Raw genomic sequence first — 115,192 nt, forward strand, 5'->3', positions numbered from 1 at the left:
GCCACATCAGATTGCCCCAAGCCCTGTCCAAACTGGCCTTGAAAAGTGGAAGAAGTCACAAAATTTGCAGTACAGTGGTTTTACACTGGACTTAATTTAGCCCCACACTGCAGATTTAGAATTTTCACAAGTTGCAGGCTGAGCTCTGCTGTTCTAACCCGTGTTTCTACATAGATGTGTGTGGGAAAAGAACTTGGGTTGAATCAATATTTTGGTTCACCTTTATTGGATTTACTGGTTCATTCAAAAGAAGAAAACCCCCAGGAAAATAACATGAGCTTGTCTGTTCCATTTGAATTTTCCTATGGGATCAGTGGGCCAGGTCATACCAATGAAAAGATTTACAACCCCTTTTTTGTGGCCTTTAATTAGGACTGTAGTAGCTGTCATTAGCTGATTAGTGTGCTGGTTTGTGGTCTTGTCAGTTTACCCAGTGTTTAAATTCCATGGGGAAGTGCTCAGGATTAGACACAATCAGTGCAGGAGTTCAGATTGTGCACATTTCCACTTTGAAATAGCCTTTCTATGAGTTCTCTGTAAATACTGAGCAGTTTGTGCTGTGCTGACTTATCAGGGCTGATTAGACTTGTGCTTTCTGCTGCTCTGAGGCAGCTGCTCAAAGCTCTCTCTGGTCAATAGTTTATCAGCTCGAGATCTGAGAGAAAAATCTGACTTCTGACTTGAGAGCCTGGATGAAAACATTCACATTTATTGATTTGCCAGCTTGTGAAAAAATGTTTTCATTGCGGGGTACAAATCTCTAAGAATTCCTTACATTTCATCATCTCAACCCAGGTAACACCCCCTGCTCCTTGCCTGGATTTAGAGAGGCTGTTTAGTTCATAGAATTGCATTTTGCTGCTTCACTGAAATGCTTCAAATTCTGCAATTCTGCTCACCTGGCCAGGCCAGGCTCTGCAGGGGCTGTTTGGGGACCCAGCAGCCCTCCCTGGTGAGCCCTTGTACAGATGTTGGTAGGAGTTTTGTAAAACACGACTTGAATAAAGAAATATTTATTAAAAGCCTTTGTTTTGTAGTATCTGTTTGTTAATTAGGTGAAGAGCTGTGTAAGCACCTGAGTGAAACTGCAGCCTGTGCGTGTGAGATATTGAATTTAGGGGAGGAGCTGCTGGGTAAGACAGAGATAAGGCAGAGATGACGATGCTGGTGCAGGGGCAGGGTTGGGAAGGAGCCTCTCGTGTTTAACTTCGTGTGATGACGGCAAAAACCGTGAGAGTGGGATTAAAAAAACGACGTTTCCCAACGGAAGCGGGAACAGGAGTTTAAAATAGAGAGAGCTGGGTGCTGCAGTGAGATGTGCGACCCTGCGGGACCGGAGCAGGGCAGGAGCTGTTCTGAGCCCCGCGCAGGGCTGGGATGGAGCTGCAGGGGCTGTGCCGGTGTCAGAGCTGGCACAACCCATGGAAAATCGTTCCTCTTATCAGTTGTGTAATCTTTGGTGGAGAAACGGCGAGGTGCTATTTTAAAGCCCTGATCTCTGCGGCCCCGTCAGCGCTCGCCGGGCTGTTGGTGGCAGCATCTGCATAATCCCATTGGCAGACTTAGGGCCCGGCTGCAATTGGATTGCACTGATCCGATTTCTCTCTGCTCTAAACGGGGAAGCAGGAGGGCTCGGAAAAGGCAAATGCCACCTGACGTTTCTGGGCTGCCATCTGCTCCGTGCCCTGCAGCAGGGCGGCAGCAAAGGTGGAATAACCGGGCTGGAGAGCCGGAGCTGAGGCTGTGGTGAAGGGAAGAGGGAGCAGGAGCCGAGGAGGCATCACAGCCTGAAACAGCCCGGGAGCTGCAGCCCTGGGCAGAGGCTGAGCAGCAGGGACGGGCGGCTGAGGGGAGCCAGGATCCCTGCCCTGCTCTGGGGCAGCCGAGCTGGGGCAGGGGCGGCTCCCGGGGCTCGGGGTTTGTGCCCAGGTCAGTCCCGGAGCACCCGCGGGCAGGTTCCCTTGGAAAATGTCCCGTGCAAGGCCAGAGTGACCTCCTGAGCCCGGTGCCGGTCACTGCAGGCACTGCCTGCGGCCTCTTCCAGCGCTTTTCTTACAGCACCTGTGCCCAGCTGGGCCGTGGCAAAATTCCTTTCCTTTCTTTCCTCCCTTTCCTTCTCTTCCTCCCTTCCCTCCTTTATTTTCCTTCCTTTCTTCCCTTCCTGCCTTCCTGTCTGCTGTTCCCTCCTTTCTTTCCTTTCCTTTCTTTCTTTGCTGTCCTTCCTTTCCCTTTCCTTCCTTATCCTTCCTTTTTTTTTTATTTTCTTCAAAGTTAAGCTCACCTCAGAAGCCTCGAGGGTGTCTCAAGAGCATCACCCTAAAAGACCCAGCCCTCGGGGCTGTTCTGGGGTCCCAGCAGCGCCGGAAAGGGGAAGGGGAAGGGGAAGGGGAAGGGGAAGGGGAAGGGGAAGGGGAAGGGGAAGGGGAGAGTCCGGCCGTGAATGGCTTCGGTGGCTTCGGTGGCCTCTCCTCGCCTGTCGCATCACGCTGCGAGTGGCACGGGGCTGGTCTGGGGGCTTCGCTGGGGTTCGGGGTCCCAGGGCTGTTTTAGGGGGTGTTCCTGGGGCTGTTTTGGGGGGTTTCTCTCGGGTTTTGGGGGTTTCTCTCGGGTTTTGGGGGTTTCTCTCGGGTTTTGGGGGTTTCTCTCGGGTTCGGGGTCCCGGGGCCGGTCCCGTTCCCGCTGCTCCCGGCGCGGCCCGCAGGGGGCGCTGCGGGACGGGAAACGGCGGGAGCGGGGGGGGGGCAAAAACCGGGATAGGAACGGGAACGGGATAATGGGAACGGGATAACGGGATAATGGGAACGGGATAACGGGATAATGGGATAATGGGGACGGGATAATGGGAACGGGATAACGGGATAATGGGAACGGGATAATGGGGACGGGATAACGGGATAATGGGGACGGGATAATGGGAACGGGATAATGGGAACGGGATAACGGGAACGGGATAACGGGATAATGGGAACGGGATAATGGGAACGGGGATGGGATAATGGAATGGGATGATGGGATAGTGGGATGGGATGGCATGGCATGGGACAGAGATGGGGACAGAGGTGGGACGGGGTGTGACACCTTTTAGAACATCTTTGTCTTTCTAACTAGAGACCTGGCTGGTCAAAGGCGCTTCCTGCTGCCCCTTGGCACAGAGGGGAGCTCAGGGAAGCTCGGGCAGGGCTGAGGTGCCTGTGCCCAGGGAGGTGCTCAGGAAGCCACGCTGGGCTCAGCTCCCTCCCTGTGCTGTGCGGGGCCAAAGGGCTCTGAGCTGTGTGCTGGTCACCCGTGGGGGAGCTGGTTCTGCTGCAAGAAGGAGTCACACTGCTGTATTGCACCAGGATCTTCCATGACACTGTGAGCAACAGCTCAGCCCACCTCTAATGAGGGGTTGCAGCTGCTCCCTCTTGCAGGGCTCAGAGTGGACAGATTGGCCATCAAGGGCTCCTGTCCAGGTGCTGTGGTTTGTGAGCCCCAGAACAACAATTGGTGAACTTGTGTGAGCCACTAAATCTGTGCTGCTGGAAACAGGAGGACTGATCGCAAGACAGAAGAAGCACGACCTGAAATGATATTGTAAAACATCTTTATTAGCTCACCATAGCACTGGAAGTACAAAAGCTTCCAGGTAAAACTCTGTCCAGTGGAAAAGACACACAGGAAAAATGGCCAGGAAGCTGCTTATGAATTGCAAACACCCAGTGCTAAGTAACAAAACTCTCAGCTGGGCGAGAAGTCCTTCCTGGTGTCCTGTGCTGCCTCACCAGGCCCGGGCTGTCCAGGGGTGAGGAGCTCCCTGCAGGAGCAGCCAGGGCACAGCCTGGGCTGTTGGGGGCTGGCAGCCCTGCCCTGGCACGGGCCCTGCACAAAGGGTGCCAGGGCTGAGCCCCAGGGCACTGCCCTGATCCACCCTGAGCTCTGGGCCTGGCAGGAGCCCCCAGGTGCTGCTCTGAGCTGGGTCTCACCCTGTGCAGCAGCTCCCCCCTCCTGAACCCACGCAGACAGGGGGGTCAGAACCTCCTGGTGCCCTTTGCCAGGGGTGAACCAGGCAGGAACAGCCCCACAACAGGCAGGAACAGCCCTACAGCTCCTCACAGGCAGGAACAGCCCTACAGCTCCCTCTCGGGTTCCTGCACTGCTGATCCTGCTTGTCTGGAAGCACTTCCTTCCTTCCTTCCTTCCTTCCAGATGCTTCAGGGAGAAACATTTCCTTACAGTCCAGGGGGTTGTTAGAAAAAGGCACCATTCCATGTTTTTAATGCTTTTAAACAAAGAAAAGCCACTGCATTCACCCCTCTCCTTTTTCTAGCCTACAAATGTTTTAACTCACATTTTCACTACTCACTGCTGACCAAATAATGAGTGAAGGAAGGAGTGACCAGAACTGGAGACTGCTTGCTCTGGAAATTTAAATGGAAGGAGAAGGTTTGGATCTGCTTTTCCAGGACCCCTCTCACGGGGCCAAGTCCTGGGCAGCCCTGGCTGGACCCCGCTGGGGGGGTTTGGCCTCGGTGGCGATTCTGGGGTGTTCTCAGTGAGTTCTTGGCCTGCCCAGCCTCGTGCAGCACTGGCTGTCCCCTCTCTGAGCTGAGCAGCAGCGTCCAGAGGCCATCCCAGGTCCGTGTGGGATGGACATTGTGGTATTTAGCTCTGCACCCCTCTCCTGCCGTGCCCGGTGCCCGTGCTGAGGGGACAGTTCTGTCAGCAGGGAGTGCAGTCACAGCTGACCCAGTGACAGTGCCAGGGGAGGCCAAGAGAGCCCAGGGAGCTACTGGGCATCCTGGGCGTCCTGCCCGCCCTCGTGGGGGTTCTTGCCGTCGTTCTGGATCAGCCTCACGATGTGGGTCAGGTCCAGGCTGCGCGTCAGGATGTCCAGCAGCATCTCGTCCTTCTGCACGCCCTCCATGAACTCCTCCAGGGACAGCTCGCCTGCAGGGCACATCCACAAAGCTCTGTCAAACCCCACAGCTCCCTGCACCCTGCAATGGGGGCTCAGCGCCTGCTCTGTGCCCCGAAGCCCAGCACAGACCCACTGCAGATGGGGGCACAGGGAGCCACCCTCTGGCAGCTCTCCCACCCTGGTGCTCTGGAGCGCAGGGGAGGGAGGGCAGAGCAGGGGCAGTGCCCAGGAAGGGCCTCACCGTCTCCGTTGATGTCGATTTTGTTGAACACCATGTCTGTGAACTCCTCTGCCGTCATCTTCTCGTTGCAGCGGTTGATGGATCGAATGGCCTGGGGGGAGAGAGGGGCACAGGAGCTGCTGAGTGCTCTGCAGGTGTGGGCGTCCATCAGAACAAGTGGCCAAATCACCAGACACAAAAGGCCAGATGCTTTTTCAGGGCTAAAACTTGTTTTCAGGCAGTTAGGCTTCGAAAGGAGTAAATCCTGTCTGAAAGGCTGGAGATTAAAATCACCTAAAAAGGCCATCAATGCTTCACAAGATTTACTGGGCATGCTGGGATAAGCCAGCAGCCATTCACCTCTGAAAAGCCTTAGATTAAATTCAAGTGCTTATCTCAGCCCCAGTTTCAGTGCCCAGGGTTAAGGAAGCTGCCAGGGGAGCACAAGGGGCTCTGGAGGCACAGCTGGCACAGGACAGCAGCAGCTTTGGCCCCACTCACTTTGATGATGTTCAGCAGCTCAGCGCGGTCGATGCAGCCATTGCCATCCACATCATAGAGCTTGAAATACCACCTGAGCTTCTGGTCCACCTTCCCCTTCAGCACCAGGCTCAGAGCTGCCACATACTCCATGAAATCTATGTAGCCATCCTAAAAGCAGAAGGTTAGAAGCTAAGGTCAGGTTAAAAGCAGAGTCAGGCAATAAAGGATTCTTTTGGACACTTCTGATGTTCCCCCTGGAGCTGGTCCCCCCACTCTGAGACCAGGGGCTCGTGGAGTGCAGGGGTGAAAGCCAAGGTTCCACCTGAATCGGGGCAGGAATGTTGTAGAATGATAGAATTATAAAATCATAAAGGCTGGGAAAGGCCTCCAGATGATCAAGCCCAGCACGGACCGTTAGGGGCTGGGACTGGCTGGGTGGATCTGGCTCAGGGACAGAGCTGGCCTGGGCTCAGGGAATTAACACCCAGGCATTAATTACCAGCCCAGAGCAGCAGCGGGGATTCAGAGGTCACAGAGGTTTATGCAGATGAGCCCTGATAAATTCCCCAGCCTCATCCTGCCTGCACACGCCTGCAGCTCCTTTCTCCTGCCTGGGGTCTCATTTCCAGAGGAGCAAACTCAGGAGTGACCCCAGCACGCTGCCGACACCTGGGGCTGGGAGGGTGCTCCCGTGTCCCTGTGCCATTGCTGTGCCTGCTCCACGTTTGGAGCACAAACACTTTTATCTTTGCCTCTGCTGCTGGGTGTTTGCCCACCCCAGCTCGTGCGTGGTTTGGGGTGCCCAGCTGGACCCAGGGCGGTGGCACCGCTGCAGAGCTGCTGGCCGGAGCTCACAGGCACCCAAGTGCCCCCAGACGCTGCCTGTGACACTCACAGCTCCCAGGAGGTTGTTAAAGTGCCCACCCCAGAGCGGTCCCATGGCCCTGGAAGGGATCCCTGCTGTGGTTTGTGGCGCTTCCCTGGAAGGGCTCCTGTGGATGTGGCGCTGGGGACACAGCTCATGGGTGGCAGCTGGGCTCAGGGATCTCAGGGATTCCATGATTCCCACTACAGAGCATAAGCCAGGGTTGTGTCAGTGAACAAAGGCACTGCCAGGACCTTGCAGAGATCATCTGCTTTATCCCACTGCTGCAGGAGCCAGATTAGGGACAAATAACTGCTAAGCCAAGTCCCAGCAGGATTTCCTGTGCATCAATTGCCTTTGCAGGCATGCATTCAAACACAGCAGTGAGCAAGGGAAAGGCCAAGGCACAAACCAAACACCTGAAGGATTTAGGGCCTGATTTGCATTTTTGTCAATGGGATTAATGCTACTTTAATGCCACTAAGCCCTTTGGGTTGCCATAAAATAGATTCCTCATCTCACAGGAGGTGCAATTTCGGGTCATTTGCAAGCAGAGGAGGATGCAGCTTCCTGTTGGGGACACAGAATCCATCTGCTTCCCAAATATCTGCTCTGGGACTGCATTCCCAAATCCCTGCTCTGGGACTGCATTCCCAAAAATCTGCTCTGTGGACTGCATTCCCAAATCCCTGCTCTGGGACTGCATTCCCAAAAATCTGATCTTGGATTACATTTCCAAATCCCTGCTCTGGACTGCATTCCCAAATCCCAAAGCCTCTCCCCAGGGATTCCAAGCTCCTTATCCCATGCAATAAAATCAACCCCAGTGCAATCCATTCACAGTTTCCAGTTTCCCACAACACAAGCAGCCCCAGCCCGTGCTGGGGACTCACTGAATGCAGCCCTTGTCCTCACAGCCACTGTCACAACACCCAATGTTTAAGGATTAAAGGGCACTTCATTTTAAAGGGATCAAAGACTGCCAGATAACCCCCCCCCGTTTTAGAAGGAAAATATCAGTTCTGGGAGAAGCCTCTGTGTCCTTGCAGAGCAGGCAGAGGGTGAGGAGTTCCTGCTGGCATTTTTCACGTTCCAGAACCGATTTTTCAATTGATGAGGCTGCAGTGAATCAGGCTGCACATACCCAGAGCAGGTTCTGCCTCCCTCCCTCCCACCCAGCCAGCCCAGCCCTGCACAGCCCAGTGGGAAGGACAATATTTACCTTATTAAAGTCAAACGTCTCAAACATTTGCTCAACGTATTTGTTCGCTGCCGGACTCAGGTTTTTCAAGCCAAAAAACTGTTTGAACTCGTAGAGGGTGAGCTGGCCAGAAGGACACTCTGTCATGAACTTCTTGTACCACTGGTGGCACTCGGTGGTGCTCAGCTCCTCCACGGTTTTCCCGTCCATGTTCCCCATCTCCACACCAACTGCTGGGCCCTTTGCGGCCAAGAACGGAGCGTTTGTGGGATTTAGGGAAAAAAAAAGTCTCAAAATTCTGCTTCTTGCCTTTGAAGCCCAGGCGTCCCCAGCAGTGCAGGGTCAGGGCATCAGGAAACCCCTGGTGCTGTACAGGTTCCAGCAGGGATGGACACAGGAGGCTCCTCTTCCCGGGGAAACCCAAAAGCACAAAACCCTCCTTGGAGGGAAGGGGACATTTAAGTACCCAGCAAATCCCTCCCCAGCCAATGAGGCTCGGAGGGGTGGTGGGCTCCTGCCAGGCATTAAGAGTTCAGGTTAAAATAGAAAAGAGGTAAAATGGGGAAGTCTTGCAGATTACAGGCCCAGCAGGAGATTAGGAGGGTGGAATTTTCTCTGTGATGAGCTAATCTCTTAATCCACATTTATCGTTTGGGGGGGGCTGGTGTCACACGAGCAACAACTTTTGGACCAGAACTAGAGTAAGAAAAATGAGAGAAAACCACTCTGAATCCCCTGTGCTGTTTCTGCTCTTTGCTTTCCCTTCACCTCACTCTGCCAGGGGATTCCAGAGGGGCTCCAGGGCCTGGAGCTCAGGGAGGGGGAAGAGACACGGCAGGAGGGTAAATTTGGTCTGAGGAGACAAATATAGAAACGGAATTGCTTTGAATGGTAGAGGTTTAAGTCTGCTTTAATTGCAGACAGCAGGAAGGGGAAGGGCCCTCTCCCCCCAGCTCCAGGGGTCCTGTGTCCAGTCTTGGTGCTGCTAATTGAGTGGTTTTTCCTCAAAATTGTCCCCAATTCCACTCACCCCAGCAGTGTGTCCTGGCTGCTGCTCTACAAACTCAGTGCAGTTAAATGCAGCTTCAATTTTCACCTGTGATGGATTACCCTGCAAAATTCTCCAGGTAAACACAACCAAATCCAGCATTGTTTTCGCTTTGACACACAGCATTCTGAGAAGTACTCGGGAATAAAATCTCAGAAAGCACCATGGGCCAGATCCTGGGCTGGAAGTGAAAGGTGTGAGTCCAGGGTGTCCCGCAGAGTTGGTCCATAACACACATTTAATATGTAACTGCAGTTATCTAACAAGTAACAGAGGCCAGTATTGCTTCTGCACCTCCGTAAATTAGGAATAACTCTGCTAAAAAAAGCGGCATTACACAATCAAAAACCACTCATGGAAAAGGAATTAAGCTGAGGAACACTAATTGGATGTGCTAATTCCGTACTGGCCCCCGGGCCCCTGCTGAGCCAGGTGAGCCTGCAGGGGTGCCCTGAGCCCAGCCCAGGCTGTGCTGAGCCAGGTGAGCTGGGCTGGGTGGGCTGGCAGTGCCTGTGCTGGGACACCCCCGCAGCAGGAAAGGACACGACAGCATGGGCAGGGCTGCAGAGCAAAATCCACCTGCATATTTCCCTGGGGAGCAGCGGCAGAGCCTCCCCACCCAGCCCAGCTGCCCTGCCCGTGGCTCTCACAGCGATGGGACACTGCTCACAGCAATGGGACACTGCTCACACCCATGGGTGCCACACTGATGGGACACTGCTCACACCCATGGGACACCGCTCACAGCAATGGGACACTGCTCACACCCATGGGACACTGCTCACAGCAATGGGACACTGCTCACACCCATGGGTGCCACACTGATGGGACACTGCTCACTCTGATGGGACACTGCTCACTCTGATGGGACACTGCTCACACCGATGGGACATACACACAGTGCCCATGGATGTCACACCGAGGGGACACTGCTCACACCCATGGGACACACATGTGCCCGTGGCTCTCACACTGATGGGACACTGTCACACTGTGGCTCTCACTCTGATGGGACACACACGGTGCCCATGGCTGTCACACCAATGAGGGACACACGGTGCCATGGCACTCACACCATGGCACACTGTCCCCCGTGCTCTCACACCATGGCACACTGTCACCCCATGCTGTCACACCATGGCACACTGTCCCCCCGTGCTCTCACACCATGGCACACTGTCCCCCCTGCTCACACCATGGCACACTGTCCCCCCATGCTGTCACACCATGGCACACTGTCCCCCCTGCTCTCACACCATGGCACACTGTCCCCCTGTGCTGTCACACCATGGCACACTGTCCCCCCATGCTGTCTCAGGCCTTTATTGCCCCCTGGCCTACTGTCCCCCGTGCTGTCCCAGCCCCTCTTGCCCCTGGCTGTCCCAGCTATGGCTTGGGGCCGTGGCAGGCTCTCCACTTGCGGATGTCGGTGCTGGGCACCCCCAGGCGCGCCCGGCCGTGCGCGGTGCCCTCCTGGAAGCGGAAGCCGCAGAAGGGTTTCTGTGCCGTGCAGAACGGGGCCAGCGAGTTGGGCCAGCCTGGCCGGTAGAACACGAAGCGGAAGGAGCTGAGGGGACGGCCCCCGGTGTGCACAACCACGGGCACCAAGCGGGAGCCCAGGGGGGCGGCGGGGGGCGGCTGGGGGACCCCCGGGTTTGCCTTGGCCTCCTCCATTCCCTTGGCTCTCGTGGGCTTTGCCGGGGGCTTCTGGTGTTCCAGCCACCTGTGGAGGAAAAGAAGCAGAATGGTGTGAATCGCCCCCGGCTCAGCACCCCCAGCAGGAGAGCCTGGGCAGCTCTGCAGGGCAGTCGGGCAGGGTGAGTGCTGAGGGGTTTGCACATCCACAAATCTGAGCTGGTGCTGCTAAAAGAGAAAGGGAACTTTAAGCCCAAATGATGCTCTGGAAATATGGAAGTGACTTTAAACAAATGCTGAGAGAATAGGAACGATGAGACACAAAGGACTTGATTCTCTCTTGGCTCCCTGTTAGAGCAGTGATAAATGCCAGCAGCACACGCTCCTGGTGATGTCAGCAGCCACAGCCATGGCAAACCTGCCTCAAAAAGGGTTCAACACAGTCTGAGCCAGCAGGACGTAGCAGTGATGGCAGAAGTGACACTGCCCTTCGGGGCAGCAGCTCTGGGTGCCTCTGCAGGGACCCCACAGCTCCCTGAGCCCCCTCCTGCTCTGGGCATTGCTCTCAGTCAATCTCCACATGGGTTTTCCCCCAGAAATGTGATGGATGCCTGCCCACACAGGGCACAAGGAGCAGGGAAAGGGCCCTGAGCCTTTGCAAGAGCCCTGTGCAGAGGAGGGGTGGGTGTGACCCCCAGGACACGCAGGGGTGACCCACAGCTGCTGCAGGGCTCTGCTGGGCTGCAGACACATTTCCCCTGCTGTTACCTAAGCATGACTCAGTTATCTTGTTTTCATTGACGACACCTCTGTGCGAATGGAAACTGGCTCTTCCCTCAGCAATTAGCCACTCTGCTCCTGCCTGTCCTAAATAAATGCTTTGCTGTTTGCTTATTTTTAACCTTGTAAAGAGGTTTCCTACTTTCCGTGACGTGCTTGGTGCTATTTCTGTTCCCCGGCTCCTAAATCTATTAAGAAGGGAATGCCTGCAAATTGTTTGGAGATCTCCTTAGAGCCTTTGAGGGGAATCACCAGATCCCTGCAGGTTCACCGCCTCTTTCTGTCACTCATTTCTCCAGGGCAGATGCCTGGAAGGCTGGACCTGAGCTCACAGAGGTTATTCCAGCAGCTGCTGCCACGAGGGAGCCTCACTCCATTTCCCCAGGGGATAAAGTAATGGGATTTTGACTGCTGAAAAGCAGATTTCATACCAGCACAGCCACCTCAGTGAGGTTTGTGCACCCCGTTCTGGCCTTGGACTGTTCAGGAGCTGCTGTTTTCACACAGGTGAGTGCTGGCAGCTCCTGCCCCTTTGCCCTTTGGAGGAGACAGGCACACACAGGGCTGTGCCCGTGCACCCACCCAGCAGGAGCACTGCAGTCACGCATTTGGGGCGTGGAGGGGAGGCTGCAGCTGCCTTGGCAGCCCCATTGCCAAGTCATGCAGCTGCCTCCAGGATGAGCAGGGCCCTGCAGTCACTCACTCAGTGCTGAGCTCTGGCTCTGGCTCTGCTCCTGCCCTGGGGCTGCCCCGCCGTTCCTCTGCAGGGAGCTCAGGAGCTGCTCCTGCCCGGGTGGGTGCACCTGCCTGCGTGATCCTGTCCAGGAGGGAAGCACCAGCTCAAGGTCCAGGTGCTATGTATGGCTCTGAGCCTGAATGGAGAGTCCCACTAATCCTCTTGCACCCATTCCTGCGTAGAGAGATCCCTAATCCCTCCCAAACTGCAGAGATCCCTAATCCCTCCCAAACTGTGCTCTGGCCATCGCAGCAAATCCCCCTGGCGGGTCCCAGGGAAAGGCTGCCTGGCAATCGGGGAAGGAGGAAGGGTTCAGGGGAACACCTCCCTGGGGAGGAGCTCCCTGAGCAGCTACCAGAGCCTGGCTGGCAGTGCTGCCCACCCTGGAGACATCCAGAGCCATCCAGAGCCATCCAGAGCCACCCAGAGCCATCCAGAGCCACCCAGAGCCATCCAGAGCCATCCCAGAGCCATCCAGAGCCACCCAGAGCCCAGAACTATCCCTGGAACCATCCAGATCCACCCAGAGCCATCCCTGAGCCCAGAGCCATCCAGAGCCATCCCAGAGCCCAGAACTATCCCTGGAATCATCCCAAGCCATCCAGAGCCACCCAGAGCCATCCAGAGCCATCCCAGAGCCCAGAACTATCCCTGGAACCATCCAGATCCACCCAGAGCCATCCCTGAGCCCAGAGCCATCCAGAGCCATCCCAGAGCCATCCAGAGCCATCCCAGAGCCATCCAGAGCCATCCAGAGCCATCTGGAGCAGCAGGTGTGTTTGCTCTGAGCTCTCAGCACCGGAGGGACACAGCCCCTGACGGCAGCAGCAGGATTTGCACAGCAGGGATGGGATGAAGCCTCCCACTGACATCCCTGTGACCTGGTCACCCTCAGGCAAGGAGCTGCAGCCCCCAGGAAGGGGACAGGGTGGGACAGTGTCCCTGCTGCCCTGCTGTGAGCTGGGACACCCACCTGGGAGGTGCTGTCAGGAAGGAGGCCCTGTGTGGGCAGAGGCGGGAGCCAGCACTGCAGGGTGGCTCTCAGGGCACTGTGACCTCAGGGCCACTGTGACCCCAGGGGTGTCACAGGGGGTGCACAGGAGCACATAGGGACAGGATTTAAGGATTTACAGCCCTGGAGCTGCTGGTGCAGCTGGGGCTCTGCAGGACTCTGCTGGCACTGCCACCCCAGCTGCAGCAGGGCCCCCTGCCCACTGTTCCCCTGGCCCCAGGAGCTGTTTGCTGCTCTGAGGACACACCTGAGGGTTTCTCCTCACACCCCTTCCTCCTCCAGGTCCAGCCCAAGCTGCACAAACCCCTCTGACACCCACGAGCAGGAACCATCCACATCTGAGGGTGCAGCTCCTGCCCCTGCTGTGAAAGCAGATTGTCCTGGGGTGTTTACCGTGTTGGGATCAAAGGCAGCCTCACACCGCGCTGTGTTACATCACAGCAGTGCTCACACGGCTCTTCCTATGCCATAAAATCTGCTGGAGATCTTCCAAGTGCTTTCCTGAGCTCTGTGCCCTGCCCACCAGTCCCTTTGCTGTGTGGCCTCGATCACGCAGCAGTGACAGGAGTGACAGTTGTCCTTCCTCAAAACCACAGCCCAGGCACCCAGCCTGGCACCTTTGCTGTGCCTCTGGAGCTGGCCCTTCACAGAAGCCACCGTGCCCAGCCTGCTGCTCGTGCTGCTGCTGAGCTGCTCCTGCCCTCCGAGGGGAGGGCTGGGAGGTGGAAGGTGAAAACCAAACGTCTTTCGTCTGGAACACACAGATGGGAACGTGCACAGGAGCCCTGGCAGGGCTGTTCAGCAGCTTGTGTTCTGTGGGATAATAAATTCACTCCAGGATCCCTGCATGCACTGAGGGTGATGTTTTCTGCCTGCCACCCAGGGCGAGGCAGGAGCAGAGCTGGGGGAGGCAGGGCTGGGATGTGGGGCAGGAGCAGAGCTGGGGGTGGCAGGCTGGGATGTGGGGGTGTGGGGATGTGGGGTGTGGGGTGTGGGGTGTGGGGGTATGGGGTGTGGGGATATGGGGGTGTGGGGATGTGATGTATGGGGGTATGGGGTGTGGGGATGTGGGGTGTGGGGTGTGGGGATGTGATGTATGGGGGTATGGGGTGTGGGGTGTGGGGTGTGGGGATGTGATGTATGGGGGTATGGGGGTGTGGGGTGTGGGGATGTGATGTATGGGGGTATGGGGTGTGGGGTGTGGGGTGTGGGGATGTGATGTATGGGGGTGTGGGGATGTGGGGGTGTGGGGTGTGGGGTGTGGGGATGTGATGTATGGGGGTATGGGGTGTGGGGTGTGGGGTATGGGGATGTGGGGATGTGGGGATGTGGGGATGTGGGGTGTGGGGTGTGGGGTGTGGGGTGTGGGGTGTGGGGATGTGGGGTGTGGGGATATGGGGGTGTGGGGATGTGATGTATGGGGGTATGGGGTGTGGGGTGTGGGGTGTGGGGTATGGGGATGTGATGTATGGGGGTATGAGGTGTGGGGGTGTGGGGTGTGGGGTGTTTTGGGATGTGATGTATGGGGGTATGGGGGTGTGGGGTGTGGGGTGTGGGGTGTGGGGATGTGATGTATGGGGATGTGATGTATGGGGGTATGGGGTTTGGGGTGTGGGGTGTGGGGATGTGGTGTTTTGGGATGTGATGTATGGGGGTATGGGGTGTGGGGATGTGGGGTGTGGGGGTGTGGTGTTTTGGGATGTGATGTATGGGGGTATGGGGTTTGGGGTGTGGGGTGTGGGGATGTGGTGTTTTGGGATGTGATGTATGGGGGTATGGGGTGTGGGGATGTGGGGTGTGGGGTGTGGTGTTTTGGGATGTGATGTATGGGGGTATGGGGGTGTGGGGATGTGGCACCCCCAGCCCCGGGGCCCAGGAGCACCCCAGCAGTGGCAGGGGCTGAGTCACCCCTGCTGCTCCCACCCCTTTGAAGTCTCCTTGCTGTAATGAGATTTTGTGGGACACCTTTGTGCACAAGCCCAGGCTCTCTCATTCCACAGGATTTTATTGGCTTGGCCGCTGCAGCTCTGTTCCTTTTTCTTTTTTTTTTTTTTTTCTCCTAAAGAGAAATAAAATTTATTATATGTTGAAATAGCAAAGACTTAGCTGGCTTCTTGCTGTGCTGTTCTAGGCAGAACAAAATGTGACTGAATGCTCTCAGGAAAGCCAAAACAGAATTACAGAAGTAATGTGTTGCTGCACTAAAATCGCTTTCTCTTGATAATTTCTGGTTTCCAGCTGACAGGATGGGTTTCTTCAGTAGCGGCATCATCTTTGTTTCCTTCTATGGTTTTATCAGCTTCAGCTGTTAGCAATCTGCTTTCTGACTGGCCAAAACCACAAGCAAACATTCCTGATTCACTGTCCAAGGAACCTGGCTGCACAGCTGCATGTACCCTCTGGAAATTGTACCCAGTTCTGCAGCCAAAGGTGCTCGGTGCCATTACCAGCTCCTGAGAGCAGAACACCACCAGATTTACAGCCAGCGTGTTTCCAATAGCACTGGCACCAGAGAGGCTCTGAATGAAGACTCCAGCTGGGAATCTCCACACGGTGCCAGCTGTGGCTCTGCTGGAGCAGGGATCCTGCACAAGGGGGGAGTTTTCCTCTGCAGCTCCAGGGCTGCTGGAGGTGGGCCTGGGCTCCCTCTGGCCATGCAGGGCAGCAGAAAGCTGCTCCTCTGGGAATGCAGTGGCTGCTGTTTCCCAGTTTCCATCCCATCCATCCCATCCCATCCCATCCCATCCCACCCCATCCCACCCCACTCCATCCCACCCCATCCCACCCCATCCCACCCCATCCCATCCCATCCCCGCAGGCAGGACAATCCCTTCTCCCCCAGCCCGCTACAGCCTTGCCGAGTGCCGGGGAGGCTCTCTGTCTGTCTGTGTGTCTGTGTGTCTGTGTGTCTGTCTCTCTGTCTGTCTGTCTCTCCGTCTGTCTGTCTGTCTGTCTCTCTGTGTGTCTGTGTGTCTGCAGCGGCGTTCCCGTCTCGCAAACAGCTCTCAAGATAACTGTCAGGACACGGCGCTAATTGCAGGGCTGGGCAGGCTCAGAGCCGGCCCTGCGGGAGCGGCCCCAGCCGGGCAGAGGCGCTCGGGCAGCGCCGCGGAGCCGCAGCCCCGCTGAAATCCCCCGAAAATCCCTTGAAGTGTCCGAGCTCCTCTACCGCGGCCACGGAATTGAATTTAACATTTTAATTCTCCTTTTCCTGTCCCGTTTCCCGTTCATAATTCACTTTATTTAAATGCTGCCTCGTATCTGTGCCACGATTAGACTTCTCTTTTGGAATTATTGTAGCAGTGCTCATTTTTTTCATTCATCACAGGGGATTTAATGTGTTGCTTTATTTTGTTCTTTAAAGTAAAAAAGGAGATGCTTTTCACAAGAAAAACATCATTTTAAAGTGATCAAGTAAGTGATATTTATCACTGAAAAAAAGACATCTATATTGTTTTGACTCTCAAAACTTGGTAGAGATAGAAAGAGGTGTAAGATGTTAACCTGAAGTTGGAAGCTGTGTTTCACAGTTAATGTTTTGACAACTATTTTGGGTTTAAAGTTCTCCAGAATCCCCTGCATTTATTAGGAGCCAATGTTACTCATTAACTCTCAATTTTTACTTGCAGGGCACAAAAAATTGCTAGAAATTTGCTTTTGTACCCAAAACTAGAAACGGTTTGGGGTCAATCCCATTGCCTTCAATGTTTTGCATCCAAAGCACCCCGAGGCTTGGAGCATCCCGCGCTCACCGGGCGTTTCTGGCCTTGCCAAGGAAGCCGGGGCTCGGCAGGGACGGAGAAACACGGGAGGGAGAGGAAGGGCAGAGCCCTCGGGGCTTCGGGCCGAGGGAGGGAGGTTTGGAATCGAGATTAGGGCACGGCTCCTCACCCACAGGGCGCCTGGGCAGCGCACCGGGCTCTCCGGAGCGCCCGGACGCGGGGCTCAGGCACCTCGGGGCGTCCTGCAGGGCCAGCACCCGCACCGGGACGGTCCCCGCCGGCCGCAGCGGCTCCCGGAGCCCCGGCTCCCGGTACCCTGCGAGCCCCGGCTCCCGGTACCCTGCGAACCCCGGCTCCCGGTGCCCTGCGAACCCCGGCTCCCGGTGCCCTGCGAGCCCCGGCTCCCCGCGGCCCGGTGCCCTGCGAACCCCGGCTCCCGGTACCCTGCGAACCCCGGCTCCCGGTGCCCTGCGAACCCCGGCTCCCGGTGCCCTGCGAACCCCGGCTCCCCGCGGCCCGGTGCCCTGCGAACCCCGGCTCCCGGTGCCAGCGGTGCCCTCGGAGCCCCGATGCTGTCGGAGCCCCGGCTCCCGGCGCTCTCGAAGCGGGGACACCTGGAGGAGCGGGGGCACCTGGCGGGGAGCGGGGACACCTGGAGGAGCGGGGACACCTGGCGGAGGGCGGGCCCGGGGTGGGTGGGGCCGTCCCCGCCCCTCCGGAGCTCTCGGCCCCGTCCCCCGGTGCCGCGGGATGCCCGGCACGGCGCGGCGCGGCTCGGCCAGGCCAGCATGAAGAAGCACCAGCCGCACTCGGTGCAGGGCACCTTCAGCCGTCTCTTCGGCAAGCGCCACTCCAGCCCCAGCGCCGCGTCCCTGTTCGCCACCAACCCGCCCTGGATCTTCACGCAGGAGGTGACCTCGGACAGCGCGGGTGGCACCGGTCAGTGTCCCCCGGCGGCCGTGGGGCTCGGCCGGGCGGTCCCGGGGCTGAGGGGTGCGGTGGGCTCGGGGGCTCCGCTGCTGCCCGCGGGGCGGCTCCGGAGCGCGGGCTCCGGGAGCGCTCGGCGGCTCCGGGATGCGGCAGCGCCGGTCCCGCCGCTGTGCCCGAGCGGGAGCTGGGGGTCCGCACCTCGGCTGGGCGGCTGCCGCTCCCGGCGGGTTAAACCCGGCTCAAAGAGGCCGATGAGTGACTGCAAATCCACTTTATTGCTTCCCGTCGCGCTTTCCCACGCCATGTTTGATCTGCGCCTTGCCAGGTCGGAGTTATTTACTCATAAACCTGTTTCTCGCAGGGCTGCAAGCGAGGACGGAGCTGAGGGTTGCATATTCCTCGGGATTTATTTGTGTTTCTTTGTGGTTTTAAGTGCAATACGGTGCCCTGGAGGCTCATGTAGGAGGGAGCCAAATTAATAGTAATGGAGCCGGGGAGATAGAAGATAGCAGTTTGTGGATGAAGTTTGGTGGCTGTAAGAGCCCGACAAACTCTTCCAAGATTAAAAAAATGGAAGTGCTGCCTGCTGAGCTGTGCAGGGTGAAGTATTGTCTGTCAAAGCAACTGCGAGGTGGTTACACCCCAAAGGCCAAGCTGCTGAAACCAAGATAAAATGAAAATGTGACAGGGAGTTTCATGCAACTCTGCAGCCTAGGAGGAAAATTGCTGATTTCTAACTGTCGTAAATCTGAGGAGGATTCAAGCTTCTCTCTGATGTGGTTTGGATTAGAAAAAAGAAAAGAAGTTGCTGTGTCTGCTTATTAGGAGCCTGATTTCCGTGGCTGCGGTTCTGCAGTGGCAGTACTAAAGCTTTCTGCTCAGGTGTGGGTCGGACTGCAGAGGAAGGGCCGGGAATCCTGAAACCTGAGCCCGGGGAGCAGCTGGTGAATCGCTCCTTGCTTAGCATCCTCATGGAGTTTCTGCCCGGAATGGGGCTCGGTGAGGGTGCAGTGGCAGTGGGACACCGCGGCTGGGGGGACAGGAGCCCAGGAAGGGGGACAGCAGCCCAAAGCGGGACAGACAGCAGCCCCAAAGGGGGACAGCAGGGACAGCAGCCCAAAGGGGGACAGCGGGGACAGCCCAGGATGGGGGACAGGAGCCCAGGAAGGGGGACAGCAGGGACAGCAGCCCCAAAGGGGGACAGCCCAGGACGGGGGACAGGAGCCCAAAGCAGGACAGACAGCAGCCCCAAAGGGGGACAGCAGGGACAGCAGCCCAAGGTGAGGACAGCAGGGACAGCAGCCCCAAAGGGGGACAGCAGCGCAGGGGCCAGCTGTGCTGTCCCCAGACCCACGCACAGCAAGTCCTGGCCCTGTTTCTGGGCCATTTCCTGCAGGGCTCTGTGCCTGGAGGAGTCCCCTGCTCCTGCCGATCTCCACCTTGGTTTCTCACACAAAGTAAACACAAGTTAGGCAATGTGCAAAGGGTGTAGGTTTGCATGTCCCTGACTCAGAGATTCCTGAATATAGTGACTGCAGCCTCCTCCTCCTCCTCCTCCTGCTGGGAGCTGTGGGTACCCCGGCTCAAACCTGCTGCACCTCCTGCAGGTGATGCAAGCCCCGGGGAGGAAGAAGTTCCATTACATGCGTGGCAAATTGTTTATTTAATTTCCCATGGCTGAGCGAACAGAAATGTCTCCAGGACAGGCTGAGTGTCAGAGAGTGGCCGAAGCAAGGCCAGTGCTTTGAGCCAGCTGCTTCCCACAGCTTCCAAGGGTGCGTTTCCTGATCCCTCCTTCCAGGAAAGGAGGCTGGCAGAGCTCAGGGCTTGCTGCTGATGGGCTCCCAGCAGGCAAGTCCTGTTTATCTAGCAAAGAAAACACAACTACAAGCACTTCATTTTCCTTTAATTAAAGCATTCAGGGGAGCGATGCTTAGTAATCTAGGATCAAAGTCCTTGTGATCTTTAATCCAGTTTCTCACTGGGTTTACCTAGTGACTGTTAAATATAAAACTCATCATTTCAAGTCTCAGAACTACTCTGTTGCTGCTCAGGCTGTCTGAGTCCAAACTCTCCTGTTGCCTTGGCCTTAATTCCTGCTCCTTACTCACTGAATGCAGGGTCACCCACAGAATTAATCATCACAGAATCACAGAGTGCTTGGGTGGAAAGGGAGCTTAAAACTCATCTCATTCCACTCCCTGTGAGGGCAGGGACACCTTCCCCTAGGTCAGGCTGCTCCAAGCCCCATCCAGCCTGGCCTTGAACATTTCCAGGCAATTTGCTGGCACCTCTGTCCTCCCTGGGACTGCAGCAGCTCCTCCTGAGAGCTTCTGGGCCCCTCCCAGGCAGGGAGGTGGTAAAGGCTTGGTAGGACCAGGCTGGCTGAAGCACAGCTGGCCGGTGATTTGAAAGCTGGACAAAATGTCCTTTGTGCAAGGAATCACTCGTAGTGGGAGAAGTTTGGTGTGAGGGAGGGGAAGCTGTGATTGCCTGGAGAGGCAGTGGCAGCAGGGCAGACGCTCCTGGGGGTGTCCCAGGGTAACCTGGGGGTGCTGAGTGGGAGAAGCTGGCGTGCTCCTGGGCTCTGCGGTGTGTTTGAAGGTTATGTGGAATTCATCTGCCTCCAGTCCCTCAGCAGAGGCTGTGCTGCCTCATGCCCAGTCCCTGGTGTGGTCAGGCTCTCCATTCCAGGTGTTCATGCAAGTGTTTTCCTTCTGTGGGACGCACACAGAGCATTTGCTCTCCTCTTTTTCCTAGACTTTGTGTAAAGCTGTTTCCCTGGGAGCTTCCTCCTGATTTCTGCCCATCCTTCTTCTTCTCCTCCCTTCCTCACTATCAAAGTCTGTTGTTGGGAGCACTCCTGCAGCTTTCCTTCAATCAGAGCCATTTTGTTGTTTCCCCCTCCTTCCTCAAACTCTCAGAATTTCTTTAATGTCTGTCTCCTTGGCTACGAGTTATTTGTGTATCTCCTTCCAGCCAAGGTGGGGTTTGCATGCTTCACTATTTCTGCTTGTTAATTCATGCTGCTAATCAGACACAAAGAACATAATTAAATTAATTTTATGAGCTTTATTCACTGTCAGAAATAAACCAGCCCAAGGGGTGTGGCTCAAGGTGAAAGCACAAGGCTGGGAACCAGGAATTCCTGACGGCTGCTCCTGCTTGTCACAGCAGGGCCCTGTGACTTCCTGCCCTGCTGCCTCCCCACGCAGGGCAGTGTTCTGTGGGCAGGCTGGAGGGTGGTGAAGCGCCTGGCACCCCTCTGGCTGGGCTGGCAGTGCTGTGCCACAGAGTGCTCGGCAGGGCAGGAGCTGTCCCTGCTCCTGGCCAGCTCTGCTGCTGCCTCCCCTCAATTCCAGCTGCTCAGACCAGCCAGGATTGCCTCCTGTTCCCTCTGAGCTGCTCCAGTTCGTCCTGCAGAGCTCACGGAAGGTGTGTGACAGGGCTGTGAGTGCCTGTCCTGCGCACAGGGACCTTCCTCTCCTGTCTCCCACTCACCTCCAGGACACCCAGCTTTTCCTCAGGGTCCGACGGGCTCTGCCCACCCCTGGGGCTGCTGCAGCAAATTCTGCCCAGCTCTGTGTGAGCTCAGGGTGTCTGTGCTGTCCCCAGCAGTGCCCAGCTCGGTGCTGCCGCTCACGCTCTGCTCTCCCCGCAGGTGATGTGATCGAGGTCTATTACGGGGACAATCGCTTCGGGACGGTGACGGACTCGGGCACAGCCACGCTCAAACCGCGCCCGAGGGTCCGGCCCCTGCTGACCTTCCTGCCCCTGGTGAGTGCCCCAGTCACTGCTGGGCTGCCCTGGTGCCCAGACCCAGAGCTGCTGCCCCCAGCCCCTACTGAGGGGAGCAGAAATGAAAGCAGAACCCCTCTGAAATGAGGCGCTGGCTACAGGGATTGATGGTGATCTGAGCTCAGGCTGCTCTGGGGCACAGAGGAGGCACTGGGGGTGAGGTGTGAGCACTGTCAGACTGCGTTTTCAATTAAAAACCAATTGCTGAGCACGGGGATGATAGATCAGGCTTGCACTGCAGTTCATCTCCCAGGTGCTGGCAGGATCTGTCCCACACCAGGAGTGTGGCTGGAGCCTGCAGGGCTGCACCCAGTCCTGCTGAGCAGAGGGTGAGGTGATGCTGTGGCTGTGCAGGGGTGATTCTTTTCCATCTCTGTATGAAAAACATTCCCAATCCTCAGGGCTGTCACCCAAGCCCCGGTGCTGCCCACACAGGCAGAGCTGGCCCTGGGGCTCTCTTTCCCTTCTGAGGGTCCCTCACAAACCTGGGCTGCTCGTCCCAGAACCAGCTCTAACTGAAGGAATTAGCAGGAAGAGGCAGCATTTTGGAGGCCCAGTGTGTGTTGGGTGTTTGCGCGCTTTTGGTGAGGTTTGATCGTGATTTGATCTGGCACTGACTCCGCTGCTGCCTCGCACATACCTGCCCCAGGTCCACACCTGCACGGGGCTGTTCTGCAGCTCCTGCCTTAACCCTTTCCCCCCACCCACCCAGCGAGCAGCTCCCGGTGAGTCAGGAGGATGCTCACGCCCTGCCCTGCAGCTCCTGAGCCTCTGCACCTGGCTCAGGAGCTGCTTCCTGCCCCAGCCCTGCTGTCCCACAGGAATCAGCAGGGACTGCAGGAGAGGGGTCCCCCCTGCTCCCCCAGCACTGCAGGTACCCAGGGAATGAGCTCCTGCAGCAAAACCCACACTGCCCTAGCTCAGAAACAAGGAGTTGGAGGCAGCTCCTCATATTCAGAGAAATTCTTGATCTCCCTGAGACCCCAGGGTGCTCGGCAATTGTATTTTGGGTGGCTTTTGTAAGGGGCAGCTCCAAGCTTGGTCGTTGAATGAGTGAGCTCCTGAGAGCTGGGGAGCACGGGGACAGGCAGGCTCCCCTCACTGGGATGTCTGACTCTGTTCCAGGGATGAAAAGTGATTCCTGGTGGTTGCAGTGAAAGCTTCCCCCCCACGGGCTCCTCAGCAGGCACCAATCTGATTCAGGTACCACAAACTGGAAATGCAGGTTCCTGGCACAGCACCCAGAGCCTGCCCTGAATCAGCTGGAGCTTTTCTGGGCTGGCCACACCCCAGCAAACACCGGGAACAATCTTCCCAAGCATCTCTGCAGGCTGGCAGCGTGCTGGGGATGCTTTCCACCTCAGAGGCCAGCCCATGACGTGGGGATGGGTGGTTTTGGAGAGATGCTGAGCATTAGCAGCTGCCACAGAAGGTTTTGGTGAGGAACAGGCTTGCCCAGTTTGAAATGACACATCCAAAAGTTCTGCTCCTTTATGGAGTGCAGGCTGCGTCCCCCAGCTTTGCAGGGCTCTCTCCTGACTTTGCAGTCCCTCTGCACTCCTCCAAGCAGGTGATGCAGGGCTCGGGCGTTTTTGTTTCCCTGCGAAGGAGCAGCTCCCCTCGGGGTGCTCTGCAAACCTGCAGCAATGGATTCCCATTGCAAACGGGGACTGCCGGTTTGCTCTTTGCGATTTTGGTGTCTCACTGCTCTGGACAATTTAACTGTCAGCTCTTGAAGTGCCTCTCTTGGTCTTTGTCTTCCCTCTGGCTCTCAGATGAATTTCAGGGCCCGCCCTTGTGCCTTTGCAGCCCTTGGCTTCTCCAGCAGCACGGAGCTGTCTGGTCCCTTGTGCAATCCCAGGGATAGGAATTCCCTCACTCCTGGCTCACCTGTGACCGGCTCAGTGCCTCGTGGTTATAGGGGATCTTTGGTCATCTGCAGGGTGAGCGATGTAGCAAGTGAAACGTGTGCATTTTCCTATTATTTTGGCCAAAGCTGGGGCATTCCAGGGCTCTTCCACAGGAGCCCAGGTGCTGCTGTTTTATCAGCTCTGCCCCAGCAGCTCCTGAGCTCCCCGGGCAGGGCAATGTAGCTGTGATGGGCTGGATGGACAAATCCAACTGACCTTTGATCCAGGAGACTTTGGAATCCCACGGCAATCTGATGTAAAAACGGTGATAGCGACAGAGAAAGGCAAAGGGCAGGGGCTCAATCATTATCCAGGCTTTTGTGTGCAGGAAATGGCTCGGGAGAGGCGCAGGCTGATGGCAGGATAACATTTCCTTTGTCAAGGGCTGTTAGCAGTGCAAACAGCTGCCCGGGGTGAGCAGGAATGGATGTGGGGCCTGCCAATGGGACAGTGCGTCCCTCGTCGGATGCTCCCTCGGAGTTTTGTATCTCTCTGACATTGCTGTGCCCCGAGATGCCCGCCCCCAGGCCCAGTGTGACACCCCCCAGCCGTGCCCTGCACACGGGTGCCCAGGTGTGGCCCGGGTGCCCAGGTGTGGCCCGGGTGCCCAGGTGTGTCCCAGAGCCACCCCAGCCCCTCAGAGCCAAACCAGCCGTGAGTCAGGGACAGGAGGGGCTTTTGCTGCTGGCAGAGCTGTCAGGCTCCAGGTGAGTCACCTGCCCCAATGGCTCACCTGGGTGGCTGCAATTACCAATTACAGCAGTGCCCTCGCTGCAGGCGCCCTCCCAGGTGTGTAGGCTGCCAAGTTGCCGGTCCTGTACCAGCTACGGGCTCTCAGCATGAGCGTGAAGGGAGTAACTGAGCAAAACACAAAGAGCAGCTTTCCCCAGAGTGCTCAGATATGCTGGTGGCAGTTTCACAAAAAGCTGGAGGTCTGTCTGTGACTGCAGCAGTGCTTGCTGCAGAGGAATACCCACCAGAGTGCCCAGCACACCCAGGGGAGCTGCTCAGTGCACGGGTACGTCAATGGTGAGGGGCTGGTGCTGCTGCTGGCAGCTGGGCAGCCCTGAGGGGGATGTGAAATAGCCTGAATTCCTCCCTAGTCCTCCATCACCTGTGCAGCCTTGATGACTTCACTCATCCCCTCAAAGCCTGTCAACAGCAGCTTCCACAGGGACCTCCATATCACAGACACTGCCCTGGATCCCATCAGGGCTGTGTGGACAAATTACCAGCTGCTCATCAGCCCTTTGCTCTGATCCCTGGCTGTAAGACTGACAGCTCTGTTTTCTCAACCCCTGCAGAACGCCCAAGAATCCCACGGGGTGGCTGTGCCAACGCCATCGGTGCCAGAAGACTTTGTGGAAAAGGCAGCTCTTGGTAAGGGATGTTCTTGGTGGAGTCCTGAGCAGCACAGTGTGCTCACGGAGCCCTCAGGGCAGGAAATGTGTGTGTACCCAGCTCTGGAGCAGACAGTCTGCTCATATATTTTCATGCTAAAATAGAGTCTGCTATTAATTATTTTTTGAAGTCATTGAAAATTAATTAATTCCTCAGGGGTGAGGCAGAGTGGCTGTTAAGTTCAGGAAGTTTTAGACAAGGCTGGCAAGGGGCTGGCTGGCTGGGCAGGCCACTGGCGCAGGCCAGGCTGGCTCAGCAGCGATGGGGAGGGGCTCACAGCTGCGCTCTCTGCTCCTGCAGGCTCTGTCTCCCAGCTCAATGGCAATATTCGGATGTACAGCTCGGTGGGGGACCTGCGCCCGCAGGCCCTCGATGGGCACGGCCTGGATGAAGAGATCCCCCCGCCGCCATCGGTGCCCCCACCGCCCCCTCCAGCGCCCGTGGCGCCCCCCGTGGCCTCGCCGGTGCCTCCACCCCCCGAGATGCTGCCACCACCGCCGCCGCTGCCGCCCGAGACGGTGCCCCCGCCTCCTGCCATGGCAGCGCCGCCGCCGCCCGCCTCGGCCCTGTCCTCCCCCAGCACCCCGGCTCCTCCCGACTTCATCCCGCCCGCCCCGCCGGGCGCCCGGGACCCCTTCGGCCCCGGCATGTCCAAGTGGAAATCCGAGACCCGTGCTGAACACCAGGCAGGGGGACGCCGAGGGGCCGCTCTGCGCTGCCGAGCCCGGGGTGCCTGCAGCCCCCAGCCCCAAGGAGAGCCCGCAGCCCAAGGCCGAGCCCCACCTGACCTTCCCCAGGTCGTTCAAGGTGCCGCCGCCGGCCCCGGCGCGCTCCTCGTCCATCCCGGTGCAGGAGGGCCGGCAGGAGCCCGTGCCCAGGCAGCCTCACGCCCGGCCGCCCCTGCCACCCTGCTTCACCATCAGAGCTGCCAGCAAGGCACGGCCGGGAGAGGCCGAGCAGAGGAGCTCCGGGCTCAGACAGGGCCTTGGGAAGGCGGCTGTGCCCCCTCCACTGAGCCCCAAGCCGGGCACAGGGCTCAGCCAAGGTGTGAATCCCGCTGGCCGCCGGTCCCCTCTGCTGGGCTCCGAGGGGGAGAGGATTCCCCAGCTGAAAATAGCTGGGAGAGACTCCCCTCCAAAATCTGAACCTCTCACTGCAAACGACCTGGATCTGCCTCCTCCAGACTACCCGAGCTGCGAGGATGACTGGAAGGATGCCAACAACCTGAACAAGCTGCGGGACGAGCTCTCAGCGCTGCTGCGCTCCCCGCGCCGCGAGGAGAGGCCGCTGGAGAGGCCGGGAGCTCCCCAGCCCTTGGACAGCAGTCCTAGCCGTGCTGGCAGCCGGGAGCCAGGGCTCAGCGAGCCCCAGCTCGCCAGGAAGGACACGGGGTTATCCAAGGGAGGGGAGAGTGAGAAGAAAGAGGCGCCCAGCAGCCCCCCCAGCACCAGTGGGGGCTCTCCCAGCACTGCAGTCACTGCCCCGGAGAGCAACCCTGACACACAGCCCCGCAGTGTGATGACAATCAGGAACGAGCTGGAGGCTGTGCTGTCCCTGAAGAAAGAGGGGAAACCTGCCCCAGGGCTCAGCAGCCAGAAGCAGGCTGTGGAGAATGGCATCAGCACCCCACAGGTGAGGAAGAGCCCCCCTGACGTGAGGAAGAGCCCCCCTGACGTGAGGGACTCAGTGGTGCCAAAGCCGGTCCCCAGCCTGCTCCCCGCCCCGGCGGCTGCTGTGGAGAAGGATGAGACAGACCACGAGGACCATCCTGCTCCTGCTGCTGGCCAGGTCACAGAGGACGTGAGCCCTGCTCCTGGGTCCCTCCACAGCAGTGTGAGTCCCCCAGAGCCACCCCAGGAACCGGCAGAGGAGCCCCCAGCTCCCAGCCCACCCTCAGCCCCTGTGTCCCCTGCACAGAGCCCGGCACCACAGCCCAGCCCGGCCATTTTCCAGTACAAAGTGCACCGGGCTGGGGCCAGCTCGGCCGAGCCGCCCTGTGCCCCGGGCTCCGCTGAGCCACCCCATGGCCCAGGGCTCAGCTGAGCCGCCCTGCCCCAGGAGCTCGGGCAGGAGCCCCCCAGGCACCTCGGGAGTGGGGCAGGAGGAGGTGCTGATCCACCCGGTGACGGGGGAGCCCGTGGAGCGGGGCTCGCCCATGGCCCTGCTGCTGGCGGCCCGGCAGCGTGCCCAGAGGAGCCGCCAGCCCGGGGACGGGGCGGCCGCACTCAGGGCGAGGCCGGCCCTGAGACTCGGCAGTGCCTCCTCGGACACCACCTCGTCCACCAGCTTCTTCCGCCACGAGTCCAAGCCCTGCTCCTTCACCGTGGTGCCTCGGCCGTCTGCGGCCAGCCCAGCGGGGTCTGGCTGGAGCAAGCCCCCCTCGTTCTCCAGCTCCTCGGAGCAGGGCCGGGCCGTGCGGGAGGCGCAGCCCCCCGGGCCCCGGCGAGCCGCCGCCTCCAGCCTGCTCCGGGGCCTGCTGGACTCGGGTCAGCCCGGCCCGGCCCAGCCTGGAGTGCCCAGCGAGGAGGAGAACGGGGACACAGCGCTGGACTTTGGCATTATCCCCCCGCCCCCTGAATTCAGCAATGAGGCCAACGAGGGTCCCCTCCCGAGCCGGGAGGAGAACCGCAAGTGCCCCAGCGTCCCTGACAGCGGCCGGGGCTCGGGAGAGCCGCGCTATTTCAGGTGGGCTGGCTACAGCCGCAGCTACGGGGGCAACAACCAGGAGCCAGCAGCTCTGCCACCCTTGGAGAAGAGCTGGAGGAACGGAGACTTCACACCGCAGTACCCGGATCACAGCAGCTCCTCGAGCTTCCCCAGCCACGGCCCCAACCCACGGCCGCTGATCAAGAAGCGCCTGTACATGTCGGAGCCCGACAGCTCCTACCCCCGGGCGGCCGCAGCCCCCCGGGCTTCGGGCACCCTGGCCTCCACCATCTCCTCCTACGGCCCTGGCGGGTTCAGCTCCACGCCCAGGGAGGGCTCTCGGCGCCCGGGCCCCAGCCCCGGCCCCAGGAACGGCCCCTCGAGCGCCCAGGGCAGGCGGCCGTCAGCGGACGCTGCGGGGAAAGCCACGGCCTACGGCGGCACCGGGGCTGAGGCCAAGTACAAGGGGCAGAACGGGGACTTCTCGCCCGCCAGTGTGCTGACAGCCAGCAGGTACGTGCCCCCTGAGCCCACGTGCCCCCCTGAGCCCACCCTCCCTGCCCTCGGTGTCCCTTGGAATGGCCCCAGAGCAGCACTGGGGCTCCAGGGGAGTCGCTGCCCCTTTGCCCCTGCTGCTGCCCTGCTCCGAGGGTAGTGACCGTTTCTGGCTTCTCCCTGGTGCCAGCTGTGCCCCCGTGCCCATGTCCCTCCCCATCCACCTCGCTGCCCCTTGGCTCCTGCTCTGAGGGCAGTGACTGTCCATGGCTCCTGCCTGGTGCCAGCTGTGACCCCCATGTCCCTCGCCATCCCAGCTCACTGAGGGGAGACACGAAGCACTGAAATGCATCCCTGCGGTGCTGACCCAACACCGTGGTTTGCCTGAGCTTGCTTTGGGTGACTGTCCCTCTGTTCTCCCTGCAGGCCTGCCCACGGCACCCCACACTATGGGGCACCCTCCAACACCTTCACGGTGCGGCCCGGCACGCGCCAGCCCATCTCCTACTCCTACCAGAGCCACCGGTAGGCCGAGCTCAGGGCTGCCCTGCCGGCAGCTGGCTGGGAAGGGACGAGAAGGTGCCTGGGTTGGTCTCTTCCTTCTCTACGGGCACCAGGGATGGTCCCAGCCCAGCCTGGAAATGCACTTGCTTGGAACTGCTGCTGGGGAATGAGCCTGAGACTGGACTTTTCTCAAAGACTGCCATGGAGAGTCGTTACTGCGGTGGGCAGGCTGCTGCCGTGTTACGTGAGCAAACGTGGTTTCCCTCTTTCCCGTTCTCCCTCCTGGGTTGTTTTCAGAATTGCAGCCTAATAGGCTGTCTAGGAAAGCCACAGAGCATCCTCAGCTCTCTATAGAGAGCATCACCACTGGAAAGGTTGATTTCAGTTTGGTTTTTAATTGGTTTAACTCCAGCATGTTTGGGAGCAGGGAGAAACCAACTGAGAGATGTGCACAATGGAAGTAAAGCAGTGTATAGCTAAATGTCAGGGATTGAAATAAGAATGTGAGGCCAGTGGGATAGGAGGAGAGTTTAGGGTGCTTTGATCCTGATCCTTGCTGTCCTTAAGGGCTTGGAGCAAATCAGTTCTGCCTTAAGCCCAGCTCTGGGCAGTCAGTGCCTGTCCTGCTGAGCCGGGCTCTGACCCCTTCTCCAGGAGCAGCTTTGGGAGAAGGGGCCCTGCTTTGCTGTGCCTTTTGGTCGCTGTAAATGTTTCTGTTGGCAATTATTCCTCATGGAAGGAGGCTGTGAGGCCTGGCTGGAAGGCTGTGAAGCACTTTAGGGATGTAGGACACAGAGCAATCCTTTTCCTTGGGCAGGTGGGTGCCAGTGACTCACCCAGTGCTGTGCTGCGGGTGCTCTCCCCGAGGGCTCTCTTGCCATTCACAGCCCTGTGCCCCCCAAAGTGTCCTTATTTCCTCAGTTATTAACAAGTGTCCTTATGAACCGTTCCACTGATCTGGGACTGAGGAGCTCCATTTCAGTGTGCCTGTTGGTGCAGGTGGGTGTCTGCAGGGCACCCAAAGCGAGCTGGCTCGCTCTGTTTCCCTCAGTGCTGCTCCAGGTGCTGCAGGTGCAGCCCTGCCCCTGCTCCCCTCTGCTGCCTCAGAGCAGCTGCTGGTGCCTGGGCAGGGCTGGGAGCTCTGAGAAGCCTTAAAGAGGGTTCCAGCTTCCAGAGTGAGCCGTGGGGTCTCACCACAGCTGACCTGAGTTGTGAATAGCCAACGTCCTGAAACTAGAAACAGAGACTCTTCCTCCTAGGTAAACCTGCTGAAAATCACTGTAAGATACCTGTAAAAACTTGTAGAGAATTTTTTCTTGTCACTGATAAACTGAAAGCACTTTGAGACATGAGTCTGTTTTTATGGAAAGCACTTTCTATTTTCAATGCTATAAATGCCACTGGTTCCACTCCAGCTTACCCTGCCTGGCACACACCTGGATGTGGCCTGCAAGCAGATCTTGCTTTACAATGCAGCTCAAAATCAGGGATAAATTTTCCTTCACTGTGGAATTCTCAAAAGTTATCTTGATATTTGAGTCATATCATTGACAATCTGTGTTTTATGTTATTTCCAGCTTTACCTAATAATTTAACAGCCCTTTCAGATATTGCAGCAGCTTTAAAGTATTCTGAACTTCACTTTGCTGTGAATAAATGAAAATGCAAATACAATAATCAGTCTAATAGCTAATTCAAAGGGCATTTTTATGCCAGCAAGTCACAGTGACTTAAAAGATTTCCATTGCTCACCCCAGCCAATATTGAAATAATAGGCTTTTAATATCTGGGTGTTGGTTTTAAAAACATATTTATGGAGAAAAGTGACTATGGAGTAGCTATAAGGACATTTAAGTGTGCCAAGTGTCATGTGGAATACCACCTGCCCCAAAACATGGAATTTTCTCCATGCAAGGAGCATCTTGAGCATTCTTATTCATCTGTAGAAGTACATTCGTGCTCCTCCTTGAGGGGCTTCAGGGTCATGTTTTGGTACTGGATGAAGTTTCACCAGTTTAACCTGAAAGCAAACAAAGAAGTCTCTTTGATAATGTTGCAGCTTAATGGGTTTTTCTTCCTGATACTTTTTTTCCAAAATAATAAGCTATACTTGCAAACGAGTTCTCAGAAACAATTTTAAGGCTGGGTGGGCAATTTCAGCTTTTGACTTTGCCCAGAAGTGGGGAGGGCAGGGGGGTATGTGTGCAGTGTTCCACCTCAAGAATTCTTCCAAATTGCAATCTCCTGAAGCTGTTTTTTTCTTTTTAGAGAAAAATGTGACACTCCAATGTTGATACCTGCCTTAAATGTCACATTTACTACTTCACCCAGACACACAGTTCAGGTGTGGGTGAAATATGGTCTTGGACACCATGGAGTGTCTCATTTCTAGCAGACACAATTGCTTTAATTTAGTATTAGAAGTGTGATAATCGAAGTCAGCTTTATAAAACAGCCACTCTTCATTCAAGAGCAGCACTCAGGGACTGCCCAGGGGGCTGAGCTGTCACTGAATCAGGCTGGACTCTGCTCCCGGTTGTAGGACTGCTTAGCATGCAGGTTCTCAGCAGTGGGACTCTTCTGTTCTTCACTTTGCTCTATCCCTGCTTCTTTTGAATGCATTCAGCAAATTCTGGTATTTCAGGAACAGCTCACCATTGATTCTGGGGCCACTGTGACAAAGGAAGCACTGTCAGAGCTGTTGGCAGCCAAAGCACTTGGGGACAGAGTCAGATCTCTCAGCAGTGAGGACTGCAGGGGTGGGGACGAGCCCCCCTTGCTGGGACAGGTAACTCTGGATAAACAAACTGTCCTTGCATTCCTGCTCCTCCCAGCTCTTTCACGACAGAAATTTAGCAATAGAGAAAGAGGAAACAAAACTAAGGGGTATTAATGGAGCAGAGCACCCTGCCTCAGCCCAGTGCTGAGAGCAATCCTGAAGCCTGAGTGTGGAATTATTCTCATTTCACCCTCTCTGAGGCAGTGTGGTAATTCAAGTCGTGATACAACTGAGATTATCCCCTGCAGCTGCCTCTTCCTCACAAGTTCCTGCTAGGGGAGTGTAACAGAGCTTTAGCTGTAAAGTATTGAACAAAGTCTCTTATTTATGAGTGCCATTGAACACCAACCTTCTTGCATTAAACATTTCTGGATGTTTTATTACATGTGTGGTTTGACTTTTTTTGGTGTTGCTTACATGGTCTGTCTGCTGGAGGACTGGGAAAGGTTTGAATTTCAGCTTAGCCAGGGCTTGGTCCAGTTTCTCTGAGCCTGATCCAAAGCCTGTGGCCATGTCAGTGTTTCCAAAGCCCAGGCAGGGCAGGAAGGGGCAGCTGAGCCCCAGGAGCTCCGTCACTCACGCCCAGCAGGTTGGGCAGGCTGGCAGAGGAGCAGCCTCTATAAATAGTGCTTGGGCTGGAGCTGCTCAGCAGGGTGAAACTCTCCTGCCTGCTGCAAGTCCCAACTGGAACGCTGTGCCCAAAACTGCAAGCGCGGTGCGAGCAATGCAGGCAGCAGCATGAAAGGCTTGTCTGCAGCGTGGCTGCTCCTCTGCTCTCAGAGTTAAACTGATTTGCATTCTCATCTCCTTCAGCCAGCTCTGGCCACAGAAGCAGGCTCTGTGTGAGGGAGAGAAGGGTGCAATGTGTGCCTTGAAGCTTTACTGGAGCCACAGGGGCTGTCCCCAGGTGTCCCCAAACCTGAACGGTGTGCGGTGGGGCAGGGACAGCTGAGCAAGGCACAAACCCCCAGCATTGCCACCGTTCCTTAGGGAGCTGCAGAGGCAGCCAGGACTGACGTGGGACTGCAGCTGTCCCTGACTTCACTGCCAGCACTGGTACAGCAACTCTGAGCCACTGGCACAGCAACTCTGAGCCACTGGTAGAACTCTGAGCCGAGCTGCGCCCCAGCAGTGACTCCTGCACTGCTGCTCCTCTGTGCTTACGAGTGGAACAGCCCGAGTGCGAGTGCCAGACACCCCAAAAGCAGACACTCCACTCCTCAGGCAACGAGCAGAGCTGGGGCCCTGCCCTTGCCAAGGGCAGCTGCTGCCATCCTGTGGCACCACAAACACCTGCCAGACACTGAAGCATTGAGGCTTGTTTGGTCTTTAATTGTAAAATGTTAATATATCACCACTGACCTGTTCTCCCGACAGGCTTCAGCACCCACCAGAGTCTTTTGCCACGGACTGTTGTGTTTTGCTCAGGTGTGGCAATATGAGGAACCTAATGTGGTTTAATGTCTGACATTTGACCTTTTAATTTTAGCTGTGCATGATGGAACCCCAAGTTCAGAGTTCTGGCAAGAACAACTGCCAGAAAGCAGCAGGAGCCAGAGCCTGCCTTGCAGCAGTGCTGAAGAACTGCAGTACCCTGGCATTGAACAGGAATACGGTGAACATTTATTTAAGAACAGTTTTAATATCAGGGACTGAAATCACAACTTGAACTGTGTGGATGATCTCAGCTGGCTCTTCAGTGCTACAGAAGTGGCCCAGTGAAAGTTAACCCCAGTTACAAATGAAAACCATCTTCCAAGACATTTCAGAACCAGCACAAGACCTGTTTCAGTACAGCATCCCCCCAAGAGAGGACTTTGTGGTTCAAGGGGTATTTCTGAGGAAATGTGTCAGTTTTTATCATCATTTACCGTTTCTTGTCATACACTGCTCTAGAACAGGCAGTTGCTGTGAACGCCTGTATGACACGGGAATTTAAAAAGCAGCAAGTGAGGTTTACAAAGAGTATGAGAGAAGTACAGAGCCTGGGAAAGCTTAGTCTGCCTCAAAATCAATTGTGGGCTTTGCACAACTAAACCTATGTGGATGCAGAGGTAAAAACTGGAAGCACTGTACATTTAAGTGCTGCTATCATGCTAAAGAACCAGGGGTAACATTCACTTCAATGGCATTTTTGCTTCATCAGTCAGGACTTGCTTAATTCTGTCTAGGAAATACTAGGCCAGACCAAGCCATACCTAGAGCAGCAGCAATGCATGCAGAGCAGTGACTTTCTCCAGGTGAACAGCTGAGTTAGAAATGTACGTGGCATTTGACAAAAGCACCTCAGAGGGTTCTGTGCAGGCTGGCCTGGGGGTAGGGCAGTGTCCTGTCCCCTCAGTGCCAGCACAAGAAGTCACTTGCCACAAGTGCGTGGATCCGGGCTATCACTAAGCACAGTCTGGTACAGGAGCAAGCAAATGACAACTGAAGTCCTTAGTCCAGTTTGACCCCACATAAACCTTCTGTTCACAGCTCTTATCCTCGAGTGAGCTGCCTTCAGCACAGAGGAGATGAACCCTGGTGTCCAAGAGCACAGCACCCGCTCCCTCCTGCTGCCAGAGCCCCCTGGCGTGCCAGGGTTCCAGCACCATCCCAGGGTGTTGAGCTGCAGGGCTCCAGCTGGGCTCCTCACTTCACCTCCTGACACCAAACATTGGTGTTTTACAGCAAACACTGCTATTCTACACCAGTGCACAGGCAGTGCTCCCCAGAGGCTCCCCACCGCTACTGAGGCTGAATCCCCTTCACCAACCACGTGCTGCAGTAAGGACAACACTGGAACCCTTCTAGCCCCTGCATCCCAACAGGTATTTTCATTCCACCTGATTTACAGAGCAAAGAACTTGGCTCAAGGGTGAGGCTCTCACACCGTTCCAACAAGAAGCATGTTGCAAACCTCCCCCAGAAGCTTCTATGAATTCCATGGGTAGTCTGGAGAACTGAGGAAAGGATCAAGTCTTTTTGACTTTATTTCTTTTTCATTACACCTAATTCCCTGACTCTCCAAGTCTCCTCTGTGCCTGAAGTCAATTTTTTTCTGAGTAAAACCAAAGTCTTTTATTACAGGAGAAGCTGCTCCTGAGGAGAGGGTAAAGCTTGGTTTGTAACTAACTTATGCCTAATTCAAAATTACTACAGGAACCTTCTTAGCCACAAGCTTGGAGGCAGACACCAGACCCCACTCCAGCTCACACACCTGCGACTTCAGCAGAATCAAAGTGATGCCAGCAAGGAACTTGGACCATGAGTTTATAAAACTATTCTTTTACACAGTTGATTCCAGAAGCTTCACCAGCTGGTAGGGGGACAGTGTGATGTAAAACCTGATGATCCCATCCAACTGTAGTGAGCAAGGCATCATCTGAAGGAGACCAGGACAAGCCTTTTACAAAGTCTCGATGAGAATGGTCTCTGAACCTGGAAAACACCAACACTCCATCAGCCATCATTAGAGAGTACTGGGCTTGTGCAATCCCTAACTGCTGGCTTGTTAGGATGATGCTCCTCTATTTAGGAACATTTTCACCTCCAGGCGGCCCAGAGCAGCTGTGGCTGCCCCAGCCCTGGAAGTGCCCAAGGCCAGGCTGGATGGGGCTTGGAGCACCCTGGGATAGTGGAAGGTGTCCTGCCCGTGGCAGAGGGTGGGATGAACGATCTTTAAGGTCCCTTCCACCCCAAACCATCCTGTGTGTTAATAATTAACTTGAAAAGATAACAGCAGTGAGTATTCTGTGAGTACTTACACCTCTGAGAGGTCTGAGTCAAGAACAGCAACTGAACAGTCTTCACTGATGGAAGCCAGTAAGGGTGAACTAGAGAGAGACAAGAGCACAGTCAGAACAAGCAAATACAAGAACTTTTAGGGATAAACTTGTGAACAGCAGGATTATTAGTGATCCAGACCCAGGTTCAGCAAATGAACTCACAAAAATCTTACAAAAATGTTCTCATCAGCATTTGGCAGTGTGCCAGTACACTGAATGGGAATACTCAATTGGAATCCAAAAACAAGTGATCTTTCTTTAATCAGAGATGACTATAATTAGAAAAGTCTCCACAGTGTGCGGGTCAGTAATTCTGGAGCTGCAGAATTCTTGTTGTGGACATTCACACATCAGAAGTGAGACATTGCTTGGTTTACTCTATTCTCTGCTACAATCTCCTGGATGAGAAGACCAAAACTGGCACTCTCACAGGTTTTACTCAGGAATAACTAAGGCTGTTGAGGGGAGGCAGTGCCACGTTGTGTGCCAGAATCATCAGTACCTGTGTGCAGAGAAAGCAAAGCCTGTGATGCCTCGGGTGTGCACGGCAGCGCTGAGGGCAGAGTCAGGATTCTTTGTGTCCACCAGTGCAACTGTTCCACTTTCATCACCTGGAGAGAGGGGTGTCGCAGACATCTTTTCACTACAAATCCTTTCCTTAGGATTTTTCCTTCTGAGAAGCTAAGAGGCCTCAGAGACAGAATGTAAACAGTGGTTATCTGCTGCTGTGGAATGCAACAGGTCCACCTGTGATTGGCCCCTCTTGGATGTTTATAATTAATGGGCAGTCAAGGACCGAGTCTGACAGAGCTGCCTTTGTTATCATTCTTTCTTTCTATTCTTAGCTAGTTAGCTTCTGAGGAAACCTTTCCTTTCCATTTCTTTTTAGTATAGTTAATGTAATATATATAGAGATCATAAAATAATAAATCAAGCCTTCTGAACGTGGAGTCAGCATTCTGGTCTCTTCCATCATCCAAGAACCCCTGTGAACACGGGCACAGAGGGGCACTGAGCCCACAGCACAAACTGCCCTGTGGAAACAGCCACCTTGGCTTGCCTGGTGAGAGTGCAGGTTCTTACCCAAGACAAAGATGTCACTTTTCTGTGGATGCCACATGACTGAGGTAGGGAGGTAATTACAGGCACTGCAAACTGCAAGGGAACAAACTGGCGTGAGAGGGGAAGGAGGCACAGCACAAAGACATTCCTCATCTCTCTCCTTCAGCACTGCTACTGCAGCAGGACAAGTGTTTTAAGCTTATTGTACTTCTGTGACAGTGTTAGACCTCCTTAGGTTTTAACAGGCACTCCAATCACTAGATTTGGAGTTAAAAGGCATAAAATAATTTATTTCTTCCAACACACTCATGCAGAAGCGGTGACTGCACACAGACACATACCAATTCGGGTAGCTGGTTTGGGGCATCTGGTGTCCCAGAGTAAAGTTCTGTTGTCCTAGAAATCCAAAAGGAATGAGAAGAATTTTACAATTTCTTTGTGGCATAAATTCAGATTCACTGCTGACTCACAGGCAAAATGACCCTGTGTTTTCCTCTGGTTTAAAATGATGCTGTCACCAAGTGCAGCCTTCAGTCATCCCCAGGAGCTCCCAAAATTTGATACAAACCTGTAGGAATCAGTTTGACAAATTGATTATAAATTTATCAGACTGGAACACTGCAATAACACAGGGAGGCAGGTTGCAACACAAGAGGTCGTTTCTAAGTGCTTTAAACTGTAAATACCTAAAGTTAAATCTTGTTTAAATGGGGTAGATTTAGAGAATAGAGGGAGCTTTACCTCAGCACAGGACAGGAACACAGTGTCCTTACCAGGACAGGAAGCCACACATGTCACTGCATCGGCGTGAGCTACCAAAAGCACAAAGGATAAAGAGCCTCAAAGATTGTATCCAACTTTCCCACATATTCCCAAGGCCCTCCAGAGTTTAACATCAGTTTAACAGTTATGCCCAGACAGGGATAACTTCTGCTCAGCAGCAGCAGCTGCCTCCTACCAAAGTGATGAGCTGCCCAATCCAACCATGGATCCATGAGCTGCCCAATCCAGCCATGGCCACAGTCCTTGTGACAGCCCTGAGCTTGAGGGAGCCAGACAAGGGCTTGGGGGAAAGGGGATTATAAAAGGGAGAGAGGGGTGTGTTGGCACTCACCTCTGTAGGAGTGCAGCACCGTTTGCTCCGGGATGTCCCAGACTTTCACACTGTGGACGAGAAGGAGCAGTGAGCGCCCAGCACAGCCCAGCACACAGCTGCCAGGCTGGGCACAGGGCTGGGCACAGGGCTGCCAGCCCGGGCACACTCACCAGCAGTCCCTGCCCCCGCTGACAGCCTGGCTGCTGCCGGCCAGCACCGACACCGAGGTCACGATGTCATCGTGCTCGTATTTACAGAACTTGTTCACGATGAGGCTCTCATTCTCCTCCAGCTCCCACAGCTCCACTGCACCTGGGGGATGCAGGGGAGCACTCACCTGAGCGACAGGGACCCCACTTGAGTGACGGGGACACCCAGCTCAGTGACGGGGACACCCAGCTCAGTGATGGGCAGGGACACCCACCTTTGAGCAGAAGAGGGGGCCGCACACCCCAGGGGAGGGACCGGGGGACCCCCAGCTCAGCAGAGGGGACAAGGGACCCCCAGGAAGGATGGGGCCATGCCCATGGCTTACCGGAGTCGGAAGCCACCAGGATGCCCCTGTCAGCCAGCCAGCAGAGGTCGGCCACCCCCGCCTCGGTCTGCACGCCGGCCGTGCAGAAGCCCTCGCTGGGGGCGCGCCGGGGCTCGGCGAACACCCACAGCGAGCCGGTCCAGCAGCGCCCGTTCAGCCCGGAGGCGCCCAGCAGCAGGGCCCCGTCTGCGGGAGAGACACGAGGGGAAGCGCGGGGAGAGACGCGGGGAGAGGCGCGGGCAGCGCCCGGGAGCGCTCCCCGGTGCCAGGCCCGCCGCGCCCCCCGCCCCGCTACCTGCGCGGTAGTGCGCGCGCTCCAGGTGCCGCTCCATGCAGGCGGGCGCGTTGGGCGGGATGTTCCACTCGGCGGCGGGCTCGGCCGCGGGCTCCCCATCCAGCGGGGCGGCGGGGGCGGCGCTGTCGGGCGGGGCGGGCGGCGGGGGCGCCTGTGGCAGCAGCGGCGGCGGTGGCGGCGGCGGCAGCGGCTCCTCCATGGCGGCGGCGGCGGGGCCGGCCGTGCCCCCACGTGTCTCCCGCCGCCGCCTCCTCTCGCGAGAACGCCCGCCCCGCGCCCGCCCTGCCCGCGCTCTCGCGAGAGCCGCGCCGCCATCTCAGCGCCCGGCGGCGGCGGTCACCGACCGGGACGAGCTCGGCGCCGCCGCTCCTCCTGCCCCGCCGCTCCTCACGGCCGCTCCCTGCCCTGCCATGCTGTCCCGCCTCGTCCTGCGCGCCGGTGAGCCCGGGCAGTGCCGCCGCTCGGGGGGAGCGGGTGGCGGGCGGGGGGTGCCGGCCCAGCTCTGCCCTGACGCGCTCTCTGCCCTCTTGTCCCCTCAGCCCCCGCCGCCCTCAGGGCGCTGCCGCCGCCCGTCGCCGTGGGGTGAGTACCGGGGAGCCCCTCGGACACCGGCCGGGATTTGGCCTAAACAGCGTTATTCTGGGGTTTTGTCTCGCGTTTTTCTCATTGATGTTGCGGGAGTGTGGGGCAGGGACGGTGGAAAGAACTTATGGAGGTTATGTAGTCCCACCCACTTGTGAGAGGAGGTGTGTCCAGTCAATGCCTCCTTCTTCGAATCACGGCCGGGTTTGGGGCGGGAAGGACCTTAAAGCTCATCCAGTTCCACCGCCTGCATGGACAGGGACACCTTCTCCTAGAGCAGGGCCAGCCTGGCTTGGACACTGCCAGGGATGGGGCACCCTGTGCCCGGCCTCACCAGTTATTGCTTATTTCATTGGAAATGTGCTTGAGCCTCATCTAAGGGTGGTTTGGGGAACTGTTTCTGTCTGGTTTTTATGTAAGAATCATAATTGAGATGTTCTCGTTGTTCACAGGGTGTTACACACCACAAGACCACTGCACACAACTCAGCAGAGTTTGGCTCCTGTGCCACCTCTGCCTGAGAAGGGAGGAGAAGTTCGTCATGGTTTGATCCCTGAGGAGTTTTTCCAGTTTCTCTACCCTAAAACAGGAGTGACAGGTTAATATAGATTTTACCATTTTTAGCTATGCTTATGTGGTTCTGTTCATCAGTTCTGGCTGCTGAAAAGGTAAAATATTACTGAAAATGAGTATTTTCCATGTGCAGGTCGTGAAGAACAAGCCACTGTAGGACTCCTGGCTCCAAAGTTAGACACCTAATGATTGAAAGAATTCCATGAGCTTGATTTTGTAGAAAGATTTAGTTGCCTGTTGATCCTTAAAAAATTTAAATTTTGCATGTTCTGAATGAGCAGAAGCAGCAGGTCCCATGTCAGGTGCAAGCTGCTCCCACTTGTAGTGAGGTTCCTTGTGGCACCTTTGCCAGGTGGAATTGTGGCTCTGCTTTTTGTGCTGGTAAAATAGAACACGTCTTCCTGACCTTTTGAGCCTTTAAAGTATCTCCTTCTTAGGTATTTGAGTTTACTGGTGCTCGTTGTGCTTCATACAAGTAGCGCTGCTTCATTTCTCCTGTAGGGCCCTACATGTTGGGCACTGGCCTCCTGCTCTACCTTCTTTCCAAGGAGATCTATGTGGTGAACCACGAGACAGCAGCAGCTGCCTGCATACTGACAGTCATCGTTTATGCCATCAAGAAGTTTGGGCCTAATGTGGCAGCTTTTGCTGACAAACTTAACGAGGTAATGAAGAAACTGCAATTTAACTGTCCAGTCGTTAGTAAGGAAGGGTTTTGTTAAAGTACAGATGGCTTCCCCCTGCCAGAGGGCAGGGCTGGATGGCGCTGGGGAGGAATTGTTCCCTGTGAGGGTGAGCATGCCCAGAGAAGCTGTGCCTGTCCTGCCTTTGGAAGTGTCCAAGGCCATGTTGGATGGGGCTTGGAGCAGCCTGGGACAGTGGAAGATGTGCCTGCCATGGCAGGGGTGGGATTGGATGGGATTTAAGCTCCTTCCAACCCGAACCAGTCTGGGATTCCATGACTGGTTGTGAGCCCTCGTTCTCCTCTGTTGGCATGACCTCAGCCCTGGCCCAGGGCACTTGGCACAGACGTTTCTCACAGCTCAGTGCAGCATTAACTGCAGAACACTCGTTTTCCTTGCCTCTGACCCTGAAGCGTGGAGTCCTCTCTTTCCTCCAGGAGAAAATGGCCTCGGCTCTGGCCATGAAGAACGACACCATCCAGACGCTGCAGACGGCCATCGAGGAGGAGAAGAAGGAGCAGTGGAGGGCAGAGGGCCGCAGTTACCTCTTCGATGCCAAACGGGTGAGCGTTTCTGCAGCGCCAGGGCTGCCTGCCCTGCTGGGCCCCTGGCACACATCGTGCTCTGCTGCCAGCCTCGAGCCTGCCGTGTGCTGCTGTGTTGCAGAACAACATTGCAATGCTGCTGGAGGCTAACTGGCACACATCATGCTCTGCTGCCAGCCTCGAGCCTCCCGTGTGCTGCTGTGTTGCAGAACAACATTGCGATGCTGCTGGAGGCCAACTACCGGGAGCGCCTGCTGACGGTGTACAACGAGGTGAAGAAGAGGCTGGACTACCAGGTGGCCCTGCAGAACCTGAAGCGGCAGAAGGAGCAGGACCACATGATCCAGTGGGTGGAGAAGAACGTTGTCCAGAGCATCACCCCTCAGCAGGTACTTGCTGGCTTTTACCTGCTTTACGTTGTAGGCTGCACAGAGGTTTGCTGTTCAGGGATCCTGGCTCGTGAGGTGATGGGTGACCTTGGCCAGGGGTGGGGGGACTGGATGAGCTTTGAGGTCCCTTCCAACTCAGACCTTCTGGGATTCCAGGAATCTGTGCTTTAGTGGATGTGAATCTCTGACTTCATGAGCTGTAACTACATCCCTCTTAATCAGTAACTTATAGGTCTAACAAGGTTTGTCTAAAATGCACTTAAATGTCTATTTTCTTGTTGAAATGTCCCCTGAAGGCTGTTTCCTGTCTCTTGCAGCAGAAGGAAAGCATTGCCAAATGCATCCTGGACCTGAAGGCTCTGTCCAAGAGTGCCCATGCAACTGTGCGAGCAGTCTGAGCCCACTGACATGTCCCAATACCTCCTCTTGGAAACTGTATGACTCTGAAATATCATTAAACAGACAAAAAACCTCCTCTGCTGTGTTTCACTAGCAACATCCCTGCCTGTGTGTTTGAAGCCACTGGATGGTCACAGCAACCACTGCAGCTGGCTTGTGGTGGGGGATGAGTTGGAGCCACAGTGTGTGAGATCCTGTTGGATTCCCTGTTGGTCAGGAACACTTCCAGAGATACAGAGAAAAACCCTGCTGCTGAATCTGATCCCTGTGTTAGAATTCTGAGTGAGAGCAGCCCCAGATACCTGCTGTCCTTGTACACACGTTCTAAAATCAGGGTGATTTGTGTTCCCATTCACCTTGCCCTGGGCTGGGAGGGGCTCTGGGTGAATGTTCTTGTTCTCTAAAGGAGCTGGAAACCCCCTTTCACCATAAAGCCCGGTGAAGTGTTGTAAGAGCCTGGGTTCTGGGAAGGGAGATGGGGTGGGAAATGTGTCAAAGGCTCCTGAAAAACGCCCTCAGCTGGCCATGTGTGTGCACTCAGTCTAAAACAGGGACATGGGCACGTTTGTTCCAAAAGAGTTTTTCTGGACTTCCATAATTCTGTTCATTTTCTTTTTATGGGAATTTTTTCACTGAAGGAATTTGTTAAAACTCAAAAATCCCAGCAAAGCACACACACAAATAAACCCCTCCTGTGTGTGCTGTGATTTATGTAGTCCATAAACCCAAGTGGGCATACTGGGGCTGCCTGCAATCCCATTTCTCAGTAGGGTTAAGAAAAATGGTTTTCCAAACACCAAAATGGTGTTCTTTAGAGGCAAGAACCTGACTTCAACCCAACCTAGGCTGAAGCTGCTTTCCTTTTTTTAGACTAACAGTTCCAGAGAATGCAGGTGTCTTTCATGGTTTCCTGTTTTTTGTCAATTTAAATAAAAAAGTGAAGTTGCTTAACTTCCACAATTGTGTAAGCCCACGTCTGATTGACATTTGAGCCTTTAGCTGGTGTGACAGATTGTGCTCACAAAGCAAGTGGTTCAAGTGGTGTGCTGACACTTGGGGAGTTTTCCAGCAGCACTTCCATGGTGGGAGGTAAGATGGAGCTGTATCATTTCTTGTTTCTTTTATTCTTGCACACACTGCACCCTGCGAGGTTTGCTGTGGGAAACTGGGAGCTTTCGTGGCTTGGCTCCTCTGGAATGTGGCAACAATGGGATGCAGGAGGAAAAGGGGCAGCAGCAGAGGACGGGGTGTTCGTAATGGTTTCACATTGTTCACGATCCACAGTTTGCAAAGCACGTGGTGAGAAATGCCAGTGCAGGGATTTTGTAGTGGAATGTCTTTTAGAATCCCTATCTCTAAGATCCCACACACAAATTGGAGAAAGTTACAGTTCCTGTTCTGGTGGGAAAAGTCAATTTAACTTAAAAAAATCAAGGGAGGAACTTTTCAAAGCTGCTTCTGATTATGAAAATGTTCATAGGGTTTTAGCTGCTGCAAAAATAATCCTGTAGGTGCTTTTTAGTTATTAAAGATCCTCCACTTTCTGGGTGGAGAAGGCGCCGTGCCCGTCAGGGAGCAGTGAACTCGTGTGTACGGGAACAGTGGGCAGGGGCTGGTGCTGAGGAACTGCCAGGGTTGAGTGGCTTTGTGCCACTTCTACAAGATTTCCAAGAAATAGATAATAACCAAATCAAGTCTTTTGAGTTTGAGGAGGATAACAAGTTTGTTTTCTTATGTGTATGTGTACATAAATATAACTCTCTTTCTTTCAGCTTCTCTTCTTGTCAGTTAATGCTCTGAGAGAATGGGAAGCTTTTCCTCAAAAGAAGCTCCAGGTATTTTATTTTTAAGGAATTTCCCTAGCTGACTGAGGTGATGCCCTGCCCGGGGGCTGCTCTGGGGGGCTCAGCCCAGGGGGTGCTTGGGGAAGGGCTGCATGGCTGCCATGGGCTGCCTGCCACAGTCATCGTCTGAGCAGCAGAACTTTCCTGTCTGCTGGTTCCACTTTCACACAGACTGCACACACACAGCCCCCCATGTGCTTCTAGTTGCTTGTAGTACTACTGAAGAAATTTGCACGTTCTAAAACAAGCTTGTGATTTTTTTTTTCTATTGCAGTTGCACCAGAACCCATTTGCCCTACTACTACTACTGTCCCCACCACTGCCCACACCCCTGCAGATGATTTCAGAGCTGCAGAAGTCAGATGCTGGATTAATAAGTAAATGCTGCACCTTTATTTCCTGATTTCAAACCCACAGTTCCCTGAGACAGCCGCCTCCTTCTTCAAGGGAGGGGTTATATATCATAAATGTAACATCTTGGGGGTTTAAATTCAGTTAGAATTGCCTGCTCTGTGCACTGCATGGCTGTTCCTAGAGATGCTCAGTGCAGACACACACGTTGGTCCCATGGGGCTGGGGATAAATGTTACACTCCATGAAGTTTGGTGAATTTGAGCACTGCTGATGCTTCAATCCCTCTGCTGAAACTGGGGATTCTGACCAGATTTCCTGTGTATCAACAGCCATGAAATACTGTACATGTCACTGGCCTTCATCTCTGGCATCCTCCTGACTGTCCTGGTTTTTGCAGTCATCTTCCTCTTCAGGAAAAGTGAGTGACACAGCCGAGGGCACAGCAGCAGACTGGTGGTGGCTGCAGAAGTTACTTAGAAAGTGGCTCAGATAATGTCTGCCCTGAATAATTGTGTGTTGGTGACCAGCTCACCCCTGGCAGTAACTCCTCGTGAATCGTCCCAGTGGTGGTTTCAGGAAAGAATTAACTTTGCCACTGATGAGTTCTGGGGGTTCCTGTTGGTTGTGAGCTTTTCTCATCCTAATCCTGGCTGCACTGAATTCACCCTGGCCACTTCCAACAGGTGGGAAGGGACTGGGCAGCCCAAAGTGCCACTTTGCTGTGCAGGTGTGTGCCAGAGGTTACACATCACCTGTCTGTCACCCTCTGCAGCCTTCCTTGCAAACACCTGAGACTCCCTTTCCTTCCTAGGCTCTAAAAGATCCCACCAAAATTTACAAGAGGAAACTTTCTCCCAGATGGCAGCTGAGGAATCTGTTAGGAACACCCAGGTAAATGTCACAACTGTCATTTCTAATGCTTCATGCAGATATTTCACATTCTTGAGTGTGGTAAATATTAATTTGGGGTGGGGGGAGAAAAGGCACCTTTGAGACTCAGCTGTTACTCAGCAGTTCTTTTGACAACTTCAGGGGTTCTGGGGCTGAACCACGGATGAGGCAGCTTAGGAGAAATCTTTTTAAAGGGGGAGCATTTCTGCAGTTTTGCTCTGTGATATGAATTCTTTGGAAGCCCCTAAAGGAGACTTTACCCAGAGCCTTGAGCCAGACTGGCCAGTGGGATGAACCAGCATTTACCAAATTTCCCATGCAGGGACAGGGTGCTCATGGGGTGTGGTGTTGAGAACAAGTCACAAGTGGGAAATCCCTGCTGACATGCAGTGCTTGAGCACTCTCTAATGTCTGTGGCTTCTCTCACATCCCCAGAATGAAGTGACCTACAGCACACTGGTCTTCCAGCGGGGCAGGACAGCACTGCCTGTGTGATGAGGAAGTTCCAAAGGAAATAAAAACGATCCCACTTTCTGGACATCAAAAGCCACGAGGATGTTACACCAAGGGAATGCCCTGGGAATGCCCCCATGCCCTCTGTAGCACAGCTCTTTTTGTAGTTATGACAGGGAGTTGTCTCCTGTTCAAACTGGCTGCCAACAGCTGTGGGCAAGTGGAGTTTCTATACAGGATTTCCTCATCTGTAGAAATCTCCCTGCCCTTGTAAAGTTTCCGTTTGCGAGAACTATCAGGGAGAAGTGCGAAATGAAAATGTTTCTCTGCATCTATCCATATCTGTGCCTTCGTGTTTCCCTTTTCTGTCACCTACTCCAACATTTTCTGTATTTTTTTTTTGATTGCCAAGTGTTCTGCTTAGTTATTTTCTGTTATTGAAGTGATGACCATGAAACGCTTGGATGCAAATCTCTGCTTCCTGGTTGGCTCCCGTAAAAGAAATGCACAATCACAGTGGGACAACCAAAATCCCTGGGAATGTTCATTCAGGTGCTACCGCCCACGGTGTTCCAAGTACAGTGTGAAAATCATTCCCTGTGCGTGGACGGGGCTGGCAGCGTCAGAGCAGGGCTGGAGGTGCCACCTGATGGCAGCACCAGGCTGGGCTGGGGCTGCCCGGTGCCCTGCGCTGCTGCAGCCCTGCACACCGAGCAGGGCTCGGCTCCCCCAGCCCCTCTGGGCCGTGCCTGCTCCTCCCAGCAGCTGCTGAGCCCTGGGCACCGCTGCAAAGCATCCCCTGGTGCTCCGGTGCTCTGCAGTTGGGTGTGCTGGCTTTGGCCACAGCCTTGCACAGGGCCAGCAGAGCCCTGTGCTCTCTGTTCTGCTGTGCTCTGCTCTCACCTCAGTCCTGGCAGCTCCTTCAAGCTCTACTTAACAGAGAAAATAGGGAGAGCACCTCCCTCCCTCACTGGAAGGTGAGCTGGGGACGAGGTCCCTCGGGTGCATTACCTTTCTGCTTTTCCTAGACCACTTTCATTATTTGAAGATGGAGAAAAAACCAGCCTGGCCTTTAACAAACTCTTTCCAGTCTGACCCATGTTCCCTAAACATGGGCAGTGTCAGCTGTGGTGTAACAATTGCTGCAACTTCTGTGCCATCCCAGGCAGGACATTGACTGAAACTGGGCAGGTTTTCTTTTGGTCATGGGAGGACTCAGCAGGCAGAATTAATATAAAATCCATCTACTATTTATTATTACTCATGAAAACGTGACAACACTGGCTGAAGCACAGGCTGGTCAGACTCAAGTTTAGTCTGAATGGACAGACAAGAATGGTCAGAGAACTTGTGAACCACTGGATTATGAACAGCAAAGAACATATCCTGTTTTTCAATCAACTCAACCAATCCTCATGTTAAAAAAACCCAAAACCCTCAACCAGACAAAGTTTCCATCTTCTGTGTTTAGAAATTATATTACATAAAGGTATATATTCACACAGGAGCTTCAGAGCAGCCTCAGACCCACAGGTTGCTGCAGTTTCCCAAGAGTTTCTTGGCAAAGCCAGGTGCTTTATCAATGCTCTGGGGCTCACTGGCTGCTTCAGCCTCTGTTTATGACTCTGGGTCTGTTGTTTGCTCTGCAAGAGCTGGCTCTGGTTTTTTGCACAGGATGTAGGTCCTTAAAATTAAAAGGTATGAGGTTCTGAACTTCTTTATCTTGTAGGCATAGACAATGGGGTTCATGACAGAATTGGCATGGGATAAGAGGATTGCCAAGTAAATCAAATATGGGGGGATCTGAGGCTCAGGGTGAAAATAGAAAACACAGTTTATAGTGCACAGAGGCAGCCAGGAGATTGCAAACAGGAAGAGAACAAGTGCAAGAGACTTGGCTGTCCTGAACTCCCGGCCATAGAAAGCCCCAGCCCCTCTGACACCTTGGCTGAGCTTGGTGTGGATGATGTAGAAGATGTTGGCATACAGAGCACACATGATGAGCAGGGGCACGAGGGTCCACAGGAAGAAGCAGAAATACACCATGTAATCCATCCTCATCACGGAGATGAACCTGCACCTGAGGAAGCTGGAGCTCCTGGGGCCTGCCTTGTTCCAGCCAAACATGGGGACCAGCCCTCCCAGCAGGGACAGGGACCAGCACAGCCCCAGGGCCCACCAAACTCTCCTCTCTGTGATGATTATTTTGTATCTGTAGGGGAAGAAATCCCAGGTCATGTTAAAGGGAAGCGTTTTAAGGTCGTTAAAGATGAACTCACCTGTTCAGGTACTGCAGGAACCCAAATTTTCTCTTGAGACAAGCCCCACCTCCTCATTTGAAGCAGTCACTTTGCAGTATCAGTAGGAACTGTGCTTAAGTTCCCCTGATTAAAACTGAATGTTTAACCTATTTTATTTCTTGTTTCATTATGATCCTAGTTCTCCTCTTGCCAGGATATTGCTTTGCTCTTGTTGGAAATCCTATCTTATTTCTTGGCTTCCTTTGGTGTACCTTCCTCTTTTTTATTTGGCTTGTGCCATTTGTAGGGCTAAAATTAATTATTCAGCTCCACAGGTCCTTTCCCATTATAAAAAATCACTTCTTGGATGCTTGAAGTTATGCTTTGCTTTTCTAGCTTGTGTACTTTTCATTTAAATGTAAACAGTGAGTGACTTCAGTTAACTGCTAATAAGTTTGTTACTACTTTTGTATTTTCAGCAAATACTAAAAGGAATTTTATTTAAAAGAAAAGTATCAGGAACCTAAAAAAAAAACAACTATAACACACTCAGCATCCTGCACAATTACCAAAAGTGCTGAATATTTAACACAGATGCATCCTGTGACAGCACTCTGCTCAGGGGTAACAGAGCTGAGCTGGCCATCCAGCTCATGAAAAACTGCTCCATGAGCACCCCCAGCTCTCTGGAAAGCTCATCCCAGGTGGGCTCCGAGGCACAAGCATCCATTTCAGGTAATTAAAGCAATTAAAGGTTGGAAAGGAGGGCAGAGGGGCCCGGGGTGGGGCAGCCTCACCTGGTGGGCAGCTTGACTCGCAGGTACCTGTCGATGGCGATGGCCAGCAGGGACAGGATGGAGGCGTTGCTGAACACCAGCATCAGGCAGCACATGAAGAGGCAGCCGTAGCTGGGCATGGCCGTGCCCAGGCTCACCACGATGGCCAGGGGCATCACCAGCAGCCCCATGGCAGCGTCGGCCAGCGCCAGGGACGCGATGAAATAGAGTGTGGTGTTCTGGAAAGCTGCGTTCAGCCTCACCGCCCACATCACCAGGGCATTGCCCAGCGTGGCAAACAGGGCCAGCAGGCACTCGGTGCCAATGTAGATCCCATCCAGGCTGCTCAGGGCCAGGCTGCTGTTGGGCATCCCAAGCTCTGCAGCTGCAGCAAACGTGAGAGCATCGATGGCCACGCCGGGATCCTCGGGCTGGGCTCGCCTGTTCCGGGGCTCTCTAACAGACACCCACACCTCTCTGCTATCTCATGACCTCAGCACTCGGGCGGCAAATCAGATATCTGCTGATATCTCAGCAGCACGGGCCATTCCCCTCTCTGCAGACCCCTCCTGAAGCTCGCTGCCTCCCTCCAGCAGCCTCCAGTCAGCACAGTGCCTCGGGAAGCTGTGTGGAAGGGAGAACTGTCCTCCCACAGTCCTTACCAGCAACTTAGAAAGAAATCGTTCTACAGGTTCCTCTTTCAAGCCCTTTTAGAGGTGCAAAAATGGCAAGAGCAGCTGGCTGCAAAGGGGACGCTTATCAGTGCAGCTTAATCTCTCTATCACTGTCACACTGAGGCAGCTCGGCCACTGATCATTGCAGTCAATCTGTCCATCACTGTCACACTGAGGCAGCTCGGGGATGCAGTTAATTTGTCCCTCACTGTCACACTGAGGCAGCTCAGCTGCGAGGTGGTGAAGGGGCTGCATTTAAAAATCAAAGGGTGAAGGTAAGGACAGGGAGAAGGCACTCTGCTGTTACCAACATGGGGAAAACAGGCTTGACCTGGGGAAAAATTAATTCCCAATCAAATCAGAGCAGGATAAGGAGAAAGGAAAGCAAGTTGTAGAGGCAGAGGGCGGGTGCTGGAGCAGAGGCTCCACCCTGGCCTGGCGGGACCGGGCAGCTGGAGCTGGAGGATGGAGCAGCCCCTGCCCAGGGGGCTCACGGATCTGTTCCTGCAGCCAGGTTTGACAGCTCTGGCTCTGCCCGTGCCTTTTCCTCCAAAGGCAGGAGCTTTTCCGTGGGGACACTGTGTCCGAGGGCGCTGCCCCCGAGCCCAGCTGGGGCCAGGTCGGGGGGTTCCACCCAGCACCCCCTGTTCCCTCCAGGTTCCTGCCGGGGCGGGCACAAGGTGCTCTGATGCTCTTCAGGTGCTTCCTCAGCAGGCAGCATCCGTTTCCTGCGCTAACCACGGCAGGGCCAGGCTGCCGTGACCCCCGTGTCCCCGGGCAGGATGAGCCTGTGCCCTCTGCTGTCCCCCTGCCCTGGGGTGCAGCATCCCTTCCTCGGGCCCTGCATCCTCTCCCCGGGGCCTTCTCCCGCCGTCTCCTCAGGCCAGGCTCAGGAACCGCGGGGCTGGAGGTTTCTCAGCTGGCAGAGCGATGGGGCATCCATCCCTGCAGGGAGGAGCAGCTCGGTGTGACCCGGCCCGAGGCGGGAGCGGGGCCGGGGCAGCGCTCGGAGGTTCGGGGCAGGCTGGGGTTCCAAGGGGTGTTTTTATTTCATTGACTGAGGCGGCTCCGTGCCGGGCAGGTTGGGATCGGGAGAGTCCCAGGAATGTCACCCTGAGACGGGGTTAAAGCTCTCGGATCCCCCGGCACTCGATGGTTTTGCCATTTAAAGGCTGTGCTCGGTTCTTGGATGGCTCCAGCGAAAGGCTTCCAGCTCCTCCCGAGGGATCCTCCTACATCCTGCTGAGATAAGGATCAGGAAGGGAAGGTCTCTGCAATCTCAGCTGCGGCTTTCAGCACGGATTCCCTTTTCACTTTGGGGGTGGAGGGGAGGAGAACAAATTTGCTAGAAAAAAATCATGTCTAAGTGACACACAGAAATAAAAATGTCCCACAACAATGATCTTATCCTGTGAGTCAACAGCAGCCACGTCTGCCTTTGTTCTGGGGGGTTTGGAGGGAGGACAGGGCAGCCTCTCCAGGGTGAGCCCCCAAGAGGCCCTGCCTGGCACGGGGGGCTCGGGGGTCCCCACTGCCACAGTGCCAGCCTGTCCCCGCCACTGCCACCCTCCCTGCCTTGGGACGCCTGTGCCCCCCCTTCCTCACATCCAGCAGCTCCTGCTCCTGTGCCAGGAGGTGTGGAGGAGCTCATTCTGGATTTCAGAATTTAGCGTTTACTTTGTAGGGAAAACGCCAAGCAACTCCTGAAGCAAGCGGTGGTGAGTGGTGAGTTCTGTCCTGGCTCTTCCCTGCCTGGGAAGGACGAGAAAGGCAGGCAGAGGGAGGGAGGATGTGAGTGTGGAGCAGAGCCACAGCTGGGTGACTGTGGGCTGCTGGATTATGAACCAGAATGAGAGGCCGGAGCCTGGCGTGGGGGACAGCGTCCTGTCACTGTGCCTCAGTTTCCCCACCCATGGTAAAAGGAGGGTTAATCTGGTCTACACAGAGCTGGGAAGGGCTGGACAGGAGCAGAACCCTTTGGGTTTCCCTCTGAAACTCCTCATTTGGGACTTTTTCCCCTGCCCCTCCAACGGGGGCACAGCGGTGTTGGAAAACCACTGCTGGTTTTTCTCACAGGTGCAAAAACCTGAAGAAAGCCCTGCTCTGACACACAGAGCTGTGCTGAAAGGCAGAGTTCACTGTCCTTAGAATGCAGGGCTGGTTCCAAAGATGATTTCAGCTGCTGTCAAGAGCAAATTGTCAGAGGAGCATCAGATCTGGAAAGCTCTTCCCCTCCACATCCCATTCCCTTGGTTTGAGCCGTGCTGGGCTCGGGTTCTCCCCAGGATTTGGGTTTCAAAGTTTGCTGGTCCTGCCGAGCCCGTCGGGCACTGCCGGGCCCGTGTGGGAGGAGCTGGGGCTGCCAAACCAGTACAGCCCAGTGCCTTTGCTGGGAGGGAACCCAACCTGCTCCCCAGGCCACCCCTGGAGCTCCAGGTACAAACAGGGCAGGGGTGCAGGACAGGGGCTCGGACTAATTAAATTTCGGTGTGTTTTAAAGTTAATTGCACTGTACCTGGAGTTTTTGGGGTTCTCTCAGGGTGTGGCTGAGGGGTGGGGGCAGAGCAGCTGGCACAGGACCCTGTTTGGTGCCAGCCCCACTCTGCACGGGCAGGGATCCGTGCCAGGGCCATCCCACCCCTCCTGCCCAGCACCCGGGGCTGGCAGGGCCAGGGGGGCTGCCCTGGCGTGTTCTATTCCCAGAGCTGCCCTCCCAGCCTGGGGCAGAGCCCTCTGCAGAGCTCTGTGTGTGAGGGGAGGAAATCACCTGCGCCTGTGTCCCACAGCCCCTGCCCAGCCCTGCCCGGAGCTGACAGCAGATCCAGGATCCACTGCAGGCTCCCCTGCACAGCACAGAACTTTCCATCCTCGCTCTTTGTTAGGGACTGGTTTAAAGTTCCATGGAAATGGCACACAATAAATCCTGGGGAGATGAAAGGGAGCTTGGAGCTGGCAGGAGGCTCTTTAGAGAGGCTCCATTTGCACAAATTGTCTGGCTGACAGGAGAGAAACTGTTTTGACATTTTATAAACTCTTCCGCTGATAATTTTGCATCTCAGTACAGCAAGGCTGGGGGAGGCAGGACGGGGTGAAACAACAAAGCCAGGGCCCTGAGCTCCCTTCCCAGCTCTTATTTTTGAACACCAGGAAATTGTTTAACTGCAAAGCACTGCAAAGGCAGCCTTTCCCTGAAGAGAAAGGGAGGAAAGGACCATTATCTCACCAATGAGCATCCTCAGGAGGGCACAACTCACCTGGCACAGGCAGCACCCGCTGCCACTGCCCTGCCTGTCCCAGGGACTGAGAACAGGGGCTGTAAAACCCATTGAGCAGCTGCTCCAAATCAGTTTGTCTCCAACAAGGCTTGAGAGGACACTGCCAGAAATCAGCTCTATCAGCTACAGTAAATATATGTGCTTGATACAGGATCACTGAGTTACTCTGAATTTCGAGTGTTTAGTGGCATCTCAGGCCACAGATGTCCCCGATTAAATGAATATTACCAAGGCATTTCCTCAGATTTTGGGTCATCCTGTGCAGGGCCAGGAGCTGGATTGATGATGTCGTGGGTCCCTCCCAGCTCAGGATATTCTATGAATATCTGTTGTAATTTATTTATGAATCATGACTCACTCTCTGACTGGCATTCGTGGACTAATTCATCACTGCCAGCATGACTAGGGGGGAGAGCTTATATTTCCTCTGGATATCTTTTAAGTGCTTTTTTCCTGCCTTTATTTCCCCAATCAAAGCAAGACCTTATTTATAGTGCTGCCGTTTCTGTCTGGGTAAGCCCGGAGTGGCCCCAATGGCTTAACAGGATTGATTTTCCCAGCCTAGCCCCGGTAATGAACAGGGGGATTTGGCCCTGTGGCTGCTCTAATCCCCTGGGAGCTGGAAGCTGAGGATTTCCCCTGGGAGCTGCAATTCCAAATGGACAAATGAAACCCCATGGGCCCTCGGGGAGGGGAAGGAGCTGCTGGCCCCAGAGCAGAGAGGAGAGGGGTCCCAGCAAGATCGTGTCACAAATGCTGCAGAAAGCATCACGTGGAAAGAAACCAAAGTTCCTCTTTTATTACACACACCTATGTCAACAGCCACTGTTATAACCCATCCAAATTAAGAACCTGTAGGCAAAACTGAGTAAATTATTGGATTACAAGAAACTTGGGAAAAAGTGGTAGTAGATTTGGAATTGAATGTCCAAAAGGAAAGAGATGGATTTGAAGATACAGTTCAAGATTTGGTAAAAAAACAAATAATAAAGGAAAAGGTAAAACCAGCAGAGCAATTGAACTCTGTATTGACCCCAAATGATCTATTGAGTTGTATTACAAGACTCCAAGCAGTTATGGAAATGATAGCAAATGGAGCCGCCCAGAATTAGAGTTATTATCAAGTCAGCTAAGCCAAACAAAACCTGTAGGGTATCAGAATAGGTTGGCTTTAGACTATTTATTGGCCAAAGAAGGGGCTGTTTGTGGAAAGTTTAATATATCAAATTGTTGAATATTGATGACCACAGAAAAGTCATTCTAGCAAAAGCAAAAGAAATCAAAGAAGAAAAAATATATATGCATATAATAACCCAGGTACCAGTCCAAAAATTAGAAAACATTGTTAAAACCTAGCTGGTGGGGTAATGTATTAGAAGAAATTAAGATCTTTCATTTTATGTGTTACAACTCTTTTTATATTTCTTCCTTGTGTAATCCCCTGTTTTATTTTGCCCGCATAGTCCAGAAGATGCAAGTAGATAAGAAATATTGCTCAAGCCAAAGGATTTACAAAGCATAAGAGTGGGGATTGTGAAAAATGCATGTATTTTATGATTGGCTTTTTGGAAATATTAAAATGAATATTATATGTGTTGTGTTAGAATGTAATGCTGTATTAACTCTCTTAAGTAGTGTGTTAAATATAGTTTTAGGTTATAAAAATTGTTAAAATAGAGACGATGCTATGTAGGATACTTTTTTTAAAGAAAGGACTTGCAGCAGAGATAGCGGCCACAGGACACCTGGATCTTTCAGAGAAAAAGAATTTATATATTGCCCTCTTATCAGAAGAAACAAACTTCTTCCTGCCTCCAAGGCGCTGTTAGGGTTAGAAGGAAGAAGTGGATGATGAGCAGACAGAATCCTGTGTTTGAATGGAATTTATGCACCATGTACGAAGTGTATGACTCTGCAACAGGCTATTGCTTTTAAGGGTTAATCCTTTGTTAACGGGGGTCCTTTTTCAGGCTCGTGCTGCCCAGAAAAAGGTACCCGGACGTCCGTAACTCTTTGTTTTTGTTGTCTCATATTGTCCTAATTCAAATTGTCCAAATTATTATTACTCTAATTTTATTACTATTTTAATAATCATTTTATTACTATTAAACTTTTAAAAATTTTAAAAACAAGTGATTGGCGTTTTTGATACCAGTCTGTTAGTTGAAAATGATCAAAAGATTTTTGTGAGTTTTCTAATTTTGGTATTTATGCTGGTGAATTTCCAGGGTTTATGTCTCCTTTTGGGTCGAGAAATCTGTCCCAGACACTGGGGGGACTCTGGAGCTATTTGGGAACAGTTCTTTTTCGAAATTCTGTTGTGTTGGGATCAAAGGGTTGGCATTTGCAGGGGCAAAATAATTCTCTGTCTGTCCTGTATTTATTAAAGCAGCTGTCATATTCCAGCCTCCTCCTCCTCGTCGCACGGTTTGTGTGCATGGATGTGGCTGTGCGGACGAATCGTGACACAAAGTAGTCCCCCTCGGTGCTAGGAGTGTGAAGGCGAAAACGCGGAGGCGCACCAGCTATCGGGTGTGCAGGGTCCCGCGCTGCGGAGGGATCTCTCGGTACCCGGCAGAGGGACAGACGCGGAAGGATACACGCAAGGCGCTGCAGTTTTCGCTTGCTGTGCTGCCGTGTATGGCCCCGGTGGAGGCGGAAGCGCCGTGACAGGGCACAGGGATGGGGGTGTGGCCGGACAGCGGCACGCAGCGGCTCAGAACCGGGACCGCGCTGTACCAAAACTGCGGCCAAAGCAGTGGGGGGGTGGCGGCGGGGCCGTGGGGATAGAACTGCGCATGCGTGCGGCTGATCCCGAAAGCGGCGCTGTGGCTGAATGAGGCGCGGAGTGATATCGCTGGTGCGGGGCTTGTAGCAACTGCGCATGCGTGGGTTCCGTCACTAGGGCGGCGTGGGGCGGGCGGCGGCGGAGCCGCGGGAGCGGGGCCGGGGCCGCGGCAGGGAACGCCGGGACGGCCGTGGTTGCAGGAGGCGGCGGAGCCGCGCCATCCAGCAGCTCTGAAGCGGGGGGCCGCGGTGGGGAAGGCGCGGCTCGGCCCGCCATGGAGCGGCGGCGGCAGGAGCGAGAAAGCGACCACGGGCGGCGGCGGGGCGGCCTCGTCAGCGGGAGATGATCCCGGGCTGGCGGGAGGAGCGGCGTGGAGGCGGCGGGAGGCTGGGGGGGGGGGGGGGGGGTGCAGGCGGCGGCTCGGCCGCGGCGTGCAGCCGCTGGGGGCTGCGGTGGCTGCCGGCCCGGCGGGCAGGGGCGGCGCTGACGGGAGGCGGCGCTGGAGCGGCCGCAGGCACGGCAGAGGCTGCAGACCCCGGTGTAGGCGCCGCGGCGCCGGCACGGGGGGGCTGGGCGGGCCGGGGCGCCCCTGTCCCAGCGCAAGCGGGGCCGTGCCGGGACCGGGGGATGGCGCCGAAGCGCCGGCAGGGACGGGGTCTGCCGTGGGCGTTTGCCCTGCGGCGGGGCCCGTGGGCAGCTCGGGGTGCGCTGCGTGCGCTTGGAACGCCGGGGCGGGGGGGGGCGGGCTCCCGCGGCAACGCGCACAGGGGGCGCTGGGGGCGCAGCGCGGCCGCGCCAGGCGCGCTCGGCACCGCAGATCCGGGAGCCGCGGGGAACGGCAAAGACGCAGCAGCGACGGGACTTGGGCCAGCACCGGCCCCGCTGGGTCGGCAAAGGGGGCGAGGGGGACGTGGGGGGGGCGGGAGCGGCCGCACTGGCAGCGGGGGGGGAGCGGCGGAGCGGGGGGTGGGGCCGCGGTGACGGCGGTGGGCGGGATTGAGGGCGGGGCCCGCGGTAGCCGGGACCGACGGGACGGCAAAGGCGGGGCTGGTGGGAGGGGCTAAAGGGCGGGGGGCGGGGCGGCAGGGGCGAGCAGCGCCGCGGGTGCCGGAGCTGTGCGGTCCGACGGGGGGGGGGGGGGCGTGTCCCGCTGGACTCGCGGCGGCGAGGGGCGGAGTCACAGGAGGGGCGGGGCGGCTGCTGCGGGCACCCCCCGTGCGGCAAACACAGCTCAAGCCACGCCCTGGAGGCTGGGAGCAGCTCCGCGGCAGCCGTGGCACGGCAGGAGATGCTATTAAAGTGCTTTAAACACCTGTGTCCCAAAAGTCTCTGCTAAACACGGCTGAACGGTCATTGGGGAAATGCCTTAAAATCTGTTCTATGCGGTTTTCTTAACGCCTCTTGTGATACTTTACGGCAGTCGCGCTTTACGGCACCTTTTACAGCATTTTGCGACAGTCGCGATTTATGCTGCCTTTTGCGACAGTCGCGCTTTACGGCACCTTTTGCGACAGTTCCGCTTTACGGCACCTTTTACGACAGTTCTGCTTTACGGCACCTTTTACGACAGTCGCGCTTTACGGCACCTTTTGCGACAGTCGCGCTTTACGGCGCCTTTTGCGACAGTTCTGCTTCACGGCACCTTTTACGACAGTCGCGCTTTACGGCGCCTTTTACGACAGTTCTGCTTTACGGCAGCTTTTGCGACAGTCGCGCTTTACGGCAGCTTTTGCGACAGTCGCGCTTTACGGCACCTTTTACGACAGTTCTGCTTTACGGCGCCTTTTACGACAGTTCTGCTTTACGGCACCTTTTGCGACAGTCGCGCTTTACGGCACCTTTTACGACAGTCGCATTTTACGGCCAGTCGCGCTTTACGGCACCTTTTGCGACAGTCGCGCTTTACGGCACCTTTTGCGACAGTTCTGCTTTACGGCGCCTTTTACGACAGTCGCGCTTTACGGCACCTTTTGCGACAGTCGCGCTTTACGGCGCCTTTTACGACAGTCGCGCTTTACGGCACCTTTTGCGACAGTTCTGCTTTACGGCACCTTTTACGACAGTTCTGCTTTACGGCAGCTTTTGCGACAGTCGCGCTTTACGGCGCTTTTACGACAGTCGCGCTTTACGGCACCTTTTGCGACAGTTCTGCTTTACGGCAGCTTTTGCGACAGTCGCGCTTTACGGCACCTTTTGCGACAGTTCTGCTTTACGGCACCTTTTACGACAGTCGCGCTTTACGGCACCTTTTGCGACAGTTCTGCTTTACGGCACCTTTTACGACAGTTCTGCTTTACGGCGCCTTTTACGACAGTCGCGCTTTACGGCGCCTTTTACGACAGTCGCGCTTTACGGCACCTTTTGCGACAGTTCTGCTTTACGGCAGCTTTTGCGACAGTCGCGCTTTACGGCACCTTTTGCGACAGTTCTGCTTTACGGCACCTTTTGCGACAGTCGCGCTTTACGGCACCTTTTGCGACAGTTCTGCTTTACGGCGCCTTTTGCGACAGTCGCGCTTTACGGCGCCTTTTACGACAGTCGCGCTTTACGGCACCTTTTGCGACAGTTCTGCTTTACGGCACCTTTTACGACAGTTCTGCTTTACGGCGCCTTTTGCGACAGTTCTGCTTTACGGCGCCTTTTACGACAGTCGCGCTTTACGGCACCTTTTGCGACAGTTCTGCTTTACGGCAGCTTTTGCGACAGTCGCGCTTTACGGCACCTTTTGCGACAGTTCTGCTTTACGGCGCCTTTTACGACAGTCGCGCTTTACGGCACCTTTTGCGACAGTCGCGCTTTACGGCACCTTTTACGACAGTCGCACTTTACGGCCAGTCGCGCTTTACGGCACCTTTTGCGACAGTTCTGCTTTACGGCGCCTTTTGCGACAGTTCTGCTTTACGGCACCTTTTACGACAGTTCTGCTTTACGGTAGCTTTTGCGACAGTCGCGCTTTACGGCGCCTTTTACGACAGTCGCGCTTTACGGCACCTTTTGCGACAGTTCTGCTTTACGGCACCTTTTACGACAGTTCTGCTTTACGGCAGCTTTTGCGACAGTCGCGCTTTACGGCACCTTTTGCGACAGTTCTGCTTTACGGCACCTTTTACGACAGTCGCGCTTTACGGCACCTTTTGCGACAGTTCTGCTTTACGGCACCTTTTACGACAGTTCTGCTTTACGGCCCCTTTTGCGACAGTCGCGCTTTACGGCACCTTTTTACGACAGTCGCGCTTTACCGCAGTTTTACGACATTTTACGATAGTCACCCTTTACGGCACTTCCTTTTATGGAACTTTTATGGCACTTTATGGTTTTTATTTTGTTTTTCATTTCTTTTTAATATATTTTATTTTTAAATTTTAAGCTATTTTATTTTTAATTTTTATTTTTAATTTTTCTTTTTTTAATTTTTATTTTTAATCTTTTTTATAAGCTTTTAATAATCTTTTTTAATTTTTATTTTTTATTTTTATCTTTTTAATTTTTATTTTTAATAATCTTTTTAATAAGTTTTTAATAATCTTTCTTCATTTTTATTTTTAATTTTTCTCTTTTTAATTTTTATTTTTAATAATCTTTTTTTATAAGCTTTTAATAATTTTTTTAATTTTTATTTTTTATTTTTATCTTTTTAATTTTTATTTTTAATAATCTTTTTTGTAAGTTTTTAATAATCTTTCATAATTTTTATTTTTAATTTTTATCTTTTTTATATTTATTTTTAATAATCTTTTTTTAAGCTTTTAATAATCTTTCATAATTTTATTTTTAATTTTTATCTTTTTATTTTTATTTTTAATAATCTTTTTTTAAGCTTTTAATAATCTTTCATAATTTTATTTTTAATTTTTATCTTTTTTATTTTTATTTTTAATAATTTTTTTAAGCTTTTAATAATCTTTTTTAAATTTTATTTTTAATTTTTATTTTTAATAATCTTTTTAATAATCTTTTAATAATCTTTCTTAATTTTTATTTTTAATTTTTATCTTTTTTAAGCTTTTTATTTTATTTTATTTATTGCTTCCCAAACCAGCTCAAGCCGGTGATTGTGGTGGTGTTCGAGGGTCCCCAGGACACGGGGAAGAGATGAGTGTCTTGACTCCACCTTTCAGAAGGCTGATTTATTATTTTATGATCTCTATTATATTAAAAGGAAATGAGATCTTAGAACTATAGTAAAAGCCTGGCGGTGGGGGGAGAGAGGGATGGGGCAGGGCGAGCTGGGGAGTGGTGAAGGGCAGAGAGAGGGATGGGGCAGGGGCAGGCTGGAAGTTCGAGTAGGGGTGAGGGGCTGAGAAGGGGACACGACAGAAGAGGGCTGAGGGGAGGAGGTAAGGGTTAGGAGGGGGCAACTCCGAATCTCCCAGACCAAAGCTGCAGCGAAGTAAAACTCTGGTTGCCCTGGCAGCGCCAAACGCCTCCTGCAAACTGAATTCAGGAACTGGCATTCAGTTTTTAAACAGATTCTCAGTGTACATATCAGAAGTTTTCCTTCTGCTTTATTGTTCTACAATATCCAGAATGTGCTGGCCTCATCAAGTCATCCCATGCCATGCACAGAAAAACTGGATTAATGTTTGTTCTCAAAAAAACCCCAGCGTCTCTCAGTCTGTCACACCCGTTTTCCAGGCACCCCTGCTGCTGGGGTGCCCTTACAGCCACTGGGGACCCTCCACGGCCCAGGAGTTATCAGTATTTTCCGTACTGGAGAATTCTTCTCAGGTTGGGAAGTTCCATCTTTGGTTTCATTGTGTCTCTCCATGTGTCTTTCTCCATGGTGTCTGTTCAGCATAAGAGCTTCCTGTGTTTCCACCCTCTTTTGTTTCTCCATGGAAAGCAGTGGGATATTGGAAAGGCTGGAGGTTTTGAATCTGCTGGAACTTGTGTCTCCAGAGCTGGACTTGGTTAATAAATCATCCTCAGAGGCATTTCTCCTGGAGTCCCTAAAGAGAAGGTTATTCCCACTAAACAATGGGTAATGTTGGTCTGCAGAACACCCTTCTGTCTTTCCTGGGGTCTTCTGCTTTATTTCTTTACTGGTGACTTCTGGTTTACCGTTCCCACCTTTTAACTGCTCAACAGTAAATACGTACAGAAACAAACTTTTAACAATACTGTAGCACGGAGAATTTTCATTTAAATTAAAAGGCAATCAGGGTTAATCATTATATTTTTATAGAAAAATTTGATTAGCTTGGACAGAGCTGAGAAACTAATTAGAAATATGGAATAATTTCAGATTGTGCAGTACTCCTACGTACTGTCATGTGTTAATTTTACCCCAAATATTCCTTGTATTTGAAAATAGATATTTTATTTTTCAATTTTTATATTTTAATTTTGAATTTAATTCAATAATAAATGCACAGCTGTCACAAAGGCAACTGCCAACTACTGCAGTGAACAAGCAGCAGAATCTCCTTATCCCACTTTACTTCCCTGCCTTGCACCCTCAACACCAAAAAGCCCTTAAGACAACATACTGTGATCTGGTATCAATCCAGTCCCTGGTCTCAGCAGCAGCAAAACTTTATTTCCTCCAGCCTGAATCAGCTCAATGGCTCGTGTGTGAGTGATTCCTTGGGTAGGCTCTCCATTAATTTCCACAATTTGGTCACCAACCTGAGGAAACAAGAGCAGCAGATTAGTTTTTGGGAGTCTCTGACACTGTGACCTGGTTTTGTCTGAAGGAATCCCAAGAGTGCAGTGGAAGGGAATTTAAAGGGAGCGTGTTCCCAGGTAAATAATAACGCCAGCACCCTGTTGGTGGTGTGAGGGGATGCAGCTCTGCCCTTGGGCAGCCCTGGGCTGGCACAGCCCCTGCAGGCTCTGCATGGGAACCGCACATGGGGAAGGACGGGGACAGAGATAAAATGTCTTTGTGTCCATCTGCTCAGCTCCCGTCACATCCATCCCATCCAAACACGGGGGGTGAAACTGCTGAGCTGGGCTTGGCTCCTTTGGCAGCGATGAAAGCTCTGCTGGCCCCAGGTTTCCATGCGGGGCTGGAGCAGGGCTGGGCTGGGCAGGGCAGGGCAGGGCAGGGCGGGGCGTGACCCATCCCGGGACAGCGGAGCCTGGGAGCCCCGTGGGTGCCTGCAGGGTCTCAGGAGGTGGAGAGCAGCCTGCGGCTCCCGGCCAGCCCGGCCTGAGGCTGCGGGCACCGTGCAGGGCTGCGCTGGGCTGCCCCACATCCTGCCCAGGGTCCAAGCAAGGAGCAGGGAGCGCGGGCAGAGAGCTGCTGGGGTGGGGAGGTGCCAAGGAGCTGCTGGGATGTCCAAGGAGCTGCTGGGGTGGGAAGGTTCCCAAGGAGCTGCCGGGACAGGGACGTGCCCGCAGCACGCACGGTGGTGACAGGAGCCTTGGGGCAGTGACAGGAGCCGTCGGGAGTGGCAGGAGCCTTGGGGAGGTGGCAGGAGCCTTGGGGAGGTGGCAGGAGCCATCGGGAGTTGCAGAAGCCTTCGGGAGAAGCCGTCAGTCTGGAATGCAGCTCCTCACCACAACACACAGCCCAGGCAGTAAAACAAGCGATGAAATGCTCTGATAGCTCTGCGGTTTCTGTAACTCTGGAAAGACAAGTGGAGATTTCTGTCATTAAGGTAACCTTAGGAGCCGGCCCCCAGCAGCCCAGGAGCTCAGCTCCCATCCTGCTTTATCAAACGGGGCAGCAGCTCCTGGACACTTTTTGTTTAGGGTAAAAGGGAGATCTGGCAGATAAGTGCCCTCATCCCTGGCAGGTTTGTTTGCTGAGAAAACAGCCTGGGAGGCTCATGCGAGCCTTCCCACCAAGCCATGCTGGGGCTCCTGGTGGGCTCAGCCCCACGGGCACCCACGGCTGGGCTGTGTCCCCACCCTGCTCAGGTCATGCTGGGCTGGCAGCTCTGCTCTCAGGGGTTCAGGCTTCCCCCAGTCCCAGACACCTCCAGCCCGTGAGGCACAACCCTCCCTGCCCGGGCTGGCTGCAGCCCCATCTGCTGCATTTCTCACTCCAGATGCAGCTGCTCCATCTCTGCTCGCTGCCAGGGCTGCACTCGGGCTGCGAGACGAGCGACTTGCAAATGCATCTGCTGCTATTTATGCAAACACTCCCTTCTCAAAGGGCAACACAGGGAAGTGCTGGGAGCCAAAGCACACCCAAACGTCTCAAGGATGTCACTGGGATTCCAGCTGGGCTGCAGCCATGCACTGACAGCACTGACAGCACTGACAGCTCGTGGGGAGCTTCCCCCCACAACCCCTGGGTGCCCCAAGGAGATCCCCGAGTGCTGCCCAGGTGCCCCAGGGTGACCTGTCTGGCCCTGGTGGGGCAGTGGCACCGCTGTTCCCTGCCCAGGGGGCCAGGGCAGGGTGGGAGGCATGCAGGACATCCAGCCTTTCCCAGTCACAGCCTCTGAGTCACTGCAGGAGTGGAAGTGACTCATGATCCGCTGAGGAGGCTGACTGCAGAGCTGGGCTCGGGCTGTGACACTCAGCTGGGACCCAGGGTGACAGTGCTGGCAGGGGAAGCTCAGCTGGGAGCAGACACAGGTGCCTTGTGCTCCCTCCCATTCAGCATTTGCTCTGCTTGGTTCAGCCTTCCCCAAGGAAAATACCTGCTCTTCCCGAGAAAGAGGCTCAAAGCCAGGGTTATTCACTTGTGCTCAGGAAGCAATCAGAAAACAAAGAGTGCTGTCAAAAGTCTAAGTGTTACTGCAATCATAATTACAGTGGAGCAGCTATTAAAGGGAGCTGAGGAGCTGCCTCTGACACAGCTGCTTTTGGACAAGCTAACCCCTGGGAGCAGGAGGAATGAAAGTGCTGGAGGGTCTCCAAGGCTGGGCCATGATTAAGTCCTCTTAGGACAGCAGAGCAGCACTAATTGGAAACACACATCTCTTATCCAGGTACAGGTGAGTTCATTATTCCCTCAGTGATGCCTTTACAGACCCTGTCCTGCAGCCCTGTGCCTGCTGTGCTGCTGGCCCGGGGGCACAAGGAGGGGCTGACCCCTGGGTGAGGCTGGCCCTGACCCTGAGTGGAACCACTCATTAACTGGGACAGGTAATGAAGAACCTCCACGGGTCTTACAGGGCTCCAGGAGCTGATAGACAAATGCCTGGATTGCTACTTTTACCTGCTAATCAAAAATTGCCCCTTGGCTACAATACAGTCATTGTGTGACTGTTTAAAGAAAACAAGTGTTGAAACCCCATGAAAGGAAACATGGGAAGGAGTACTTACTGAGTTAGACATGCTCTCATTTCAATATATATACATATATGACATTTAATTTCAAGGCAAGGTTTGTCTCAGTGTGTGGGTTCCACAAACCCAGTCAAAGGATGTCTCTGACTTCCTCTTGCAGTTACATTTTAACTTTCATTTTATCTTTGGTTTTTTCTTTCCTTTCCCCAAACTTGCCCATACTCTGCTGCCTGGATTTTACAGAATAGAAGAGGGAAAAGGGAGCTGCAGCTGCCCTAGAAATGGGTGAAGGCAGCTGGCAGAGGAGGAAGAGGTTTGGTACCCAGAGATGGAGGAGGCACACGGGGTGAGCGGTGCCTGGCTCCACAGGAAGGAGTTGAGTAATACAAAATGTGTGGTTGCAGCTGCCTTTGAGCAGTGAGCAACGTTTGTCAGCTGAAGGAATAACCCTTGTTACTGCTCACGTTGAGCTCTGCTGTCCCAGTTTTTCCTGCTTGGGCCCCTCCTGCTGTGGCTGCCCAGGGCCAGGCCAGGCTTTCCCCTTGCAAACCTGCAGGAGCTTTGGCAGAGCCCTGCTCAGAACCTTGGATCCCTCCCCAGATCCCACAGCTCCCAGCTCATCTGCCTAATTACCTGGTATCTGCAGCCAGGCAGGCAGTGGGCTTGGAACAGCCCTGCAGTGGGAGCAGGGATGGGCTGTGCAGGGAATCTGCTCCTGTCTGCTCTGGGAGCAGGCTCAGGGCTGGGAGCTCTCCTGCCCTACAGAGCCTGGGCTGCTGGGCTGTGCTAAATGATCCTTTCTGGTGAGATCTCACATGCCCTACTGAGCCTGGGCTGCTGGGCTGTATTAAATGATCCTTTCTGCTCAGATCCCTGGCAAGGCCAGTGTAGGAGGCGAGGTGTGAGCTCGGTGACCCTCAGCCAGGGCAGCTGCTGGCAGCCATGTGGGTGCTCACTGTTAATTACATCATTAAGTCATTATTCATAATGATACACTGCAATCTCATCTGTAAAGAAAATATTATGCTTGCACTTCAAAGGCTTGTGTTGAGGTCTTTGGAGTGAGTGTTTTTCTCTTGATTCTTCCCTGACTGGAGGTTAAAGAATGGTTATTGCGAGTTTAGAGAGCACCAGCTCCTTCCTTGTGCAGCTTCAGGTCAGACACTGAGGACAGGCCCAGGATGGAGGCAGCACCTTCACTTCTGACAGCCAGAGCTGAAGGATAATGGGTTATTAGCCTGCATGGTGTCAAACCCACTTTCATTTACTTCCAGCCCTCTGATTCTATCAGCCAGGAATCCAAGGTCATTATGCAATCACAAATTGTTTCTGAATTTCATTAAATCAGCAAATGGGCCTTAGCTACATATTTACATCAGCTGAACTTGTGATAATTTATCCAATTGGGCAATTATTGTTTTGGAATAAAAGAAGTCCTGAGGGATTCTGCTTCATCTTAATTTGCCTGCAGAAGGCTCAGTGCAGCCTCTGCAACTCAGCTGCAAAAGCAAGTGAAAAATTGCAATCCTGTGGCAGGTTCTGGGATAAATAAGTGTTTTCTTTTCACCTTTCAGTCTTTTACTGCTGCCATATAGCAGGAAAAGAGGAGTAAAATCTTGGTGTAATTTAATGTGGAGTGTGGGAGAGAAGCTATTGTGGCAACTCCTGTTTTGTATAAATAGATGGGCTGTGATAAATGACACCATTTTCCAATAAAGGTGCAGTGTGAAGGGTCACTGGATTTCTTGGGCTGTGTCCTGTATGTGACAGGATGCAGAGAATCGATTCTCTTTGCCTCATAACCTTGTTGCTGTTGGTGTGGAGAGCCCTGGTCTGGGGCTGTCAGCAGGCTCTGCCCCTCCAGGCAGGTGCCAGTGCTGTCACCCGCCCTGGGGATGTCCCTGCAAGGATGGGATTTGTTAGAAATGGGGAAATGCAGCGGGACAGACAAGGTGTGGACACGGGAGGTAACAGCCTGCTGACAGCCTGGATTTGCTGACCAGGAACCCACTGCTGGATGGGAGATAAGGGCAGCAGGCAGGAGGGAAGCAGCTCTGCCTGGAGGAGGGCAGGACTGGGGCTGGGAGGAACTGAGATCCAGATTTGTTCTCTGCTGGAGCCACTAGGAAAAGTGCCTCTGGTTTCAGCTGAACTTGGACCTGCTTCTCCTCTTCTGATCATTTCATAACCAGGTTCACATTCATCCAGATCTAATTTCATGTACTTGCAAAGTTTGACTCAGCAATAAATGTTATCAGCTTCCACTCAAACCTGCAGAAAATGGGGGAAAAAGTCGCCCTTCCCAGAACACACATCAAACAGGAGTTGTGTCCTGCTGAGTCAGGCCCTCAGTGTGCCTGGACCCTCATTGTTCTGAAACTTGGAAGATGCTCCACAAGCCATGAAAGAGATAAGTGTGTGATTTCTTGGATACAATAAAACTCTTCAGTCAGTGCTCAGTGGGAAAAGCTGCAAATGTGCTGATATTTGGGGTAAAGGTTGTTAAAGCTTTAATTTCAAAGGAAATTTGGGGTAAAGCCTTGCAGAATGCTCAAACATTTCCATGTACACTGAGCCTGTTAAAGGAATTGCATCCCTTGCAGTTTCTGCCCACGGGAATATGTTTTTACGCAGCTTTTTAAAACAGAAGTTACTGCTGATATTTTGCCCCTGCCTGTTTTCCAGACACAGCCTCATGTTTTTAAACACTGAGCTAAGTTCACAGATTTCACGATAACATCTGAAGAAACAAGTTGCTCAACCACGAGCATCCTTGAAGGCAGATGCTTTTGCCACCCCGACTGTCCCCCTGTGCCTGAGCCTCTCTCTGCTGGGGCCGCCAAGTCCTGCAGAGACAAGTGTGGAAATCCTCTGCTGACACTGCCCTGCCTCCAGAGGCTCCCATCAAGCAGAGATTCACCTGATTCACCTGCTCTCGGTGGTCCCCGGGGAAGGAGACGCCTCTTCAGCCATAAAAACAGGGATTTACAGATCGCTATCAGCAGCCACACGCTGTACCTGGAAGCAAAATCTGCGCTGTGTGTTTATTTCTGCTGCACACACAAAGCTGTGAGAGGGAGAACTGGAGCAGGCTCAGTTACAGAGGGTGAGTGGGGACTCTGAGCTCTGTGTGTCTCCCGGCCGCTCACTGCTGGGGGTTTTGGATAAGTCATTTCATCTTCGTTTTCTGTACAACCAGACAAGTAATATTTAGCATTTTTGTTGGCGTTCTGAATGAAAGGCAGCATGACTGCTAAAATATTGTTGGTGTGGCCTCAGACCTCAGTGAATCTGCTCGTGTCCCTGAAGTTTTGCAAGCAGTGATGGAGGAGTGTGGTGAGGCTCCTGGGCGTGTGCCTGCTGCTGGCACCGTCCTCTGCAGCCTCGCCAGGAGCATCCCCAGGGACTGAGGCTGCAGCCCTGGTCCTGTCCCTGGTTATGTGAGCAGGTGACAGTGCCTGGAAACACGAGGGATCCCTCTGCACCTCATGGAGAGCTGGGCATCACAACCATGGGAGCGACTACAGCTCCTCCTGGGGAATTTGTACATTACTAATGAGGAAAGAAAGCCCTGAAATTTATTGACTGTTGACATAGCCTTTCTGGAGTGTGCAGTTTAGAGCTGAATTATAGTTGAAGCTGGGGCTGATGAAGTGATCTCCCAGATCAGTGGCTGTGCTGGACTCCTGAGCTGATCCTCCCTGTGTGTCACTTACAAGCCTCAGTGACAAAAACACCATCAGGACATTTTCATGCTGTTCCCATTTATGCGCCGTTTCCTCTTCCCACGTTTTGTCTGTTTCTTGTCAATTGCATGCGTACTTCAAGGTCACAGTTCTTTCTTTTCACGCTTTTCTAAACAAATAAAGTGTTTGAAGTGTTGTGTTTCAAGAGAAGCTATTTAAGGGGTGAAGGAGGTGCGGTGCTGTTCCTGAGCCATGTGGTGACCTCCTGGTGACTCTTGTCCCGTCCCGTGTGAGCAGTGCAGCATCATCTCCCTGCGGAAACACCCTCAGCCCAGTCACCCCGCTTGCTGTCCGCCCTTTCCATGGGGAAATTCCCCCAAAATCCACCCTGCCCTCCCCAGCCCAGCCTGAGGCCGGTCCCTCCGCTCCTGTCCCCGTTCCCTGGGGTGAGACCCCAAATCCCCCCGGCTGTCTCTGCCCGGCAGGGGCTGTGCAGAGCCACAGGGTCCCCCCGGAGCCTCCTTTTCTCCAGGCTAAGCCCCTTCCCAGTCGCTCCCGGAGCTCCAGCCCCTTCCCGGCTCCGCTCCCTGCCCCGGACACGCTCCAGCCCCGCACCAGGGGCCCGGCCCGGTCCCGCCGGGTGCCCACTCCCGCACGGCCCCACACCTGCCCGGGCCTCCCGGAACTTTTGCGGGGCCCGTTCGTCCCCGCCCGCCGCTGGCTCCTCCCCGGGCCGCGGAGGGCGGAGCGGAGCGGCGCCGCCGCCGCGCAGAGCAGCAGCAGCGGCCGCGGCAGCAGCGGAGCCCCAGCCCCGGCCCGCAGCGGCGGCGGAGCGGCGGCGGGAGGCGGCCCGGGGGCGGCGGTGAGCGGGGAAGGCGGCGGGGGCCGGGGCCGGGCCGGGGCAGCGGCGGGGGAAGCGGCGGCCGCGGGTGTTCCCGGCGGGGCCTGGCGAGGCCGCGGGCCGGGCGGAGCGGGGCAGGGGCCGGGGCCGGGCCGGAGTCCGGCGGGGCCGGGCGGTGGCAGCGGGGCCGCGCCGGGCGCTCCCTGCCCGCGGCCCGGCCGGAGCGCGGGGGAGGCGGCTTGGCCCGGCCCCGGCCCCGGCCCCGTGCTGCCCGGCCGGTCCCGTCCCAGCCCCGCCGGACATCCATCTTGTGCGGCACCGGGCGGGCCGCCGGCGATCAGCGGAACTGTCGCGGTGCTCTGCGGGCAGGTGCGTGCGGGGCGGCCGCGCTCCCCGCTCCCCGCGCTGGGCAGGGGCGCGGGGCTCGTGCGGAGCTGAAGGGACAGCGAGGCTGGAGGCACGGCCGGGGGGCTGACACGGGGCACGGCAGCGCAGGCTGCAGGAGCCGCTCCGCTTCGCGGCCCGGATGGGCGGCAGGAGGTTTGGGCAGGTGGGACAAGCCAAGGGGGAGCCCCCCGTGAGCCACGCGGAGCAGCGGGCTGGTCCGTCCTCATCCTCCGCTCCATCCTCATCCTCCCAACCCATCCTCACCCTCCGGTCCATCCTCCCAGCCCATCCTCACCCTCCGGTCCATCCTCCCAGCCCATCATTCTCCTCCACTCCCAGGGACCGGTTGTCTCAGACCACCTCAGCTCTGAAAAGGGTTCTTGCACTTCCTTTGGTCGCTTTAAAGAGAAGCTGCTCTCTGCATAGGGAAACTTTGGTGTTTAGGTACTTCTCGTTAGTTGGTGTCTTTGCTGGCGATATTTGAGGTCCAGAACGTGTGGCTTTGGTGCAGGGATTCCTCCTCAGTGGGAGGGTTGGGGTTTGGACACAGCGAGCCAGCTCCGACTGACACAGAGCTGGAATTGGGTCTTGCTTTGCGCACAGCTTGGAAAGAGCTGCAAACAGGAAGGGCAAACCATGAAAACTCTGGGTTTTTCCTTTCAGTAGCTTGACAGCGGAGATAATATTTCTTAAAATAGTTGTTTGACTTGAAAATGCCTGTCTGCCTTCGGAGTATTGTATCGGCACTCTGTAATTTCTGTTGCTGCTGTAATTCTCTCTGAGTAGTTGTGTTGCTCCCCGCAAAGAGACACCAGATTATTTGAAGACTTGAGGAGCGCGTCTGTTCAGCTGACAGTGCCTGTCTGCTGTGAAATGTTTCACTGTTGTGATTTGTGTCATTGCTTTTTTCATGCTGAAATGGTGTGCCAGTAATTCTCCCTGGTGTAGCGGATCCTCGGGTTTTAATGCGGGAATTTGTGAGACTTTCAGGAAGTAATGGATGAGGCTTGGAGAAACAGAAAATGGTGCATTAGCAAAGCTCTGTGCCTTTAATGAGAAGTTATCCAAAGCCAGGCAAGTTAAAGGGAAGTACCAGATGGAGCACTCTTGCTCTTGTGGTCTCTGCAACTTTCTGAATTCACAGAAGCCATGTAATTCACAAGTATGAAATGCTGTCTGATTATTCTGACATCATTATCACGTTGCTATAGTGACTTCATTGCTCCAGGAATGCCATGTTCACATCCGGTTGCTATGGAAAAAATCAGTGTCATAAATAAAAATATTTTATGTTCAGTTCATCCCCATGGCAGGAAAAAAGGCATCGATTTATTGATGTGAGTGAAGACTGGCAACAGATTCCAACAGAAGTCCTTAGTGCCAAGTTACAAACTGGGAAACTGTCACTTGCCATTCTCAGCAGATTGTCCCTTGCCTCCCTGTGTTGTGGCAGGTAGCAGAAGTTGTGAAATGCTGCTTTTGGAATGGAGGGTGACAGAGCGTCTGTCGTTCTTCAAGGTGGAGCCGCCAGGAAGTGCTGTGCTCGCGCCGCTTCTAAAAATAAAAATCTGTTTTCATGCGCAGTGCTGGCACTGCCTGATCCTGGTGAGGAGCAGAGTTATCCCTCCAGAGCAGCTCCAGAGCAGCTCCTGAGCAGCTCCTGAGCAGCTCCTGCTCCCAGCCTGGTCCTGGGGGTGATGCCCAGCTCCTGCTCCCAGCCTGTGCCTGAGGATGCCCAGCTCCTGCCCACAGCCTGTGCTGGAGATGCCCAGAAGCTGTGGGGCAGCCTGTGCTGGTGATTCCCAGCACTGCAGGGCTGGGGGATCCTCGGTGCCAGCCCGGGCCCAGCTGTGTCCCAGCCAGGCTGGCAGCCCAGGGCTCCCAGGAAGGATCCTGCCATCACGTGTCCTGGCCCTGGCGTGGCTGTTTTCAGGGTAAGTAGCTTTGCTGGAGGTTTGAGAGGATCTCCTGCCAAACGGGCTGAATTACTCGCACAGCCTAAGTCCAGTGACAGGTTAATGCTTTTGTTTGGAGGCTCGTGTTTACACAGAGCGTTGGAGCAGTTTATATTTGAAGCCATAAGTTGCAAATATACAGATGTGGGTTATTAGTGATACATTTCTTGGCTGCTCAGCCAGTCTGAGGACTGTTCTTAAAAAAACTGAAAAGTAATTAAATGGCAGGAGGGTAACATGTGGATGTGCTTGAACATTAAAGTTTTAATTGTATATTGAATCATCGTCCTGGGCATAAACAACTCCAAGCATTTGTTTGTACTTTATATTGCAGTGCTTTCTCTTGTCCCCTGCACGTGCACGGCGCACTCAGTGGCACTTGGAGCTCGTGCTCGGTGTTTAGAGAGCAGATTGCTTCTGTGCAGCTCTGGAGACTCTAAAAAATCATCTTCAAGAGGAATCCTAATGCTCTGACAACAGGAACCGGTTATCTGCTTTCCTAGAGAAAACAAAGTGTATCTTTTGAACATACATAAGTTCAAACCTTTAGGCTTTATATTTGAAGTGTTTTTTATGTGTAGCTGTTTGAAGTTCAGAATTATCCTTCATCCAGTGTTACTTTCAGCCTTGCCAAAATCAGCTTAGCTGGCTCTGGCTGTGGATCCTGATCAAAACTTTTGGGTTTTAGGGTAATATGGGAGACTTACTATTTTATCACTTTCTTTTCATTTCTGATGAGCCACATTAGTGTTGAACATCAGTCACTTCTTATAACTTTGTGTACTGAAGTAGTTATTTATTTTCTTTTACTCTTTTATTTAATAGTTAATTGGAAATTAAACAGAATTTTAATGAAAGCATCGTCTTAAAAGGGTGCTTCTAAATCCTGGGGTGAAGTTTTCCTGTAGGCATTTGTGTTTGCTCTTCAGGAAAGTTGCTGCTGCTGCTGGAAACATGACACCTAATGGCAGAGATAAGTAAAAGGATGTCCCAAAGTCTTCTTTGAAAGAAGAAAGAGCTGTTCATCTCGCTGAGCTCTCCTACTTGGTCCCGCCTGTCTCAGGTGTTAGAACTTGTGTGAGATGTGAACAGTCCCTCTCCATCCTCCCGTGGGCTCCCTGCAGGTCCTGGAAGGCAGCATCAGGCGCAGGAGGTTTCAGTGGAGGTGGTGGCATGGAGCTGACGTGGGTTACTCACCCCTGGGAGGGGAGGAAGGCAAGGCAGACACTGAACCCTCTGCTTCCCGTTGTGGAACCTTCATTGCTGAGCACTCAGAGCCCCTTGGAAGCAAGAGCCCAGTGGGAACCCAGCTGATGCAGTTCAGAGTCTCCAGCACCAACACTGGGGTGCAGACCATCTGTGCTGGGTGAGCAAGGCCCTGTTGGACTGTGGCAGCAGAGGAGAAAGGATGAAAGAGGTGTGGAGAATATACACATCAATTGTGCCAGCAGCGCTGCTGGGGGAGGAGAGAGCAGGGGCCTGCAGCTGCTGCCAGCTCTGGGCAGGGCAGTGTCCTCCAGCCTGGTGCTGCAGCAGGCTGCTCTGGTGACTGCTGGGCTGGGACGGCTGTGCCCTGTGCCCTGTGCCTCATTCTGGTGCCAGAATTGTTCACATGGGTGGCGTTGGGTCTCAGAGGTACCAGGCTGTTATTTGCAAGGACCAGCCTGTGTTCACGAGAGTTACCTGGAGCTGCCTGTCTTGCAGCAGCTTGAGGGTCTCTGCTGGTTGTTTTTCAGCTGGCTGTGTGCTGGTGCTGTTGACATCCTCTGTGAGCTGGTTTGACATGTCTGACTGAAACCCTTCAGAGCTAAATGGCTCATTATGAGAAGCTTCCTGTTATTTCCTGTGATAGCATAATTTTGTTAATTAGTGCCTGTTTTCTGAGCTCCTCTCTGAAGGAAAGGGGACCCAGTGACATCAGAGCATCAGCCAGGACACACCTGGGCCTGCTCAGCTCTTGGTACCAGGTTTTTACACTGGAGCACTGTGCTGCATCTCTGGTGCCATTCCACTCCCAGGTCTGCTGTGAAACAGGTTTTGATCTGCAGAGGGACGGGAACTGGTTCCTGAGAGATCACTCCTTCCCTTGCAAATACTGCAGTAATGAAGTTGTGTAGAGAAACCCATTTAACGATATTAAAATGAGGAGACTGTGGGAAGAAGGATGGTGCTCAAGGAGGAGGCACTGAGCGTTACATTCCTGATCAGAAATGCTGTGTTTAAACTTAAATTGCATTCATGTGCTGTGGGAAGATCCTTAGGGGTGTGTGTGGGAGAAAATGGGACACCAGAACCCATCCCTCACTGGATCTCCAGTCCTTTTGGGTCTGTAACTTCTGTATTTGAGGCTGTGCTCAAAGGCCTGTGCAGGCAGCACCCCTGGGTGACGGTGAGCTCAGAACTGCCTGGTTCTGTTTCTCCTGTGGCAGCAGGGCCCAGGGCAGGGCTGGGGCTCTTTCTCAGCGTGTCAGCTGCTGGAGCAGGTCGGGTGGCCACATAAAGACGGTGTTTGGATGTTTTGATGTGTGCTCTGCTCCCTGCTGCGAGTGCTCCAGCAGGTATTGGGAGTTGGGAAATACCTGCTATACCTGAACAGGCACTTCCTCACTGCAGCTGCCCTGGCTTCACCTGAACCCAGGGAAAGGCACCCATTGGATGGTTTTGGTTGGGAAGTCCAGATGCTGACAAAAGCAGACTTGGCATGCTTTGGAAACTGCTGGTTGCTTTCTTTTGGTGAACAGAGTCATCAGTCTGAGGGGGACTCTGACCCTGCATTGGGCTTTTATACCGGGGAAGAAACGGGAAACAGGAAAAACAACCAAAAAGGAATCTCCAGGGCTGCTCACAGCCTGTGGCTGCAGGTGGCTGCCTTGGCTCTTTCACCTCTTTGACTTTGCTTAACTTAAAATGTGGGGAGCCAGGCAATGGCAGTCCTGTTGAGCAGGTGGCCCGAGGCATTTTGGTTTGTTATTTATTGTGAACATTGATAAGATGGAAAATACTTAAATCCATCTGGGGCACTGAAGCAAGAGGTCTGGATGCGCCCACAGCAGTGGCTGTGTTGGGGCTGAAACAAATCTTCATTCGTTGCTCCAGTGAGGCAGAATGCACTCAGAAATGTGCCCCATGTAAGGAGCAGGGTGAGCATTGCTGTGATAGGAATTGCTGCTTTGTCAGAACCCTGCTTTTGGGGAATGTTCTGCACCTGGGAGCGTGTTTGTCAATGGGCTGCGTTGCATAAGTGCTGCTTGCTGAAGCATTGCAGGGAAGCGGACACTTGCATTTCCCTGGTCAATGGCTGCGCGTTCAAGGCTGGCTGGAATGTTTTGGGTGGTTTTTTTTTAGTGGAAATATTTGTTGGATTCAATGATGTTGTGTTCTGCAGTGTTCTAATGCTGCAAAAATGTGAACTTGTCCCGTTGGAGTGGGGGCATTGCGTGTGAGCTGAGGGCAGCGCAGGCTGCTCCTCTGAGCATCCCCGCTGCAGCTCTGTGTCCCGGGCAGGAATCTCTGTGCCATCGGGCATTTCCCACGTTTTCAGCTGGAAATAGACTCTTCATCTGCAAAGCAGCGAGGACGTGGGAGGAGCACTTCAGCTGCATGTATTGGATGCAGTGCCTTTTATGTTGTATTTTTATGCAATATTCTTTTCTCTCATGCAAATAAACTTGAAGTTGTAGGGAGGGGCAGCTGAGAAGAGGAAAACTTTCATTACAGACAGCTGACATGCAGAATAATATCTTTTTATACGCCAGTCACCACGTGATAGTTAAAAGTAACTCATAGTTCACTGGGTAAGGCTATTTCTGGTGCAATTCTCCTTTTTTTTGTGTAACAGTCTCATTCCTGCACATCTTGCTTTACCCTGAGATTTGATGTGTTTGTCAGTCCTGTGCTGAGTAACAGTTAGTGGGTATCAGGCCTGAAGAACAGAAAACTTGCTGGATTTATGAAGTAAATATGAGTGAAGATAAAATAAATTTAGCCAATTGTTGCTTTCTGCTTTAGATTATAACACTAATTGTAGCTGAAAATAACATTAAGATTAAAGATACCGACTGAAGTGGTTCCAGACAGCCTTTCTCATGAAATATTTATGCATTCAGGGCTTTTAGCTCATCAGATCACTTATGAAGTTGTGGAGGTTACAATATTATTATGGCTTTGCCTTGTTTTGTGAATACACTGCATTGGCGTATATATCACTAGAATGCAGTCGGAGCTTTTTCAGGAATCCCATTTGAAATGATCAAACAGATGTTGTAATGCCTCAGGGCACTTTCCTTGGCGGTGTGATTCTGAGAAAGTGGGTCTTGTCCTTTTTTCTGTGATTTCAGTACTTTGCAGCCTGTTACATGAGCTGTTTGCCCAAACCCTTGTCACAAACACAACATCGAGTCCAAATCCATTTGGCAGCAGAGCAAACTTGAGCTGGGCGCTGGGTGGCTTAGCAGGTGTCAGGAGGATGAAGCTGACCTGCAGAGCTGGGTGCTGGGGCTCCCCTTGTCCTTTTCATGCTGTATCTCCCCTTGTCCTTTTCATGCTGTACCTCCCCTTGTCCTTTTCTTGCTGTATCTCCCCTTGTCCTTTTCTTGCTGTACCTCCCCTTGTCCTTTTCTTGCTGTACCTCCCCTTGTCCTTTTCAGGCTGTAGCTCCCCTTGTCCTTTTCATACTGTACCTCCCCTTGTCCTTTTCATGCTGTAGCTCCCCTTGTCCTTTTCTTGCTGTACCTCCCCTTGTCCTTTTCGGGCTGTATCTCCCCTTGTCCTTTTCATGCTGTAACTCCCCTTGTCCTTTTCATGCTGTAGCTCCCCTTATCCTTTTCATGCTGTAGCTCCCCTTGTCCTTTTCATGCTGTACCTCCCCTTATCCTTTTCATGCTGTACCTCCCCTTGTCCTTTTCTTGCTGTATCTCCCCTTGTCCTTTTCATGCTGTAACTCCCCTTGTCCTTTTCAGGCTGTAGCTCCCCTTGTCCTTTTCTTGCTTTAACTCCTCTTATCCTTTTCAGGCTGTATCTCCCCTTGTCCTTTTCATGCTGTATCTCCCCTTGTCCTTTTCTTGCTGTAACTCCCCTTATCCTTTTCAGGCTGTATCTCCCCTTGTCCTTTTCTTGCTGTATCTCCCCTTGTCCTTTTCATGCTGTATCTCCCCTTGTCCTTTTCATGCTGTATCTCCCCTTGTCCTTTTCAGGCTGTAGCTCCCCTTGTCCTTTTCTTGCTGTAGCTCCCCTTGTCCTTTTCATGCCAGGTTCACATCCCCTGCATCTCCATGGGTGGAAGTTGAAACAGATTTAGGAACTTTTGAAAACCATGGTGGTAGCACGGTGCTGAGGGCATGGGTTGGGCTGATGCTCTGTTTGCAGACTTACTCCAGAAAAGAGATGAGTGGAAGTTTTAACTCTGGTGGAAAGTGTCCTCACCGCGAGGAAGGCGCAGAACTCGTGGAGATGGCAATTTGCACTCAGATGAAGGGAGCTGCGTGCCCAGGTCCTGCCGAGGGCAGAACCTCCTGTCCCCAGGCTGTGTGTTTGACACATTCAAATACTCATGTGGGAGAGAGCATTTTTTTTTTTCCCTTTGCCCTACACTTTGTCATTTCAAAGGCACATGCTAAAATGAGGCTCCTTGGCTGCTGTTTGAGTGGTGTTGGTGCGGTGCAGGGAAGCACTGGCTGCTGCTCAGGGTGCCGTGTGTGAGTCAGAGGCAGCCCCTCTGCTGCCCCAGCCTGGCCTTGCTGCTGGTTAAAGGCAGCTCTATCATTGTCTGTTTTGGTTGTAATCAAGCTTGACCTATAAATACTGAAATGGCTCCTATAAAACTGATTCAACTATCAGAGCTGTTTCCTTTAATGTCACCTTTTTTTTCACCATAAAGGAAATTCCAGGATGAATTGTCAAAGGAGTTTTGCCCTTTTAAGCAGGTTCAGGAGGATTAAGAAACTTCAGAGAAGCCCTGGTGCAGAGGCCAGGCCTGGCAGTGGTTTGGTTAGAACCCCTCTGGTCTTGAAGCTCTTGCTGTGGCACTGAAGTGTTAATAACTGTTTGAATATTCCTTAAGTTAAAACCTTCACACAGAAGAAAGTTTCATTTTCGCTGTAGAAGAAAATTCAGTTTCCACCCCCACTCTGGCCCAGGGTTCCAGGAAGCAGCATTAAGGGGCTGAGCTAAATACTGGAGGATTAAGCAGCACATTAAATAACTTAATTTCTTTACGAAACGTAATGAAACTGTTACTTTCCCCTCTATTTGCAGTTAATTCTGTGCACTCACTGCCATTCAGGTTCCTATCGAGCCTTGAAATCTGCCCTGAAAAGCATTGAGGAGGTGCAGTCCCACTTGGCAGTGCCAGAACTTCCCTTGTGAGCTGTGTTTAAGTCCTCATTACACGGATACTCATTGCTGCAGGGGGTTTATTTAAACTGATAAACAAATGTAGTATTAATAAGTGGCCATATGGTCAGTGGGGCTTTTCATTCTGGAAATTGTTGTTAAAAGAGGCGTTTAATGAGCGGCGGGTGCGTGGGAATGGGGGGGGCTGGTTGCTCGTGGCAAGTGAAAATCTCTGGGCTGCACATGCAGAGCTGACCTTTAGAACGGGCTGCACGCTCACATCCAGCGTACAAACACAGATCATTGCAGCTGTGCCAGGCAGATTTAAAGAATCTCAGCATTTTCTGGGATTTGTGAGTTAGCCCTGAAGAGCTGGGGTGTGCCCCATGTTTAGAGGCTTGGTGTTAGTCCTAGGATTTATCACTGCTGGGTGGAAGTCATAGAATCATGGCATGGTTTGGGTTGGAAGGACCTTAGAGCCCATCCAGTGCCTGGGCAGGGACCCCGTCCCCTCTCCAGTGCTCCAGCCTGGCCCTGGGCACTGCCAGGGCTCCAAGGCAGCCACAGCTGCTCCATGCCAGGGCCTCACTGCCCTTGGAGTAAAGATTTTCTTCCCAATAGCCGATCTTAACCTGCCCAATGTCAGCTTGAAATACATGGGAAGAGCAGTTTGAACCTCTCCAACTTCACTGAGAGGTTTCAAAGAACCCTTAGTGGCCTGGAAGCTTCTTGTCTCCATTACATTTTTTATGCTGGAGACCAAGTAAGCTCAGACTGGGCTTCATGGCCAGTGTCTCGTCACTACTACTGCAGAAATGAAATAATTAAAGTGCAAGCTGAACTTTCAGTGGCAATCTATCTACCTCATGTCACTTATTTACTCTTAATTATATAAACCAGGAAGAATAGTGGCGAATGTTGCCAAGCTACTATCAGCACAACAAATTATTCCTTCCAAGTAGAATGGAGTTGGTCTTTGCTACGACTGAGCCTCCTCAGGTCTGTCTGGAATTTAATCTGTTTTATAAAAGGTCAGGATATTTTTTCCACTAAAGGAAGTGGAGAGGAATGAAAAACTTTACAGGGTTTAAAAATCAGTGGCAAGTTGTGGATGTGATAGGCAGCAAAAGGAGGAAGTGCCCTGAGCGGCTGCTGTGTCTAATGGCAGATTTGCCCTTTAATGTTTACGTCTTTGGCTGATGAGGAAGGGGGAAAGAAAGTGGTTTTTTCATTTTTTCTTCCAAAAAAAAAGCTGTGGAGAACTCCTTTGCTGAACTGCTCCAATGGGGCTGCATGGAAAAGGAGAAATGGTGAATGTGGCCATGGTGCTGCTTGGGAGGAGCTGTGCCCTCCCAGTCCCTGCCATCCCTGCCCTCCCTGCTCTCAAACCCTTCCAGATACTGGGAATTGAGCAGAGGGTGTTTGCCTGGGTGTGCTCGGGGCTGTGTCCTGCCTGCAGCTCTCGTTGGCATTAATGTGCAGAGTGCTGCAGTCTGGCTGGAGGGGAGCTGCCAGCTCCAGCCCCTGACGTAGGGCTTTGTTCTAATTTGGGGATGCAGAGTGTGTTGGGCTCCGAGTTGTGCTGCTGGCTTCCTTTCCCCTGCCTTTGTCTGGCTGGCACATGTCCCTAGCAACTTTGTGCAAGTGCAGAGCAATAGGACAAAAAATAAATTAGCCGTTTCAGCATGGCAGGCTTTAGCTGCCCAGAGCCCTTGTTCCTTGCCTGGAGAGCTTCTATAGCAGAGCAATTTCCAGTGAATAATTAGGCAGCCACCTCCATAGAAGTTAACATTATGTTATTTGAAATTGCAGGTTCAGCATGAAGCCGATTGCACAAAAGATTACAGGCTGAGGAGGATCAATCCCAGAGTGTTTGTGCACAAAATGACTATTTCCAATGGCAGAATTATTGCTGTTCTCCAAGGAGTTTGTCTCAGGCCGTGTTTGTGTGGGCTGCAGTTAATTTGCTGGAAGCTCCAGCGCAGGGCTCTGCTGCTGGAGGACTTTACTCTCTGCCCAGGCCTTTATGGCCCTCCCAGGCTCCAGGAGGATGTGGAGTGCTGCAGAAGGGGGTGACTGGGATGTGGCTCTGAGCTGCACACACCTGGGCCGGGAGTTTTGGGAGTGGATGCAAGATTTGAGGGCTGCTCTCGCCTTTTCTGATGGAGCTCTTCAGATAACGCCTCTGGCCAGTGCCGTTCTCCCGTGCGCTCACGTACCTGTTTGCTTATTTGCCTTGTCACCAGCTTTGTTTTCTGTGTTTGCTTCTTGCTGTGTCTTTTTGGGGTTATTTGTTACCTGAAAAACGAAAGGAAAATACATTTGCACTTGGATTACTGATGATTTGGACAAGGGACAGCCTGTATGTTCCAGTATCAGGAATGCACCTCAGTGGGGTCATGACTCATCCCACAGCAGGCTTGTGCATAGCTAATTACACATTAGTTACCTTGATTGGTATTTGATGTGATGCTGAAAGCAGGCAGTGGAAATGATAATGATTTTGGTGTTAAAATTACAAAACCGAGGCTGAGATTTCTGGCACAAATTATAAAATGTTGCCTCTTATGTAATGTTAATGCCTAAAACACACTTGCTTTGGTGTCAGAGACCGCAGTGATAATGAGCAAGAAAATAATGCAGCGTCTGGGAGCGGAAGTTTGTCAAACTGTGCTTTTGAAGTCACATTGAAGTCCTGCTTTCTGCTTAGTCTGGTCTTTTAGTCTTTTGTTTTTCTCTTCCCTCTCATTTTTCTGGTGTTGGCGGCCTCAGGAAAGGTGGAGGAAGTTTTCCCTGTGCCCTGAAGCCTGGGAATTTGACTGCCTTGGAGAAGGGGCTCGTTTTGTGAACAAGTGAGCCCATGGCAGTGATTTGTATTAATTAAACAGACTCCTTGCTAACTAGCAGGGTAATCTCTGGCAGTGTTTGCCTTGCTGCTGTTCAGGGCTGGTATCTGCTAAGGAGTGTGGGATTTCCAGCCAAGCCCCCTTTGGGGTGCACATCCCTGTTCCTGAGCTGTGGGATTTCCAGCCAAGCCCCCATTGGGGTGCACATCCCTGTTCCTGAGCTGTGGGATTTCCAGCCAAGCCCCCTTTATCCTTTGGGGTGCACTCCCTGTTCCTGAGCTGTGGGATTTCCAGCCAAGCCCCCATTGGGGTGCACATCCCTGTTCCTGAGCTGTGGGATTTCCAGCCAATCCCCCTTTGGGGTGCACTCCCTGTTCCTGAGCTGTGGGATTTCCAGCCAATCCCCCTTTGGGGTGCACTCCCTGTTCCTGAGCTGTGGGATTTCCAGCCAAGCCCCCTTTATCCTTTGGGGTGCACATCCCTGTTCCTGAGCTGTGGGATTTCCAGCCAAGCCCCCTTTGGGGTGCACTCCCTGTTCCTGAGCTGTGGGATTTCCAGCCAAGCCCCCTTTATCCTTTGGGGTGCACTCCCTGTTCCCTGCATGGCTCTGGAGCCATTGTGTAATTGATGACAGCTCTGGTGAGCATTAGGGAAGTGTCTCCTGTGCTTCAGACTTCACTGAGTGATTTAACACCTCTGGACACGGTGTAGAACAAGCGAGGGAGCAGGTGCTGAGTGGAGCTGTCCTTGGGCACAGCCAGGAACGGTGGCTGGGCTGGTTCAAGGGGGGATCCTTGGCCTGGTGTTTCCAGCCTTTGCTGCTGCATCATTCTCTCTCTCTGTTTGTTTGGACTCTTTTTTTTTAACTCTGGAGGGAATCTGTCAGTTCAAGTGTGGCTTTGATCGCTGTAAATCTTCCCCTTGCACAAGTGCTGGGTTTGGGTTTGTTTTGCCAACATGGCTCTGAGTAATGGAGGGGTTTTGGTAGACTGTTGAGCAATGTTTAATTGACACTTGTAAAAAAAGAAAATCCACCACTTTCCATGGCCTAGTTTATAGTAACTGAAGAAAACTGGCACGGAGAACGTTTCCAAGTTGAGAATGAAACAGGTTTGTTTATAGTAGCCACGATTTAGCATTGAACTGCCAGGATAAAAATAGCCAGGACACGTGGCTGCAGCAGCCCAGGAATCTGCCTCTCGTCCGGGAGGTGGGAAGGGCACGGCCGCAGGGGTGGCACTGCCAGCCTCCAGGGAGGTGCTGCAGCCCAGCACATCCGTGCTTCTCTCCAGATGGGCACGGGGCTGACCCCACTCTTCCCCTGGATATGTTCAATGTTCTGCAGTCCTGCTGAGAGTCAGAGGCAGGGGGGTGTGAGTGATGAGCGAGCACGGAGTTGTTCCTTTTTTCCTCCTCACGGCCAGGTGAGTGGCCCTTGCTGCCTCTTCCTCTATCCCCTTCCTGGGGACGAGCAGGGAGCAGAGCCCCTCAGTGCTGGGCTGCAGGAGCTGCACCTCCAGATGCCATCTCACACTGTCTCTAGGAGCTGGTGCTGTGGTTCCTGTGCCGCTCCTTTCTGTGCCTCGCTTCTTTCCGTTTCTTTTCTCTCACCTCATTTAAACTCAGGCTGTGCTCTTTGGGTGCAGGGGCCGCTGAGCCGTCAGTGCTGGAGCTGCCACTGGCAGCGCTGCAGAGAAAATCCCAGAATGGCTGGGGGTGGAAGGGAGCTCAGAGCCCTGCAGTGCCCCCCTGCCATGGCAGGGACTCTTCCACTGTGCCCAGGCTGCTCCTGGCCTTGGGCACTGCCAGGGACCCAGGGGCAGCCCCAGCTGCTCTGCCCACCCTGCCAGGGAAGGATTTCTTCCCCATATCCCATCCAACCCTGCCCTCTAGACTCACTTTCTCTTATACCTGGAAAAATATTTGACAAGGATTATGGGAGCTTCTGTTATCTCTTACAAGACAATTTTGATTTCTGTGACTCCAAGGTGACTCCAGAGCTGCTAAAAAGGGATATTTTCAGAAAACCAGGGTACTAGGTTTTCATTTCAACTTCCTATGGTTCCAGAGGAGCAATTGATTCTTTTTTTTAATCTCTTGAGAAGAAAGGATGAAGTGCTGAAGCTCTGAAAGCCAGGACTGTCCCTGTTGGAGCAGCAGGTGTAGCCAGTGCTGTGATCACTGAATATCAGCTCTGCTGCTGCTCAGGGCTACTGAGCAAAGACTGGGGGACTGGAAATGTTGGAGCTTCTCAAACTCTTGGACAAGGAGCCAGCGGGTTCCTGGGGCAGGGGATGGTGCTGCTGGGAGTCCAGGACTGCCCCACAATCACAGAATGCCTTGGGCTGGAAGGCACCTTAAAGCTCATCCTGCTCCTGCCACAAACCTGCTGGATCCCCTAAAATAATTGCGCTTTGTAGGTGTTGCAGAACTTGATGCAACCTCAAACACGGTTAGTTTGAGTTTGTCTGGTGTAAGTGAAGTCTTGGAGTGTTCTAGGGAGGAGAAGTCCCCAGGAGCTGGGTGCTTTGGCTTAAGCACTACAGAGATGCTTCACAAATGCTGACACTTGAAAAACTATTAACTCTTTTTGAAATTCTTTTTTTCAGTTCCTTGTGGGGAGCCTGGAAGAACCTTCAGTAGAGCTGCTAACACTGATGAGAGATCTTTTATGCCAAGGTAAGAGTTTTTTAGTGTTCTCATCATATTTTAAATGAAATTTCTGTGAACATTGGAGTGAGTAATTGATCAGTGAAGTTCTTGCACTCGCTCTTTCAGTGCTGTGTTTGCTCATTTTGCTTCACGCTTCTCTCTCCCCACTGCCCAAATTGTGACCTCCTTGATGAGCTGCTGAAACTCTAGAAACAGAAGCAGCTCACTGCTTTTGCACCAGGTTTGTGTCCTGAGGGGCCTCAGCCCTCGTCCCCAGGGCCTCCCCCAGCTCTGCTCCTTCCGTGCTTGGGAAATACCCTCTGAGTTTGCTCCTTCCTGCCTGGGCCAGCCCTGGCTGCTGCAGCTCCAGCTGTGTCTGCATCGCCTCTCCTGGTCCTCCTCGGGGATGCTGTGCCTGCACTGCCTCTGGCTGCTGACACAAATACCCTGCAGCTTTTCACCTCTCTGTCTGCTCCAGGGCACAGCCCTTGGCTGTTCTGTGAGCAGCTGGGGCTGCTGCTCTGAGGGGTCAGAGTCCACTTCTGTCTCTGCCTGGGCACTGCTGGTGGCAGCAGCAGAGAAGCTCCCGTTGAAGAATGCAGAGCACAGCTGGATTCTGAGGGGTCAGGTGTCTGATGGTGGAGGAGCAGAGTTTTTTGGTGATGATAGATGCAGAACCCTGTGATTTGTTGCCCTGCAGGTGGTTTGGAGAGTGATGGAGGGGCAGAGGGGCTGCAGCCCAGGGCGGTGCTGGGGTGGCACTCGTGCTCTGTGCCCCTCTTGTCCTGCTGGGGCTCAGGGGCTGTGCCTGGCAGAGGGAGCAAGGAGACACACTCAGCTTTTGCTTTATTCCTGCACCACGGCATTCTGAACTGATGAGACCAGTTTCACAACATTTACAGTTAATTTTTTCTACGCTCTTTAGTGATCATACCCTTCTCCTGACTCTAAAGAACACTTAACAGCCATAGTTCAATTCCACTTGGAAATGGAGCTGTTCCTTCACAGCATGTGACTGCTACAGAGAGCTCTGGATGGAAATGAATGCTGCTGTGTCTGCCTGTATTTAGGTGGGCTTCAGCAGTTGCCAAATGAAAAGTTGGCTGGGATGCAGCATAGTAATTTCTTGAGCACTCTATTCATGTTGTATAAACAGATAACATTAACATACTTGTGAAAGAGCTACAAGATAATTAAGGCATGTGGGGTTTACAGTAATAAGGCTCGTGCCTTTCAGGATCTTGGTTTCCTGTTGCACCTGAAAAAAAAAAAATCAGCAAATTCTGTAGAGAAGAAATGAGAAGTTAGTCTTGTACTGCTCCCAGCTTAAACTTTCCCACAAGTATTTTCTACTACAAATAAGAAGTGAAATAGTTCACAGCTAAATTTAACCCTTAGCATGATTGCTTTCTGGGTTTTCTTTAGTGGAACAGACTGTGGGAGATGAAGACAAACTGGATCAATAAGTTGCATTTATGCTTTATAAAAAATGCATCAGCTTTTAATTTTTAGGGATTATCAAGAGGAAACGAATTGTTAATTGGAATTCCCCTCTCCTTCCCATTCAAAATCACGATTTTAGAAAGAAAGGAAGTGAATGTCACTTCTCAGGGAAATGGTCAAGCAGAAGAGCTTACAGTTCCCAGAATTCAGCCAGAGCTGTTGTCAGTGTCCTGGAGTGCACAGCCATGCCTGCTCTGCCTTTGGGCAGTTTCTGGAAAACCCCTTTCAGTTTGAGTTGATTTCACAACTTGCAGTTAGGCAACTGCAGCTCACATGGGCTTCAAGAGTTGGAGAGAAACCTCCTCCAGGTGCCTGAAACGAGGGGCTGCATGGATTGCTTGAGCCCTGCTCCCTGCCCAGGGCTTGGAGGAGGGAAGGGCAGCTTCCCTCGGCTGTGTGAACGCAGAGCCTCAGCACAGGCAAGCCCTTTGCTTCTGGTATTCTGCCTTAAAACCAGTTTGAAGTTGTGCTAAACTGATCACAGAAACCTGTGTCCCTCTCCGGCTGCCCGTGGGATGTTTGAGTTTTTGGTTTTTGTACCGGGTGACACTCAGCCCGTGGGACGGGCTGGGGGTGAGGGCTGAGCGCGGTGGCTGGGGAGCTCCCCAGCTCCTGTTGGTCCCAGTTCAGCTCAGACTGGTGATGGGTGAGCGGCAGCGCATGGGGCTCCTCTGGACTCTGTTTTGCATCTTCCCCTTGGGAGTCCAAGTGGCAGAAGAGACCCTGCCCCGATTCAGTGGTCGCATCAACTCCAGACCCAGGTTGGCAGGGAGGCGTGCACGTCGCAGAGCTGGAAACACAGAACACACCCCCTGTTCTTCACAGGCTCCGGGTGCATTTCTCTACCAAAGCCCTTGGAGGACGTTTTCCTTCCCCAAGGCTGTATCTGGGAGCCCATAGTCCCGTGGCAGGGTTGGTTTGCAGCCTGGTGTGTGTGTGCAGCCTTACTTGGGAAGGAAGCGCGGCCCTGCGGAAGGGGCTCGGCGCTGAGCTCATTGTTTGCTGCAGGGACAGCCCAGCCTGCCTGCTCTGTAAACACTCTGGCCACTGTTTATCACTGCCTTTGTCATTTGCCTTATTTGTCAGGGAATCTCGAGGAGCACGAGAAGTTTGCTGCTGCTGCAGAGTGACTTGAGGGAGTTGCAAGATTTCCATAAAAAGGCAGAGTCTGTGCTGGGCGAGCAGAGAGCTCTGCCTTGGCAGCCGTCTGCTGGGCCTGACCTTTTCCAGAGAGAAAACACTGACCTAAATCCCTCCCTGCTGGGGGTGGAGGGGAGAAGGAAACCTCTTGACTTGCTTCTTTCTGTTCTAATTTTCCTGTCCCGTGCTCTGGTTGGTGCCATGAAATGCTGAGGAAGCAGAGGACGGGCAGTGGCAGCTCGTGGTGCCCGGCACAGCCTCTGTGTTTGTCCCCTGGGTTTCCATCCTCTTCCTCTCTGGCTGAGGAAGCAGAGGACGGGCAGTGGCAGCTCGTGGTGCCCGGCACAGCCTCTGTGTTTGTCCCCTGGCCTTTCCATCCTCTTCCTCTCTGAGCACTGCAGGACCCAGCTGTGGCCATTTCCCCTGACCTGGGGCTCTCAGAGTGGCCTTCTCAAGCTGAGTGTTCAGGAAAATGAAACCCAAGCTGGCAGTAAGGGCAGTGAAGGCATTCTCACTCTCAGGAGCCCCCAGCTCTGTGCTCTAACTCTGCCTTTTCTCTGCCCTCAGGTCGCTGCTCTCTGAACAGCCCACACCATGCGTGAGTACAAGCTGGTGGTCCTTGGTTCAGGAGGTGTGGGCAAGTCTGCTCTGGTGAGTCTGGGGCCAGCCCTGAGCCCTACCCAGCCCTGCAGCTGCCTGGCTCCCTGCACACCGGGGCACTGCTGCTCTGGGCAGCTTGGGTCACTTCTGTGATGTGCCAGGACTCACTAGCCACTGTGCCAGTGCTGGGGAGCTGTGCCCTGGCTCAGGAGAGGTGATTAATTGCTGCTAATTAGTGTGTCATGTCTGCTTCCTGCACGGGTGCTGTGCTGTGCAGAGCTGAGTATCTGTGAGCGTTGCAGGCCCAAGGGCAGGGGCACAGCAGGGGAAATCTGGCTGGAATCAATCACAGGATCAATCCCAGAGCTGGGGTTCAGCCCTGCACACCTCCAGGGCTCTGGGTTTTCCATCCTGAGTCAGCAGCTGGCTCAGAGCAGCAGCCCTGAGGAGCATCCACAGCCCCTGCAGAGAGGGAGGAGCAGCACTTTGCTCTCCTGGAGTGCTTGTCCTGTTCCCAAGGAGAGCTTTCCACAGCAGAGCTGATAGTGAACGCTGTGAGAGGGACTCCTGTCACCCATTTATCACTCACCAGTCCAGCAGCTCTCTCCAGCAGAGAGGCAAAGAACTGGTCAAGTGAGAGTTATCTACAACAAGGAACTGCAGTGTTCCTTGTCACAGGCATGATAATGGCTGAGCAGCTTTCATGTCCTGCCTCATTGTTTATTCTGCTGCCACAGCCAGGTAACGATCCTGGTAAATCACCTGCAGAATCCCAGTGAACAGGAGGAGCCAGTACTCAGTTGTACATCAAATTTGATGCACTCTTCCAGCAATCCCATCCTAATCACTACAAGGTGTTTACAAGGTGTAATTTTTTTACAAGCTCTGTTCCTCCACAGCAATGTCAGCAATCTGTATTACTTTTGCCACCAGCACTTCCCTGATTATCTTTATTTTCTTATGTAACACTGAAAGACTCACTAGGTGGAGTGGAGCACTTAGTAGTATGCTGTAAATAAAAATTACTCAGCATCTGACATGCTTGAATTTCCTTCTCTGTGATGTGAAGTCTGAGTCAGCACCATCCCTGACCTTTTGATCAGCTGAAATGCAAATACTCAAATAGTCTGGTAAACAAAAGTTAAATTCTTTTTGACAGGCTGGCTGCTAAGTCAGCATATTTGGTAATTCATATGCATGAATTTGGTAATTCATGATCCATTGTTTTTATAGCAGCACACAGTAATTGCCAGTTAGCAGCTAGGAGTGGATAATATTTAGCTTTCACACAGTCTGTGTACTTATTTACAAGCATTAGCGAGGAGAGGTTACAAGGTGGGATTTAAAATCATATGGGGGTCACTTTAAATTTCATTCTTCCAAGTGCACAAAGTGACCTGTGCAACAAAGAGCCTGGTGTTCATGGCCAGCCCTGTGTGCCCCGGGTGCAGAGGACAAACTGGGGCTGTTCCACTGCAGCTCTTCCTTGGTTTAACTCTGCTGTGCCAGCCCAGTGCTGCTGCTGCCTCTGGTGACTCTGATGGACACAGCTACAAGGCCACAGTTGTTCAGCAGCTTTTGTTTCCTGTACAGCACTTTCATCCCATTTCTGAGGCTGAAACTCTCCTGGAGGGGCAGAGGGTGACGCAGCTCACAAGGGTGCCCAGTGGTGCAGAGCCTTGCAGAGAACTGGAAACTGAAGCTGGGCTGCACCACCCAAACAGAGGGAAACTTCTAAAGGCCTTGGATCTACACAGAACCCCAAAACACCCCCAGATTTGCAGTTTCTCTCTTGGCCTTTCTTTTCACCTGTAATAGATGAAGTCCACCAGAGATCAAGAGTGTCTCACGTCAGCCAGATTGTCACGCTCAGGGCAATTTTATTTTCAAAATAGAAATGTTATGTCTTTTTCTCTGGTCCTCACTATTGAATTTAAAAGCAGATTCACTGTTGTTACTTTTTCCTGAAGTGCTCTTGGTGAATGTTTCTGGCTGTGTTCAGCTCACTTGGGATTTCTTTCTTCCCTTCCTCCCCAGACTGTACAGTTCGTTCAGGGAATTTTTGTTGAAAAATATGACCCAACAATAGAAGATTCATACAGAAAGGTAAAGCACCATCAGTTTTATTTCTTCCAAGTCCCACAGAGGGAATTCGTGGGGCTGCTCTGGGTGCAGGGTGGAGCTGCTGGGCAGAAGTCCTTGCAGGGTCCCTGGGCTGTTACATAACCCAGGCACAGAGCTGCTTTCTTCCCTGGATGGGTGTCAAGTGAGCCATTGTTCCACGGATTAGCAGAAGTGTCAGCACATTAAAGGCACCAAAACATACACTAAAAACTTGTGACATTTGTGGCTGCGATAATTCAATTAAATTGTGCTGTGAGTTCTGCTGTTAAATTTACTTGACTTTCCTGGAATTACCCTCTTTAGATCCAAGACATTTCTCAGAGAGTGGAAGATTTGCAAAGTCTCACTCTGAGGGTCCTGAAATATTTTGCATTTTCTTCTCTTCCTTACTCCCTTCTCTCCGGGCAGCAAAGAAAAATTCAAGTTTTAAGGTGCTTTGATTTGTAAGAGTGGATTAAGTCGAGATATTTCCAATCTCACTTAAGTTGAGATGTTTACAGTGAGCTGCTCATTTAAGCCTTGCTAATGAAGGGAGTCCTGGAGCATGTGAGCTGACCCAGATGCCTGGCTGGGGGCATGGTTAATCCTCTAAGAGCAGAGCTGCTCGGCCCTGGGGATGCAGGTGCTCTTTGCTGAGAGCCCTTTGTGCAGAGGTGCAGCCAGAGCTGAGATTTCTCTTGCCTGTCCCACTGCAGACCATTGATTCTGAGCTTTTGTTCCTTTTCCCCAGCAAGTGGAGGTAGACTGTCAGCAGTGTATGCTGGAGATCCTCGACACAGCAGGGACAGTAAGTGCCATTTCTTGATCTCATTGCTGTAATCCTGCCCAGGCAAGGCAGTCAATCAGCTGCAGTCATTTCAATGAAGGATTTTGTTAGATAACCTCAGCAGTGAGGTGGGTGCCAGGGCCTGGTGAGCTCTCCCCAGTGCTGGCACACAGGGGCTGGTGCCTCCTGTGCCACCCCCAGATCAGCATTCTGCTCTGGGAGGGTTTCAAACACGAATTTGCCAGGGGCCACAAGGACACAGGCTGCAGCAGTGCCAGCCCAGGGGCTGCTCCCCAGCAGGGCTGCCCCGGCGCCTCCCTGGCACAGCCCTGCAGCTGGCACTGCCCTGCTGTCCCTCAGCTGGCACTGCCCTGCCGCTGGCACTGCCCTGCAGCTGGCACTGCCCTGCAGCTGGCACGGCCCTGCTGTCCTGCAGCTGGCACGGCCCTGCCCCAGCACAGCAGCCCTGGGGGCTGGCAGCACTCCCCAGGCTCCTGGTGCTCCCTGGAACTTGGTTTTATTGAGAAAGCCCTGCAAAGCCTCAGCAGCAGGGGCAGGAATCGTTGCTGGATGGGCCTGGTAAAGGTCCTGGCCCTGCTGGGGCTCTGAGCTGGCACTGTCCAGCCTGCTCTGGCATTTCAGTCAGTAAAACCATGCAGAGATGCTTTTATTGCTGCTCTTCATCTTTTCCCCATTTTTCCAAGAAGCCCTTTATTAAGGGAAAAAAAACCCCAAAACACCAAACCAAAGGGAAAGAGAGTGTTAATGCTTTTATTCAATTTCCATGCTCCAGTGGGTTTCTGTGAGGGGTAAATATGTAAATCCATCTGTGGCACTGCGTTCTTGTCTCCAGTACAATAGGAGTATTCCTGTGGAACTGTTCATTAGCTGCATTCTCCAGCTAATTACTGTAAAAAACGTTTGCTTGCAGGAGCAATTCACAGCCATGAGGGACCTGTACATGAAGAATGGGCAGGGGTTTGCACTAGTTTATTCTATCACAGCACAGTCCACGTTCAACGACCTCCAGGACCTGCGGGAACAGATCCTCCGGGTGAAGGACACTGAGGATGTGAGTAGAACATGCCTGGGTTCCTCTCTGCAAGTGCTTAAGGAGCTTTGCTCTCAAAGCACCACAGCCTGGGTGTTTACATACAAAGCCTCTTTCAGGGGATCTCCTCGGGGAGTGTTCAGTGAGTTTTCAGGGCCTTGTAGCTTTCAGTGCTGTTGTTTGAGGCACAGCACCTGCCAAGGGACATCACAAAATCAGATTTTCCCATGTCCTGGAGGCCACAGTCTTCTGAAATGCTGGGAGTTGATTGAAAGCAGCATTACTTCACTTCTCCTCCTTTAAACTCCTTTCCAGGATTGGCATTTTCTTCTTTCTCTGTGCTTTAGCTGTGCTTTATTTCCCTCAGAGTTAGGGCCAGTCGTGGTAAGGATGTTCCCAGTAGCTCTGCCTGGCACTGGAGACTGGGAGGGCTGGGACAGATGTGGGAAGGGGAAAGTTCAAATCTGTCCCCCAAGGAGGTCCCACAGTGCCAGGAACGAAACCATCAGGGGCCTGACAGAGCCTTGGGTTGTTTTGGGTGTTTGGAGCCCTTTTTAACTGAAGGGCAGATGAGCTGTGGGGAGTTTGGGGTGTGACAGAAGACGGGCCAGGCTCAGGTGAGGGTGGCTCTGTCCCCTGGATCGTGGTCCTGTGCTGTTCCCTGCCTGCAGTGGCCCTGGGCCCTCCTTGCTTTAACCAGCTGAGCTTTTCCTTGGTGCCAAACTGCTTTTCCTTGGTGCCAAACTGCTTTTCCTTGGGCAGGCATTACTGTGGGGTAAATCCCCGCTGCAGGACCCTGAGCTGGGCTTGGCTGTGCTCGCAGGGGAATTTGTGCCCTGAGCTGGGCAGGTTCATCCCCAGCAGACACTGGGGATGGTGTCTCTCAAGTTTGAGAACCTTTTGAACATTTAAGCTGCATTTTCCTGAGTTAGGAAATGTTCTCCTTTCTGTCTTTCACACCAGAACATGTCCAAAGTCCCAGTATATCAATCATTACATTATCTGTATCTGGAAGAGTTTAAATTCCAATCTCCTACACCTAACAGTAAATGATCAAAGGTAGTTGCTCACCAAACTCCATTTTTGGATAAACCAATAATATCTTCTGCAATAATCTTACACAGTTTCATGTCTTCAAACCTGTACTGCTTACTCATCTCAGTATCACTTTTTGCCCTATTATTTCACATCTTCATACACTTTGCTTTTTTGCTGAACATGTCCATAACACATTTTCATGTTTCAGTATGAGAAATTTTCTCTTAACTGTCTAGAAAACTCTAAAGAACAGGATATTTACCACTCTATCTAAGCTGATAGAGCCCGAGATCTGATTTCAAATGAGCTTTATTTGCATTTGCTTCAACTGTACTGTGGCTTCAGGTTCCTGATGTGATAAGGAAAATTTATGTCTCAAAAATAAAAATATGAGCATTCTCTAATGGGTATGGCTGGGAGTTTTAAGGAGAAAAATTAATCTTGAGTGTAGTTGTGTCAGGAAGAGACCACAAATATTAACACTGAAGCAGATTAAAACCACACAGTGTGTTGTAAATCACCAAATGAATGGGGTAGTGATTTATTTTCCAGCTGGACAGGACTCTGTTTCTGCTCACAGAATGTGTTGGAGGAAATTAAACGGGGGCAGTCCCCTAGCAGCAGCTCTTGGGGTTTTCTGCTTCCCCTGGGTGTGAGGAAGCAGGAGATGCTGCTGGGCTGGGGCACTCCTGGCGCTGCCCTGCTCCCAGCCAGAGCTGCAGCTGGCCCAGGTGGCAGAGCCCAGGTGTGCCAGCGCTGGGCTCTGCTGGGGACAGCCCTGGGGCAGCTCCTGGCAGTGGCACTTGGGCTGCTCGGAGAGATTTGGGGTTTTTCCCTTGCTGAGGGTGTTACAGAATCCCAGAGTGATGTGGGTTGGGAGGGTGCCCAGAGCTCAGCCCTGGGCAGGGACAGCTCCAGAGCCCCAGGGAGCTCCAGTCCTGTCCAGGCTGGCCTGGGACACCTCCTTCTGTACCTGCTGGGGACACCTGGAGGGCCACAGCTGTGCCAGGCCCTGCAGAGGGGCAGAGCCACTTCATCATTGTCCCTTGGTTTTTATTGGGTTCATCCTGCATTTCCCATTCTGCATTTCCCATTCTGCATTTCCCATTCTGCATTTCCCCTCCTGCATTTCCCATTCTGCATTTCCCATTCTGCATTTCCCCCCCTGCATTTCCCCCCCTGCATTTCCCCCCCCTGCATTTCCCATTCTGCATTTCCCATTCTGCATTTCCCATTCTGCATTTCCCCCCCTGCATTTCCCATTCTGCATTCCCATTCTGCATTTCCCCCCCTGCATTTCCCATTCTGCATTTCCCATTCTGCATTTCCCATCCTGCATTTCCCCCCCTGCATTTCCCCTCCTGCATTCCCCCCCCTGCATTTCCCCCCCTGCATTCCCCCTCCTGCATTTCCCATTCTGCATTTCCCATTCTGCATTTCCCATTCTGCATTTCCCATTCTGCATTTCCCCTCCTGCATTTCCCATTCTGCATTTCCCATTCTGCATTTCCCATTCTGCATTTCCCCTCCTGCATTTCCCATTCTGCATTTCCCATTCTGCATTTCCCCTCCTGCATTTCCCATTCTGCATTTCCCATTCTGCATTCCCCCTCCTGCATTTCCCATTCTGCATTTCCCATTCTGCATTTCCCATTCTGCATTTCCCATTCTGCATTTCCCCTCCTGCATTTCCCATTCTGCATTTCCCATTCTGCATTTCCCCCCCTGCATTTCCCCCCCTGCATTTCCCCCCCTGCATTTCCCCCCCTGCATTTCCCCCCCTGCATTTCCCCTCCTGCATTTCCCCCCCTGCATTTCCCCCCTCATCCTGAGAGCCACAGCACACAGAGCTCCCTGCACATGACCTTGCTGATGGATTTCTCCCCTGTTGCTCCCTTCCAGGTTCCCATGATTCTGGTTGGCAATAAATGTGACCTGGAGGAAGAGCGAGTCGTGGGCAAAGAGCAGGGGCAGAACTTAGCACGACAGTGGTGTAACTGTGCCTTTCTAGAATCATCTGCAAAGTCGAAAATCAACGTAAATGAGGTGAGCACCTCCTGTTCCCTGTGTTCCCGGCATGAACGAGGCACTTTGAGCCCTGTGTGTCTGAGCAGTGTGCCAGGCACTCTGTGTCTGCCTCCCTTTTGGGAGGGATGGGCTCCCTTTCCCCTGCACAGCCAGGGTGACTCCCCAGGCTGGTGTTTCACAGCCTCTCCCAGGGCCATGAGCAGCAGAGGGCCCTGAGCTGGATGACTTTTAGTTGAGATAAACTTTATCTGGAGAGAACGTTGTGTCACAATAACTGCTGCCATTCCCAGCGTGGGTGATGCCCCGTTGTGCTCCTTGTCTTGTGTGGGGCTGGCTGTTGCTTTTGGAATATTTGCATTTCTGGCTGCAGGTGCCTCATCACAGCCCCTGCAAGCCCCCAGCTCCCTAAAACCGTGCCCAAAGCCAGACCTGAGCAGTTCCCTGAGTTTAACTGAGCCCCCTGTGCTCTGGGTGCTCCTGCTGCTGCCTGGGGCAGCTCTGCTCCACATCAGGCACCACCAGGCTTTGTTCTGTGCTGGAGTTATCTGCCTGTGCCAGAGGCCAAGCTTGCAGGCACAAAGGCTGAGCTGACCCCGTGCAGCAGAGCTGGGCTGGTTCCAGCTGATAACTGGGACCGTTCAGGGCTGTGGGATAAGCAGGAGCAGCGGGATCTTGGCCTGGGCCCAGCTGCCCTGGCAGCCAGCAGGATGGGCTGGGAGGGAGGGGAGCCCCAGGAGCTGAGAATTGCAGCTCTGGGCTGGGATTGGCCCTGCTGAGGGCTCAGGATGGGCTGGGAGGGCTCAGGAGCCCCAGGAGCTGAGAATTGCAGCTCTGGGCTGGGATTGGCCCTGCTGAGGGCTCAGGAGCCCCAGGAGCTGAGAATTGCAGCTCTGGGCTGGGATTGGCCCTGCTGAGGGCTCAGGATGGGCTGGGAGGGCTCAGGAGCCCCAGGAGCTGAGAATTGCAGCTCTGGGCTGGGATTGGCCCGGCTGAGGGCTCAGGAGCCCCAGGAGCTGAGAATTGCAGCTCTGGGCTGGGATTGGCCCGGCTGAGGGCTCAGGAGCCCCAGGAGCTGAGAATTGCAGCTCTGGGCTGGGATTAGCCCTGCTGAGGGCTCAGGAGCAGCAGAGCTGAGCCAGGCTGCTGCCAGCAGGGATTGTTTGTGTGTCTGGGCTGGGGATGCAGCTCAGCCCTCAGCAGATGCCCAGCAGGGCTGGGAGCATCCCCACTCTCTGGGGTGCCCCTGCCCCTCCTCAGGCCTCACCCCGTGGTCAGGGGCTCCTTCCTGGGGGGAATCCTGCCTGTCCCTGCTGGCTCTGCAGCCCCGGGAGGTCACAGCAGAATGTGCTTATCCGGGGGTGATTCCTGCTCTCCTCGTGACCTCCGTGTTCTGCTTCCCTGCCAGCTGATATTTCCTAGCTGTGAAAAGCACAAAGGCTGAGGAAACCAAAGAGAGGAACTGTGAATGAAGCAGCTCAGTGCACTGGGAGTGTGTCCTGCTGCCTCCTGGGCTGGGCAGGCATTTGCATTCTTTTGGGGTTTATTCTTGCTTTCTCACTACTTTTGGAGTTTCTAAATTTGTTAAAATCTAGGTGAAGAGTGATAAATTCCCACATGCATTTGCTGCATGTGAATCAGACCTTTCAGATAATAAGTTTTTAATCCAGATGACCTTCTGGGGACCTCTGAGGTGCTCGTGTAGCACGCTGACTCCTTTTAGGGATGGTGGCATTCCTGAAACCTTGTTGCAGATGGCCGTGCTCACAGTCAGTTCTAGCACCTAAATAATCTGATTTATGAGAAGGGAAAATGTCAAATTTCAGTTGTTACAGTGTGTTATAAACAGTGTTAGAAACTGTTTCTTCGTCTTGTGAATTTCTCTGGAATCAACAAGAATTTGTGAGCTGTCGGCCACTCCAGGAAGGGGAAAAAACAAACAAGGACAAGGGTGGAGCCCTCTGAAGGTTGAAATATTTCTCCTCAATGCTGTGACCCAGCTCCAAGCATTTTTGCAAAGCTCATTTTGCTATAAATGGGTTGAGTCTTGCTGGGAAAACAACTCCCAGCAGCAGCAGCAGCAGCAGCAGCAGCACTCACCGAGCCCTGAGCTGCAGGAAGGCCCTGGGCTGTCCCTGGTGGCAATGGGAGCTCAGGGCTGTCCCCTCCCTGCACGGGGGTGCCCTGGCCTGCTGATCCTTGAGCATTTTCTGCCTGTTTTAAAAACCCCTTTGTTAATCCCGATTTTCTCCCCCTTCTCCAAAGCAAGGAAACTGCTGCCATTTCACTGCCCTGCTCTTCTGGAGGCTTTGGTGGGGATAAACTGAGTTTCCAGCTCCCTTATGTTCTGCACACTGATGGGAGCTTTGGGTTTCTTCTTCCATAAGCAGCTGCTAGAGAAAGGTGTAATAAATTCAAGCAGTTTAATTGAATTTACACAACTGCAGCCACCAGGAAAGAGCTGTCAGCTCCCCAGCCTGCCTCAGTTCTCACAGCTTGTGTTTTGTCACTCGGGGTTTTCAGCTTGTGTTTTTCATTTGCAGATCTTTTATGACCTGGTCAGACAGATAAATAGAAAAACACCAGTGGAAAAGAAGAAGCCTAAAAAGAAATCATGTCTGCTGCTTTAGACTCCCATCACGCAGCAGCTCTGAGCCAGGTAAGAGGGGCCTGAGTCCCACCTGGGCCAGGTGAGCAGAGCAGCTCCCAACAGAGCCCCTTCCCTCTGCTGCTGCTCCTGGGCTGTGACTGAGCAGGGGCTTTCTGCTGAGCCCAGGGCTCGCTCGTGCTCCTTTTCATCCTCTGAGAGATGTTAGTTACCCTCTGTAAATGCTGGTGTTACTGCTGCCACTGCTGTCCCCATGCTGGGACCTTTGGGGACAATTACAAATTGCTTTTGTAGGGACGTGGGGTTCAGTGGGGCACAAATTAAAAAATAAAACAACCCAAACCAAAACAAGCATTAAAAAAAACCCCAAAACAAACCCAACCAAAAAGCACACCAAGACTGGACACAGCTATAAATAATCTTCCTGTGTGTCTTGGCAGGGAGCTCTGTGTGCTCACAGCTGTTCTGTCATGCTCTGGAAGGGAACTGCAGCTGCAGGGTTGGGACAGAAATGTCCCCATTTGGGGCAGAGAGGGGCACTGGGTGCTGTGCTGTGCTCTGTGCTGAGCTGAGCTGAGCTGAGCTGTGCTGTGTTGTGTGCTGTGCTCTGTGCTCTGTGCTGTGTGCTCTGTGCTGTGCTCTGTGTGCTCTGTGTGCTCTGTGCTCTGTGCTGTGTGCTCTTTGTGCTCTGTGTGCTCTGTGCTGTGCTCTGTGCTGTGTGCTCTGTCCTGTGTGCTCTGTGCTCTGCTCTGTGCTCTGCTCTGTGCTCTGCTCTGTGTGCTCTGTGTGCTCTGTGCTGTGCTGTCCTGTGTGCTCTGTGCTCTGTGCTGTGCTCTGTTCTGTGCTCTGTGCTGTGCTGTGTGCTCTGTGCTGTGCTCTGTGTGCTCTGTGTGCTCTGTGCTGTGTTCTGTGCTGAGCTGTGTGCTCTGTGTTCTGTGCTGTGCTCTGCTCTGTGCTCTGTGTGCTCTGTGCTCTGTGCTGTGCTCTGTGCTCTGTGCTGTGCTCTGTGCTGAGCTGTGTGCTCTGTGTGTTCTGTGCTGTGCTCTGTGTGCTCTGTGCTCTGCTCTGTGCTCTGTGTGCTCTGTGCTCTGTGCTGTGTGCTCTGTCCTGTGTGCTCTGTGCTCTGTGCTCTGCTCTGTGCTGTGCTCTGTGTGCTCTGTGTGCTCTGTGCTCTGTGCTGTGCTCTGTTCTGTGCTCTGTGTGCTCTGTGCTGTCCAGCCCAGCCCAGCCCTGGCCGTGGGCACTGCTGCTATCAGGCAGGGGCAGCAGGCTGGCACTTGGCTGGCACTTGGCTGGCACTTGGCTGGCACTGCTCTGGCCCTGATAAAACCCAGCATTTGGAGAGTTGCACTCCCACAGTCTCCTGCTTTCTGGCCTAGGAACAGCCCTGAGTTCTGGGAAAAAGGAGCTGCTCTGCTGCCTGTGGGCCCTTGGTTTTCAGGCCCTGGAGGGCACTGGTGGCACCAGCAGAGTAAGAAATGTCCCCCCATCATCTTCGTTTGTGTTTTCTCCCTCCAGATTGCAGGAATGAAGAACTGTTGCCTAAATGGAAAGTGCCAGCATTCCCAACTTCAGAACCTTATGGAAATGAGTAACATATCGGAAGAAGCTTCTCCTGTTTTTTATCTCCTGCGGGAAGAATTTAGATCTTAAAAATGGTTTGCACACAGTCCCTGGAAAAAGCAGTTGCTCTGTGTATATCTCTTGGAAATTAAAGCCAATATTCCTCCTCCTTTGCAATAGCAATTAACAGATGTGAAAATAAATATAATTGACTCTAGCATATGATTATCCCAAGGAGCATGGATGCATTTCAAATGTTAGAGATTGCTACTCTAATTAAAATTCATATTGACCATTTTATCATAATTTCTCCCCATCAAGCACTAAAAATGTTCCACTGTTATATTTTATATCTATAACTATAGATATATATTATCCAAAATTTCCCTTTGAACTCACTGCAACAAATAACTTTTTGAGTCATTGACTTCATTTTATATTTAAAAGTTACAAAATATCATTATTTTCATTCTGCCATTGTATTCTAATTAAAAATGTTTGTGCATAATGCTTTGGAAAAATGGGTCTTTTATAGGAAAAAAACTGGGATAACTGATTTCTATGGCTTTAAAAGCAAAAATATATAATATACTAAACCAACTCTAATATTGCTTCTTGTGTTTTACTGTCACAGATTAAATTACAGCTTTTATGAATGATTAAATTTTAGTACATTTTCATTTTTGTTTCTGTGTTTTTGTTACCGTTTCCAGCCTTTGGGTTTGCTCCCTGTTCTGGGAGTTCCTCTCCCATCCTGGTGGTTCGGGGGCTTTGTTGAGGTGCCCCCAATACCCCGTGCTGTATTTCATGTACCCCTCCCAAGGGACAGCAGGCAGCTCCTGTGTTTCCTCTTGGCCTTTTACAGGTGGGACTGCTGCAGGTATTTCCTCTGATATTTCCTCTGATATTTCCTCTGCACAGTGCCTCTGCTGTGCACAAGTTTGGTTCCATCCCAAGCTCTGTCTGCCCTGGAGGATGATCCTCACTTTCAAACCCGGCTTTGGCCGCTGGTCCCTGCTCAGCTGAAGGGGTTTCCTGTGTCATTTTGGGGCTGTTCCTTGTGTTCTTCAGTCCCTGTTGTTTGTGAAGTGTCAAGGAGCAGGGTCTGAAGAGGCCCGGGCTGCTCCATCCTCTGTGTGTGCAGGGGAGAGCCCGAGGGACCCCGAGCTCCTGCCCCCCTCGAGTGGGTGAGAGCAGAAAGAGCCAGGGCAGGAGCTGGCGCTGGGTCAGTGCCCTGCACCCCTGGGGAGCTCGGGGCAAACCGGGGCAGCAGGGGATGGAAACAGCATTCTCTGAAACTGCTCTAATCCAGCTGGTGAATGACAGAGAGCCCAGCTCCTAATGCAGGTCAGGCCAGGCTGGATGCAAACATCTGGATGGTGTGACAGCATCTGGATGGTGTGACAGCATCTGGATGATGTGACAGCATCTGGATGGTGTGACTGCATCTGGATGGTGTGACAACATCTGCCTTCCGACCAGCACAGCTGCTTCAGCTGCTTGTCCTCAAGGCAGCCCTGCAGCTCCTTTTTCAGGAGGAGCAGAAGCGCCGTGCTGGCAGGCTGGTTATCTTTCTGAAATGTAGAATATTTTAGCAATAAAGTAATTTCAGAGAACGTGGTGATCGCTGCACGTCTCTGTATAAACCGGGGCACAGAGTGGGGTGCACGTGGGCTGAGTGAGGATGGGGATGGGGATGAGGATGAGGATGGGGATGAGGATGAGGATGAGGATGGGATGAGGATGAGGATGAGGATGAGGATGAGGATGAGGATGAGGATGGGATGGGGATGAGGATGGGATGAGGATGGGGATGAGGATGGGGATGAGGATGGGATGAGGATGAGGATGGGGATGAGGATGGGATGGGGATGAGGATGGGATGAGGATGAGGATGGGGATGAGGATGAGGATGAGGATGGGGATGAGGATGGGATGAGGATGGGATGAGGATGAGGATGAGGATGGGGATGAGGATGAGGATGGGGATGAGGATGGGATGGGGATGAGGATGGGGATGAGGATGAGGATGGGGATGGGGATGGGGATGGGGATGGGGATGAGGATGGGGATGAGGATGGGGATGAGGATGAGGATGGGATGGGGATGAGGATGGGGATGAGGATGGGGATGGGGATGAGGATGAGGATGGGGATGAGGAGGGCGGGAGCGCTCCCGAGCCCAGGCTGCCGCTAGATGGGAGTGTGGGAGAGGCGCAGGGCTGGGAAGGCTCCATTGCCGTCGCTCTAATTCGGGATATTTGCAGCTTTCCCGCCCCTCTCCTCTCCCCTCTGCCTCCCACAAGCCGCTCCTTTTCTCACTGGATAAAAAATAAAAGTTCTTGAATGGATTTTAGCACAATAGCTGCAGTTCTGCCCCGGAGAGCCAGGTCGGACAGAAATGTCCTGAAGCACTTGCTGGTTAATGTCTCCCCGGGTCAAAAACGGCTTCACTGCAGAATGTCCTAAAGAAAGGGGAAAAGAAAAACCTCCCACAAGTCCCAGGCTTCTGCTTTTGACCAGAACCCAGCCGAGCACAGTAACGCTTTGCTGAGAGCAAAGGGACACATTTAAAATGTCCCGGAGCCACCCAGCTCCTCTGGGAGCTGTGCGCAATTCCCCAGAGACAGCCCTGGCCATCTCTGCAACGTGCAGCTCTCACTCCAGCCTGTGTTTGGCTTTTTCAGTGTTTTCTAAAGGTTATCTGAAGTCATGTTTTCCCCTCCCTCCCTCATTTGGTGGAATGATCCCACACGTCCTGCCCCACTGGGAAGGTTTAATTGCAGGTTCTGGTGCTGACCCAAGGAGTGACAGGGAGGTTTCCCAGGCTGCTCAAATCCAGGTTTGTTCTGCTGGCTCTGAGCTGCATTCCTGCCATTGCAGTGGCTGACGTGGGCAACCTGCATCCTGCAAACTTGAAAATTCACCATTAACCTTTGCAAAATCACCAAAACTAATGAATGCGTTCTTTATTTTGCCAGGACCAGGCACTGAGGGATGAAATTGGATTTTCCAGACGCCCAGGTGCCACTTGGAGAATAACCAGCATGTGCTAGCCCTCGTGGCTGGGGCTGAGCATCCTTCCCAGCCTCCTGGCTGGGCTGGGCTCTGGCACTGGTTTCCCTGCAGCAGCTGGTCAGTGCTCTGGCTTTCAGCCACAGCTCTGTCCTTCCTCCTGGAAGGAAACTCCCCAGATTTGGAGACAAACCCTGCGCAGGAGGAGGGAGAGGAGCAGGACTGGGGGCTCTGGGCTCAGTAGCCCCCAGCCAGGGCTCATTGCCAGAGCTGCAGCCTGCCAGCAGCCCTGGCACAGCTCTGCCGCCGGGGCTGGGCCCTCCTGGTCCCAGGGAAATGGGGGAGCTGTTTGTGCCGTCCTGGGACTGAAACCAGCCTTTTGTCCTCCCTTGCAGGAAGCTGCACACAAGGGAGCTCTGCTCGTTCCTCCTGTGGTGAGGCCCCATCAGCCACATTCTCCTGGGTCCTGTGGCCCCCATCTCCAGCAGGAGGCTCTTCAGAGGCAGCAGCACCAGAGGAGGCTGAAATCATCTGCCAGAGGTTTTGGACAAACAGGGAGCAGAGCTGGAAATGCAGCCCCGTGCTGAGCCAGAGCTGCCAGCCCTGGAACGGAGCCCTGGGGACCCGGGGTGGCTCAGAGGAGCCCATGGCCCTGGCCAGCCCTGGAATGGAGCCCTGGGGACCCAGGGTGGCTCAGAGGAGCCCATGGCCGGCCCTGGCCGAGGTCAAACATCCCTGGCATTTCCCTGGTGCCCCAGCCCAGATGGGGCTGGCACGGAGGCGGTCGGGGCACAAGGAGCCCTTGTGCAGGGAGGGAGGGAGGGAGGGAGGGAGGATGCTCCGGGTGCCCAGCCCGGGCCAGCTGCTGCCAGAGCCACCAACAAAGCCCAGATTGAGCGGGGAGCAGCTCCCGGGCTGGGCAGGGACTCTGGAGCTCTCTGGGGCCCTCGATCGTGCCTGCCCAGCTCAGGGGCGCTCCCGGCTCTGCTTTCCAGGAGTTTTCCAGCCAAAAAACCTGAGATGGCCCCAGCTCTCCTCCAGAACCACCCCAAGGAGAGCAGCAGCCCCCAGCCAAGCCCTCTGCCCCATGGAGGTGATCCCTAAGGTCCCTTTTTTCGCTGCAGGTGTTTGCACAGAAATCCAGTTCCTTGCAGCCCCTTTTGGGGAGCTCAGTGAAAGGAGCAGTGTTGCAGCTCTGCTGCCCCTTCCTTCCAGGCTGCTCCAAATCCTGGGGTAAATTGGCTGCAGCTCCCTTGCACCCTGACTCTCCCTGCCCGTGGCTGCAGCTGTGACATTCTGAGGGCTGCAGACATCCAGCATCCCACACCCAATCCTCATTTAGCTCTGCAAATAAGAAGTGTCAAGCAGCTGTGTCAGTTTGGCTTAAATTCACAGGAGAAATCATTTGATTTGAAGCAGTTTATGTTATTAAATATGACTGCACAGGAGCCCCTGCAGGATAATCCTGTATGATAAATGATGTTTGAAATGAGGGAGACCCGACACGGGCTCCAGCCCCAGATTAATCTGCAGGAGCAGGGGGGGCACAGAGGAGCAGAGGGCAGGGCTGGATGTGGCAGGGTTGGATGTGGCAGGGTTGGATAGGGCAGGGTTGGATGTGGCAGGGCAGGGTTGGATGTGGCAGGGCTGGATGTGGCAGGGTTGGATAGGGCAGGGTTGGATATGGCAGGGCTGGATGTGGCAGGGTTGGATAGGGCAGGGTTGGATGTGGCAGGGCTGGATGTGGCAGGGTTGGATGTGGCAGGGCTGGATGTGGCAGGGTTGGATGTGGCAGAGCTGGATGTGGCAGGGCTGGATGTGGCAGGGCAGGGTTGGATGTGGCAGAGCTGGATGTGGCAGGGCTGGATGTGGCAGGGCAGGGTTGGATGTGGCAGGGCTGGATGTGGCAGGGCTGGATGTGGCAGGGCAGGGTTGGATGTGGCAGGGCTGGATGTGGCAGGGCTGGATGTGGCAGGGTTGGATGTGGCAGAGCTGGATGTGGCAGGGTTGGATGTGGCAGGGCTGGATGTGGCAGGGCAGGGTTGGATGTGGCAGGGCTGGATGTGGCAGGGCTGGATGTGGCAGGGTTGGATAGGGCAGGGTTGGATGTGGCAGGGTTGGATGTGGCAGGGTTGGATGTGGCAGAGCTGGATGTGGCAGAGCTGGATGTGGCAGGGCAGGGTTGGATAGGGCAGGGTTGGATGTGGCAGGGCAGGGTGGGATGTGGCAGGGTTGGATGTGGCAGGGTTGGATGTGGCAGGGTTGGATGTGGCAGGGCTGGATGTGGCAGAGCTGGATGTGGCAGGGCAGGGTTGGATAGGGCAGGGTTGGATGTGGCAGGGCAGGGTGGGATGTGGCAGGTCTGGATGTGGCAGGGTTGGATGTGGCAGGGTTGGATGTGGCAGGGCAGGGTTGGATGTGGCAGGGCTGGATGTGGCAGGGTTGGATGTGGCAGAGCTGGATGTGGCAGGGTTGGATGTGGCAGGGTTGGATGTGGCAGGGCTGGATGTGGCAGGGCAGGGTTGGATGTGGCAGGGCTGGATGTGGCAGGGTTGGATGTGGCAGAGCTGGATGTGGCAGGGTTGGATGTGGCAGGGTTGGATGTGGCAGGGCTGGATGTGGCAGGGCAGGGTTGGATGTGGCAGGGCTGGATGTGGCAGGGCAGGATGTGGCAGGGTTGGATGTGGCAGGGCTGGATGTGGCAGGGTTGGATGTGGCAGGGCTGCAGCTGCAGCACCTCGGGAGCCACCCCAGCCACAGCAGGGATGGAGCATCCAAGCCTTGGAGAGCTCCAGAGCCCTCCAGAGCACGTGGCACCTGGGACATGGGGCAGAGGTGGCCTTGGCAGTGCTGGGGGACAGCTGGACCTGATCTCAGAGGGCTTTTCCAGCCCCAGTGATCCTGTGGTGAACCAGCACCTGCACACCTGAGGGTTCCTGCCCTGTGCCCCCGGGTCAGCTCACCCTCGGTGCCACCCAGGGCAGAAGCACCGAAATTTGGCAGCAAACAGGAGCCAGCTGTGTTCTGAGCTCTGCTTAGAAATGTGCGGGGGTTTCATGGGAGCCAGGAGAGCGCCCCTCTGCCCCTCTGCCCAGGGTGTCAGGGGTGCTGAGCATGCCCAGGAGATGGATCCAAGCTGAAGAGCTCCTGGCACAGGGGACGTGGCTCCCTCGGGTCCCCCTGCTCGGAACCAGCTCCACCCCAGGCTCAGGAGGTGCTGCCCTGGGGCCCTGTGCCCCCAGCCAGGCTGTGGCTCTGGGGTGCCAGGGGCAGCTGGCACAGCTGGGGACAGTTCCCTGCCAGCCTGGGCGGGAGCAGGCCCTGGGTTTGCTGCCTGCCGAGCTCGGGGTGCTCCCTCACCCTGCAGAGGCTGATCAGCAGCCAGCAGGCAGCTTTGGGCCCTTTCCTTCTGAAACAATCAGCGTTCAGGGCTTGACTGAGAAGGATTTGCTGTGAGATAAGCTTCCCAGAGCGGGGCTGAAGTAATAATTGAATGAGTGTGAGGTGGTGAATGAGGCACGATGAGTCAGAGCAAAAACTGCTCTGGGCCAGCAGGAAAAGGCTCCTGGGTGTCTCCCCTGCTGCCCGGTGGGCCTGAGCCCCTGCAGCTGCCAGAGGCAGATTTTGGGGCTAAAGGCGGGGATGGAGCTCGCTGGGGGCTGTGCCAGGGTGAGGAGCTCCCCAGGTGCTGCTGCTGCTGCTGAGGGTGCTGGGCTCAGGGCTGGGCTCCTGCTGCCCCGGAGCTCCTCGGGGCTGGGGTTCTGCCCCACCTGGGCCAGGGCTGGAGCTGCCAGGGCAGGGCAGGGCAGGGCAGGGCGGGAGGGCAGCACCCAGCATGAGGAGCTGGCCCCGGACCATCCCCTGCCAGACGTGGAGTTATTGGCCACTGTCTGCTGTGGGTTTGGGTTCCTGACAGTCTCAGGGCTGTGCTGTTGCCATCTCGTGTCCCTTCTGCTGGATTGCCCTCTTCCTTTAATTTTTTACCACTTTGTTTGGTTCTGCTCCCAGCAGAGGCAGCTCCACGGGAAGGAGAAGAAATCGAGTGTATATTTTTAGAAAGTGCCAAAAGAGTTCAACCCAAGGCAAATTCAATTACTTCAGGTTGTGCACAGCCTCCGGAGAGGCTGCAGAGAAATCATTTCCAAACGGGAAATGCCCAAACCCAGCACCCAGCACCCAGCACTGGGGGTGAGAGCACACGGAGCTGTTTGAGGAGCTCATCCCAGCCCAGGGCAGGGGTGGAACAGGGCTCTGGGGGTCCCTCCAAGCCCACCATGGGTTCTGAGGAGTGGGAGGCGATCTCTGGCCCCCATCCCAGCCCTGCCCTGGCCCAGGGGTGCTGCTGCTGCTCCTGGCCAGGCTCCCCCAGCCTGTCCCCGTCCTCGGGGTGTTCCTGTGCTCCAGGGCCCCAGATGCTGCTCCTGGCCCGGGTCTGGGGCATCTTTGGGGAGCCCTCGAGGCTGGGCAGGGCTGCTCAAAGCCTTCACTGCAATTAAGCAGAACAAGAGACCGAGTTAAACTCGGCCCCTCTGCTCTGCCTCAGCGAGCACAAAGAGGAGAAAAGGCCCGAACCAGACAATTAAAACAAGCAATAAAACTGCACCGGGAGATCCGTGGAAGGATTCTTCCTCGACACGCTCGCCCCCAACAAGTGCCACATGTCCTGTGTATAAATAGCAGCTGCCCAGACTTGCTTAATCATCCCATTGTTGCTTTATAATATTAATTAAACATTCCTCTGGGGTTGTTTGCATCCTAATTAAGCAGGGGGACTTACAAAAGACAGTGAAGAAACCAAACAAGTGCATGCTGGGGGTGCAATTTTGCTGAACCGTGTGCAACTGTGTTTAAAAACCCATGGACATGGCAGGACTGTGGCTGAAAGCATTTTAGAGGCACCAGTGCCAGGGAGCGTTCGATTAATGGTGCTGGGGATCAGGAGCAGCTCCGGGGTCTTGGGGAGGGAATCCTGGACCGTGGGTGACAATATTGCAGCATGTTCCAGGTGACAATATTGTACTGTGGGTGACAATATCATATTGTGGGTGACAATATTGCATCATGTTCCAGGTGACAAGATTGTACTGTGGGTGACAATATTGTATTGTGGGTGACAATATCATATTGTGGGTAACAATATTGTACCACAGGTGACAATATTGTACTGTGGGTGACAATATTGTATTGTGGGTGACAATATCGTACTGTGGGTGACAATATTGCATCGTGTTCCAGGTGACAATATTGTACTGTGGGTGACAATATTGTACTGTGGGTGACAATATCATACTGTGAGTGACAATATTGTACTGCAGGTGACAATATCATATTGCAAGTGACAATATTGTACTGTGGGTGACAATATTGTACTGTGGGTGACAATATTGTATCATATCACAGGTGACAATATCGTACTGTGGATCACAATATTGTACTGCAGGTGACAATATTGTATCATGGGTGACAATATCATATCATGGGTGACAATATCCTATCTCAGATGACACTACTGTACCATGGGTGACAATATCATGGGTGACAATATCGTATCTCAGGTGACACTACTGTACCATGGGTGACAATATCATATCATGGGTGACAATATCGTATCTCAGATGACACTACTGTACCATGGGTGACAATATCATATCATGGGTGACAATATCGTATCTCAGGTGACACTACTGTACCATGGGTGACAATATCAGGGGTGACAATATCATATCTCAGATGACAATACTGTACCATGGGTGACAATATCATGGGTGACAATATCGTATCTCAGGTGACACTACTGTACCATGGGTGACAATATCGTACCACAGGTGACCCCAGCTCCCCGAGGAGCCTTTCCCAGGGGACAGGTCCCCAGATCCCCCTGGCCTGGGGGCCTGGGCTCATTTCCCCTCCCTCCCTCCTCTGGCAAAGACTCCAGTGCATTGTTCCCAGCTCAGACTTGTGCACCCTGCAGGGATGTGCTGTGAATTACTTCCCAAATTATGTGAGTAATTAAAATCAATGAGAGGGTATCCTGTTAAATAACGTAATTAGATGAGCACAGCAGCGAGATGAGTGCAATGGTGGTTTTGTTCTCCTGCCTGGAGACAGCTTTTAACTCTTTCCCTCTTGGCTCTTCCCTGGCTCCTGCCAGGAAAACGCCTCCCCTGCTTCCTTCAGAGCTTCTCCCAGCCCGGGGCCATCCCCGTCCCTGGGTTATGTGGGGGAGGCTGGCAATGCCCCAAACCCGAGGGCTACAAACACAGAACTGCCTTTGGATCCCCGTTAATGCAGAGCTGGCAGAGGAGAACGGGGCCCTCCTGAGGCATGGGGGCCCCACAAATGGAAATGGGAACTGTCTGAACCACACCCGCGGGTCCAGGCAGCTCCCATTGCCCACTCCACGTCCCCATGGACAAACAGCACCTTTCCTACAGCTCAGAGGCTTCAGGGGCTGCCCCAGTTCCAGAGGAAATGGAATGGCTGAGGACCCCGAGTGCTGAGAGTTGTTCTGGTTCTACTCCTGCTTCTTGCAGGGCAGGAGGAGCCTCAGCCCACTGAGATGCACGTGGAGAGCTCAGAGCTCCTGGGGGCTCTGGGGAGGCTGGAGGCATCTGGCCAGACAGCTCTCATTGCAGGCTGGAACCTAAATAATTAATTTATAGTGTGGTGCTGGGGACTTTGCCGTGTCCCACAGGAAAGGCTGCAAGTCCTTCGCCCGGTGGTTGTTTTCTCCAGCTGTGATGCACTCAGAGATGAGGGGCTCTGTGTCCTGCTGAGCCTTCAGCTCCTCTGGGATCCCCAGGGCTGCCCAGATGTGTCACATGGAATTGTCCCGTGAAATCTCATCATGGCAAAGGACCTGAACCCTGCTGGGGACAATCCCTGGGGTGGGGACAGCGGGGATGTCCCCTGGAGGGGCTGCAGGGCTGTTCTGGGCAGATTCCAGCACTCAGAGGCCTGATGGAGCCCGGCTGGGGCGGCTCCTGCGGGGTGCAGGAGGAAGGAGCAGGTTTGGCTGTTTGAGGTGCCTTATCCCCTCCATCCCTGAGTGATTTACGGCTGCCATAAAACCCCTGCTGAAGGAGGACTTTTGCTCGACTTTCCTGGCAATGCAGCTTATCTCCAGAGAATTTCCCAATACTCTGTAGCTGCAAATAGAACGTTTCTCCCACTTCTCTTAGGAATAAATAAGAATTTCTCTGTTATTTGCCTCTTTAAGGCGTAAATTCCGTGCAAAGCTCCAACCATGCTGCCAACAGCATCACATCAGCCACACCTTTGCAAACCAGGTGAGCAGCACACAGAAAGTTCCCCTCTTGAATGATGTCAAATGCAGGGACCCAGCCTCTCCTTTTCCCGAGCTCCATTCAGGGCACAGGAAACCCAGCACAAAGCCGGCCCTGAATGGTTTCCACACCATTAGCATGAGCACATGCAGATCAGGCAGCTGCAGCAGAAACGCCTGGCTGGCTGCCCTGGGCGTGAGCCCCGCAATTGTCTGGAGCAGAAAGAGCCCCGAGGAGGGGGAAGATCTGAGCAGGTACCCGGGGAGAGCTGCAGAATGGCATGGATTGGAAAGCACCTTGAACATGGCCTAATTCCAGCCCCCTGCCCTGGGCAGGGACACCTCCCACTGCCCCGAGCCCTGCCCAGCCTGGCCTTGGGCACTGCCAGGGATGCACGGCGGCTCTGGGCACCTGTGCCAGGGCCTCACTCCCTCGCAGGGAGGAATTTCTTCCCGATATCCCGTCCAACGCTGCTCTCCTCCAGTTTAAAGCCCCTGCCCCTGTCCTGCCGCTGCACAAACAGCAAACAGCAAACACAAAATGCTCCAGAGGGCAGCCAGCCGTGTTTCCCTCTCCTCCTGCCCCGCAGCAGCCCAAGAAGCCCCATCTCATTGTCGGGAGAATAAGCTGTGAAATGGCTTTGAAAATCAAGGCTCTTTAATTACAGGCACATTTGGGAGCCTTCTGGAGGCCATCTGGCTGGAGAGCAGGGTGAGGGCTCCGGGAAGGGAAAGCCCAGGGAGCACAGCAGCTCCTGCAAAAGCGCTCCATTAACGCTAAGAGCCAAATCCTCTCTTGCCATGGGGCCATATGGGCCAGAGCAGCACTCACCCATCCCAGGCTGTGCAGCTGCAGCGCTGGGTGCCTGGCGCCCTGGGTGTGCTGCTCACCCAGCCCTTGGCTCAGGCTGACCAGAGATTTCCATAAATCCCAAGGCAGGTCCATGGGGAGCCTCCTCCTCCCATTATTGTCCCGTGCTTGGGATTAGCCACTCCTATCAGCCATGCAGAACACAGCCACGGCCTCCTCAGACACTGCCATTGTGCTAATTAGCTGGGTTTCATCCTTAATAATGGAGAACAATTTCGTGGCAGTTTCATGAAGAAAAAAAAGAGGAGCAAAAGCCATTATAATTTCAGGAAAAGTCCCCGGAGAAGTGAAATGGTAATTCACAAATCCAACTCTGGTCTATGAGCAGATCCTGCTCCGGAGACTAAATTAGGGAGGATGTCTGGCTTGGGTGATATTCTTCATTATTTGAATGTCTATAAAGAATATTTATTAAATATTTTTTTCTCTTAAGAACTTTGGGATGCAGCTGCATTTTCTCGCTATTTCCAAGTGTTTGAAGCCTAGCCCACACTGGATTTGTCATTGCAAACACCCTGGAAAATCCTATTTTAATGCAAAGCTGCTCCTCTCTCTGGAAAACTCCTTCTCTTTGGTGACCCTTTGGAAAGCAGAGGGGAGGTAACAAACAGGATGAACTACTGATAAAAGAGCAGGGAAACAAAACGCTTCCCAAGCAGCCTCTCAGCATTCAGAGGAGCGGGGCAGGGGGAAGCAGCAGCCCTGGAGCCCACGAGAGGAAGGACAAGGCTTGCTCAGGCTCCTGCACAAGTGCTGAGCTCGGGTGCTGCCCTGCTCCTCTCCTTGTATGGGCACAAGCAGGGCCTGCCTTGTGCCTATATTTAATTTGCAAAGCAGAAAAAGAATTCTGCCCGCACGCCTCTGCTGCACCGGCCTCTCAGCCTGGGGAAGCTCAGCGGGAGCAGAGCTGGGTGTTTATTAAAATGAAGAATGGCCCTGCTCTCACACAAGCCTCTCCTCAGCGGAGTGAGAGGAACAGGTTTGGGAGCTGCTGCACAGCCCGAGCACCTGTTGGGGGAACGGGGCTGCAGGGCCAGCAGCAGCCTCTGTGCTCCCTGCGCCACATCCCCGGCCTGGCCCCTTCTCCAGCCAGCTCTGGGGCTCTTCCCTGGGCAGCAGCTTCCCCCCAAACCCCAGACCCCAGACCCCAGACCCCAAACCCAAGACCCCAAACCCCAAACCCCACACCCCAAACCCCAGACCCCAAACCCCAGACCCCAGACCCCAAACCCCAAACCCCAGACCCCAGACCCCAAACCCCAAACCCCAGACCCCTGCCCGTGTCTCTGCTGGGGGGCAGGAGGGATGGGGAGGCGCAGGGTGAGCAGGGACTCACTCTGCAGCAGTGCTGGCCCCTGGCAGGGAGCTCTGCCCTGATTCACAACCTCTCCTGCAATGGAAACTCTTCTGGTGCTCCCCAGCCTGCCCAGCCCCGGGTGGGAGCAGCCAGGGAACCCCCAGAGTGAGAGAAAAGAGCCAGGGTGTCCCAGAGCAGAGTGAGACAATCCCACTTTATTGGAAACTCTTGGAGAGTCGGACACTGAAGAACTTGGTTCTGTCAAAGCAGGGTTTGTACAACAGCAACAGGGAACACAACAGGAGATGGGGCACTGAACTTTGCATCCGGGTGAAAATCCAACAAGGAACTTCAGCAGTGCTGTACCTGGAACAACCCACAGGGACGAGGGAAGGGGAAGGGGCAAAGCCACCGAGACCCCCGGTCACAAACCCCCTGTAAGGAGCCTTGTGCCCCTGCTTTGGCTGGCAGGGGAGGCAGAGATGCTGGCAGGGCACCAGGGACACAGTTTAAGGGGAAACCCCCCAAAGCTGGGGGTTTGCCCCCCACTCAGCAATTGTTCAAGTCTTATAAATTCAAACTTATTTCTTTCCATTTAAATAACAAGTGCTTCAGGTACAAGGCTTGGGATGCCTGGTTTGTAACCCAGTTTCAAGTGCACACAAGCAGGAATAGATTTTTTTAACAAAATTATATATATATATATATTTGCACACTCATACACACACATGCACACCGTGGATTTTGTGCTGCACCATTGAGCTGGAGATGATGGAATGGGCCTGGCACCAGGAGCTGCTCACCTGTGGCACCACTCACCATAAAGCTGCTAAAGATTTGCATTATTTTTGCCAATATTGGTCCCCAAAGGTCTCCCCACGTGGGGCTGCACCAGCTGCTGCTCAGGCAGTCCCTGAAGCTGTAGTTGTCCAGAAAATTCCATGTGCAGCACGTTCTGCAGGATCCTCTCCTGTCCCTGTGGAGAGCTCAGAGTCCCCTGAGCAGGTGGGTAGCCCTGGGTGGGTGTGGAGATGCTGGGCAGGGCAAGCTCACACCCACACAGCCGTGTTGATGTCAAAGCCCTGGCTGTAGTCTCTGGGGTCGGGCACTTTCCTGGTGCCCATTTTGGGGTGCTCACCATGGCTCTCTGCCCTTGGGCACCTCTCTGCTTTGCTGTGATGGCTCTGCAGGTTCCCGTGAAGGGGCAGGTAAAACGTCCCCTTGAGTTTGTTGATCTTTTTGGACCTCTTGGAGATCTGGGGCCGTTTGTCCTCAGGAGGGAGCCAGCAAGGCTTCTCCTTGAGCAGCCTGTCGCGGTCCGGCCGGACGCTCCTCAGGAACTTCTTGAAGATGTTGGCTGTGAGGGAGAACTTCCTGCAGAGCTCCTGGGACCTGCTCGCGGACAGGGACCCCTCGCCCTTCTCCCCCTTCTTGTCCAGCTCGGGCAGGTCCAGCCAGTTGCCCACCAGGTCTGCGAAGATGTTGTCGCCCAGCACCAGCGGCTGCCGGTTCCTGCTCTGCGACATCAGGGACGAGGTCCAGTCGTGGCCATCGTCGCAGCCCGGGCACTCCCGGCACGGCGGCCGTGCCCCAGCCGTGCCCTGGCCGGGCTCCGGCGCCCGGGGCACCCAGCAAGGTCCTTGAGGGGGGCACACGGCCTCCCTGCAGAGGCTCTGTGAGCAGCAGGGACCGTCTGCAGGCCGCTGGCTCTCTGGGGCCGCAGCAGGCTGGCGCGGGCCGGCTGGCTGCGGCACGGGACACGCCGGGCGTGGGGGGCAGCGTCCCCGGGCGTCCCCCGGCCGTGGCTCCTGCCCCGCGGGGCTGCGGCGCCCCGAGAGCTCCAGGTGCTCCAGGGCCGTCTGCACCTGCAGCAGCTTCAGCTCCTGCAGGGCGCCCATCATGCAGTTCATCTGCTCGTGCAGCCCGTCACCCACCTCCTTCATGGACAGCTGCCAAGGGAAGAGCACAGCGCGTCAGGGGCCCCGGGGTCAGGGGCCCTGTGGGTCAGTGTCCCCAGTAGGGTCCCCATGGGTTGGGGTCCCCAGCAGTGTCTCTGTGGGTCAGGGTCCCTGGGGGTCAGGGACTCAGCAGGGTCCCCATGGGTCAGGGTCACCATGGGTCAGATTCCCCACTGGGTCAGGGTCCCCAGCAGTGTCCCTGTGGGGCAGGGTCCCCAGCAGGGTCCCCATGGGTCAGGGTCCCCAGCAGTGTCTCTGTGGGTCAGGGTCCCCGGGGGTCAGGGACCCAGCAGGGTCCCCATGGGTCAGGGTCACCATGGGTCAGATTCCCCACTGGGTCAGGGTCCCCAGCAGTGTCCCTGTGGGTCAGGGTCCCCAGCAGTGTCCCCAGTAGGGTCCCCATGGGTCAGGGTCCCTGGCAGTGTCCCTGTGGGTCAGGGTCCCTGTGGGTCAGGGTACCGGGGGTGAGGGTCCCCAGCAGTGTCCCCAGTAGGATCCCCATGGGTCAGGGTCCCCAGCAGTGTCCCTGTGGGTCAGGGTCCCTGTGGGTCAGGGTACCGGGGGTCAGGGTCCCCAGCAGTGTCCCCAGTAGGGTCCCCATGGGTCAGGGTCCCTGGCAGTGTCCCTGTGGGTCAGGGTCCCTGTGGGTCAGGGTACCGGGGGTGAGGGTCCCCAGCAGTGTCCCCAGTAGGATCCCCATGGGTCAGGGTCCCCAGCAGTGTCCCTGTGGGTCAGGGTCCCTGTGGGTCAGGGTACCGGGGGTCAGGGTCCCCAGCAGTGTCCCCAGTAGGATCCCCATGGGTCAGGGTCCCCAGCAGTGTCCCTGTGGGTCAGGGTCCCTGTGGGTCAGGGTACCGGGGGTCAGGGTCCCCAGCAGTGTCCCCAGTAGGATCCCCATGGGTCAGGGTCCCCAGCAGTGTCCCTGTGGGTCAGGGTCCCTGTGGGTCAGGGTACCGGGGGTCAGGGTCCCCAGCAGTGTCCCCAGGGCAGCACGGGGCAGCAGAGCAGGGCTGAGCCGCTCTCTGGGCCATGCCCTCCCTCCTGACCACCTCTGCCACCCATCCCACCTGCACTGCACCCACTTCAGCCAACAGCACTCTGATTCTCCTCAGATTTTTCTAGGAGTGTCCCTCTACGATTAAGAGGAGCTGACAGAAGTGGATTGTTTGACCTGACAACAAAAATAAAGAGTTTGGGTTTCCATTAATCGCTTGGCAGAAGCCCAAGGTGTAGAACTATGAATGGTTTTGGCTGCCACCAGTTTTAGAATATTCTTGTGCTTTTGAGTCTTCTGTGCCCTGTCACCAGCTGAAATCAGGAGCCAGAGCACAGCCTTGCTTCCTTACCTGAAGTGCTCAAGTAGATTAAAAATAAACCCCAGGAAGAATTAAATTGTTACTCCATAACCCCTCTCCAGCTCTCAATGCCCTCAGCACAGGCACCTCCTGCTAGAGGACAATCAAAGACATTTCAATGCGCTGGAAATTTTGCACAGAACAACCAACAAACTCCAGGATTACTTACATTCAATCAGGAATTCTTTGATTCCCAGGCTAGGACCTTTAGTAGCAGTTCTGCTTCATCCCTGAACCTCACTACAAAGATTGAACTTTCTACACCAGGCTTAAAATAAGCAAGTTATTCTCCAGAGCTTCCCAACTCCCCCTCCTCTTTCGCTCTGCTGCTTTCTCTCTCTCATGCAGGGTCTGGATCACATTCCCCAAGCAGCACCAGGAAACAAACGGGCTCCACTTCCCAACAGCTGCCACTGAGTCATTTTTAGCAGGAGGGGAGTGGGAAGGGGCAGGAGAGGGGAGGGACAGAGGGGCTGGAGTGAGGCCGTGCCACTCTGGCTGAGGTGGTTTGCAGAGATTGCCCGTGCAGGGAGGCTCCAGCCTACGCTGTCACCAGCACTTTAAAAAGCTCATCACCATTTTTTTGTACAGCAACAGATCTCAAGATCAGGGTGAAAAAGGCCAGCTTTTTCTGTTATTCCTATGTTCAGCTTTACATTACCAAGCTTTATTTTCTACATGTCCTTCATTTTAAGTAAGCTGGTTGAATTACTCGCTCTATTTCCATCTCTGTACGTGGAGCTGAGCAGCGAGGAAGAGCAGCCATCAGAGAACTGCGACAGCCCAGCTCTCTAAGGGGAAACTGCTCAACAGTTTCTGACCACAAATCCCCATTTCAAACCCCAGAACCTAGAACTAAACTCACCAGCAGGTTACAGCCATTTTTCAGAGCTTTTCTCTCAAGGAACTTGTTTATCACCCAGAATGAGCACACAGCTACAAAGACACAGAAAATCTGTGCTCAGCTTCCTGATTCCACTACCCAGAGCCTCCAGCTATGGCATTTCTTAACATCAGCAAATAAACCCCTGCTGCAGACGTGCAAATAATGTCCCAGCTGCAGGAGCCTCACCGCGCTCCTGTTCCCACTCCGAGCTGGGGCCAGCCTCAGGCAGAACTGCACCTTACCTCTCCAGATCTGCTGAGATGCTGCTCCTCCTAACCTTCCTTGCCTTATTAATGGCAGTCTGGTTTATCTGGGGCTTTGGAAGAAGCTGGATTTGGAGCCAGCCTGGCCCCTCATTGGCCATTCCCACCAAATCCCCCGGCGCAGTAATCGTGCCCTGGGGAGCGCAGGGTCCTGCCCTGGCCCCGGCTCTGCCACCCCCCTGGCATCTGCCCTGCAATGCCCCCGGCCCCAGGGAGCTGTGCCGGGCCAGCCCGGGGAGCATTAACCCTTCCTGGGCAGCGCTGAGCAGCGCTGGGCTCCCTGCTCACAGGCAGGGCCAGCCGGCCCAGGGAACAGCCCGGGCCCAAGGGCAGCAGCCCCGGGTGCTTTGTCTCCTCCTGAACACAGCACCGGGGCTGCCAAGGCTGGGCCAGCACCAGCCGGGGCAGCTGAACTGCTGCAGAGGAGGAGGGGATGTTCTCCTGTGTGGGACGGAGTCCTGGGGGTCCTGGGCTGAGCCCTGGCAGCAGGAGGAGAGGAGGCTTTGGCTCCCTTGGTTCCCTGCCCTGGCACGGGAACCCCACCCTCCAGCAATGGGAACCCCACCAGCAGCGACTGAGCTCTCAACTCTTGAGACTTCCAACCCTGCTGGCAAACACTGCTGGGATTTTGGGTTGTGCAAGCTAAAAAATGAAGCAAACCAACCCCCTCTGCTTTATCTGTTGCTCTTCTTGGTATCTGCTCGGTCTTTTACAGAACTGGAGAGAGAGGGAAGCCCAGCCCAAAGTGAAGTCACTGCCTGGTGACCAAGCAGCCTGCGGGGCTTGGATTCCATCCACCTGCAATTAAGAGCACTCACCTTGGAAAGAAAATTCTGGAGGGAAAATAAACCTTCCCCAGTGTCTAACTGCCAGCCTCTCCTCCTTGGCAAGATCTCAGCTCTCCCAAGTTCAGACTGGCTTCCCTGAGACTCTCCAGAAAAAGAACAATGTCCCAGAGAAGAGAGCTCACCCCGGCAGAGGGTCAGGACTGAACTGCCTGGTCTGTGAGAAGAAAAAGGGATTCTGCAAAAAATCAGCAGATTGGGCTGGGAATCAGATGGATGCACTGCTGGAGGCGATGGAAACTGCAGGCTGAAGGGACAGCCCTGGTAGCCCCACTGGCTCTGGGTCACACACTTCATGCAGGGGGAACTCAGATTTGTGTCCCAGGCTGTCTCACCTGAGACACTCAGCCCCTCAACAGAAGTGGTGGTTTGGCTTCTCTGCTTCCAAAAAAAGCCTTCTTAGAACCATGACAACTTGTAGATATCCAAATCCACCTCTATAAACCAGTTAAAAATCAGATGCCTCAAATTAAATCTCATTATTCCTGAAACTTTTGCAATCCCTAAAAATTGGCATGAAAAATTTGGTGTCTGATTCTGCACAAGCCAACTCATGCCTTTTAAAGCAAGACAAGTACTCACAGGGCCGTGCTCCCCTTCGGTGCCTGGTGTGTGATGGGAGAGGCTCCTTCCTGCAGCTCTGGGTGTTACCTGGCTCAGCCCTCCTGTGCAGGTGGGAGCCAGGCAGCTCTGCCTCAGTGCTCCTCCAAAGCAAAGCTCATTCACACTACAGACACCCCAAGCACTGAAAACTGAAGTGCAAAATTCAGCTCTCTGCATTCCCAGCCCGGCCCCAGCTCTGTGCTGCTGATGCAGAGGAAAAGCCCAGGCACCCCAGCTCCAGCACAGGGCTGGAAGAAGAGCCCTGAGTGTGTTGGTCACAGCCAGGAGGAAGACAGATGTCCAGCTCTTAGGGAAAAGAAATGCACACAGAGGAAGTTATTGCTAAGAGGACAGGAAAGAACAAATGGCAAATAGTTCTTAATAATAGTTCTGATGGGCAACAGAGCCAGCACCAAACAATTGGTATTTAAAGCAGATGACATAAGAGAGACTGAAATTATTTTAGAACTGCTGAGCTGATCATATTGTTTCTGTGTTTCCCTTTGGGTCACTAACTGGATTAATCTCCTGCAAGCCTGCAGTTGTGGCTGGGCATGGCCTTGCTGCACACAGATCTCACACAGAGCTCTCTCCAGCCCCTCACTCCACCTTCCTTTTCCTTCCCCTGGCGCATGCCAAGGGCCTGCAGTTGTCTTTCAGTCCTTGCACTCTATCACAATAACTCCAAGTCTCTCTTTTACCTTGACTTCCCAGGGTAGGTGTGCGTGAGGATGCTGACTGTGAGCTCACAGTTCATCTGAAAGAGGAAGGATGCTGAAGCTGAACCAGAGACTCCCCCTCACAACAGTTTCAACAGACCCTAAGCAGATGTTAACCTTGACAGATGTGGTTCACACCACTCCATTACCCACCTTCCTTCCCACTGCAAGGATATTGTTTGTGCTTCCCAGTCACACTCCCTGTGTTTAAAGGCAAATCAGAAAAATCAATTCTCCTCAACAGGAGAAAAATGGGCCAATGCTAACTCCAGTCTTCAGATTTCCCTCACAACCCAAGGAGTAGAGAGACCACAGGCCTTGATGGACAGAGTGGCCACCAAAGATGATGGTTAGATGTGTCAGTTCTCAGCCCAGACCCGCTGTCCTGGGAATCTGCTCTTTAACGTTCCTGATTATGTGAAACTGGGAGTCTGAAAAAATCCACCCTCATCTTCAGGTGACTGCTCTGGAAATAACCCAGAGGACAAAGCCTGTGGCCGCCTTCTCT

General features: G+C 53.7%; 7 protein-coding genes across 7 annotated transcripts in view; 3 read left to right on the forward strand and 4 right to left on the reverse strand.

Annotated features, from left to right (window-relative positions):
• Positions 1 to 4,765: 4,765 nt before the first annotated feature.
• GUCA1A (guanylate cyclase activator 1A) lies at positions 4,766 to 7,885 on the reverse strand. The gene is made up of 4 exons (XM_036398496.1): positions 7,688 to 7,885; positions 5,619 to 5,768; positions 5,139 to 5,229; positions 4,766 to 4,926 (listed from the first exon to the last, which is right to left on the reverse strand). Exons 1-4 carry the CDS (start codon positions 7,883 to 7,885, stop codon positions 4,766 to 4,768), a joined length of 600 nt encoding a protein of 199 aa, XP_036254389.1.
• Positions 7,886 to 17,387: 9,502 nt separating this feature from the next.
• On the forward strand, positions 17,388 to 28,308 carry C25H6orf132 (chromosome 25 C6orf132 homolog). The gene is given in 7 exon segments (XM_036398620.2): positions 17,388 to 17,538; positions 21,191 to 21,306; positions 24,542 to 24,617; positions 24,939 to 25,309; positions 25,311 to 26,642; positions 26,644 to 27,797; positions 28,206 to 28,308. Coding segments are annotated over 7 exon segments (3,303 nt in total).
• Positions 28,309 to 32,662: 4,354 nt separating this feature from the next.
• Positions 32,663 to 38,037, reverse strand: WDR77 (WD repeat domain 77). Its single transcript, XM_036398557.2, has 10 exons — positions 37,818 to 38,037; positions 37,523 to 37,708; positions 37,158 to 37,299; positions 37,006 to 37,055; positions 36,633 to 36,703; positions 36,233 to 36,287; positions 35,913 to 35,984; positions 35,332 to 35,440; positions 34,809 to 34,877; positions 32,663 to 34,482 (listed from the first exon to the last, which is right to left on the reverse strand). Exons 1-10 carry the CDS (start codon positions 38,014 to 38,016, stop codon positions 34,323 to 34,325), a joined length of 1,113 nt encoding a protein of 370 aa, XP_036254450.1. The 5' UTR covers positions 38,017 to 38,037; the 3' UTR covers positions 32,663 to 34,322.
• An 87-nt stretch (positions 38,038 to 38,124) lies between these two features.
• Positions 38,125 to 41,063, forward strand: ATP5PB (ATP synthase peripheral stalk-membrane subunit b). Its single transcript, XM_036398574.2, has 7 exons — positions 38,125 to 38,255; positions 38,357 to 38,399; positions 38,852 to 38,997; positions 39,474 to 39,637; positions 40,093 to 40,218; positions 40,410 to 40,589; positions 40,907 to 41,063. The coding sequence occupies exons 1-7, from the start codon at positions 38,228 to 38,230 to the stop codon at positions 40,985 to 40,987; spliced, it is 768 nt and encodes a 255-aa protein (XP_036254467.1). The 5' UTR covers positions 38,125 to 38,227; the 3' UTR covers positions 40,988 to 41,063.
• Positions 41,064 to 45,758: 4,695 nt separating this feature from the next.
• ADORA3 (adenosine A3 receptor) lies at positions 45,759 to 47,934 on the reverse strand. The gene is made up of 2 exons (XM_036398456.2): positions 47,568 to 47,934; positions 45,759 to 46,742 (listed from the first exon to the last, which is right to left on the reverse strand). Exons 1-2 carry the CDS (start codon positions 47,915 to 47,917, stop codon positions 46,148 to 46,150), a joined length of 945 nt encoding a protein of 314 aa, XP_036254349.1. The 5' UTR covers positions 47,918 to 47,934; the 3' UTR covers positions 45,759 to 46,147.
• An 18,980-nt stretch (positions 47,935 to 66,914) lies between these two features.
• Positions 66,915 to 96,268, forward strand: RAP1A (RAP1A, member of RAS oncogene family). Its single transcript, XM_036398442.2, has 9 exons — positions 66,915 to 67,021; positions 81,128 to 81,197; positions 84,381 to 84,464; positions 86,451 to 86,519; positions 87,268 to 87,324; positions 88,235 to 88,375; positions 91,295 to 91,438; positions 93,961 to 94,076; positions 95,544 to 96,268. The coding sequence occupies exons 3-8, from the start codon at positions 84,408 to 84,410 to the stop codon at positions 94,045 to 94,047; spliced, it is 555 nt and encodes a 184-aa protein (XP_036254335.1). The 5' UTR covers positions 66,915 to 67,021; positions 81,128 to 81,197; positions 84,381 to 84,407; the 3' UTR covers positions 94,048 to 94,076; positions 95,544 to 96,268.
• Positions 96,269 to 108,250: 11,982 nt separating this feature from the next.
• The window catches only part of INKA2 (inka box actin regulator 2), an 11,267-nt gene continuing 4,325 nt past the window's right edge, over positions 108,251 to 115,192 (reverse strand). The window contains exon 2 of the mRNA XM_036398428.2: positions 108,251 to 110,004. Within this exon, the coding sequence (XP_036254321.1) occupies positions 109,105 to 110,004 (900 nt within the window). The 3' untranslated portion in view covers positions 108,251 to 109,104. The remainder of the gene's footprint in view (positions 110,005 to 115,192) is intronic.

The sequence above is a fragment of the Molothrus ater genome, chromosome 25 (assembly GCF_012460135.2).
Source record: "Molothrus ater isolate BHLD 08-10-18 breed brown headed cowbird chromosome 25, BPBGC_Mater_1.1, whole genome shotgun sequence".
In the NCBI taxonomy this organism is placed as follows: domain Eukaryota; kingdom Metazoa; phylum Chordata; class Aves; order Passeriformes; family Icteridae; genus Molothrus; species Molothrus ater.

What these genes read in the sequence shown, in the direction of transcription:
- WDR77 (XM_036398557.2), bottom strand. Translation starts at nt 38,016, where the DNA reads ATGGAGGAGCCGCTGCCGCCGCCGCCACCGCCGCCGCTGCTGCCACAG. An exon ending in GCGCGCGCACTACCGCGCAG is followed by an intron (nt 37,709 to 37,817) that starts GTAGCGGGGCGG and finishes TCTCTCCCGCAG; the next exon opens with ACGGGGCCCTGCTGCTGGGC. An exon ending in TTTGCTTTCTCTGCACACAG is followed by an intron (nt 34,878 to 35,331) that starts GTACTGATGATT and finishes GTCTCTCTCTAG; the next exon opens with TTCACCCTTACTGGCTTCCA.
- ADORA3 (XM_036398456.2), bottom strand. Translation starts at nt 47,917, where the DNA reads ATGCCCAACAGCAGCCTGGCCCTGAGCAGCCTGGATGGGATCTACATT. An exon ending in CGAGTCAAGCTGCCCACCAG is followed by an intron (nt 46,743 to 47,567) that starts GTGAGGCTGCCC and finishes CTTCCCCTACAG; the next exon opens with ATACAAAATAATCATCACAG.
- GUCA1A (XM_036398496.1), bottom strand. Translation starts at nt 7,885, where the DNA reads ATGGGGAACATGGACGGGAAAACCGTGGAGGAGCTGAGCACCACCGAG. An exon ending in AGACGTTTGACTTTAATAAG is followed by an intron (nt 5,769 to 7,687) that starts GTAAATATTGTC and finishes TTCTGCTTTTAG; the next exon opens with GATGGCTACATAGATTTCAT. An exon ending in AGCTGCTGAACATCATCAAA is followed by an intron (nt 5,230 to 5,618) that starts GTGAGTGGGGCC and finishes CTCTCCCCCCAG; the next exon opens with GCCATTCGATCCATCAACCG.
- ATP5PB (XM_036398574.2), top strand. Translation starts at nt 38,228, where the DNA reads ATGCTGTCCCGCCTCGTCCTGCGCGCCG. An exon ending in CCCTAAAACAGGAGTGACAG is followed by an intron (nt 38,998 to 39,473) that starts GTTAATATAGAT and finishes TTTCTCCTGTAG; the next exon opens with GGCCCTACATGTTGGGCACT. An exon ending in AGAGCATCACCCCTCAGCAG is followed by an intron (nt 40,590 to 40,906) that starts GTACTTGCTGGC and finishes TGTCTCTTGCAG; the next exon opens with CAGAAGGAAAGCATTGCCAA.
- RAP1A (XM_036398442.2), top strand. Translation starts at nt 84,408, where the DNA reads ATGCGTGAGTACAAGCTGGTGGTCCTTGGTTCAGGAGGTGTGGGCAAG. An exon ending in GTGTGGGCAAGTCTGCTCTG is followed by an intron (nt 84,465 to 86,450) that starts GTGAGTCTGGGG and finishes CTTCCTCCCCAG; the next exon opens with ACTGTACAGTTCGTTCAGGG. An exon ending in TCCTCGACACAGCAGGGACA is followed by an intron (nt 87,325 to 88,234) that starts GTAAGTGCCATT and finishes GTTTGCTTGCAG; the next exon opens with GAGCAATTCACAGCCATGAG.